Source organism: Coptis chinensis, chromosome 1, assembly GCF_015680905.1.
Source record: "Coptis chinensis isolate HL-2020 chromosome 1, ASM1568090v1, whole genome shotgun sequence".
In the NCBI taxonomy this organism is placed as follows: Eukaryota; Viridiplantae; Streptophyta; class Magnoliopsida; order Ranunculales; family Ranunculaceae; genus Coptis; species Coptis chinensis.
Genome location: NC_141456.1, coordinates 1,457,030 through 1,563,870, shown reverse-complemented (window position 1 = coordinate 1,563,870; position 106,841 = coordinate 1,457,030). Strand labels below are relative to the sequence as shown.

At 37.3% G+C, this 106,841-nt stretch overlaps 9 protein-coding genes, 3 non-coding genes and 2 pseudogenes across 16 annotated transcripts; 3 read left to right on the top strand and 11 right to left on the bottom strand.

Moving 5' to 3' along the window:
* Positions 1–6,108: 6,108 nt before the first annotated feature.
* LOC147521142 (U5 spliceosomal RNA) lies at positions 6,109–6,224 on the bottom strand. Its single transcript, XR_015206314.1, has one exon. It is a non-coding gene; the product is annotated as a U5 spliceosomal RNA (small nuclear RNA).
* Positions 6,225–10,266: 4,042 nt separating this feature from the next.
* Positions 10,267–10,384, bottom strand: LOC147521141 (U5 spliceosomal RNA). Its single transcript, XR_015206418.1, has one exon. It is a non-coding gene; the product is annotated as a U5 spliceosomal RNA (small nuclear RNA).
* A 3,881-nt stretch (positions 10,385–14,265) lies between these two features.
* Positions 14,266–14,381, bottom strand: LOC147521140 (U5 spliceosomal RNA). The gene has a single exon (XR_015206279.1). It is a non-coding gene; the product is annotated as a U5 spliceosomal RNA (small nuclear RNA).
* Positions 14,382–22,987: 8,606 nt separating this feature from the next.
* Positions 22,988–23,812, bottom strand: LOC147521139 (21 kDa protein pseudogene; annotated as a pseudogene). Its single transcript, XR_015193809.1, has one exon. The product of XR_015193809.1 is annotated as a 21 kDa protein pseudogene (transcript).
* Positions 23,813–32,659: 8,847 nt separating this feature from the next.
* On the top strand, positions 32,660–38,856 carry LOC147521138 (uncharacterized). The gene is given in 13 exon segments (XM_086593547.1): positions 32,660–32,859; positions 33,357–33,408; positions 33,574–33,670; positions 33,829–33,932; positions 34,025–34,719; positions 34,811–35,058; positions 35,061–35,193; positions 35,302–35,610; positions 35,702–36,085; positions 36,203–36,361; positions 36,454–36,837; positions 36,946–37,147; positions 38,520–38,856. Coding segments are annotated over 12 exon segments (2,724 nt in total). The 5' UTR covers positions 32,660–32,845; the 3' UTR covers positions 37,091–37,147; positions 38,520–38,856.
* A 1,198-nt stretch (positions 38,857–40,054) lies between these two features.
* Positions 40,055–43,678, bottom strand: LOC147521137 (putative inactive receptor kinase At1g48480; annotated as a pseudogene). Its single transcript, XR_015213069.1, has 2 exons — positions 42,276–43,678; positions 40,055–40,994 (listed from the first exon to the last, which is right to left on the bottom strand). The product of XR_015213069.1 is annotated as a putative inactive receptor kinase At1g48480 (transcript).
* Positions 43,679–50,375: 6,697 nt separating this feature from the next.
* LOC147521136 (uncharacterized) lies at positions 50,376–51,005 on the bottom strand. Its single transcript, XM_086593482.1, has one exon. It carries the CDS (start codon positions 50,914–50,916, stop codon positions 50,524–50,526), a length of 393 nt encoding a protein of 130 aa, XP_086449608.1. The 5' UTR covers positions 50,917–51,005; the 3' UTR covers positions 50,376–50,523.
* Positions 51,006–51,149: 144 nt separating this feature from the next.
* On the top strand, positions 51,150–54,157 carry LOC147521135 (protein ROOT INITIATION DEFECTIVE 3-like). 2 transcript variants are annotated; one of them, XM_086593391.1, is made up of 8 exons: positions 51,150–51,511; positions 51,622–51,735; positions 51,838–51,971; positions 52,100–52,235; positions 52,319–52,524; positions 53,002–53,129; positions 53,244–53,479; positions 53,757–54,157. In XM_086593391.1, the coding sequence occupies exons 1-8, from the start codon at positions 51,290–51,292 to the stop codon at positions 53,997–53,999; spliced, it is 1,419 nt and encodes a 472-aa protein (XP_086449517.1). In that variant the 5' UTR covers positions 51,150–51,289; the 3' UTR covers positions 54,000–54,157. The 2 variants fall into 2 exon arrangements, with proteins under 2 accessions (XP_086449517.1, XP_086449552.1); XM_086593426.1 differs by lacking the exon at positions 53,757–54,157 and having other exon boundaries at positions 53,276–53,449.
* Positions 54,158–55,058: 901 nt separating this feature from the next.
* LOC147521134 (heat stress transcription factor A-1b-like) lies at positions 55,059–57,812 on the top strand. Its single transcript, XM_086593342.1, has 3 exons — positions 55,059–55,419; positions 56,429–57,372; positions 57,572–57,812. Exons 1-2 carry the CDS (start codon positions 55,210–55,212, stop codon positions 57,239–57,241), a joined length of 1,023 nt encoding a protein of 340 aa, XP_086449468.1. The 5' UTR covers positions 55,059–55,209; the 3' UTR covers positions 57,242–57,372; positions 57,572–57,812.
* Positions 57,813–58,348: 536 nt separating this feature from the next.
* LOC147521133 (uncharacterized) lies at positions 58,349–58,981 on the bottom strand. Its single transcript, XM_086558259.1, has one exon. It carries the CDS (start codon positions 58,979–58,981, stop codon positions 58,349–58,351), a length of 633 nt encoding a protein of 210 aa, XP_086414385.1.
* A 5,640-nt stretch (positions 58,982–64,621) lies between these two features.
* LOC147521132 (MAC/Perforin domain-containing protein) lies at positions 64,622–67,769 on the bottom strand. Of its 2 annotated transcripts, XM_086593252.1 has the most exons (8): positions 67,422–67,768; positions 67,002–67,243; positions 66,629–66,830; positions 66,465–66,539; positions 65,968–66,154; positions 65,515–65,684; positions 65,359–65,423; positions 64,622–65,275 (listed from the first exon to the last, which is right to left on the bottom strand). In XM_086593252.1, exons 1-8 carry the CDS (start codon positions 67,677–67,679, stop codon positions 64,654–64,656), a joined length of 1,821 nt encoding a protein of 606 aa, XP_086449378.1. In that variant the 5' UTR covers positions 67,680–67,768; the 3' UTR covers positions 64,622–64,653. The 2 variants fall into 2 exon arrangements, with proteins under 2 accessions (XP_086449378.1, XP_086449407.1); XM_086593281.1 differs by lacking the exon at positions 65,968–66,154 and having other exon boundaries at positions 65,515–65,640; positions 67,422–67,769.
* Positions 67,770–68,753: 984 nt separating this feature from the next.
* Positions 68,754–72,063, bottom strand: LOC147521131 (alpha,alpha-trehalose-phosphate synthase [UDP-forming] 6-like). The gene is made up of 3 exons (XM_086593212.1): positions 69,723–72,063; positions 69,357–69,630; positions 68,754–69,259 (listed from the first exon to the last, which is right to left on the bottom strand). Exons 1-3 carry the CDS (start codon positions 71,771–71,773, stop codon positions 68,969–68,971), a joined length of 2,616 nt encoding a protein of 871 aa, XP_086449338.1. The 5' UTR covers positions 71,774–72,063; the 3' UTR covers positions 68,754–68,968.
* Positions 72,064–74,885: 2,822 nt separating this feature from the next.
* On the bottom strand, positions 74,886–76,843 carry CYP703A2 (cytochrome P450, family 703, subfamily A, polypeptide 2). Its single transcript, XM_086558644.1, has 2 exons — positions 75,718–76,843; positions 74,886–75,617 (listed from the first exon to the last, which is right to left on the bottom strand). Exons 1-2 carry the CDS (start codon positions 76,669–76,671, stop codon positions 74,982–74,984), a joined length of 1,590 nt encoding a protein of 529 aa, XP_086414770.1. The 5' UTR covers positions 76,672–76,843; the 3' UTR covers positions 74,886–74,981.
* A 2,203-nt stretch (positions 76,844–79,046) lies between these two features.
* EMB1467 (NADH-ubiquinone dehydrogenase) lies at positions 79,047–85,063 on the bottom strand. Its single transcript, XM_086593169.1, is given in 10 exon segments — positions 79,047–79,893; positions 79,895–79,955; positions 79,958–80,042; positions 80,045–80,079; positions 80,082–80,106; positions 80,440–80,814; positions 81,195–81,489; positions 84,206–84,422; positions 84,425–84,451; positions 84,525–85,063. Coding segments are annotated over 10 exon segments (2,238 nt in total). The 5' UTR covers positions 84,955–85,063; the 3' UTR covers positions 79,047–79,205.
* Positions 85,064–106,841: the final 21,778 nt, after the last annotated feature.

Genomic DNA, 106,841 nt, shown 5'->3' with positions numbered 1-106,841 from the left:
GATCTGCTGAGAGAAAACGGTGGCGCGTGTTGAGCATGAGTGAGGAAGCGAACCAACGTGAACAGAAATACCAACTGTGCTACTGCGGTCAAAACGTGTAGTATGATGAACTGATGTGAGACAGTAGTTGGCACGTGGCTGGCACGCGTGGGAGAACTGAAACGGTTGTGTAGAGAAAAAAATCACCGCCTCGTTTTTCGAGATTTTGAAAAGATAGCTCTGTAGGGGGCGTGTCGTCTAGAGTATAGGGGCAATCATGAAATGCATCGGGAACTGAAGGGTCGGCTGTATAAAACCAAATTTGGAGATCTTAAAAGTCATTTTTTGTTTCTCCTCCAGCAAAAACGCAAGGCTAGGGTTTCTCAGGTTAGTGCTTTTGCCATTGTTGCTCTTCATTTTTCTTCTGTTCTAGCGCTTTGTGTCCAGTAGCTAGATCAGCTTTAGCTGTTCTTGTTTAGGTTTGGTACTTGCTAAGAAAAAAGGAGATGTATGACTCTGATGATACTCGATCTGAGGATATTCGAGAAGTATCGTTGAGTTGTGGTAAGTATGAGGAAGAGAGAGAGAAGTCAGTGAGATGTGAGAGTGAGGATGAGGGGGAGGATGAAGATGAGGATGATGCACGATCTGATTCTGTGGTTGTTGTAGCTAGCACTTCAGGTCGCGACGAGGGGTCGTCTTCTAGTAGGATGCCCCCTAGGGTTATAGATAAACGTGCGGTGAAGGCTTTTGCCGATCTGAGAGAAGCTTATGGGATACATGTACGCGACCTGGAGATACACGAACTGGGAGAGAAAGCAAACGTGTTCAGTGAGAGGTACATGCCGGTGAACCACGGGGTATTAGTTTGCGAGGAGCAGCTGAGAGCTGGTATGAGGATACCGTTCTCGAAGCTGGCTTGTGAATTTTTGAACTTTTGTGGGAAAGTGCCCTGCCAATTAGTGGGTAATACCTGGTGACTGCTTAGGGTGTTCGACCTGTTGAATGCGAGTGGTGAATATTGCATAGGGGTCGCTGATATTGCTGAGCACTTTTCTGTGAAGCAATCTCAGGCTCATAACTTTAGTTTGCAAACACGAACGAGAAAGTCTAGAGTGCTGGACGGTGTGAGTAACGAGGCTTGGGAGAGAAGGTCGTTGTTGTTAGTTGGGAATTATTGTGCCAGCGGATTTGGCGTAAGCACTAGGGTTTGCAACTTTTCGAGTGGGTATTAGTGTATTGTCTGATTGTTTTGATGTTCTGACTTTTGAGTTTGTATATAACCTGCTTTTTTGCTTTTTTTTTTGCAGAGGTCGTTATAAAAAAACGAACCAAACGTGGGGTGATAGAGTCATTTACGAAGCTCACTCGAGTTCAAAAGTAGGGAAAACTGCCCGAAGTAGTGAGCTATTTTGTGGAAAGAGGAGGTCGCGCGATCAGGGAGAAGAGAAAAAGTCAGAAGAAAAGGGCTCGGGGCGTAGTTATCCGTGAAGCTTCTAGTGAATCGGTGATGGAGAGGAGCAATGATGAGTTGGTGACTAGGGAGGAAAGAAACTGAAACCGTCCTGGTCACAAGCGACCCGCAGGTGGGGTTGGAACATCTGGGGCTGGCGGGTCGGGTAGGCGACCTGAAGGGGGGAGGGGTCTGGTAGCGTTCCCTTTGACCTGGAGGAGATCGAGTTCATGCCTCGCAAGCGAAGCAGTTCGCTAAAGAGGAAAGCTAATGCGGCTAAGTCGAAGGCTGCTAAGGTTGAAAAGGCGGCGGAGCTTATCGTGGGGGCGGCTCCAGTGCTGGTGGTGAACGAGTTGGAAAACCTCTCGTAGTTCCAGGTCGAGGACCGCGCCCTCCTAAGCCTCTTGAATCTGGAGACTTTTAGGGTCGGTCAGAGCTAGCTACCAGCGCCTCGAGACCACAGCTCGATGGTAAGGTTGAAGGTCCCGAGCAAGGCAAGTGGGAAGTTTGTCGGGGCTAATGACGACTTGGACCGCCAAGTGGTGTATATGGACAACTGGGGGGTGCAGCAAACAGTGAAGTGAACTGATGTCAGCTACAAATCGAGTAAGATTGCGGCCTATATGATTGATCATATTGCGCTGGATGGCAACCGCAAGGAGCTGGATTCCAAGGACTTTGCTGAAAACCTAAGGTGAATGGATCTGGCCCATTGTTTGGTAAGTGACGCTTTATGGGGCGTACTCATTAGTGTCGTACTTGAATTTCAGGAGTTTACTGTTATGGTATTTTTGCATGTACAGCTTGTGAGCGGATACCAAAAGTTGAAGGAGATCGCTCAGATCGCTAAATCAGAGAAGGAGCCCGTAACTAAACTGAAGGATGAGTTGAGGAATGTCCAGGACGTGCATGTCATTGACCTTAAGGAGCTCGAGGAACTAAAGAAACAACACCAAAACGTTTGCTTGGAGAAGATCCTGATGAGCACCGAGCTGGAAGGAGCGAAGTTGGAGCTTAGTGCGGCGAGCGAGGGCAGAGCTGGACAGGGTAACTGGTTATGCCCATTATTGTAAGGACATCGCTTAGAATGCTACTGAGGCCTATCAAGCTCTAGATGCTGATTACCTCGAGTTAAAGGCAGAGTACAAAGCTTTTAAAGAAGAGCATGAACGCGGGGCTTCCAGTACACCAGTGTTACACGTACTGGGAGATGCATGTGATGCTCATATCTTTTATGCAACTGCTCTAGAGGTCATTAAGTCCCATATTGATGAGGTCGCTCTTGGTGTGCCGTTGGAGGTGAATGCTGCTTTGGTACCTCAACTGTTGTTGGTGACGAGAACATCACGGGAGGCGAACTGGATCCCTTGTCCACTGAGAACTTGCCCGCTGTTTTTTGAATTGGAAAGTTGTGGGAGTTTTTTGCTTGTTCTGATATTGTAGGTTGTGATACATTAGAGTTGGTTTCCTGGGGAAACTTGGGCAACTCACTTTAAATATTGGTTTATCTTTGTTGTACTTGGAATGCTGGCTAACCGAGTTGGGTTTTCTGGGATGTCCCAGCAGCTCGATTAGTAGACGAACTGGGGCCTGAGTTTGTTCAGCCAGTTCGTTCTTTTGCTTTTATGAAATGCATGCTTCTTCTGCTTGCTTATTTTTGTGATGTTCTGAATGCGACTTTCATGATGTTATTCCACCTGCTTAGCGTTGCATGCTTCCCCTGGTAAAAATTAGTGAGGCTAAGTAGCCTGTGAGCCTGACTGAGTGTCCTGCTCTTTACTCAGTCCTAGTGTTGTGCTGAGAGATGACTTGAGAGGGAAAGGTCGGGTGAATGTCTTGCGCGTATAAAGCGCTTTCCCAGTTAGAGCGCTTTGCTGAGAGAGACAGAGACTCTTAGCACACGCGTGGCACATGTAGGGATACAAACAGTTGGACAGCAAAAAAAAATGGTAACTACCCGTGTGATTGGAATTTGAAAAGGCGGTGAGCCATGTGGCTCGCCGGTTAGAGTTTCAATGCATTGATGGAGTTTCTTGGGAAGGGACACCATTGAACATAAAATGAACTTTTGTAAAAAGTTCAAGAGTATTTGCTCTGCATTCTCTTCAAGCTACTCTCCAAGGTTCTTGTCCAAGCTCCTTGAGCGTTTCAGGTCGGTTTCTGTACTTGCTTTCCTTTCTTTTTAATAATAAGGGTTGGTCTTCTTGTTGACTTGCTAATGTTGGGTTGTCTTTAGAGTGCATAATGGCCAGGCGACGTGAAAATGTTGATGACAATGGAGGGGCGAGGGGGGTCTCCCCCCTTGTGATGGAGGAGGTTGAATTTGTGCATCATCGTCGGTGTGATCATGGTAAGCGGAAAACAGTGGCTTATAGCTCGAGGAGTACCAAACGGTCCAAAGCTAAGGGTCACTTTACTGCTGGTTCGCGTGAGCGAACGGGTGTGGTGTTCAAATCTCCTAGTCGTAGGGGTAAGAGCGACCTGAACACAGAGGACCGTGGTGTACTGAACAAGGCAAAAGGTATTGCTGGTGAGAACGTTGCGTCTGGGTCCTTGGGGGAGTGTGCTGGAGACATGGGAAGCGAGTTCTTCTATAAGGGGAAGATGGGGAAGAAGCGTATGGTTATATGTTCTGACTGTAGCTTTCACTTGACACCCATAGTGACTTGTCTTCTGGAGGGGATTATTCTGGATGGTGACAAAGAAGAGTTTGGAGATGAAGACTTGGGGACGACTCTGGAGACCATGGACATGGCGTGTTTCTTGGTAAGCTCTTAACTTTGTTTGGTTTCTTGTTGTTTTAATGGCGATCGTAACGTTGATTGTTCTACTTGTAGTTCCTTGTTGGGTATGATAAGTTAAAGAATACCGTCTAACGTGTTGATAATGTCGAGAGTAGTGTGGGCAATGTCAAGGAAGAACTGGTGAGCATGCGAGCTACGTGGGAGGCTGATAGGAAGGAACTGATGGTATTGAGAAACAAACATCAGGACGTTGTAGATGAGAAGTCATTGTTGGTCAGCTCGGTGATTGATTTGCAGGAGAAGCTTGGTGTAGTGACTGAGTACGCTAAGCATTGTCAGTCAGTTGCACGAAAGGCGCATGGGGTGTATGACCGAGTGTGTGGAGATTATACAATGTTGGAGGAGATGTACTTTGAGTTGAAAGAAAAGCGTGATCGTGGGGATCTTGGTACAAATGTGCTTGTCTTGCCAGGAGATGCGAGTAACGTTCCGTCGACCAGTGCGGCTCTTGCGGAGCGAGCTGACGCATCTGTTGACGATAAGCACATTACTCTTAATGTTTGAGCCTTGTTTCTGTATGTCTTCTGCTTTGGTATAAGTTGTGCGGTTGCGTTTGCATTATCGTTTTCAGCTTTAAATTGATTATATAACAATAGAACTTGTATCCTGGGCTTGCCCGGGCAGTTTGTCTTTCTTTATAGTTGCGATGATACAGAACAAACTGGTTTCCACGTAGGTGGCAGTTCGATAGTTTCAAAACTTGTAATCAGACCGATCTGGATTTCTGGGTAGACCCAGCAGGTCGGTTGATTTATTAACTGGTTTCCTGAGTTTGTTCAGGCAGTTCGTTTATTTGGTTATGGAGTGCATGTATGTTGCTTATGTCCAAATGCCTGTATATATTGTTTTGTCACTTCATTATTGCAGCCTAGGGTTGTGGTCTTACAACAAATACGAAATGCAGAGGCTAAGAAGCCTTTGAGCACGATTAAGTTTATTAGCTTAAGAAAGCGTGTTGCTCGCAGAGAGCGTTCTCGCTGAGTTGAGCCTAGAGTTGTAGGTCATCAACTAGTAAGAACTGTAGAAGCTAAGAAGCTTATGAGCTCGAGTGAGAGTGTTAGCTTAAGAAAACGTGTTGCTCGCGGAGAGCGTTCTCGCTGAGTTAAGCCTAGTGTTATAGGTCATCAACTAGTAAGAATTATTGAGGTTAAGAAGCCTATGAGCTCGAGTGAGCATGTTAGCTTAAGAAAACGTATTGCTCGCGGAGAGCGTTCTCGCTGGATTGAGCTTAGAGTTATAGGTCATCAACTAGTAAGAACTATTGAGGCTAAGAAGCTTATGAGCTCGAGTGAGCGTGTTAGCTTAAGAAAGCGTGTTGCTCGCGGAGAGCATTCTCACTTAGTTGAGTCTAGAGTTATAGGCCATCAACTAGTAAGAACTGTAGAGGCTAAGAAGCCTATGAGCTCAAGTGAGCGTGTTAGCTTAAGAAAGCGTGTTGTGTTGCTCGCAGAGAGCATTCTCACTGAGTTGAGCCTAGAGTTATAGGCCATCAAGTAAGAATTGTAGAGGCTAAGAAGCCTATGAGCTCGAGCGGGCTGTGGATGATATTGTGGCCAAATGTTTGGCATTTGAGGCATTTCATTACATATTTCTTGGTGTCGACCTGCATTCGTGGCCAAAAATACCCTTGGGAGATCCCGCAACAAAAATCAACTGACCTTGTTCTAAGCTTATCCACCTTCAAATGAGGTCAATACGGAGTGGGCATAACTGGGTTTTGATGGGCAGTTAACATGTAGTTGACTCAATAAAAAATAGTTTTAGCAAGTCACAATTAGTGTTCATGATTTTGTTTAGAGTTAGTTCGTTAGAACAGTTTTCACCCATCATGATCACTTCGCTCAACGCATCAAAACTTAGACTTGAATTTTAGGAACTTCCAAAGGAAATCCCTCCAAAAATGAGAGTATGCTGCTTAATGCAACGAGCACACGGTATTCTTTAGTAAAAGGCGAAAGAATAGTTCGCTTTGTGCTCATTGCGCAGCTGCTTGAGTTTAAAAGCTTGTTTGTTCCCTTCTTATATTAGAGCTCCTCGCACAGATCTTTTATTTGACCGATATGGGACTTACAGCATTTACCTTTTGGATGAAAAATGAGAGCTCACTGAGTACGTACTGATTACCCACTAAGAGAATCAAATAGAATTGAGATCTAAAACCGAACCCAAACCTAGCACAAATCCCTATATGATTGTAGCAATTGTATGTAGCTTCTCCTGTTGGGAGCCATAGCACACAGGCTTTTTAGATGCTCAGAAAAGCACCCGTATGAAATATGCAAGGCTAGAGTGGAAAGTGGACAAGATTTGCAGGATGAGTTCAATATCGTCTATTTTAGTGTGGACTGGCTGATTCTAAGTCAAGGCAATTGATAGGTCAGGCACTACAAAATCCACTGGGAAGGCCTATTCGGTGATTGATATGGGTGGATTCACTAATGTGGAGTGCTGCAAATGTCAAGTTAATTGAAGAGCAACCTATCCCTACTTTGACGGAGGGAATTGCTGTCTAGATCTTCTAATTTTTTAGGATATGAAAACTCCTACTTAGATCCAGAGTTGGTCACGGCAAAACCACACTGATATCCTTCTAAAGTTCGAAGTGTATACCAATTCTCCTTTTCAAATTCCATTCAAACTCATAATATCTAACTTCTTTAAAGAAAACGAGGGCTTCAACAGTGAATTTCATCACGTCATTAATTTTTTTTCCCAATTTTACCCCTTTCTAAACACGAATATTACAACTCATGCCATTTTTTGTTTTATTTTTTTATTTTGTCTTTTTACAGGGTAAAGTGGTAGTTTCATGTCCATAAATTAATGAAAAATATAATAAAATCAGAGATTGTTAACGTGGCGGAGACACGTACAAAGAGGCTAGTTCATGATAAATATCACTTTTGTAGTGGAAAGGTGTGATGAGATAGGATGTCACTTGCTTTAGTCTTCTTTGTATGCTTCTCCTATGTGAATTCTCTCGTGAAAGGTCATGAAGGTCACGAAGGTGCAAGGAATATGCAAGGATGTAATCAGCTCTTTTGATCTTTATGAAAAGGGGTAAGGACCTCTCTAAAAACCTTGCTTATCTACCCAAAAAAAAAAAAAAACAAACAAACAAATAAACAAACAAGAAAAAGGTGCAGTGTAACAAAACTATGTGCCTCCTGTTTCAGGAAATCGTTAACTACTCTTGGTATATATATGCCACACTGCCACTCCTAAATGTATATACTTGATGATATTTTCTCAATAGCTACATGAAGTCAGGAACACACTTTTGAATAATAAATTATTTACCACAATTAGAACACCATCAACGCGCTGCTATTTTTGATTGCTAATGTGACAAGTAGTAATTTATTTGGCAATTTCGTTCACCAACACGTTGTTAAATTGTCGTTTCTATCTCAACAATTGTTAAATTCTCGACCAAAATACTCACAATTTTAACAGTGACTTGCACGAGACAAGTTTTCCGTCCAAATGTTGGATGGGACAAGTTTTGTCGTCTAGAAGTTTTGGTATTTTTTTTTAATAAAAAATTAAAACGGCTAGATTTCCCGTCCAAATAAAAAAAATAATCATAAAAAATTGAAAAAATTACATTGGCACGAGACAAGTTTTGCCGTCCATAAATTTTGATATTTTTTTTAAATAAAAAAATAAATTAAAACAGTTGGATTTCCCGTCCGAATAAAGAAAAATTAATAAAAAAATTGAAAAATTACATTGGCACGGAACACGTTTTACCATCCAAAATGCAGAGGCTAAGAAGCCTTTGAGCGCGATTGAGTTTATTAGCTTAAGAAAGCGTGTTGCTCGTGGAGAGCGTTTTCACTGAGTTGAGCCTAGAGTTGTAGGTCATCAACTAGTAAGAACTATAGAGGCTAAGAAACCTATGAGCTCGAGTGAGTGTGTTAGCTTAAGAAAGTGTGTTGCTCGCGGAGAGCGTTCTCGCTGAGTTAAACCTAGTGTTATAGGTCATCAACTAGTAAGAATTATTGAGGCTAAGAAGCCTATGAGCTCGAGTGAGCGTGTTAGCTTAAGAAAGCGTATTACTCGCGGAGAGCGTTCTTGCTTAATTGAGCTTAGAGTTATAGGTCATCAACTAGTAAGAACTATTGAGGCTAAGAAGCCTATGAGCTCGAGTGAGCGTTTTAGCTTAAGAAAGTGTGTTGCTCGCGGAGAGCATTCTCACTTAGTTGAGTCTAGAGTTATAGGCCATCAACTAGTAAGAAATGTAGAAGCTAAGAAGCCTATGAGCTCAAGTGAGCGTGTTAGCTTAAGAAAGCGTGTTGCTCGCGGAGAGCATTCTCACTGAGTTGAGCCTAAAGTTATAGGCCATCAAGTAAGAACTGTAGAGGCTAAGAAACCTATGAGCTCGAGTGAGCGTGTTAGTTTATGAAAGTATTTTGTGCTTGAGAACGTTTGAACTCATGAGAGTGTTTAGAGATGGTAATGAACTGCTTTGACACCGATAAGGCATGTATACATGGTAACAGCAATAAAAGTAAGAACATAACGTAAATGAAAAACTTTATTAATAAAATTTCTTCAAAGAGTAAGTGTTCCAAGGACGTAGTAATGCTTGATCATCCTATGTTTTGAATCCAATATGCTCCATTGTCAACAACTCACTCCACTATGTAAGGGCTTTCCCATGTTGGTGCCAGTTTGGAGTCATCCTTAGTCTTTTTCAGAACTAAGTCCCTAGGCTGAAAAGATTGAGAATTGACTCGCTTACTGTATGACTTTTTAAGAGTCTGATGATAAAATGTCACTCTGATGGTTGATAGATCGTGGCGTTCTTCAAGTAAGTCGACCCCTCGAGCAAGAATGGAGTCATTCTGTCCAGATTCGACGATCTTGGACCGAGTCGTTGTGATTGTCAGTTTGGTGGGAAGAACGGCCTCTGTGCCATAGCATAGTGAAAATTGTGACTCGCCTGTGCTTGAGTGAGTTGTAGTTCGGTGAGCCCATAGGATGTTCTCCAACTGATTCGGCATTGGCTCTTGTTCTTTTCAATCTTCTTCTTCAAATTTTCCAAATTTGCTTTATTGCTAGCCTCTGCTTGGCTATTGTTTTGGGCATACTGGGGAGTGGAGAATGCATGAACGATTTTCCACTTTGCCAAAAACTTTTTGATTGTTTTTTCCTTGAACTGGGAGCCATTGTTCATCACTAATGTATGAGGTAGACCAAATTTGGTGATGATGTGTATCCAGATGAAGTTTTGACGTATAATTCTTTGACATGAGCTAAATCCGGTGCTTTTCTATGGGATGAATGGTCCCATAATATCCAAGCCCCACATGTGAAATGGCCAAGGGTTGGCGACGCTGATTAATTCGCGAGCGGGCTGGATGATATTGTGGCCAAATGTTTGGCATTTTAGGCATTTCAGTACGTACTTCTTGGCATCGACCTGCATTCGTGGCCAGAAGTACTCTTGGGAGATCGCTTTGTGAGCCAAAGAGTGACCTCCAGCATGGTTCCCGCATTCGCCCTCATGGATTTCTACAAAAATTAGCTGACCTTGTTTTAGGCTTATACACTTCAAGTGAGGTCCGCCAACAAACTTTCTGAATAGTTTGTTGTTTACCAAACAGTAGCGACGCGTGCCTGATATTGAACTTGTCTGGCTTTAATACGGAGTGGGCATAGGTCGCTGATTTCCAAGAAGCAGGTCGGTCAATTACTTCAATGAGTAATTGTCTAGGGGCGCAGTTCGGTGTTTGAGTAACAAGATAAGTTAAACTGTTTGTGTGGAGATTCTCATCATGCAAAAAGTGGTGTATGGTGGCTTTTTTGAAAGAAGAAAGTAACTGATAAATAACATGAAGGTATTTAGAAATTAGAAAAATTACTTTCATAGGTAGTGTTACTCTTTAACAATCTGGTGACCAGTTGCGTGAGAAGTTTTGTCAACATTTGAACAAGCAACCCCATAGGAATCACTTCGCTCAACGTTTTAGCCACACCCATAGGAAGATTCAACCAGGCATCAAAACTTACACTTGAATTTTAGGGGCTTCCAAAGGAAATCCCTCCAAAAATGAGAGTATGCTGCTTAATGCAACGAGCACACGGTATTCTTTAGTAAAAGGCGAAAGAATAGTTAAACTTTGTGCTCATTGTATTTGCTTGAGTTTAAAAGCTTGCTTGTTCCCTTCTTATATTAGAGCTCCTCGCACTGATCCTTTATTTGACCGATATGGGACTAACAACATTTACCTTTTGGATGAAAATGAGAGCTCACTGAATACGTACTGATTACCCACTAAGAGAATCAAATAGAATTGAGATCTAAAACCGAACCCAAACCTAACACAAATCCCTATATGATTGTAGCAATTGTATGTAGCTTCTCCTGTTGAGAGTCATAGCCCACTGTAAAGGGGCGTTTTGGTTTTCTTTTAGAGATAATGAAGAGAGAAGAATGGGTTGAGGTTTTCTGGAGAGACCGAGTTCGCTTATGAGCGAGCTGCCTACGTATCTTCTCTTGGTTTTTTCAGGGGAAAGAAGAATCAGGTCTCACGTAGTTCAAGTAGGTGGTATTTATAGGCCTATGAAAGTGTCGATTCTAGAGACATGTGTACCTCTTGCACACGTGTAGGGTGGAGATTGTGAATGAGTGTTAGGGCTGTTTTAGTATAAGTCGTGTGCTGATTGGGAGTTGGCGCGGTAGTCCCTATTTTCCGGTGGTGGGAAGTACAAGTAAGATTTTGGTAATGATTACACCTGGTGGTGACTTTATCTGAGGCTTTCTGTCTCTGGCCGTTTGTTCGTACTGAGACATCCTTGATCGAGCTTAAACGTACCACCTACATGAAGGGAGCTGCTCACAGATCGGTCTTAGAGGTCGATTCTTGGGTTCGCTTATCTTTGCACACCTCGTGTGCAATATTCCTTGATGAGGATATTGCTCTTCTTCACAAAATAGCTACTCCACGATCGATCTTAGAGGTCGATGTCCCGAAGTTAAGCTTATGCTTCACAACTGTGTGATATTCCTTAATGAGGATATTACTCCCCTACCAAATCCCTCTCGATGGATTGTTTATGTCCCCGGAAACAATCACGTTCAACAGAAAAATGGAAGAACGTGTGGAGCATGAGCGAAATCGCTGGTGGACGATTCGACCGATGCCAGAAATTTTGAATCATGTGGCATGATGATTTGGCGGAAATGGAAGTTGGTCCGTGATTGCACGTGAGTAATCAATAGCGATTGGTAAAGAAAACGTGTCGCATAATTTATTTGGAACTCTTGAAAAGACAGGTCCTTGGAACACGCTAGCGGCTAGGGCATAAAATTTGTAATCATAACTTCTTGGTAACGAACGGGCAGTTTGTACAATATCAAATTTGGGACAATCAAAAAGGTATTTCCTGTTTCCTTCTTCCGCAAAAACGCAAGCTAGGGTTTCTCAGGTGAGTGCTTCTATTGTTGTTACCTTTTCATTTTTTTCAATTTGCTTTTCTCTCAGTCAAGTGCGATTTGTTAAGTAGGTAGGTCAGTGTTAGGTTGTAGGGTTTAAGCTTGAGTAATTGATAAAAAGGAAACGTTATACAATGTTGCACGAAAGGCGCAGGGGGTGTATGACCGAGTGTGTGGAGATTATACAATGTTGGAGGAGATGTACTTTGAGTTGAAAGAAGAGCGTGATCCTGGGGCTCTTGGTACAAATGTGCTTGTCTTGCCAGGAGATGCGAATATAATATCTCCTAACAAGTAACGCTCCATCGACAAGTCGCGGCTCTTGCGAATTAAATGCTAACGATCTCGATGACGATAAGCACATTACTCTTAATGTTTGAGCCTTGTTTCTGTATGTCTTCTGCTTTGGTATAAGTTGTGCGGTTGCGTTTGCATTATCGTTTTCAGCTTTAAATTGATTATATAACAATAGAACTTGTATCCTGGGCTTGCCCGGGCAGTTCGTCTTTCTTTATAGTTGCGATGATACAGAACAAACTGGTTTCCATGTAGGTGGCAATTCGATAGTTTCAAAACTTGTAATCATACCGATCTGGATTTCTGGGTAGACCCAACAGGTCGGTTGATTTATTAACTGGATTCCTGAGTTTGTTCAGGTAGTTCGTTTATTTGGTTACGGAGTGCATGTATGTTGCTTATGTCCAAATGCATGTATATATTGTTTTGTCACTTCATTGTTGCAGCCTAGGGTTGTACGTCTTACAACAAATACAAAATGCAGAGGCTAAGAAGCTTTTGAGCGCGATTGAGTTTATTAGCTTAAGAAAACATGTTGCTCTCGGAGAGCATTCTCACTGAGTTGAGCCTAAAGTTGTAGGTCATCAACTAGTAAGAACTGTAGAGGCTAAGAAGCTTATGAGCTCGAGTGAGCGTGTTAGCTTAAGAAAGCATGTTGCTCGCGGAGAACGTTCTCGCTGAGTTAAGCCTAGTGTTATAGGTCATCAACTAGTAAGAATTATTGAGGCTAAGAAGCCTATGAGCTCAAGTGAGCGTGTTAGCTTAAGAAAGTGTATTGCTCGGGAGAGCATTCTCACTGAATTGAGCTTAGAGTTATAGGTCATCAACTAGTAAGAACTATTGAAGCTAAGAAGCCTATGAGCTCGAGTGAGCGTGTTAGCTTAAGAAAACGTGTTACTCGCGGAGAGCATTCTCACTTAGTTGAGTCTAGAGTTATAGTCCATCAACTAGTAAGAACTGTAGAGGCTAAGAAACATATGAGCTCAAGTGAGCGTGTTAGCTTAAGAAAGCGTGTTGCTCGCGGAGAGCATTCTCACTGAGTTGAGCCTAGAGTTATAAGCCATCAAGTAAGAATTGTAGAGGCTAAGAAGCCTATGAGCTCGAGTGAGCGTGTTATTTTATGAAAGTATTTTGTGCTTGAGAACGTTTGAACTCATGAGAGTGTTTAGAGATGGTAATGAACTGCTTTGACACCGATAAGGCATGTATACATGGTAACAATAATAAAAGTAAGAACACAACGTAAATGAAAAACTTTATTGATAAATTTTTTTCAAAGAGTAAGTGTTCCAAGGACGTAGTAATGCTTGATCGTCCTGTGTTTTGATCTAATATGCTCCATTGTCAACAACTCACTCCACTATGTAAGGGCCTTCCCATGTTGGTGCCAGTTTGGAGTCATCCTTAGTCTTTTTCAGGACTAAGTCCCCAGGCTGAAAAGATTGAGAATTGACTCGCTTATTGTATGACTTTTTGAGAGTCTGATGATAAAATGTCACTCTGATGGTTTATAGGTCGTGGCGTTCTTCAAGTAAGTCGACCCCTCGAGCAAGAATGGAGTCATTCTGTCCAGATTCGACGATCTCAGACCGAGTCATTGTGACTGTCAGTTTGGTAGGAATAACGGCCTTCATGCCATAGCATAGTGAAAATGGTGACTCGCCTGTGCTTGAGCGAGTTGTAGTTCGGTGTGCCCATAGGATGTTCTCCAACTGATTCGGCCATTAACTCTTGTTCTTTTCAATCTTGTTCTTCAAAATTTCCAAAATTGTTTTATTGCTAGCCTCTGTTTGGCCATTGCTTTGCCTATAGAATCATAAACGATTTTCCAAGATTGTTTTTCCTAACTAGGAGCCATTGAATCACTAGTGTTTTTCTATGGGGCTTGAGTGATGTTTGGCAATTGAGGCATTTCAGTACGTACTTCTTGGTGTCGACCTGCATTCGTGGCCAGAAATAGTTCTGGGCTTATGCACTTCAAGTGAGGTCCGCCAACAAACAATAGTGGCTTTAATACAGAGTGGGCATAGCTGGGTTTTGATGGGCAGCTAACATGTGGTACTATGTGAGTGAGAAGTTCGTCTTGTCTTGTAGTTGACTCAATAAAAAAAAGATTTTAGCAAGACACAATTAGTGCTCATGATTTTGTTTAGAGTTAGTTCGTTACAGTTTTCACCCATCATAAGTTTTTAGCAACAGATGCTCATGATTTTGTTTAGAGTTAGTAGAACAGTCTTCACCCATCAGATCACTTCGCTCAACGCATCAAAACTTAGACTTGAATTTTAGGAACTTCCAAAGGAAATCCCTCCAAAAATGAGAGTATGCTGCTTAATGCAACGAGCACACGGTATTCTTTAGTAAAAGGCGAAAGAATAGTTCGCTTTGTGCTCATTGCGCAGCTGCTTGAGTTTAAAAGCTTGTTTGTTCCCTTCTTATATTAGAGCTCCTCGCACAGATATTTTATTTGACCGATATGGGACTTACAGCATTTACCTTTTGGATGAAAAATGAGAGCTCACTGAGTACGTACTGATTACCCACTAAGAGAATCAAATAGAATTGAGATCTAAAACCGAACCCAAACCCAGCACAAATCCCTATATGATTGTAGCAATTGTATGTAGCTTCTCCTGTTGGGAGCCATAGCCCACAGGCTTTTTAGATGCTCAGAAAAGCACCCGTATGAACTATGCAAGGCTAGAGTGGAAAGTGGACAAGATTTGCAGGATGAATTCAATATCGTCTATTTTAGTGTGGACTGGCTGATTCTAAGTCAAGGCAATTGATAGGTCAGGGACTACAAAATTCACTGGGAAGGCCTACTCGGTGATTGATATGGGTGGATTCACTAATGTGGAGTGCTGCAAATGTCAAGTTAATTGAAGAGCAACCTACTTTGACGGAGGGAATTGCTGTCTAGATCTTCTAATTTTTTAGGATATGAAAACTCCTACTTAGATCCAGAGTTGGTCACGGCAAAACCACACTGATATCCTTCTAAAGTTCGAAGTGTATACCAATTCTCCTTTTCAAATTCCATTCAAACTCATAATATTCATGATAAATCTCACTTTTGTAGTGGAAAGGTGTGATGAGATAGGATGTCACTTGCTTTAGTCTTCTTTGTATGCTTCTCCTATGTGAATTCTCTCGTGAAAGGTCATGAAGGTGCAAGGAATATGCAAGGATGTAATCAGCTCTTTTGATCTTTATGAAAAGGGGTAAGGACCTCTCTAAAAACCTTGCTTATCTACCAAAAAAAAAAAAACAAACAAACAAACAAGAAAAAGGTGCAGTGTAACAAAACTATGTGCCTCCTGTTTCAGGAAATCGTTAACTACTCTTGGTATATATGCCACACTGTCACTCCTAAATGTATATACTTGATGATATTTTCTCAATAGCTACATGAAGTCAGGAACACACTTTTGAATAATAAATTATTTACCACAATTAGAACACCATCAACGCGCTGCTATTTTTGATTGCTAATGTGACAAGTAGTAATTTATTTGGCAATTTCGTTCACCAACGCGTTGCTAAATTGTCGTTTCTATCTCAACAATTGTTAAATTCTCGACAAAAATACTCACAATTTTAACAGTGACTTGCACGAGACAAGTTTTCCCATCCAGATGTTGGACGGGACAAGTTTTGTCGTCTAGAAGTTTTGGTATTTTTTTTTTAATAAAAAATTAAAACGGCTAGATTTCCCGTCCAAATAAAAAAAATAATCATAAAAAATTGAAAAAATTGCATTGGCACGAGACAAGTTTTGCCGTCCATAAATTTTGATATTTTTTTTAATAAAAAATTAAATTAAAACAGTTGGATTTCCCGTCCGAATAAAGAAAAATTAATAAAAAATTTGAAAAAATTACATTGGCACGGAACACGTTTTACCATCCGAAATAGAAACCAAAAAATTTGACAAAATGCGTTGGTACATAACGTGATTTTAGCAATTTTGACCGATATAAAATACTGGTGTGTCACAATTTTTTTAGCATGAAGGCTTATAGAGTATTCACGATTTACGGTTTTTCTGATGATGCTCTTATAGCGTCTCTCTCGATATAGGCAAGCGGCGAAAGAATCACTTCTGTCTCTATCTATATTTGAGTTATATTGGTAATCCAGATGTGTTGTTTTCAAATGAAATAGTGAGCTAGATATTCTTGACCCAAAAAAAAAAAAAGTAAACTAGATATTCAATACAAAAAATATACAGTTTGGAGAAGGATTGAAGAATTTCTACTTTGGTTATTTGTTATGGCGTATCTGTTACTTTGGTTCATTATTTGTGATTACTTGCTAACATATTTAACAAGAAAATCATGCTTAATGTCCATCAGTTACTTCAGGTCCTTAGAGTGTTGACTATCCAGTTAATAGAGTGGGCTCTCATCTTTAGTTGTGTCGCGGCATTTTGAATTAAAGACCAGGTTGGAGAATAAGTTATGTATGCTAGGCTTATTAGAAACAAAGGTAAAGAAAGATAAGTTTGATGCAGTTAGAAATGTTTGCTGCCCATATTGGTCTTATCTTAGTAACTATGCTTCTAATCTTTCTGGAAGAATATGGTTTTGCTGGGATGAGAACTTTGTTAAAGTCACTTTATTAAAAGAAACTTCACAATTGATCCATTGTGAAGTTACTATCTTGCCTACAGGGCAAACTTTTGTATTATCACTGGTATATGCAAAGAACTCGAGGAAGGAAAGGCTGGACTTATGGAGAGACTTTATGCATCTTCAGAATAATGTGAATCCATGGACTATTTGTGGTGACTTTAATAGTGTTTTGTACTCAACAGAAAGGTACGGATGTGAGCCGTTACACCCAAGAGAGGTTGCAAACTTCATGAACTGTGTTCAGGTGACAGGATTAATGGATCTTAAGTTTGTGGGCAATCTTTATACATGGACAAACAAAGCTGATGAACCAGGAAGGAAGTGTACAAAGATAGATCGGTGTCTTGTTAACTTACAATGGGCTACCTCCTTCCTTCCCTTCCAAGCGGGGAATTCCTTCCTCGGCCGTGGTTCGACCACACACCTCTTATTTTATCATGGTTCCTTGATACTAAGAAATTGTTTCCATTTGGGTTCTACAATGCATGGGTCTTGCATCCATAGTTTAGAGACCTAGTTGAGTATACATGGGATCAACACTGGGTTGGGAATCCTATATTCACACTAGTGTAGAAACCAAAGAATCTCAAAGGTGTTCTAAAAGACTGGTCTAAGAAAAACTTTTCTAAGATCTCTCGAAAGGCATCGAGGCAAATGAGAATGAATTGCTTCAATACTCGAAGTATTCTGAGATGCAACTTGGGGATGTTAACATTATTATAAGAGAAAGGAAAGACAGAAAAGACTACAATGATCTTTTGAAGATGGAGTTTGAAGAAATAAAGCAAATAGCATATTATAATTGGGCTCTCTGGGGATAGGTGTACTGCCTACTTTCACAGTATGGTGAAAGAGAGGAAGGGAAGGAATAAGATATGGGCCCTAACAGATGATCATGGGGTTAACCATACTAATCATAACAAATTAGTGGACTTAGTAGTTACACACTATAAGTCACTACTAGGAGTACCAGCTGAGATCTCTTTCAGTGATGGTTCTATGGAAATCTCCAAGTTCAAACTACGATTGATGATCTCACTGCTGATTTGTTAGATGCTGAGATTGAAGACATGGAGATCAAATAGGCTTTGTTTAGTATGGATAAGTACAAAGCACCAGGCCCTGATGGATACAATGCCTTCTTCTATAAGTGTTGTTGGCCTATAGTTGGAGAGGATTTTATGGGAGCTATGAAGTTTACTCTCGCTGCAACCGTCATGCCAAGAGGTTTTAACTCTTCTTTTGTTTGTCTGGTTCCTAAGGTTCCAAACCCGGAAAGAGTGACAGACTTCAGGCCTATCGCATGTTGCAACACAACCTATAAAGGTCTGTTTGTTAAATTTTAACTAATGGAAAGAAAAGGAAATAAGTGGTCCACTATGAAAAGAAAATGAATGGAATGAAAATAGTTTTAATATTGTGTCTGTTTGGCAAACTGTGGAAAGGAAAGTAAATTGTGTATGTTTTTTTTTTCCTTTCCTTTCCCTAAAATTTTTAGGTCTAGACCATGGACTCAAAACTATTTCCATTTCCCTAGTTTCATTTCCGCATGGAAAGTAGCCTTTCATTTCCATGGACAAACAAACAATAAAAAAACTATGGAAAAGGTAGACCACGTACACCTCTTTTCCTTTCATTTCCCTAGCATTTCCTCCAAAACAAACAGGCCCTAAGTATGTCTCAAAAGTGGTGGTTAACAGATTGCAGATAGTCATTCCCTCAATTATTTCGATGAATCAATCTACTTTTGTCCATGGAAGAAATATACAAGATAATTTCCTACTCTCACATGAACTCAAAACTATAACATAAAGTATGTCTCTCTTAGATGTGCTCTGAAAGTGGATATCAGCAAGGCTTATGACTCGGTTAGTTGGGAAACTTTAGATGCCATGTTTACAAGACTAAAGTTCCCTCCTAAAATGATAGCTTGGATTCAAATGTGTTACAGGAACCTTACTTCTCTATTCTTATTGATGGAGTGCCAAAGACTATTTCAAAGGTATGCGGGGGCTAAAACAAGGTGATCCGCTCTCACCATGTTTGTTTGTTATAATTATGGAGGTTTTGAGTTGTTTACTAAAGCTAAGCCTTGAAGCAAAACTCAAAAAACCCCACCCAAAATGTAAGAAGACGGAGGTTATTAGTCTGTGTTTTGCAGATAACCTTTTATTATTCTTTAAGGGGAAAAATGATTCTGTGGTGGAAGTACAAGATATCCTAGAAGAGTTTACTATAGCTACTGGGTTGAGATTCAACTACCAGAAGACCACTATGCTTACTTGGTGGTCTGAGAGATGATGAAAGCCAATTGTTGGCTGATATGATAGGTGTGCAGAGAGCTAAACCACCTATAACGTACCTTGGACTCCCTTTAGTCTCGTCTAGACTAGGGATTAAGGAATGTTAACCTCTAATTGAAAGGATTACAGGAATGATTCAAAATTGGAAATCGAGGCTTTTATCACATGTTGGAAGATTACAACTTATTCATTATGTACTCTTAAGCTTTCATGTGTACTAGGCAAAGAATTTTATGCTACCACTTACTATCCTAGAACAAGTATCTAAGATATGAAATAGATTCTTTTGGAGTGGAGTGGAGTTGAAAGGAAAGATATGATGCATCATGCAAGTGGGGAAATCACCTCTCTGACAAGAAAAGAAAGGGGTTTAGGGATTTTGGACTTGAAGACCGGAATATTGCAGCTTACTATGGGTTAGTCTTTAAAGTAGCATCGAAGAATGCAGTTTATGGGTAGAATGGACATGGAATCAAAATGTCAAGAGCAAGTTCTTTTGGACTATGAAGATACCTAAAGAGTGCTCTTGGGTTTGGAGAGGGATACTGGAGATGAGAACTATTGCAAGACAGTTCATATCATATAGCATTTATAATGGCAGCAATACACTTTTGTGGCATGACATTTGGTGTGCCCAAGCTCCCTTGCTTGAAGATCATGTTGCTCGTGCCAATATTTCTCTTCCTTTGGATGCTAAGGTGAGTGAATTAATATCACAAAGAGAATGGAATAACGTAGTGCAGTGTTTACCTTCTTATTCCCTCAAGGACAAAATATTTGCCACCGAGATTAATAAACACTTGCCAGATGATGGAATTATTTGGATTCCTGATCCAAAAGGTGTTTATAGCTCCAAGTCGGCCTACAATGCACTCAGAATTCCAAAAAACAATGTGAGATGGTATAATATTATTGTATGGAGAAAATATGTTATTTCTAAACATTCCTTCACTACTTGGCAATTGCTCTCGGGTAGTCTGCCAACACAAGATAGATTGATCATGAAGAGAGTTCTGAATAGTTCTAGTTGTTATTTCTGTAACACCTCCAGGAAAAATTCAAGGCATCTGTTCTTTGAATGTGACTTCAGCAAATCAATTTAAAACAGTGTAAAACAACATGTGGGGATCAGCATTTAAGCACCTGATTCTAATGATGAGTGGATCCAACTGATGAGAGTATGCAACAGAAATACGATAGAGGCAGAGGTCTACAAGGTCTTTATATGTGGTGTTGTGAGTTATATATTAAGAGAAAAGAACTATCGCAGGTTCATAAATGTTTCTCAACGATGGCAAGTGGTGAGAAGTAGGCTAGTCAATGGTGTGACAACCTATCTACAGAGCCAACTATCTAATGTGAAAGAGGTTGGACAAATATGAGTACTATTGGAGAGGATTGGAATTCAAGTAAACTATGTTGCTCGTGCTCCAAGAGAATGTGTTTGGACGAAACCTGAAAAAGGTATGGTAAAACTAAATACTGATGGGGCTCTGTCTGACACAAGAGGTGGAGGTGGAGGAACCACAAGGGACCATAAAGGAGATGTACTACTAGCATTTACAACTACTGGAGGCATGAAATTAGTTATGTTTCAGGAGCTAAAAGCTATTTACATGGGGTTACAAGAGTGTCTTTTCATATACCAGATGAGAGTCTTAGTAGCTTATGATTCTTTAATGGCCATAAAAGTGCTTCAGAGGCAAGAAAAGCCACCATGGTATTGTGCAGAGATTGCGGCAGCAATTTTGGAGATGGTAGGAAGGTTTAGCCAAGTAGGGTCACTCATGTGTTTAGATAAGCCAATAGGACAGTCGATCATCTAGCTTCCTTGGCTACTAAAGATGTAATTGAGTATTTTGTCCCTCCCTTAAGTCATAAACTTATGAAACTTATTGAGGACAAAAATGGAGAAATTTTCTTAAGATATTAATACAGGTAGAGGTCAGCCATAACCTCAAAACTTATTAAAAAAAAAAAAAAAAAAAAAAAACACACCATAGATGAGGCCTAACTAACTATGGATTGGGCTCAATGGTGGGTGAGATGGAGACAGTATTAGGCTTGGGTGAGAGATTTGTGTAGGCTCTAGGTTTGGTTGCGGTCAGGCCTGAAAAGTGGTATCTAAGCCAATAGTTTGGCTAATAAACTAGTTTTGGTATATGGTGTATAGATATTTTGGGTTTTTGGACATAACCGATCAGTCCCACATCGAGTGGCAAAGAAGTTACACTCCAGTTCTTAAAGTGGACTATAACTCGTAATGGCACGGATGTTTTTGAGTTAAAACCACACTTTATAGATGAGGCCCAATGTGGATTTGAGCTCAGTGGTGGTTAAGGTAGAAATAGTATCAGGCTTGAGCAAGAGATCCGTGGGGGCACTGTGGTCAGGCCTGACAATATTTACTTCATTGCTATACCAATGTTTTGAAAACCGAACCGGTAATCGAACCGATTTTTTGTTAAAATGGTTCAACCAGGTTCAACTATGGTTTGACTCGATCGGACCAATTGATGTTTATTTAGCAAATTTTTTAATAATTACATTAATAAAATGAATAAATACATGTTTTAATTCAATATTAATTGGTATTATATATCAAAATAAATTTCTTATACAAGAAATATATAGTAGTATGTTAGTTTGGAGTTTGGATTATCTTGTTTAGGTGTTAGGTTCAACTCCCCACATTATCAATTTTTCAAAAAAAGAAAAAAAAAATTATATAAGGGTGATCCGGTTTAGAGCTGAACGCCGGTTTAACCGGGGTTTAAGCTTAGACCAGAGTCTAACCATAAACTCAAATTTTAACTGAATCGAACCGAAAATTTACCGGTTTTGGTCGGACCCCGGTTTAACATACATTTTCTCAGTAGCAAAAATTTTTCTCAGTAGCAAAAATTTATACACATTTGAAAAATAAACACATTTGAAAAATAAATCAAGACTCTGGATTATTGAAGATTATGTAGCTTTCAATTGAAGGAATAAGAGATTCGCAACATAGACAATCGAGGAAACTGGTGCAGCAGCCGTACCTTGGTTATTTGTTTCTGTATACCGGTCGCTCTCTATATAGGGCATAGGTTTGGCCATATGTCTGCATCATTTTCTTTAATTTTCACGAGAACCTTGAGTCCTTGACACCATAATATGAAGTTAGCCAACAACAGTGAGCGTTAACATGTGGGATATATTGAAAATAATATAAATTTTCTAAAGGATCTTGTGCAGTTGTGCGGTTGTATGCTATCAGCTATCTGCTTAATTATTTATTTCATAATTCTACACGAGATATGCCAACGTACGTTAGTTGTTCATGTTTGCCAACCATAACTTATTTGTTTCAGCCACGTACCATAATTGTTTCAAGATGATCACTTATTTTTAGTTATTTCTGGTTTCAGCGAGAAGACATGTTTGGCATGTGAACACAGGTGGTTGGGCCAGTCTAGATAACGTTTCCGGACACACGAGATCCCACCGGTTCACGAGATCCTTTCCGTTTGGGCCTACCCTATTTGCTGTGACCCTTAACTGCCGTTTGTCTTGGGTACTTGAATTTGTTGTGTTCAAGATCGAAATGAGAGGGGAGAAATGCATACCAGGCTAGTAGCAGCATGCTCACTAGTAATGAACATTTTTTGTTAATGGGCTGAAAGGCGACAATTTCCCTAAAGCGCGCAGCTAAATAAATTTCCCACAAAAATGATCACTTTCCATAAAGAATCTCATCATTATGGTCAAAAATACAAAAGCACATATGGGAATCATGGGAACACTGGCCCATTAAGTTGGCACAATATTTTAGCTACTAAGTTGACACCGTCTACCCTACACTTTGGTTGTGGTCTTACCTATGAAGTTAATTTGAACGAATAATCATTCTAAGAATTAGAGAATCTCCCAAGTATATATATTACCACCTAAGTAGTGCAATGTGTTGGAATTATGTGTTTTCATGTTTAAGAAAATAGAAGCAAAATGCCATTGGAACATGGAGAATCAGTTGGACATCACAAAAAAAAAATTATATACAATTTGCACTTTTCACAAACTCAAAACAATGACTAAAATCCACGGCACTTGCATTTCTTTCATTCTACGTTTCTACTCCATACATATGAGATATGACTGTTACACAGTTACACTATTGGCTGTTGTAGCAGAAAAGTTGGGAAGTCCGACTAAACCAACGGCAAGATAACCATCAATCAAGAGTTGCCCATCATATGGCCACCTTCTTGTGTAACAAAATTATTAACCAAGGCAAGTCCATTACTAGTAAACTTTTTCACATTCGAAGCCCTGTTACAAACGTCCGATTTCATGGGCCCATCGAAAACCACATCAAATCCATCAGTACATGTTTCTTCATTTGTTAAAGCAGCACTCATCCAAGTCTGAACGTTACTCATCTGAAACTTAAACTTTTCACCTGTGCCAAAATGCTTCATTTCGTTAATTGAGCGTTGCATCTGGTCAACAGCATCATCAAATGTACTGTAGCAATCATGCAACGCGGCCGCTGCTCTAGCCTCAGCACCGCCGCCGTTGGTTTGACGAGAGAGTGTTGTTATGTGAGACATCATATTGCGCGCCTTAGAGAGACTTACTGATATGGCTATACGAGCGAGTTGAGCCGAGTTATGTTGTACGGCTTTGGCATATCGCGATAGCGAGGTGTAACATATGTCTGGATATAACGTTGCGTTGCAACTTTTACGTATAAAATCAGTGGCGTTGTTATTAGGATTTGAAGGTTTGACGGCTAAGATTGTAGGAAGGAGGAATAGTAATGTGGCTAGTGAGAGTAGGAAGAGAAATGAAGAGTTTTGGAGCAACTTTGCTGCCATTTTGAAGTTTTGGTTGGTTAGTACATGGAGAGAAAAGAGCTTGGGGTGGTTTATAAGCTCATCTCTTAGACCAAATTACATAGTTGCCATGAAAGTTATTTCATAATTACTAGAATGCCTATATGTTGATAATGACTAATGAGGAATGGGGTTTTATCGAATATCTCGACTGGAGTGGATCACGGGAACCCAACACCACGAAGAATTATTAAACCGCCATGTCCGCTCAAATCCAAAGCAATGATAATTCATAGAATCCTAAAATTTGCATTGGCTACTGTATCAGCTTTTATTCTTCATTTTACTGATACATACAAAGTTAAACGTAAAATTTAGTATATGGTTATTTTCTTATATTATATGAAACAATATGCAGGAAATTATATTTTAAGAATAATTAAGATCCATCATCCGAATGCAGTGTTCTACTCGTTCATGTAATATGTCGAATTAGGAACTATTGGTTAGGCCTCACTCCCAATATTCTACATTCGGTTGAGGACTTGAGGTTGTGACGGACTAAAGTGTATGTATAAAAACAAACAAATTGAATCACGGTAGTCATGCCTATAGTTCCATCATGATTCATGACTCCTAGACCACTTGTAATTTTAAATCCATGTTCAAAGCATCTGCTGCCCTTTGGCGTGCAGTGACTATAAGTGAGAACAGGGAAAAGGGAAAAGGGAAAACACAGCCACTTTCCTAGAGTGGTTTCATATTACAGTTTGGGCACGGGTGCAACCCAACAAGTTATTAAATTAAAGCATATTACTTGTAGGGAAGTTTGATAAATTGATGGTTAAAAGATAGATATATGTGGTCGGGTGTGTATGGACCCGATTACCCGAAATCTGAACCGGAATTGAAACTGTTCTTAGATCTTAAAATATTATACCATTAAAGGTGGATCTTTAAGAACCGAACCGATAAATAACTGAAACCGTTAGAACCGAATAGTAAAAGACCGATGGGTATCTAAATTGAAACTGATTAGTATGATTTTGATATATAAAGTTTAGTATTATATTACACTAAATAAAGTCAAACCAAACATTGTTATAATATATATATATATATATATATATATATATATATATATATATATATATATATATATATATATATATATATATATAAATAAAATAATAGTGAATGTGTGTTATTAAATACATGTTTTATAGTATTACATTAGACATATGTATTATAAATGTTAATAATAATTTCAACGTCTACATATATACTATAAATTCACTAATACGTTGTACTCGCAAATATGCACGCTTGATGAGCGTGGTATGCATATAGTTACAAATTTTAAAATTAGCATAATTCTAAAATGTTGAAAAATATAAATTTCGTTCATAATTCCAATATCAATATCAAAATTTGTAAGGTATTAAAAACAATTGAAACGCGTCTTGATATATCGTCATATTTTAGATCTTATCATTGTCCATCCACTTAAGTTTAAGAGTTTATACTTAGGGTTTTTTAACATAATAATGACGATTGTTGAGGTGGAGCAACAATGATGGGCGTTAAGGTGAAATTGATCGATGGTAATGATGAAGACGGAGTTTATGATGAATGATAATCTCTATTTTTCCTCTACCTCTTTCAATTTCATCATCTTTTTATAAACTATTTTTCAATTTTATAATGTATCATCTATTTGTTCTCACTTTCATCATATATACTCCAAGATTAGTGAATTTGGAGCTAGGATTAGATAATTAGATTTGGGTTAATGTTGATAAATAATATATTTTCATGTATTTACGATAAGATATATTCCGATCATTCTAATTTTGATGTCGTTTCATTTTTTTTTCCCCCATAAATATTAATAGTTATTCGCTTAGATTAAAATAGAAAAATGAGGCAATATCGCAAAAAAAAAAAACACATATGGGCAATTTGTAATTTTCAGTATATGACACTTTCGTAATTTAGAATGGGGTAGAAATGCATAATGACTTTTTTGTAACCTAGATAAAATATAGAGACTAATATTTAATTTAGACAAAGTGGAGTGACTGTTATGTGGTTATTGTAAAGTATAGAGATTGTCCCATAATTACCATAAAGAGTAAAGATTGTTATGTAGTTTATATAAATTATGAGGACTAAAAAAATAAATGATGAAAATGCCCATGGGCTCGTCGTAGAATCACTATTCACTAGACCCCATATTTTTTTATATAATAATAAATATATCCCTCTAAAAACAAACGTGTACACGTGTATATATTGGATAATAATGAATACAAGCAATGGTAATTAACAACGGTGGTATATGTTCTTATTCTATGCACGCATGTACATATGGTATAATGTATATGTGTTTGATTTAAAATACATGCATGTGTACAATTTATAAGATGTATTTAAAATTTTAAGATAACTTTCAAAGACTATCGAATTTAGTATAATTACTTTTTACGAGATGACAAAAATATCGATGGCAAGTGTTATTGTTGGCATTAAAAACTAATTTTTATATTGATTACATAATAAATAAATTTAATTTTAGCAATAATAGTATACAATATGAGAAAAAATCAAAATTTGAGTTAGAACCGACTTGATTAATGGGTATAGATACAATTTTTTTTTTTTTTTTTTAAATCTGAACGGGATAGAAACTGTTAAAAAATAGAACCGAAACCAAAACCGAACAACGAACACCCCTGGTGGCCGTACCTTTCTGGCTTTCGGTACCATATAAAACATGTTGTATTTTATAATTGCCAGAGCACTCATTTAAAAAAAATTAATAGTTGACATTTTGACCATATTATAGCATCAGGAACTTTGGGCTAGTAAGTTGTCCAACTACCCACATAGAATTTCTATTTCTCCAATTCTCCCCACCAAATATGAAACAGAAAAAGGAAATAATGACTTTAATGAGTAATGATTGGAGTTTGGCACGACCACCTTTTCACCACAAATTGCTCAAGACCTTTATGCGGGCCCATTAATTATTAATTATTTGTCCATGGGCCCGAATACAAGGGAGTAATTTTGGGCTTTTATAGTTGCTGAAGTAACCTTAGCATGTGAAGGTGGTTTTATTGACTGCATTTGATTATGTTTTACAACGAACAAATATGATGCATGATATATTGATACTAGCATGTGTACTGTGCCATAGTACAAAATATCCCGATATATCTTGATATTTGGGAATATCTATCCATATTTTAGAAAAAAATATATAAAAATATCAATGATATGTTCGTAGATATATATTTTTTCAACGATATTGTGATATTTAGGATATTTTATTTGGGGATATTTTGTGTATATAATAATTTTATTTAATATTTACCATTATATTTTAAATAAATATAAATAATGTATCATGATATATCAAGAAATGAAGGTGGATATCCGATAATATCGATAAATATCCATATCCCGATATTTTTGTGATGTTTTGGGTGGTTTTTTAAAAAAAACTAAAGAGAATTTTGTGAATTTGATTGTTTTTAAAATGGGGAAGATATACAATTCCTATACATAAATTTTAGCTTTTAAATTAAATAACTATCCTAAAATTATTGAAGAAGGAGGTGGTTCAATTTTAATAATAGAGAACCAATATGTAATTTAAATAAACGTAGGAGGTGGTTATAAAATCTTGAAATTGAGAGATTAAAAATACACTGTTCGGTTGAGAAATGTATCATGATATGCATGACCAGTCATCAGTTTTTCGATCAGTGTGTCATATTTTGGAAGGGTGTTTTCTTAGTTCCCCGATGGATTGCAAAACACAAATTCACTTTTTGTCCAAAAGAAAGGGGAGTCGGGAGATTTTTTTTTTCCCTCCCAATTATTTGAATGTACTCAAGGGTTGTCTTAGTAAGAGTGGAATTCGAGCTAAACGAGCCGAGTTTTGTTATGTTCAAGCTCGGCTCGTTTATTACACTAGTTTTAAATTGGGTATGAACTCAACTCATATAGTTAAACGAGCGAGCTCAAGCCGAGCCTGAATAGCTCGGTTATTTTACACTGCAAATATATTATTTGAGCTAAACGGGCCGAGTTTAATCAAGTTCATTTGTAACACAAACTTTAATTTGAGCTCGAGCTTGGCTCATATAGTTAAATGAACCAAACTTGAGCCGCTCGACTCAAATGCCACCCTTAGACCTGAGTTTTAAGTGGCCTAAGCGTGTTCTAAAAATGTAGCCCTCAATACATTTTTTTTTTTTTGTAGATGTTTTTCTCATAATAGCAAAAAGTTCGAAAAATAAAAAGAGAAGCAAAAAGTTTGAAAAAAATAAGAGAAGAGTGCATAGAACTAATTACCTATAAGAGTGCATGATTACCAAAAGTAAAACCTATTAGTGCATAAAACTAAGAATATAAAACACAAAAAGATAGGGGGTATGCATGTCCTCAATCTCTAGTTATGGGTACTTATTAAGAGACTCTAATGGAAAATTCATTGCTACAGGAACTGGTAGAGGCTGGGCATCAAATGCTGAATCGGGAGAATGTAAGGGTTTACTCATGGCAATCATTTGGTGCAAGCAGCACCAATCATCAAAGCTAGTTATAGAGATGGATGTACAAGCCGTGATCACCTTTTTGGAGAAGAAACAAAGAAGCTTAGCGTTTGAATCTGAACATATTCTCGGTGACGCGACTAAAGAACTAAAGGATCTACCTTTTATCAACTATTGTATATATATATTAAACGTAGTGCAAATTGTTCTGCACATCTTCCTGCAGCTTATGCAACAAACCTTTTATATACTGTATGGACTATTATCCCTCCATCTTGGCTAATTAGATGCCTGGAAAAGGATAATACATATGTAATCTCATCAGCTTCAACATGATAGATATATATATATAAATAAGACTTTGATTACCAAAAAAAATAAAAAATCTCTAGTTCAAGGATTTTGAGAAACTAAAAAACTAATATTGATGATCAATAGGGTTATTGGACTTTAGATGAATTATTTACGGGTTTTGAGAACTTAATGTTGTAAAAAAAAATTGATTTGTTATGGGCGTGAGTCAGGTGCATGTATCTACCCTTACGGGTTTATTGATTATGGTCATGTGATATAAGTTGAATTGGTTATTGGACTTCAGATGGACTGGATTTTGTTTATGGATTGATTTTTTTGGGATTTTAACAAAAAATTTGATTTGTTGGAATGAATAGATTGTTTTTAAGATTGGGTGATCATTGGATTTATGAAACTTGAAGAGATTTGAGTTCAATTTGGATTTTTTTATGAGAACTTAGTGAAAATTTTGAAAAAATAACGAGAGAACTTAGTGAAAAAAAAAATGACTTTATATAAAAAAATGATTTTGTTACTAAACTCTCAATCAACTAACCAAAAATAAAACCCCTTCCCCAACTAATGGAAAGTTGTATTTTGAGAAAAACACTTTTGTAAGTTTGTTTTCCTTGTTTGTTAAAACAAAAAAAGATGAAATTTTTAATAACATTCTCAAATCTCAAATTCCAATAATTCATATGTTTTTTTATTTATGTTTTCTAACCTTAATTTCTCTTTATTTTTTAGTTTTTTTGGTAATAAATTTTATTAGTTATAATTCAATTTTGTAATGTTAATGAATTCCAATCCATCGACATAATTGAGTCCATTACAATTTTAATTTGTTGCATAAAATTGTAATACTTTTGAATCTACTTAAAGCATTGATTGAATTTGCCTAGTTAAATGAAAACGAAAACGAAAACAATTAAAATAAATGCTAAAGTGACCACAAAAAATGTAATTATACACTACATGTACTTTTAAAAAATGGTGGGATCATAAACCATGTTGGTAAAAGCTTAGTTTGAAAATCCAAATTTTGCTTATTAGATTTTTGGTAAGTCCAGAACACCATTTTTGTTATTAATATTAATTACCCTTTAGCCAAAAAAAAAAAATTGTCTAAACATTGTATAATATTTTTTTTTTTTTTAGATGTGTCTATGTGTTTATTTTTTCCCAATGCCTTTTGGAACTTGTTAAGTTTTAACCCTGGAGATGGTCTAAAAATTCATAGTTTTTTCATTTGTGGGATTTTAAAGTGGTTTCCAACATATATATATTTGTAAGAAGCATATATTTGTAGGCACTTTCTTCTTAAGTTCCTAATTTTCTAAACCTAAATATCCGTGTAATTTTTTTTTTTCCTAAATCGATCTATTAATGAATCTAGTCTTTTGTAATTCCAAAATTTACATATCTTTTGTGATGGGATTTAATTGTTTTTTTGGATTTTTACTTTTTTAAAAATATGCAAGGAAAAAAAAATTCGGAACTTAGTTGGGTGTCATCTTATTTTAGTTTTATATAGTAAACTAGTTGTGGCTCCACCCTTTGTTAATTTTCTTGAAAGCTTCAACAATTTACAACCTTTCGGCATCAAGATTTGGAGAGTTGTAGAGAAAACCGTTAGTATTTGTTTGTTACCATCATTCTCTGCCATTTTTTTGTTTGTTTATTTTTGTTTTATTTCCATTTTGCTATATACTTGGTAATAGCTATGTTGATTTCCAGGGTTAAACTCCCATATGCTAATACGGTTCATAATGAGTTCATTGATAAATTTTAAGTTTCTTAGAGTAATGTTTCTCGTGTGGGTATTGTTTTGCTTGTGTGCCTAGTTATACACATTTTTTTTGCCACGTAAGACATGACCGACACGTGTTCTAACTCGGGCAGCCACATCATCACCCAATTATACACTGCATAGCTACTAGAAAAAATTGTAAAGTAATGAAAATGACAAAAAAAATGTGATAGTACCTTGCTTATTTTGCCTTATTAAGTGTTATTCCAACGAAGAACTAACAATTTCCTAATCACTTATTCCAACAAGTGTAACATTACACACATTAATTTATTGGCGTATTAGATGTGTCTGCATGTATAGTTAACTGAAAATGACATACAACTTGTTAAGTTGGTAACCGATGGAGATGGTCTTAAATACAGTCGTGTGACCAAGTTCATCTTCGGTATTGTTGAGTGAGTGTTGAGTAACATAAAACGGGCCTGTAGGACAAAATTGCGTTTTAATTTCGCTTCTAGTTTGGTTCCGCAAATAATTAAGACTCAAGGACAAACCGGTTGCAAATACGGTATTGCCCTTTTTTGCTTTTGAATCCAAATCTTTTGAACGGTATTGCCTTTCTCTATAATTTTGAACCCTTTATGTTTTAAACCCAACTTTTTTGAACCAGTTGCAAAACTCTTTTGTTTCTTCTTCAGAAATGAAAGCTCATAAGCCACCATTGTTAGTATTAATTGTAGATTCTTATTACAACCTCGTCTCACCATCTACCTTTGTTAATTTAAGAAATTTGAAAGCCCTAATTTCTAACAATTTGAGAATGAGAAGTTCGGATCAACATAGTGATGAAGATTTGAGAAGAAATGAAAATGCATACAATGAAAAATATGAATTACCATTAAAGGTAAAACCCTAGCTTTTGTGATTTATCTTATTTACATTTTTATTGTATGTAAATATGTATGAAATTGGCATGATGTTATTCAATTTTTTACTTTTATTTACAACTAATTTGAGCAACGAATTTACATGCATAAAGTTGTTTGCATGTTCTAACACACATGCATAAATTTATTTGCATGTGTGTTGTATTTGTGTGAAATTAGCGAATGAAATATCATGATTTTTTTAGGGTTATTACATTAAAAAATTGATTAATTTTCGAGAAGTTTTCAATCATTTGTATCATATTATTGTTTATTGGTGTAGACGTATTGTCGGATAAAGTTGAAACCCAAAGTTTCTAGATAACGAAATGAAGAAGACATAGATCCGAGCATACGATGTTCTATAATAGTGGAGAAACAACTCACTGTACATAGTTGAAGTGTGTTCCGAATGATGATTATTATCATGTATATAATGTTTTGAATAATGATGACACATCAAGAGAAGTTATGAATTATGAAACTAATGAAGAGCATGAAGAAGAAGACGATGATGGTGAAGAAAGTTATGACAATCAACAACAAAATGACGACAATAATGCCTGAGCACTAGAACTAATATGTTTGTTGGACACATGCAGTGCATATCATACATGCATAATGGTGTTTGCATATTTGTTGGACACATGCATAATGGTATGTGTATGTGCATGTGTAATAGTAATGTTTGCATGTTTGTTACACACATGCATAATAGTGTGTGCATGTGTGTTATGCACATATATATGTACACATACATAATGATATTTGCATGTGTGTATTATACACATGTATAATAGTGTGTGCATGTTGATATTCACATGCAGTGCATATCATACATGCATAATGGTGTTTGTATGTATATTAGAGAAAGTCATAATTGGTATTAGTAAAAAATAATTTGTTGACGGTCAGCCCGAAAATGTCCTTATAGCGAAATTATTAATGATAGATGCTTATATCAATCCGTTTTTGTCCTAAAACCATAATTATTAGTCAATCCTGCCTAAAACCGAAATTATTGGTCAATTTATGTGTGTTGGGCCTAAATCTTTGGTTGAGTAACAGAGTAAGTGTCTCAAGAAAACTTGGTCCGAGGAGATCTAATTGTGCGTTTTAAAAATAGGCCCAGCCCAATACAGCCTAAATAATAATGCTTACAAAACTTATATATAAAAATTAAAGCAATTGTCACGACTCACGACCAAACCAAACCCTAGAGAGAGACATTTATAAAGCCCAGAAGTCAGTCGTCATAAGTCATTCACTTGGTGGTCACTTTCGAATTTACAAAAGATTTTTCGATATTTCCCAATAATAAAAAAAAAACCTAATCAAACCAATCTCGCTCGCACAAACAGAAGTTTCTAGCGACTTTAAACAACTTAGGGTAACAACAACAACAACCACTATAGAGAGAGACGGTCTATTTTTTTTTTTTTTTTTTTTTTCTCAACCCACTCTCTCTCTCTTGAAAAAATCAGTAGTAGATAAAAATTATATCTATTAAAGCGCGGGAGATGAAACTCTTCGTATTTCACCAATTTTAGGGTTTTAGATCGACCAAAAAACCATGCTCAATAAACGGTGAGTCTCTCTCTCTCTCTTTTTTTAGGGGCTTTTTTGGTAATTTTACGTTAGATCGTTTCGTTCAATTTGTACTTACTTTTTTAGGGTTTTGAATTTATTCAAACTAGTTTCGCCGCTTTTTAATCCACTAGGGTTTAGTAGGCTCCTTATGAATGATATACAATGTGAATTTGTTGCATATATTATTGCATTATGGTTTACGTCAATTAGTTTGTGTTTGTATTTCACTTGTAGACTGTAGTTGTAACCTATTAGATCTGGAAATTGACAAGTTAATATTCAGTTGTTGTGAATTTTACCTAGATAGCAGTCCTGTTTTTACTCGTTCGCTAAGAAATACATTTGATTCTGTTACACTTAGTATGTTATAATTGCTGAAAGACCAAAAACTTTGGAAAAGGAAATAGATAGTTGGCAATAGCTGAAGCCATTTGGAGTTGATGTCCTGTTATTGTACGTATGACTTTTACTGATGTTAAGTTTTTCTCTGCTAGGGTTAACTCATCAAGGATGAAAGCGAATCTCTGGAAACAAGAAGATATCCCTGTATGCTATCGTATTTTTATATTCCTTTGTTGCCAATAATATGTTTTGTTTTTTGATGCATTGGATATTAAACGACATATCTATATTTGTGCTATACATTATGTCATTCTGATGCAGATGGTTGTGTTGTGTCTTGTTTTGATTTTTTTTCCCCTGTTTCTGCAGGATTTTAAATGTTCAAAAAGGCAGGACATGGAGTTGCAAAAGCCTCCTCTGGGTAGAAGTGTTTTGCCTATCCCGGATCGTAGTTATGCCTGCAATGGTATTGAAAATGTGTCAGAATTGTTTTTTTTCCCTTTCCCGTATCTAAATCTCAGTATGTCAAATTATATATCAGGGAGCAATATCTCCCTGCTACAACATAGTTCTCATTTTTGTTACCTGACTAGATGCCGTTTTCCTTTCTTTCTAATGTATCAGGGCCAGAACCAGTGCAATTCAAAACTGGGTTTCTTTACGAAATTGATCATAAACAAATGCCCTTAAAATTCCGAACTCAACTTGAAGCCATTCGAGCAGTCATGGTTAGAATAAGAATAACAAAACAACATTAGTTCTTCTTCACTATCTCTACCAATATTTTAGAAATCATTTTGGAGGTTTCTGTTGCTTACAGGTAACTGAGCTGGACGACCAGAACGTGTATATCAGGTTTCCTAGCACACTCTCTCTGCGTGCGTATTTCAGTAATATGAATCCCGAGGGTGTAAATCTCCAAGGAAGAATCTTCCCTGACCTGGATGAAGAGTTTGTTATGAGTTTGAAGCTGGCAAGAATAGTTCTTATTAGACTGATTTCACCAGACGAGTTTGCAAATCGAAGACATCTCAGGAGTTTCTGGTTGTTACCTTCGAAGGGTTCTGATGTCTCTTCTTCCGTGGTCAATGAAGATTTGAAGGATGAAACTTCACTTAAAGGTCTGTGCTGGTCATCGCTAAACTGCTCTGGGTTGGTGCACTGGGGGGTTCGAAGAAAGGTGACGTACTTGGGGGGAAATAGTGAGAAGACCCCAGGAGTTTTATCTTTGCCAAGCCGAATCAAAGAAGAGGATGTCAATACAGAATTGAAGACTGAAGTGGAAGCAAAGCGTAAGCAAGTTGAATTTTTGTCTAGAGTAATCAAAGAAGAGGAGGATGATAAAATGGATTTGAAGACTGAAGATGAAACAAAGCCTAAAAGTAGAAAGAGAAAGCATGAAGGTGGAAAACTGAACAAACCATCCAAAGCAGCTAAACGTGTGGTAAAAAAAACCAGCAGAAGAGTCTGTGAACAAGAACCGAAATTCTCTTACGGCAGGTGGACGAAGGAAAGGTGAGTTTGTTAGCTTATCTAATTTTGAGTATTAGATTAGTTTTGGTGAAACTTAATGTTTGATAAATTCTATTATCTTTTTATGTTGAAGGTACAAGAGTGGAGAGCTGTTGATGATGCAAATCCTAAAGAAAAAGGGAGCTGTTTTTGGGAAGCCAGTCCCACGGCAGACACTGAGGGTGGAGGCTAGGAAAGACATTGGGGATACTGGGTTTCTTGACCACTTACTGAAACATATGATTGGTAAGGTAGCACCTAATGGAGAAGACAGGTTCCGTAGGCGGCACAATACAGATGGAACAATGGTGTACTGGCTTGAGAGTGCAGACTTGGTTAATGTTCGAAAGAGGCTGGGGTGAAAGATCCTTACTGGAACCCGCCACCTGGATGGACGCCTGGTGATAATCCTTCACAAGAGCCTGACTGTGCTTCAGAGTTAAAACTGCTAAAAGAGGAGATGGCCAACATTAGAAAGTAAATGACAGTACTAAATCACTTTACACTTGTCAATATTATTTTGTTTCTGTAATTTACGTTCTCCGTAGTCGTAGTCTCAACTGTTCCCTTTTTCCCTTCAAAAAGAGATCTGCAGGAGCTTCTTCTAATGAAGAGAGAGGACGAGGTTGATAATTCTATTGTGATTTCTACAAAGTCTTCCAGTGAAAGCTGCAACTCAGAGTCGGATACCAAAGTTGTTTCACTTCAGGAAGATTATGAGAACCTGGTGAAGAGAAAAGCAGAACTTGAGCAACAACTAGCTCAAATTCGAAAGAGGAAGGATGAAGGTGGTATAGAAAATAGAAAGTCTAGAGAAGCTAATGATGAGGTGGATAGCAGCAAAACCAACAAGCAAAAATCGAAGCTCTCTTACAGCTGGTGGTCCCAGGATAGGTGAGTTCATCCAGCTGTTAAATCTTAGAGGATCTAATTGTTTTTTGTGGACTTAATTTAGTTGTATGCTTTCATTTTTTTCGTTATGAAGGTACGACAGTGCAGAGATGAAGTTGTTAGAAATCATGAAGGCCAAAGGAGCTGTGTATGGGAAGCCAATTCTACGGCACACACTGAGGATGGAGGCTAGGAAACACATTGTGGATGCGGGGTTCCTTGACCACGTAATGAAGCATATGGCTGATAAGGTGGCTCCTAACGGGAAGGACAGGTTCCGTAGGCGCTACAGTCCGGACGGAGCAATGGAGTACTGGCTTGAGAGTGCAGATTTGGTTAATGTCCGTAGAGAAGCTGGTGTCAAAGATCCTTACTGGAATCCACCACCAGGGTGGGAGCCTGGTGATAGTCCATCACATGATCCTGATTACGCTTGGGAGTTACAAGTGCTGAAAGAAGAGATGTCGAAATTTAAAAAGTAAAGAACATTAACAAAAATCCTATTACCAATTATGAACATTTTCACCTTTTAGCTGTTTTCTTAAGAAGTTATCCAAAATATGAGTCTTAACTGCTTGCTTTTTACCCTCAAAAGAGATGTTCAGGAGCTTTATTTATGGAAGAGAGAGGATGAGGTTGATAAAGCCATTGAGATTCCTACAAAGTCTTCAAGTGATACGTGTAACTTTGATACTAGCAGCAAAGTCGGTAAACAAAAACTGAAACTATCATATGGAAGGTGGTCCCAACAAAGGTGAGGCATCAAAATTTTCAAAGTGAAAAGGCTAAATTAGTTTTGGTGAAGCTTATAGTTTTCTGATTAAAATTATTTTTTTCTTGATGAAGGTATAAGAATGCAGAGGTGAAGATGTTGGATATCTTGAAGGCAAATGGAGCTGTTCTTGGGAAGCCAATTACACGGCAGGCACTGAGGATGGAGGCTCGGAATTACATTGGGGATACTGGGCTTCTTGACCACATACTGAAACATATGTCTGATAAGGTGGCACCTAATGGGGAAGACAGATTCCGCAGGCGTCACAATCCGGACGGAACAATGGTGTACTGGCTTGAGAGTGCAGATTTACTTAGTGTGCGTAAAGAGGGTGGTGTCGAAGAAACTTACTTCACCCCTTTGCTTGGTTGGAAGGCCGGTGATTATCCTTCACAAGATACTAACTGCGCTTGGGAGTTAAAACTTTTGAAAGAAGAGATGTCCAACATTAAAAGGTAAGAGCATTACTGCTTATGAGTTATGAACACCATTTATATTTCATTTTTCTATTTCAAGTCCTTCAAAATCTTAATTCCTTCTGTTCCTTTTTTCCTTTCCAAAAGAGATGTGCAGGCGCTACTTCAATTGAAGAGGGAGGATGAGGGTGATAAGTCTTTTGTAATTTCTACAAAGTCTTCTAGTGAAAGCTGCAATTCAGGGTCAGATGCTAAAGTAGTTTCTCTTCAGGAAGATTTGAGAGCTTGGTGAGGAGAACACAACTTGAGCAACAGTTTGCTCAAATTTCATTCTTTGAATGGAATGCAGGTATTGAACGTGAACATGTTTTCTTGTTCTTATTCTTTCCATTAATTTGATATAGTCTATTCTGTTTGATATGACCTACATTATAGTAGGTCACTTGGTCTAATTGTAAAAAGTATAAAAAAACTTGAAATGAAGCAGAAAGGAGGGATTGATAGACAAAACTTTTGTTTTCATGAAAACTTTGAATGACCTACATTATAGTAGGTCACTTGGTCTAATCGTAAAAAGTATAAAAAAACTTGAAATGAAGCAGAAAGGAGGGATTGATAGACAACTTTTGTTTTCATGAAAACTTTGACAAATGATATAATGTATATTGTACAAGGTGGCAATGAAAGGTGTAGATAGACATTACTTTCAGAGAGGTCTAGGAGCTGCAATGAGAAACGTGTCTTTAAAGTTGCAAAATGAGAAAACTGATTTTGAACAGGATTGTGAAGCAAGTGCAACCTGCACCACTTTAGACATTCAAAAACATTACTTGTCCACCTATTGTGTAGGGTGATGCAGTTAATGAGAGGTGATAAGTTGTGGATTGTTAAGTACTTACTACTTAAGTTAACGTAAGCTTTCTAAGATATATTATGGGATTACTTTTATGCAGTATTGTATTCTAGAAATATATAACCTGTAAGTTTGTATTCCACAAAGGTTCTAGTGAAAGGATTTACAGTTAATACACTCTTCATCGGGTAATGAGCTACCATATTCATTTGCAGATGCCTTTCAACTTATCACTCTGAGTTTGGTTATTGTTATTTTTTTACTAGCAGCATCGACACAAGTGTTGCATGTATTGCTCATTGTTAGAAAACATTTAACCCACTATCAAATAGAAAGACCAGACTTGAAAATTTGTGTAGAGGGCTACTGTATCAAATATCTTGTCTTCGCCTTTTCTTCAGTTGTACTGTACCACTTGATGAGTCAGAGGATGGTACAAATTTGAGGTAGAAATACAGCGGTAAAATCTGCAAGAAAAACATGTTAGGATCAAGAAACCTTACCATATTATTGTGTTGTTTTTGTTATATATCTTTTTCCTCATGCTTTACATCATTTTTATGTTTTTCATTAAATGGTTTTTTGAGGGGTGGTGTTATTTATGTCCTACAATTGATATTATTAAATATTGTACAGGTTATATTTTGCGAATCAAACTTGTTGACAATGTAGAAACCAATAATGCTTTTACCCTAGACATACAAAAAAAAGTGTAAAACATTTTCTACTACCATCTACAGTAATATATACTCAAGAATTCTTACCCATGTTTAGAGTTAACTATTAGACATAGAGCCAAGAGAATCTGTGTCATTGGTATACATCTTTCCTTTAATTTATGTCGATGCAAATGTTTTGTGTCATGCAGGTGTAGATTTTCGGCACGAACTAACGATACATGTAGAGAGCAAGGCATAAACTAATGGAGGATGAATTTCGGTCAACAGCCACGTGTAACCAAGCTATCAAACATTAGGGGAGACACCAAATTTAGCCGCAATTAGTTTCCCTATCAACGAAAGGATCTTCTCTTTGTTGAAGGATGTATATTTATATATTTTGTTGTCTTAACAGTAGGAGAAAGTGAAATCTATTTATTTTTGTTTTTAGGTTTGATTGTCTCGAGTATGCTAAAGAGTATCAGTGGATGTATTGTTGACTGTTTGTTCCTTTGATAAAATTTCATAGGCTGAGAAGTTACTTTCCATCTGAGTGTATATTGAGCTACACTTCTGCTAAAATTCCACTGGTCACTGCAGTTTGAATGTAAATCAAATGGGAAAACTATAGTATTGTTTATCTAATAAAATTGTGATGTGCTTCCAATTGAGGAAGTTCCCAATAATGTGTAAGGTAAATCCATTTACCACTCTATAGTCAACACAAACCAGCATCTTAGCTTACTACGGACTGCATTGAATTTGGCCAAAGAATTGTAATAGGTGAGCAGTTGCTATGATAGTGAGATTGTATATCTTGAGCTTCTGGGGTTTTTTGGATTATAGAGCTTCTGGGGTTTTTTGGATTATAGGAGAATTAGCGTTGGGTATGGATTTTGGAGATTTTTTTCTTGGCTGAGGTAAAAGATTTGGGATGTGCCGATTTCCATGTGCACATTTTCCTTCCCAAAATTTGTAATCTGCTGGTGGAGAAAACATTCTGTGGATACCGTCATATATCACCGATTCTGTCTACTGAACTGTTTCTCTTATTAGTCATCGTCACCATAGTGCTTCTCTGGAGAACATACCAATCCCTCCGGCTTCGTTTAACCTAAAAATTCCATGCATCAGAAGTTAGAACCGACCCCAAGAAGTAGGAATCCAGTTTGTTTTTGATTTTTGGACGCCGTTGTTAGAATTTAGATCCAACGGTGTCTGAAATATTCATTCCTATATACAGATGGATCCTCGTGGTAAATCCCTGTCCAAGTTTGTTTTTATTTTAGAAAAAACGTCCAATTTGTCAGAAATAAAAGTCAATATTGTATTGGTCTTAAGTCTTAACTCTTCCAGTCTTAACTATTAAGTCAACTTAGCGGAAAAAACAAACAAACTATTAAGTCATGCAACCTCCGTTCTACACTTCCAACGACCAACTACCCAACATAAAATACCGGTTATTAACATTTTGTGCCAACTAAAAACAGTTGGATTGAGAAATCAAAGCAATGTTTCTTACACGTTAGTCAGTTTACTATCCGAACTTTTTTTTATTGATCCTTTATTTTTTTTAGGTAAAGACCTCCTTCATATAGACATCAGTAATCTTGGACCAAAATTTTCCTTGACATCATCTATTCATCATTTTTCAAACTTACAGAAACTTAACAGGAGCGCACTATTATGATGTTCCTTGACATTGCACCAAATATTAAGAGCGAACAATTGTAGAGGAGGAGAGTGAGTTCAATGTTCTTTCCTCTGGTTTACCATAAAAGATGAAGCAAAACCTATAAATGAAAAAATAAAAGTCCAATCCCCCAATGTAATTACAACAATTGCCGACCACCAAACCATAAAACAATACAATTTAATTAAGAAAAACAATAGAAGGTAAAGTGAAAAGAGAAAAAAAAAAATTGCACAAGCTTAATGTAGAAACAAAGAGAACAAACACAGTTAGAAACCCAATTGCGCATGCAGAAAGTTGACAGAATTGATGATAATTTTCCTTGCATGCCATGATTGTGGTGTGGGTCTGTCCAAACTGAATTGGCTTCTTATGAAAGCTCATTATCATCAAATAGATCACGCTGTGGGTCTTGGTCTGGTTCAAGGCTAGAGCGACAGAGCCCTTCTATCCGATGTACCACTTCTGACATTGAAGGACGCTTGTCGGGGTACTGAGCAACACAGTCTACTGCAAGCTGTAAGAGCTGAACCATATCTTCCTCAACATTCTGATACCTCAGGAGCTCAAGATCAAACACCTCAGAAGTCCACTCCTCTCGAACCACAGACTGAACCCACCTTGGGAGATCAACTCCCTCTTCATTCAAGAGGGCATGGGAGGGTGCCTTTCCAGTCAGAAGTTCCAGAAGCAATACACCAAAACTGTATACATCAGCTTTCTGAGAGACTTTTCGTGGATCTGTTACCTCTGGAGCACGGTATCCAGTAACTCGGTTCGGAGTAGAGCTGGGACCAACCAGGTGGGCAAGGCCAAAGTCGGAGACACGGGCATCGTATAGGTTGGTGAGGAGAATGTTGGATGATTTAATGTTGCCATGGGAGACACTGGGTCCCTTCAAATGTAGGTATTCAATGCCCACGAGCAGCTCCAAGGGCAATGCCAGATCGGGTCTCCCAATTCAGTGGAGTCCTACCAGCTCCTCTGTTGCCTGTAGTAAAGTATTGGTCGAAGTACGACGAGAAGAAACAGTTAGTATGAAGCAAAAAATAAAAAACACAGACAACTTAAAATATAACTGAGAGGGTGTTTGATGACTTCGTTTGCACTTTAAATAACATCAAGAACATTGCTTACTTTTAGACTACATTTGAATATCAATACCAAATCGAAGGAGCAAACTCAACTATGGCCTAGGCCTTCCTGCCTCAGTTGTGAAATATTCTTTGAATTATAGAACCTTTGGTACACTTGGGTGGTTGATCTTCCCCAAATTCCTAGTGTCTATACTAGCTGGGGTAGGATGAAGAAGACACTTCCAGGGATGTCTCCTAATAAAAACAGTTGATATCAAGTGTAAAATGATCATAAACACATCAAGTCCCACAATGTACCTCCCTAGGCCTAATGAAAGAAAAGAGGGTAAATATGCCCCCCCAAATTTTTCTTTCTTCTACATCACAAAGGAGGAAATTCAAACACTAAGACCAAATATGTTTCAGCTGCAAAGATGACATGCACATTAGGTTTGACCATCGAAAAGCAGGAAACTATAATGCAAAGCTGAACGAGAGAGAAAAAGTTGAGGGGATCCCCATTCAATCATCGATTGGTCAGTGACACAATGTTGACAAACTTAACAAGAACCTGTTAGAGCATCAAAAGAACCTACAACTACTTATGTTGCATAGACTATTCTAAGAGTGTGGAACACATCCTCAATTCCAATACGACTAAAACTCTTGTGTCACCTTTTGGTTTTTTCTTATCATGATTGCATAATATTGATTACAGAATTTTCTCTTTAATTAAGATTTTTTATAGAAAGCATAGTGGCAATACATATTTATCCTTTCACTGAAGATCATTTCAAGTCTAATAGTACTTCATAGCATAATCCAAACATACAAAATTTACTGGAATGATAGAGAAATAAAATGCTATTTTTCGGGTTATTTTGAATCTACAGACATAATTAATTAATTAATTACATACTTTCAAACCCAGCGTCCATATAAAACAGATTACTGCTAAGGAAATTTTAACAATCAACAAAATTGATCACATTTTCAGATGGATAAATTCAAATTTATACAACAGCACATAACTTCACAGATAGAATAGATTAGGCAATCAAATAATAGTAAACGACATGTAATTCTGCAGATACATATAATGATATAGCACAAACACTACAAAGAACACAACTCAAAAGGACTGTAATTATAACTATGAAATAATGACAAACAAAACAAGAAAGATTGCTGCTCACCGTGTAAAAGTGCCGACAAGCTTCCCATATGCATGTAATCACAGACAAGAAGCTTTTCATCCCTGCTGTAATAATAAGCTCTAAGTGGGACAAGATTAGTGTGATCCATTGATCCAACTAATTCAATCTTCTCTCTAAACGACTGCTCTGGAATTATCACATCCTTCAACCTCTTCACACAAACAATATTCCCAATATCCAATACAGCCTTATACGCCGTCCCAAATGTCCCATTCCCTAATACCTCCGCCGACGCTCTCAACAAATCCTCTAAATCAAAATACTTAGTTGCATTGCGAAAAAACACCAACTTCTTATTCCCACTATTAATCAGCCCCGCTTTCGACTTCCCTTCTCCCGACACATTCTCTCCCTCTCCAATAGACTTATTCTTTCCTACAGCTTCAACTTCAGTAACACCCTTCACTGGGGCAATGTCAACCGATTTCGACTTACTTTTACTAGTTGTTTTTCTACAGCATATAAACAAAACTAATAGAATTAAAAGTAGCCCAATTACCGATCCGATAACTATACCAGCAATAGCTCCTCCAGACAATTTCTTCTTCTTTTTCTTTGTAGGACAAGAATCAATTGGGCATCCATTAAGTGAGTTACCAATAAACGATTCCGGTTTCATACCACGAAATCTCTGCGGAATCGACCCATTTAATCGATTAAACGACACGTTAAACTGTTGAAGACCAGGTACAATTTCCAGGTCAGGGATGGAACCAGTGAGTTGATTTCTCTCCAAGTACAAAGTTTTCAATCTCGTCAAGTTATTAAATTTCAGCGATATTCCACCGGAAAAATTATTATCAGCGAGATTTAACCGAACTAAATTTTCAAGACCGAAGAGAAACGCCGGAATTTCGCCGGAAAATTTATTACCCTGTAAATAAAGATTCCGAAGGTCAACGCATTGGGAAAGGTCAGTGGGGAGTTGACCAGTCAAAGCATTGAGACGAAGTGAGAGTGTGCGAAGTCCGGTGAGATTTCCGATGATGCCCGCCGGAAAAGGGCCCGTGAGGCTTTCTCCGGGGAGGCGGAGAGCTGTGACACGAAGGTTGTTTACACATTCGATGCCTTGCCACGTGCAGGGTGATGATTGGTTTGATGAGGTCCAGTTAAATGATCTTAGGCGGAAATAAGAGTGGAGTGCTAGAAGTGCTGTTGTGTCTGAGGCGAGATCTTGTTTTGAGAGTGGAAGGAAAGTGAGAATGAAAACAAGTGCTACAAAAAAATTTCTCATTTTTTTTTTTCACTTGGAAAAAAACAAGTATAGCAAGTTTTTAAGATTGGTTTTGCATTTTGTTGACAAGAGAAACTAGTCGTTGTGTGTTTGTTGCTGTTTCTCTTTCAATTAAATTCAATCACACTGTTTTTCTCAACTTGGCAACAATATGAGACTTCAGCAATTTTCATGTGAGTCAATTAATAATGTTCCAAATTTCAAACCCCCTTCTAATATTCTCAAGGTAAAATTTTACGATGCTGACACGTGTTTTGACAAGTAGAATATTAAACTTTGGTAATTATGTGGAATCAATCAAGAATCATGGGCTGTTTGAAATTTCAAATAGAAGAATCAGTTACTCGTTTTCTATACTTTATTGCAACTTCTATTCATATCAGCTCAACTTTCAAATTTCTATGAACAAAAAACGAAGTGGTTTAATTTTTAGGATCAGTCAAATGGTAATAAACAATTTTTGTTATAAAAAACTAGACTAACGAATGGGTCCAATTATGTAACGAAATGCAGTGTTTTATTATTCTCTTTTCTTAAAAATATATTTTTTCAAAATTAAAAATGGTGTAGAATTTTCTCTCTTCTCTTTTCTGTATTTGCCGCCATTAAACCTATTCATTTTTCAATAAGAAATTAGAATACCCCATACACTTCCTTTTCATTCTTACATTAATAATTGACATAAGTAAACAATATGTTCAACAACTTCAAAATAAATAAATAAAAAAATTAGAATTTGTGTATAAATTTTAAATTAACATTTTATTTAGAGTGTTTATTGGTTTGATAAGATAAAAAAGAGAAAAGGAGAATGGTGAAGTGAAGAAGATGATTGACTAAGAGCATTTCCAATGCAAGTCAGTATTTTTCACCTCCACGTAGGCTCAATTTTTCCTCTTTGCTACCATTTTTGGTTAAAAGCAAGGTGAGGGTGTAGAGAGAACCCCTTTGTAAATGCAGAGAAAAAACCCTTTTGTTCTAAGAAACCATAAACCAAAAGAAGTGTTTAGATATATTTCAATCAAACAGATTTATCACGCTTAAATTAAAACAATATAAAAACAACCATATTTATACCACACCCCCTACAAAATGAGTTAAGGGCTAATCATTTGTGGATTTGATCTCGCTAATCATTGGATTCATCTAATTTGGAAATCTTTAAAATTAAAACTTTGATTTTTTTTTTTTAATATATTTTGCAAACATCTTTTGATGTGTTATGAAATGAGTTAAAATTTTATAGAGGTGATCTTCATGGTTAGTTGAACACATCCGAGTTTGATACAAAAACTAAAAAAGTCACTTTCGTTGTTTTTTTTTTTTTTTTTTTTTTTCTAAGTTAGCAAATTATATTACCATGAAATAAAATTACAAAATGTTGGCTTAATTAGGAAATGGTTCCTAATTAACCTTAATCAAATCTGAAGTACACAAAATCTGGTGTTTCCCACTTGGAAATCCATGCTGGTTTACCTAGATAAAGAACATGTTCTTATGGGTTGAGGGTCAAATTATGTGTTGCAACTTGATAAGCTAAGAAGTTAACTTCGCGCCACGTATGTGAGATCAACACATAACTCAACTTCTGTTTACAAGTCTCCCAACGAGGTCTCACTTCCCACGGAAGCTCTGAAGTACCAAAAGCGACGACTGCCGCCTTTGAAGTCGGACTCTATCCATAGCTTGTGTCAACCCTTGTCAATGGCCACTTCTATACTTTCTATAATTCCTATAACCTCTGCCACATAACTCATCGCCGTCCCTATGTTCTTGCAAACCACCAACAACACTTTACTATTACTATTCTGATAAACTGATTTGTATCCAGCTGGACCTGGGTTGCCATGTGAGGCCCCATCGGTGTTTACCTTTATGATGCCGTCATCTGGGGGATTCCATTTACAATCTTTGATTCTTGATACTTTTGGGAACTTTGGCGCCAACTTCCATCTTTGAAGCACTTTCGTATTTGAGTGCCAACTGTGTCTTTTGATAGAGCATAAGAGTAATGAATCCGCTTCCTAATATCTGTTTCGCATTTGGACATATTTTTTTCCTTTTCCTCGAAAACAATTCCATTTATGTGCACCCACATTGTAACCATGCCAACCACCACTGTCGCATTCCATAAGTGCTTGATGATCGGACTTTTATTCTTGCTCATCAGCAGAGTCTCTTTAAAGTTAGAGAACACCTACTAAAGTTAAACATCTCAGCTAACCAGTCCCAAAATTGTCTTGAAAAATTGCATTCCCAAATAACATGCTGCAAGTCTTCTTCTCTATCACATCGCAAGTAGCATTTAGAGATGTCTTTTATCCCTTTGCCTTTTAAGTATGTGTCTGTTGCAGCACATTTATGTAGAAGCTTCCAAACAATGGCCGAAAGTTTTGATTAACATAAGAATTTCAGAGAAATTTATCCCACCATACCTTTTGATTTTAAATCTAATTTTCTCCTGTGCTGAACTCGAGAATATTTCCTTCTGATATGGTTTCAAATTCTATAGTCCTTAGATAATGGATTATAGAATCATGGGATTTATTTTCTTTTCATATTTGGCAATTTACGTATTTGTTAAAAAAATATAATAATGCCAAAGAGTTGTGATTTTTGTGTGAGATGCGTTAAAAGGAATCATAATTCTATTTCTCAATCAGAATCCCAGAGATACATATTCACTGTTGTGAGTTGTGACAGCTTTTACTGGTCCCACTGGAAACATTAATAATCAAATGTCATATGCAGATTATATATTTTAATCTTTGTTTTGCCTAAGATTTGGACATTTAAAATAGTCTTACCTCTCTCACCTGTAATTATTTTCACAAGCAAGAGTTGAGGCTGGTGGATTGTGACCACAGGCCAACCATTTCCCTATTACATTACATCAAATCACAATTTATTGGCGATTGGTACATGATGGAAGGAAACAGTATTGTATTGGGGGCTCAATTAGGTTAGAAAAATCCACAACGTAAACTTGTCAACAAACAGTTTGGATTATTGTTCAAGAAAAATCAGCATGTAATCAATTGTTGTACCTTGATCGATCTCAATTCTAAATACGTATCTGTACCGTACGGTACGGGCAAATATTAAATCTAAATAAAATAGAGTTGAGAGTTTATCCTCAATGTCTTGTCATGAAAAGCTTTTATTTGCTTTTGAATCAAGGGGGAGTCAGTTAATTATGTGTCTGTTTACATGGGGTAGAAGCAAAGGAACCTCCTAAGGATCTCGTGATCTCGTTGTTGGTTAGCAAATTCCAAAATTAGACCCCTACAAGCAAAGGAATCTCTCATACTAACAAAAAAAATACAAATTTCAATATCGTAATTGAATCGTAATTTCAAGCAAAGTTCAAATGATGATGAGCTTCAAGTCTTCAAGGTTTCAACTTTCAAACACGTACACCCTATAGACCGGTTCATTTACTTTGAAGGGATTACCAAGCCGCGTGATAGCTGATTGTCTACTTGGCAATTGGCATGCATCTCAGTGCGACTTGGACAAGTTGATGGGTTGAAACTTGAAAGTGTTTCACATGACCTTGGAAATGTTTCTACACCAATTAAGCCCAACTCTTGCGATAAATGCTCAAGGGACTAGTTGTCAATTCGTTATTAGCCAGCGTTTAGCAGTTATGCCAGCCTCATTGTTGACGAGGAGCCATAAATCCAATTTAACAGTAGAAATATCAGTCTTAAAAAATCTAACCACTAACCAGAATACCACATCGATACAAAAGGAAGGAAAGTAGGAATAAGATTAGTTGAACTATTTCTGAGTCAGAAAAGAATAGAAGATACTACAAAGACAACCACGCACCGTCCATTAAAAAATCCAAAAGGAAGAGACAGAAAAAGAAGCTGTTGTTTGAGAAAGGTTCATTTGGAATGACGGTGGAACCATGGTGTTGTATGCTAGTGAGCTTTTGCTTTTCATTGGTCGGCTGTACACATGCAAAATTGTGGGGTTTGTCGGTCATTGTCTATCAACTCCGAAGGATTGTGGTTGTGCCCGTGTGCCGCTGTGTGGGTGCAAAAGGGCTTGGACTCAAAATTTTGTTAATTTCCTTTTCATTAGTCAAGCCCGTTAGCCTTGTCCAGTAAAATGCAAACAAAAATCATGGATAATCCATTGACCGCCTGCAACAAAACACCAAAGTATTTGTATTCAAAGTCGAGGTCGATTATGGGCCTCAACTTAGTAGTCCTCCTTAGCAGTCAAAAACCGTGTTCTAGTTTTTCCTATGAATTTATTGGATCGCTCTCGGTAGTTGTTCAGCACCTAGAAAGTATATCTGATATATGGTTAGCTCCTAAGGCTAAGTCCATTGCAACATTATGCCCTCGAAAATCAGTAAACTTGAGCTCCAATTCCGCAAAACACTAACCCTTATTATATATATATATAAGACACGAGTATGCGAACCGTGTTATGCATCGGTGTTTTTCAAATTTTTAAATCTGTCGCTCTAACATCTTTCTTTTTGATAGTATGATTTTTTAAATTATAGTTATAATCTAAAAAATAATATAAAAACATTAGGAGAGGTTGAATATAATTTGAGTGACGTGAATGCGGTTTTCTAAATTATTTTAAATAATATGAAGCTAATTCTAATTTCAATAAAATGAGAGAGTTTTGATAAATTATTTAAAAAGGAGGGAGCAGATTAGAATAATTAAGAGAGGTGGTTCTAATAAAATCATAAAATAGAGAGATTACAAATACACAGTTCGGTTGAGAAATTTTCCTCCTACAATCCGGCTATCATATAGTGTAGAGATATGGGATATATTTTGCGGGTATGCCGCAACCATTGGTCGTGGCAGCCACCAACATCAGTATCCACTGGGGCAAGCGTCGGTAGCCACCACTACCAACGTCAGTAGCCTTTACCACCATATTCCTTTTCTCTTGACACACATATTGTGGACAAAAGAAGTTGCATAAATGAAGCCATTAAGAGTGGATACTGGTAAAGATTGCTAACGCCCGCGAGTGGCTACTGCCTACTGGCTCTTCTGCCCCTTAGAGACTAGCTACCTTATCCATGCATCCAACTCCCTATGCTACACAGATGCATCAGAATATATGGAAACCGTTGGACCTAGCCTAAGGATCTTAGATTTCATTTAGTTCATTTGCATGCAGTTCCTACTAGGGTACCTACTCAGTTGTAGACTCTCGGAATGTGCCCGATATGATCACACAACAAAGAGCAAAACACTCGATCATATTAAGCAGTTCTTGAAGTTCCTTCTGATATAATTAATGTCCTGTCCTCCTGCAAATTCGCTCTCTTAACCAACATGTAAGTTTGTATATCGCCATAATAATTGGTTACATTGAGGCCAGAACACTCGCCACTTTTCCATGATAGTGGATGTCCTTCATTTTCAAAAAAGAATTAATCACAAAACCAACAAAAGAAAAAACAAGAATCAACCAACCTACAGACAGTTAGACACCTATCGTTTTGGAGTCCCATAGTACGAACTTGGGAGCACAAACACGACCCAATTGAACGAATTCCTCTCTATAAAAGTAATCACAAACGACTAGCAGAACAATCTCAAACAATATTCTCTATAAGCAAGGGTTTAAATTCTGAGAACTACATGTTTTTCACTTAATTCACAGTTCATACACCATTGAAACAATGCTAGACAATTGTTCATCATATGTATGACTTGTATTAGTAATATTTGACTACAAGGAAATGGAGTCTATTCTCAATCTGGCAATTAAACATTGTCAGAGCTTTTGATAGAACTTGCAATTGTAATAAGGGCTTCATTCAAAAATCGCAACTCAGATGCAAAGAACCAGATATAGCTCTGAAACTTATCGCTACTTGATCCTAACGGCGGCCACAAACTGAAACACTCAAAATTCTCTCATAAAACCTTGGTTGCCCTGTAAGGATTAGTATTGTGTGAACTTTGCACTGTCAAGGCATGCGATTAAGCAATTCTCTATCTTATACACCTAGCAAGACAGAGCAAGCCTCTCAAAGCAGCCAGTGCAGCTGCTAACCTATCAAGCTATGTCCAGTTCACTTCGTAAATCCTGCAAAGTCCCCCAGACGGGATATCATTTTGAAAAACAAGGGAGTAATTTAACCGAATTATTAAAAGGAATCAAGAACAAAATGGGAAAGGGAGGTAAGTAGTAGAAAACAACTTATTTATTTGTTTATGTGATCCCAAAGTGAATCCACTTCTGGGTGGGTATGAAGCAAGCAGAGTAACAGACAGTAATAATGTTTGCGAACAAGTTGCTACCAACTTTTGCTGGTGCTTCAAAGTTCAAACCAAACAAATCAAGGATCAGAAATACAGATTCTGGCATCACTTGAAGTCTCAGACAACACCAAAATTCGGCATACACAACTCCAAAACCAGAATGGACACTATATCTACTCCTACAAAACTAAAAAGTTAATGAATATTGGAGAAGCCTATTGAATGTCCTTGGGAGGACCTCACCTCAACTGACCACCAAAGATAACAAATCATAGTAAGAATCGTTTGCAATGAGGAACTGTAGGAAAACATTCCATTCTTTGTATTCGAATTTCAAAAATAAAAAAAAGCTGGAATAGATATAAACACAAGAAAAGAGGAACTGGTACATCCACTCCATTGATAATATAGGCTAAGATGGTAGAAGTATAGAACACAATCCTAAATCTTCATAATCAAACTGCAAAATGCAAACTAATATAGATAATATATCTAATCCATTCATTCACAAACCATCTAATATTAACACTATTCAACTTACATTACACATAACAGTAGCATTAATTAACTAAAAATACTTGAAAATTTCTTAATAACAAACATCTTACCATATACCATAAAAACGAAAAACAACAATCCTCGATTCTTCAAAATACCAAAAAAAAAAAAAAATTACATAATCCAAAATACCGACATTCACGAAATAAACCCAAAATTCCGTTCCAATCCCATCTCAGTCCTGATTCTTCAATTTCTCGACACGTTGATTTAGCTGTTCGATCTTAACAACAAGATGAGTCACCGAATACAAAAGCCAATAAAAGATCAAAGCTGAAGCAATCAACAACGCATTCCTCTGGCTTTTCATAATAGATTTCTGATGACGTAGATGTTCAGTTGGTGTACATGAATCACCTTCACAAGATGGACGGGTCTCATATTTCCAGTAAATATCCATTAAAAGGAACAAACAAAACGGTACAATCGATAAAAACGGTTTCAGTAAGTTTCTTGTCACTGCAATCAGCCCTTTTCTCAGTTTTTCAAGACCTGGTAAGGTTAGCAACAAGACCATGATTGCTTCTGCACCTGCTGCGTATCCTAACACTACCCATTCCAACGCCATTACAAATTTATTGATTAGGGTTAAAAATTGAAGATGTAGATGGTGGTTGCGATTGCGGTGGATCTTTATAATGGGAAGTAGGACACGTGGTGGGATTTGGAGTTATAAGGGACACGTGGCGGTGTTAGATGGGTGACTTTTTATTAGGTTGTACGGATTTATTCTTTACTTTGGAGAGAAGTAAATAATGGGCTGGACTTGGATGGACCCTGTAAATTTTTAGGCCCAAACTTGGTGACTCAAATATTGAATGCCACTTGGTGTTTATTAGTTGTATAATCATGATTCATGCAACACAAGTAAAGCATGCATGGTTGCTTAAAACAGATAAAGCATTAAAGAGAAGTAGTAGATTAATGTGTGGGAGGTAGAGATGGTAGTGAAGGAGGCTTTGGTGGTGTGTAGTGACAAGAGCTTGAATGCAGGGATTACTGTGTGGGATATGGAAACTGGGGATCATTTGCTTCACATACCTACTTGTGCTTCTCAAACTCATGGCCTTTTTTGCTTGAGGAACCACTTTCTTGTTGCTTCTCAAGTCCAAAAACAAGGTTCTGTTTGTGGTGGCGCCATCTTCATCTGGCCTATCAACAAGGTAAATGTCCTTTGGCACAAAGTAGACAAATATTTTTTATGTATGTTAGGAAAATTGGTTATTGTGTTAACAAATTTCTCATATGAAATTGGTCATTTCTTCACTTGCAGCCTCAAGCACCACTCCGAAATTATACAATAGAAGTCATTGGTCCAATCTGTTGTACAAAGGATAGTCTATATCTTGCAGGTGGGACATCAACTGGAAATGCTCATGTTTGGGAGGTAATTAGCTAAGCACATTTGTCTTCCCTCATTTTGCTGACTTGAGTTTAAGCTGCTAATGTGACTCAAAGATGCATCTATGAAAAATTTGTTATGGTGTAGGTTTCAAGTGGAAGGATGGTTAAGAGCTGGCGTGCACATATGAAATCAATCAAGTGCATGACCTTTTCTAGTGACAATTCTCTTCTGATTTCAGGTTCAAGTGATGGTGAAATCCGTGTATGGTCTACCATAAGGTAAGAACTCACATAGTGATGTAGTATGATATTGTCTAATTTATTCCACTCTGATTCCCTGACTTTCGTGAGAATATTTGCTCTGTTAAAATACTGATAATACACTGTTAAACTCATTCTGATGCAAGTTTGCTAGACGTTGCGGATTGCCAAAGTGTGCCTTCTTTCTTCCATTCTTGGTTGGAGCACCACTCCTCTGTAACAGGTCTTCTATCCACGTCAAATTGTGTACTAGTAACAAGCTCCCTTGATGGCACATGCAAGGTTGATCGATTGAGTTATATATGTTAATAGTTTTCCAATCATGGCTTTTCGTGTGTTAAGTAACGCTTTTAGGTTTTCTGCAGATTTGGGAGATGATCTCTGGAACTCTGAGGAGAACTCAAGTTTTTTCACAAGCTATAACCGCAATAACTTTAGATTCTGAAGAACAGTTCTTATATTTTGGTAGTGTGGATGGAAGGATTTTTGTCAACACACTCCATGGTGGGCTACAAGAGGAAAATGTTGTTCATTCAGAAGAACAATGTCTGGTGGTGCTAAATGGACACAAGTAATGTATGCTGGCCGGTTTTGGGATTTCATTATATTGTTAAGATAGATTACATTTAAAAACCAACATAAATTGGGAACCATTTGCGGGGAAACCAGTAATTTCCCTCATCTCCTGTTCAGGAATTCATAGGTCTTTTGCTAGGAATCACAATATATGAATTAGAAGTTGTAACGAGGTTTCAATGACACAGGCTTGATCGATTGGCAAAATATAGTCCGCTTTCTTGACAGAATTTTCTATTTGAAGTGCCTCCATCTTAAAATTTGTTGTAGTTCAGTTAAAAGGTTCTACATCTCAGACTTATGGCCTCTTATAGTACGTAGTCTAAGACTCTAAGTAGCAGCTACTTAATTTAACGATTGAGACATTGCTAAAAACTTTATGTTACTAGTTTAACACGAAATTGTTTTTAGGTTTTATCAGCAAACTATGCAGGTGAACATTGCAATTAAAAAAACTCATTTGGCTTTATAGGTGTTCTGTAACAGCTTTATCTGTCAGCATAAGTGGACTGTTTCTCATTTCTGCTTCGGAAGACTGCACTGCATGCCTTTGGGATGTGAAGAGTTGGGTGGTTATTCGAACTTTCAACCATAGCAAAGGTAATCTGGATCCTAGATTGCTTATCTTCTTGTTTATAATGAAGCAGTTTCTTTTCTTTATATGTTTTAATCAGATAACATAATAGCAATGCGGTTTTAACTTACACATGGCAGGGCGCATAACAAATATACTGGTAATCCCGCAGTCGCTGCTCCTTCCAATAATGGAGAAGCATAAAAAGGGTTCTTATCATCCCCGTGTTTCTACGCTAGACAAGTATCCCCAGCCAGAAAGTTCCTCCGGGGAATTTATTGCACATCTACCAACATATTGTTCAATTGAAGATGATCACATCAAGAGTGGGTTTCAAAGCCATAATACAATGAATCAGCAAATTATGGATTTAGAGGTCCTCTGTCTCTTCCTATCTTTAGTTCCTACTTTGTTGCTTACCTATATTCTACCTATATGCACAAGGCAGCATATAAACTTTTTGGTTCTTTAAACAAATTTCTCAGTGCGAAAGTACATAAATACACATTATTTTTGAATGTTTAGTAACATGATAAAGTTATCACGAAATAAATTGGTATATATTGTTTCTTTTGAGGTACATTAATTTACCATCCAGAAGCTGGTAAAATAGTAAACAACATGTAATTTTGTTTTCTGCAACTGTTGGACAGCAAGAACGCACACCTGAGGCATTACAAATGAAGGTGGATACAAGTGTGGAAAAGCGAGTTTGGGCTACAGGCATGGCTAAGGACATGACGGACATGAACAAGCACTTGCGATCACGGCTGCTAGATTTAATGCAATCCAGATTGTCTTGCGAGTTGGGCTATTCAACCACTGAAAAAAGAAGGAAGTTCGGAGCTTCTTCTAGTGGACTGTCAGGGGAGGAACACAGAGAGTTTCTAACATAATGGTTTGGTTTTGTGTGTAGCTGAGATTCTCGTGTATGCAATCCTGTATTTGCAAAGTAAAAATGATTAGACGTATTTGCAATGTGAATGTGTAGTGTGGTTTTCAGTAATAGTTTTGAAAAATAAATAAGCATATTGGATTCTTTCTTCCACACACACAGAAGCCTAAGGAGAGTGATATAAATAAGCATATATATCTTTTACCTATAACGAAAACTCCCCAAGCTATAGTGTTATTTCCATCAACTGGATTTTTTGCTTTCCAATTTTGCTCATAATTTCTATTTACAATGCTATAATCTGATTTTATTTATAATTTATTATATTTGATAAGAGTAAATGTGTAAATGTAATATTCAACTCTAACTAGATTGGTCAACAAATTGTGTCTGGGTTGGAATTCGATGGGCCTTTTTACTACTGGACTTCAGTTGCAATTTGGTTAGGCTTATTTTGAATAGGCTTCGGTTGCAATTTTTTTAAAATCAATCTTGCCACATGGACTGGACTTTTGTTGCGCTTGCTTTCGTGGCTTGGTTAATTGGACAACTCTCAATTTCACGCTCTTTTAAAATTCGAAAATTATTTTATTTTTTTTTATCCCGACAAATTTAACACATTTAGTCTAAATTAGTGGGTTAGTGGGACTTCTTTACATCTAGAACAACAAATCGGGTCGAGAATTAAAAAAATTATAATCGATTCAAATTTGAATTTTGGAATTGTGGTTTTTTTATTAACCCGACTGATTTTGGTTTCGGATAGGTATCATAAAATAAATGCGAAAAAAACAGACACATCAGTTGCAATTTGGTTAGGCTTATTTTGACTGGGATTTGGTTGCAATTTTTTTTTAAATCAACATTGCCACATAGACTGGACTTTTGGTGGGCTTGCTTGATGGTTTAGTTAATTGGACAGCTCTAGTATTATTTAAAATGGACTGAATGGGTTCACAGTAAAGCAAATGGACTCAACCTAAGGAGACTGAACCGGTGCAAACTATTATTTAAAAAACGGGTTGCTTTAAACCCTCCACGTATCTCTTTAGTTTAACACGGAAACCGGTTGGAGGAATAAACCAGGAAAAAATATACCTTGCTTCATTCCCTTTTTTTATTCCCATCACTCTCTCTGTCTCTGATTCTCTGATTGAGTTTATATATAATAAAGAGTGATTAAATTTTGTAAATATTTTCCCGTCGTCGTCATGGTAAAGACACAGAAAGAGAAAAAAGCACCGTTTCTATCAAAGTGTTACGACATGGTAAATGATCCGGGTTCTAATCATATCATATCGTGGGGTTCTACTGATACAAGTTTTATTATTTGGGATATGATTTCTTTTGAAAAAGAATTGCTTCCTAAGTATTACAAGCATAGCAATTTTTCTAGTTTCATGAGGCAGCTTAACATATATGTGAGTCTCTTCTTTCTTTCTTTCTTTCTTTTATGTTGCTTAATCTAATCTGCAATGACCATGTTTTGTTATCTCGATTCGTTGTTAAAAGGCCATAATGTGTTTCTTGGTGTAAAGTGTCGCTTGAAATTCATTGGATAATGGCAGGCATGGAGGTCGAATTTGATATAGATTTTGTGAGTGAGTTGGAATTGTGTCAAGATTTATAAGGTAATCTTAACAACGAGGAAAAAATATAGTTTTGTTTTCTTTTCTACTGTACTGTACCTGAGAGCACCAATACCACACGAAAACTTTGGCGGCATTTAATCTCTGAGCACATTAGTGAATGTGTATTGGTCCAGACTTTTGGTTATCACGGAACTTGAATTTAGGTTGTTGTTATCGTGAAAAAAATGAACTTGTGTGGTTGATCATGGTTTTATGAGTTGCTGTTTGGCAAGGTGACTAACCACTCTTTTTGGTGTTGCTTTGATTATTTTTCCGACCTCCATATTAACTTCTCCAGTGATGATGCAACAGATGAGGACATTTAATCTTTAGATAGGTGCTGACGTTTTCAGAAAATTTGCAACATAAATCTCACATATTTGGTACTAAAACAAAGATTACTTGAGCATTACAACAGAATAAATGTTTCTTATATGTCATTCGCTTTCATTTTATCTATGATAGCTGCCTTAGGTGCTCATGTGAAACACATTGAGATCACTAAGAGTATAATTGTTAGTATGGTTGGATGGAAGTTCCATCTTCGCAAAGTACGGCCCAGCATTTCATTGTGTTTTGTTTCTACTCCTTTGCATGATAAGCGTTTTCATGGATATTGGCTGTTGTTCATGTTTTTAAATTCTTTCATTCTTTCTCTCGATTTGTTATGTACTGTATCTTCTTATTTGCCAACGGTGATGATAAGCTTTAGTAATGAAGATTAATCTTTATCTTTCTTATTTTTTTTTCGTTGTTATGACTCATTTGTAATTGTAAACTCTGCATCAATTCATGCCAGGGGTTTAAAAAATGTGATCCAGATCGCTGGGAGTTCACTAACAATGGATTTATCAAGGGTCAGAAGCAGTTCTTGAAAATTATCCCTAGAAGGAAATCTTCTCAACTTAATAGTCAACAGAATCAGTCAGACCAAACTGATACTTCTCCTAGTTCATGTGTTGAAGTTGAGAGTTTCGGGCCTTGGGAGGAAGTTGAGATTCTTAAGAAGGATAAAAATGTAGTCATGCAAGAGTTGGCTATTCTCAGGCACAATCAACAAGGTGCAGATGGTAAGCTACATCTCTTGGGACAACGGCTTCAAGGGATGGAAATAAGCCAGCAACAGATGTTATCATTTTTGGCTATGGTTGTTCAGAGCCCTGGTTTTTTAGGTCAGTTGTTGCAGCAGAATGAAAGCAATTGGCGGATATCTGGTACTAACAAAAAAAGACCATTTATCGCACTAGAGCAAGGTACAGAGGGTGATGAACCAGTAGCTTCTGATGGTCAGATAGTGAGGTACCAGCCACTGATACATAATTGGGATGGATCTCAACAATATGATCATTCTCCAGATGGGCTTGATGATTTATTTGAGACTAATGATATGGTGTCTGAGGAGCACATGCCAGTGCTGATGGAAGAAGATGGAAACTTTGAAAAGGAAGGCCAGTTTGTTTTCCCGGATTTACTTGAAGATGGTATGTTGGAGAAACTTCTGCTTGCTAGTCCGTCTGTGGAAACGACTGAACAATCTCAAAATCTTGACCGTCTAACTGAAGAGCTTAGACTCTTAGTTTCTGAAACAAACAACCCAGATGGTGAGATTTAATGCATTTTTGTCAATCTTAAAATGTTTGGTTCATCTTCCCTTCCACAGCTTTTGTATAGAGCGAAGGTGGAAGTATGGAAGAGTAAGTAATCTTTTTTTTGAACTTTGAAAATAGCCAATTGATGATTGAAGTATGGAAGATAAAGAACCACTTCCTGATGATAAACTTTGGTACTGAAGTACTCTCAGCAGAGTCCTTTTCCTTTTGCAATCTATTCTTTTGAACCTTTTTGCCCGGGTCCAAATATATATAGATGATTTATACTTTGTTAAAATAAATGAAAAAAAATGAATTAATAAATGGTGGAAAACTTCAAACAAAAGAAGCAGCTGAGATAATCTGATACTGAAATTAGAGGTGGTTGCAGACTTGCAGCAAAGAAGGTCAGTGTACTAAATTATCAGTTGATGGATGCTAAAGTGTTGGAACATTTCTCAAGTCAAAGGAACTTTGTTTAAGATTTGAAGTTAACTCATTTGGTGTGCAAATACTTGAGTTTGATTACTCGATTGAGATACAGGTCTTTCCCGTCTGAACTGAACATAAGCATATATTTTTTTCGATGCAAAACTACTTGGATTATATATAATCACCTAAAGGTGAACTGGAACACAATCCGCGTCAACCATACACTTCCGAAGATCAGACCTACCCAGCTGATGGTTAGCCTATTTTGCTAGTGAGTTTGCATCCCCATTTAAAATCCTACTAACCCAATAAAAGTTACATGAGTTAAACTCCAAAACAATAGTGAAAATAGAAGTTTTCAGCATATCCAGGGTCCAAGGACAGTCAGCCCCTTGAAGTACCTTTATCACCTCAAGATTGTCACCTTCCAAAACATAGTTGTTTTGTCTAAGCTGTTTGGCCAACAAGGCTACCACTTCAGCTGCAACCATCTCTGCTTTCCATATCTCCTTAGTCTTGAATCTCCTGACTGCAGCTCCAGCTATTTTCCCTTCACTGTTGCTTGCTATAGCTCAAACTCCAGCTCCAACCCACCCTGTGCTCCTGTTGAATGATGCATCAAATCTAATCACAATACAATCATTTGGTAGTTTAGGAAACATATTATCCATAGAGTCATGAAAAGAGTTAATAGAATCTCAAGGGTTTAAAGAAGCTTCTCTGAATGCATCAAAGCACTTGTTTGCCAACCCTTTGCTCTGTCTGATGATAATGTCCCTATTTGCCTTCCTGTTGTCAAATTTGACCTCATTTCTAGCTTTCCATATGTGCTGGAGCAGGTACATGATGTGAGTCCCAGCCAAGGATAATTCACTGTTCTTACTATGGCACCAAGACATGAATAGGTCTAGTCTCTCCCTCAAGCTTTGGTACTGCTGGTAGTGATTGATTCGTAGTCCCACTTGCGAGCTAAACCATACTGCTTTAGTCCAGTCACAGGTGAAGAATAAATGTTCAGCTGTTTCAAGTTCTTTATTGCAAAAAGGATATGTGAAGTCCCCTTTCATTTTCTTTTCAGCCAGCCTGTCTCCTAGGAGTAGCACATACATATAAACTTTCCAAATAAACATCTGTATATAGGAAGGCAAAGGGGTTGCCCAAAGTTGCTTAATAGCTATGTAGTTCACACTGGAGATTTGCCCCATGTCAGTGTTCTTATTTTTTTTTAGAAATTTATATGTTGATTTAACAGTAAGCTTCCCAAACCTTTCCATAGCCCATATCATTTTATCAGCTGAGGCAGACTCAGGTCTAACAACTATCTCCTGCATTAGCTGACATATGAAAGGGTGGAAGTATTGGTTGAGTTTGGCTGAATCCCAGCCACTTCTATCTGGCAAAAAAAAGGTCTGACACATGGAGATTGGACAGAGAGTCATCCATCACCCCCAATTCTTCCAGAGTCACAGGCTTATTAAGACATTTTAGCCATGGATCTTTCAGAATGGAAATGGTGGTTCCCTTTCCAATTCTCCAGATCAGACCCCCACTAATGGAGTTGAAAGTTTGGTGTATGCCCTTCCAGAAATAGGAAGCTTGATCAGGTGGTTTTTCCACATCTCCTATCCATTTTTTGTCATAAATGCTGAACATAGTTCTAGTCCACAGAGAATGGATATCTGTGGTTGCTTTCCAAGGTAACTTAGATAACATAGCCACGTTCATATCTCTTGTTTTCCTGAGACCCAGATCTCCTTCATGTTTTCTCTTGCAAATCTGTTCCTACCCTATGGTGTGAACATTTTTGTTTGTTCTGTACCATTCCACCAGAAATCCCTACATGCCTTGTCTATCTTATTACATGTTGCCACAGGCAACAAGTAGGTAGACATAACATATAAGGGGGGTGGTTTGGATTATAGCTTGGATGAGAATGATTCTCCCCTGCTGAGACAACACCTTGGCTTTCCACCCTTTGACTTTCCTGTGTATTCTATCTATCAGAAAATCAAAGTCCTCATCCTTTTTCCTAGAAAGCATGATTGGGAACATCTAAATACTTTTCTTTTGGATCAAAGTTCCTCATCTTCCAGAAACGTTTAAGTTTTATCTTCTGTCTATAGTTGACATTTCTACTAAAGAACACACTAGATTTATCAAAATTAATCTTCTGCCTAGAAGCATTGCAGTAATCATCTAGAATCTTCTTAAGATGCCCACTTTCAGCAAGATTAGCTTTAATGAATAAAATTAAGTCATATGCATAAAGCAAGTGTGTAAGGGCAGGAGAATTTCTCCTTATCTTAACACCTTACAGCTTATCCTTGAGCTCAGCTCTGGCAATCATCCTAGCTAGAGAGGGCCTCAGAGACCAAAATGAAGAGATATGGGGATAGCGGATCCCCTTGTCTCAACCCTCTCTCAGGAATAAACTTCTCCAATAGAGAGCCATTAAGCATGACTTGGAAGGAAACTGTGGATAAACATTGGTGAATCATGCTTCTTCACTTATTGGTGAACCCAAGTTGTTTAAAAATGTTATCCACAAAGGCCCATTTCACCCTATCATAGGCCTTAGCCATATCCAGTTTAAGAGCACACCAACCCTTCTTCTTTGTTTTCATGTTTTTCATGTTGTGAAACACCTCACAAGCAAGACCTACATTGTCCCCAATGCTTCTTCCTTTGATGAATGCCCCTTGAAAATGAGACACAATCCTGTTCAAAAGACCTTTCAGCCTATTTGCAAGAACTTTTGATACAAATTTATACCCAAAATTGCATAAGCTGATAGGTCGAAATTTGGAAGCATGGTCAGGATTCACCATTTTGGGTATCAAGGCAATGTAGGTCTCATTGAACTGAGGGTTGAGGTAACCATTGGTAAAGAAGTCCTGTACAAAGGAAACCACAGAGGGTCCAACAATGTCCCATAATTTCTTATAAAACACACCTTGAAACCCATCAGGACCAGGGGCATTTCAGGCTGCCCATCTTATTTACCACCTTCCAAATATCCTCCTTGTTAAGGATACTGGTGAGGATCTCATTCTCCCTCTCACTCACAATACTTTGAAACATATTCATTATCTGATTATCCCTTTCAGGTTGATCAGAATTGAATATCTCAGTAAAGTAGTGGTTAAGAGAATTGCCCATAGTAGTTCTTCCTTCTTGCCAATTACCATCTTCATCTTTTATCTTATCTATTTTATTTTTCCTCCTTCTATAAATAGTGGAGAGATAATAGAACTTGGTGTTTTTACCCCCATCTTTGATCTAATATGTGGAGGATTTTTGTTTCCAAAACTCCTCCTCCTTATCATACCAACCCAGCAGAGTATCTTTCAACTCTTTTGCTTTATTATAATTCTTAATGGAGAAAGGTTTAGCCAAGACCTTATCCAACTCCTTGTGAGTAGCCTTAATGTTAGTGAAGATGTTACCAAACACAAATTTATTCCATACAGAAATATCATTCCTGGTTTTATTGAGCTTATGAATAAGATTACTATCAGGGTGATCATGTGTTATGACATTCCAAGCCTTCTCAATCACAGGTCTACACGTATCATTAGTAAGCCACATATTAAAAAACTTGAAAGGTCTAGGATTATACTCCTCCTTATTGTCCAAATTGATAATAAGAGAAATATGATTAGAGGAGGCGTTAGCAACATTTTGGACAAGGGCATGGGGGAACAGAGCTAACCACTCAGGAGAGGCCAGAGCTCTGTCTAACCTTTCTAGCACATGAGCACCTGGTCTCCGATTATTGCTCAAAGTGAACTTTGGGCCTTTAAAACCCAAGTCCACCAAGCCAAGATAATTTATCAAGCTGTTAAACTCATGCATACTCTTGGTAAAGATACTTCTCCCCCCAATCTTCTCATTCAACTGAGTTATAGCATTAAAATCACCAAACAAAACTCAAGGTCCAGGAATCAGAGGGGCTAATCCCCTCAATTCATCTCAAACTTTATTCCTATTATGGGGAGTTGGTTCACCATACACAAAAGAAAAGAACCAAACTTCATAACTGAAATAATTTTTAATTTTACCTGTGACTTGATTGCGGGAAGCCCCAAGAATCTCCATGTCCACTCCTTCTTTCCAAAGCACTGCCAGACCTCCACTTAGACCATGAGATGGAACCGCAAAATGCCCACTGAGCTTGAGCTTCTTACTGAGACTACCAATACTCTCCTTACTAGCTTTTGTTTCTGCCAAACAAACTATATCTACATTATATCTACTCATCAGATCCTTTAGTTGTTGAACTGCCATGGTGGTACCTATCCCCCGGCAATTTCAGGCGTGAATCGTCATGGGTACCAAGGCAGCTGTGATGGGATAGCCGCCACGAACCCTGGAGGAGAAGACAGACCTCCACTGTAAGGAACCCCCATGTTATACTCTTCCTCAAGCCTCTGCTGCAACTCTGGATTGCTTTGCCCAGCATACTTTTGTTCCCTCTGTCCTTTTTGTTGACCTTGAAGAGTGTTGCGGTCCACAGTAGAATCATCCATGGCCAATGGTGTTGGTTGGTATATCGGCTTTTTCTCATTTGCCTCATACCCCAACATATCCTTTTGATTATGATTTCCCAATTCATTTTCCAATTCCTCTTCATTATCCGAGTAGTATACCTCCATTGGTGCTTGATATTCCCCATTCATTTCTTCCGAGACTCCAAATTCATTAGTTGTTGTATCATTTGTACCTTCCGATTCTGTTGGGGTTGGATTAGTAGTTGTATCTATTTCAATGTGCTCCTCTGAAAAAGTGGATGTTGCTGAGTCACTCGAGAGCTGCACTATGTGGCCATTCGGTGGAATCAGAAGGTGCCCTTTCCTTTGACTTCTCATATCAGTTGCCACTTGCTTAGCTTTCTTTGAATGTTGTTCAACTACCCGTTTGCTTCTTCTGACCCATCCATCTCCCCCATTCATCACCATATCCCCTTCCTTCTCGTAGCTCATATCAAGTTTCCTTTTTTCCTTCCTTTGAGACTTCTCTCCTTGCTCCCTTTTTCCCTTTTCCAGTCTTGCTTTTAACTCAGATCTAGAACCCTTCTCTCGCCCACCTCGGGAAGCCATGATTTTAAACCCTCTACCACGTGTAGCCTTATTGTGGAAGAGGGGTTTCTGATCTGCTTGGTTCTCCTGCTTTTCTGTTTGTTGGACTGGTTCAGAACTTGTGAGGCTCGAGACACCATTCTTGGAACCTGATATTGCTTTTGTGGTTGATGGATAAGCACTCAGGTTTGTAGGCCGGTCACAAGAACTAGCCTCATCTGACCTGCTTGGAAAACACTTGTCAACCATCCCTTCTACCGAGTCAGATTTGTTAGGAATGCTCGAATCCATTGTTGAACTAGCTAGGCCTCCATCTCTTTGTCCCAGGTCTTGCCAAACACTTTTAAGCCCAAGCTCTCACTGGTGTCCACCATAACAAGATCTAGACCCATCTGGTTAACCGTTGGGCTTTGGTGCTTTTCCCGTCCAACTAGGCCTTCTTGCCCAATCCCCTGTGCCTCTGCTTCTGATCTCTGGGCCTGAGGCCCAGTGTCTTGTTCAACATTTGGGCTAGGCTCTGCTGTCACAGTGACCGTTTGAAAACTTACCGTTGGAGTAGCCATTGCATCTGTTGTTGTGTGCCCTGCTTCAGACCCCACCTCTGTGTCCTTATTTTTGTCTTTGCCATCCCCTGTATCATCTGACGTTGACCCGACCCATCTGTCCTGTTTGGTTCTTGCCAAAGTTTTCCGGTTACCATAAACCCAGTTCGTTCTTTCCGACGCCGGAGTTTCTTCAAACTTGAGCTTTGATGGGGTGTTAGCTATAGTGAGGGATTGTTTGCCAGAAAAAACAACCCCATTGTAGAACTTATTTGCTTTCATCTGGCTAGTAAAATTTTGTTTGACATCCTTAAGAGTTCCTCCACATTTTATCAACTCATATCGGTGCTGGTTGTGTATTCTACATGCAAGTTGGTCGTGCCCAATGACACCGCAGAAGTAGCAGACCACCTCCAACTTTTCATACTTGAGTCTAACCACTAGCTCTTCTCCTGTCTCAAATTTGATCTGTTGGTCCTTCTGCAACCTTTCCTTAACATCCATCTCTACTCGGACTCAAGCCACCGGTTGGTTGAATTCAAGTGGACAAGTTATATCTGCTTCCATGACCTTCCCCAGTTCAGCTCCAATCTTCCAGACGTTTGCTTTATTAATCATTTCCCTTGGGAGATCCCATATCTGAACCCAGAACTTAACTAATTCAAAATGGTAATCTTCCAACCTCCTACCTCTAAGTCATTTCTTTACAGAGAAAATGTGGTCTTCCAGGAGTTCCAGCATCCAAGGTCTATTATTAAGCACATGTTGACATTCCTGTGTTTTTTCAAATATGATCTTGACATGTTCTCTGTCTAGACGCTCAAGCGTTATTCTGCCTTTTGTTTGCTAGGTTCTATGTACATCTTTTCCAACTTCCTCCAGCTGTAGAGGATATCCACCATAGAGCTTCCCGACCAGAGTGAGCTCCTCATTGATAGTTTCCTCTATGTTAATACAGTTTATCTCTATAACCTGGTTCTTCTTTCCAAAGAACAGGTTTTTCATGTTCTGTTGAAGAGCCTCAATCTGGTTGGTATTACTATTGGCTTCAACCTGAGCTATTTCTATATCTGTGGAGTTGCTCATCGCTCCTATCACAGCTGTATACCGAACAACTAAGACCCAACAGAACCAGGTACCCTACTGCCAACAGGCCTGGTCTTTGAGCAAATCAGAGATTAACAAAAGAAGATATTGGGAGGGTGTTGAGATGGAAGGATCAATCATTGTATTAGAATCCGGGGGTTGTTTCCGGGATGGAAGAAGGGGGAGGGGGAGGTTATGCCCAACTAGGTAGTCTACCAAAGAAGAAGGAGAGAGTTAGATGGAGAGCGCTGTTATCACCCGCATATATGAAGTAATCAGCATTTATGATATTGTTTTTCATCCAGTAAAACATAAAAGAGAAAACTTTACATGTAAACAAATCTTTCCCAACTCCAAATCTAGTTTAGCTCCAGTGAGTATCCAGTACCCAGGGCTGTCTTGTGGCCCCTTACATAATTGTGACATGTCCACAAATCTTAAATGCTTTCGTGTTTGCCATGGCAAAGGGGGTGCCGTTGGGTACACACCTGAGTCTATCACCATTGATTTTGGTTTCTCTTTCTCAGAATTATTTCCTAGAATTGACGTACTAATTGTCGTGAATAAACTCGAGCTGTGTAACGATTCCATCGGACCTTGCTCCCAAACTGATTGTCCTATATAAGCACCATAGACTTTAGAATACATCAGTCGAAGGTGAAGTACATTCTTAGACTCATGCTTCTCCACATGAAGTTGAGCTCCGGTAACCATAAATGCGATGTCTTTTCCAGCGACTTGTTCATTAGGTTCATATTCAATAGGTGCTGTGCATACATGTGAACATTTCTTCCATTGGACAGCCTCAAAATATTGATCGTTGATTATATCGTTTGTTCCTTTCCATGTGGATACTGCATCTATCTTGTTTCGAAGAACCACTGGTGTGCTTAATAAGTGTTGCAAGTGTATGGCCAACCTGAGCAATTGACAATCGACTTCAGTAATCAACCTTGGAGTTTTTTCTCGGTGAAGCATAAGTTTTATAACTTATAACGTTACCTATTGCACTTTATTCCCTCGAGATACAACCTCATTCCTGTGACTGGCCTTCTTCCAGCAATTACCTGATAGTCCCAAGTATGCAACAATATGTTATGTCCCATAGAAAGGCAGAAACTATTGTTTGAATTTTGAAACAAATATATGAGCCTCTACCTGAATTGTGTTTACAAATAATTTCGGGCCCATTAGGTTGAAATGGATAGATGGAGTCGTGACAACCCTGTTGGTTCCAGGACCCAAAGGAAGATCATTATGAAGAGGTGCCCATAACTTGTGAGACTGAAAGTCCAGAAAGTATTGCAAATCAGCTATAGGAGGTTTATCTGAAGAAGTGAGGAAAATATGCACAATCAAGAATCAACCTAATTAAGTGGAGGAAATCACATAATGAGAGTACACAATGTAATCACGTAGCGCGTCTAAAATTCTCAGTACCTATCTTTGTGTAATGAAAAACCTTAAGACTTGATAGGAATTGGACATCAGTACTGAAGGGGTTCGGATGCTCGAAATGGCAGCGATATTGGAATTTTCATTGTACTTTTTCTAATATTTTACAGCAACTATTTAGATTGAAGGGAATACAGAGGAGTAGAAGAAACCTACAACGTAAGTAGAGGTTGATGGCATGAGCCAAGAAGCCTTTGCCACGAACACCACCTTTAAGAAGAGAAGTGATGGGCACGAAGGTAAAGTTTATGGCATCTGGTGCCGAGGGGACTGTTTGAAGCCACTCACAGTGACTATTAATTGATGCATCCCCTCCCCGCTTGGAACATAGTACTGTGATTCCCTGCAATTTCATTAGACGTACCATACATTATCAAGAACACTGTCCTCAATGAGATTTAAGAGATGTAGCTAATGAGCAGAAGTTGGCGGTCTTCGTTCCCTAATGATATACATCAGGGAATGCTATGTGCTTCTTAATTCAATTCTCCATATAGTACATACCTTACCTAGAAATACCAAATGCTGCATAGTATAATGTGTGTGCGTGTGTTTTCCTAGCTAAATAAGCCAATTGGTATTGTTATGAAATTTATCACTACATGACCATTAGACCAACATACATAAGGATCAGTATGATCATTGACACTTACATCTTTTGTTGTGACAGTGGAGAAAGTATTGATAAACTTTGGTTGTGGATCAAAGACATTGAAAGCCTTCGGTGCCTATAAATCAAGGTGTAAAGTATTCACAGTCAGTGCTTTGAACAACTAAAACGAAAATGGTTAGGGACTGTTGGAGCATGATAATTGACCTTGCTTTTGCAGTCTTTTTTCTTGGAATGAGAATGATGGAGAACGCAAGTCCCAGTAAATAATTGATCACCAAGGTCATTCAGATGCTTCTTGAGGTCAGACGGTTGCAAATTGGATGATTGATCTTGTCTGACGAGGACCACATCTTGACCTCCGATGCTTAGTGCTACTATGATGTGGGTTCCATATTTCTGGATGAATCTGGGGGAAAAAAAGAAAAGAAAAAACATATATCAAACAGTCAAGCATACGCATCAATGCAGAGGTACTAGCAAGGCTAAAAAAGTTCCCATTCCCATCGTAAAATATTGACAGATATGCAAGGAGTACATCAGTAAATCGATTGATAAGATTTGTGGTAATTCCGATTACCTTGCCAGAGAACTGGGATCCCAAGTGGTTGGAACTGCATTTTGAACTTCATCTAGTAGGCAGAGAGGAGAACGGTCAATATGGAGGTTAACGCAAACAATGTAATAGCCATCAATAGCTAGGCATTTCGTGTTTTTTCCATCTTCTGCCCATGAGTCGCTGTTGAATCCGAACATAGAATTCAACAGTCCTGAGGGAACCCTTCCAGGTATGGAGTTTTTCCTGTTAAAAAACTCTGACATCTGCACCAATATATATATATATTAGCAATATATACATAGTGGTATACGCTACGAGTGGTTTCAAATAACCAAAATATCTCTAGTCATAGCTGGTTTTTGGCTACTCCAGTGCTAAATGAATGTTACGATTACAAGGTTCAGAATCTCACACAGTGCATAACTGCATAACACTTTTTACCTGATTGAACTCAAGAACATCAGATTGATACCGGGTACAGTCTCCTTTATCGCATTTTATATCAGCAGGTACGTTCTCAAGGACTCCAACTCCTGGCACTGCAAGGTCACGCCTCTCAGTTTCGTTCAACATGACAAGCCTTCCATCACCTTTGCAGTACTTCAATCGAAAATCTGAGGTAATATCAAACCCTTTCCCTAAACAGTTTATAGCTTTCTCCATTATTCTATAACTCACATCACTTCCTTTTACCTCCATAGTTCTATGAACGGCTTAGCTTCACACACACCATCGAGAACGAATATAGAGATAATGTTAAGTAAGACGAAACATTATTATTGAAATATAATATGTTGAGAGAATGTCAAAAACGAGTATTTTCAGTCCATATCATAAGCTAAAGTCGTCGAGTGTTGGAATGGTCGCTCATACGTTTCTTGATTATTGTATGGTTATACACTTTGGTGCGATCTTTTGTTTGTTTTCTCCTCTTTATCTAATCTCTTTCACACCAGTTTCGAGTAGCTTGTTTTCAAAAAGGACTAATGCGCCCTTGATAGACATAATCCACATAATTGAGTATATGATTGAATTGTCTCCGAATATAGATATGGCCCTATAGATATACATAAATGACACTGTGTTGTTGTTGAAATATGTACGAATAATTGAGATGTTAGCTCAAATTCACATTTGAACTGACATTTAACATTAGAGAGATGTTATCTTTAATCCGAGGCTGTAGATGAGTTGAAAGCAAATCAAAACCACCATAATGCTTAGTATGGCAGATTGATTGATATCTAACTTACATTTTTTATTTGATTGCTTTATGAAATTTTTATTGCTTTTCTATAATCAATTTTCCACGCACCAAATGATATGCTCTAGAACTATGAAGACAAGTTAACGTTTTTCAGCATTGCCAACCAGCAAAAATCACAAACGTGATTTCCAGACATTACATAGTTTTGTCATATAGATCCATAATTTTGGCAATCGATAATTACCAGAAAGGAATTATACTCTTCTGGAAATGGAGCCTATAGATTTGGAGCCAACATGGTCATTTCCTTATGGGGATCCTTTTTCTTATATGGATTATAGAATTCTTGGCACTTTGGTATGCCCAATAAACAATAGTCCAGTGTGAAAGGTACAAATCATATAGGTCAGAATGACTTGGTTGATAGGCTAGCTTATTAGACCAGCAATGACCGCTTCTAGGCTGAGTCCGTAATGACCAGATGATTCGTCATTCATTTAGTGGGCCTTAATTTGGGCAAATTTTCTTAGAGAGTTGTCATCTTTTCCCACACAATAGTCCACTCAAAGCTGCAAATTCCATCACGGTGAAGATTTATTGTGTAAAGATCTATATACAAGTGTACCAGATGGACTCAAACCCCTACGAATACCTAAACATCTTGTGGTAACAGTAAAGTAGTTTACAACAACACTTGAGCCATAACACCTACAAGTTCATAAAACGGAAAGGAAGAAAGCCAACGAAAACACCCTGATCTATCTTGTGAATTATAAACGTTCTATGAGAAGGTCGGGACCTGTTCTGACACAGAGGCCAAGCCTTCCATTAATCTAACAACTTCCCCCGCGTCATCCAGATAATATTTAGCCTTACTGGGTTTGCGACCAACAGTACATGCAAACACTTCCGCTGTTGGAGAAAGAGCTGGACCCCCGACTGAGCTGGTGATCACCTCAAACATGTCTTCATCAGACCTGTCATCTCCTATGCATAAAACAAAATCCAGTAACATTTCCCTTTCCTGCATAGTTTTAAGTAAACGATTGGCTACAAGCCCCTTGTTCACACCCTGCACATATTCAAACTCCAATTTAAGTTGCAGTCTAAATATCAGAATCATGGCAGGAACATATAAAGTTAATTTAAAAACATATCAGTGTACAGACCTGTGGTTTAACCTCTACAACATTCTTCGCACCCTTCACAGAAACTGGATCATTCGCAAGGACACTCTCGAGATGATCAAGAAGTTCCTTAGCCTGACAATAGCCAAAATCAGGATCTGCATCTTCATAAGACCAAACAAGAGATGTCTCCTTATCTTCAATTGTAGACCCATCAGTTGTTTCAGTGTACAACTTCATCACGGGCTCTGCAACCTGTTTCCAACTACAATCTGCAACAGGCACACATGTCTCGTATTCTGCATCTCTTTTCAATCTGCGACGAGAGTATTACAAAGGTTAGTAACATGCACCAATATCAGCCCCTAAGCTTAACAAATTAATAACACAATAGCTAAACTTGCTCACCTTAGAAAATATCCATGCTCAGCAGCTATTGCCAGCTTATCACATGAAGAAAACCACTCACTGAGAGTCTTTCTACTTTTAGCACTTACAATGAATACTACATTGTTTTCATCTCTACACAGCTCGTTCAATATCTCAATGGTTTTAGAGCTCGGACTCTTATCCAATGAAGCCTGAGGCATCAAAGTGCCATCATAATCGAGAAGAATTGCTCGATGCTTAGTTCTCTTGTAAGCTGATACTAAATTCTCCGTTGAAAGCTTCGTGAAGTTTGGATCGAGTGCAACCACCCTGAATCCCAACCCAAAGCCAATACCCCAGGTTCGACGCCTCGCATGATCTCGACACGTCCTCTCCAAATCTTGTAAGAAGCTGTGAGCCCAATACCCAACGTCGTGTGTACTGACATACCTATAATGCTTCTCATGTCTGAGCTGTTTCTCTGCCTCTGCCATCCCCAAAGCGCAATCCATTGCTTCAGCCACGGAGTCAATGTTCCATGGATTCACTCGAATTGCTCCACTCAATGACGGAGAGCACCCGATGAACTCCGAAACAACTAACATGCTCTTCTTAGGGGTAGATGCACTTAAATGCAGTACCTTATCTAGTTTCTCATTCCCTTGTCGACTAATGATGTATTCATAGGGTATAAGATTCATACCATCCCTAACAGCTGTCACCAGACAACATTCAGCAACAACATAATAAGCAATTCTTTCATAAAACTGAAGTGGTTGATCAATTAAGACGACAGGTTGGTACCCAGGTCGCCCGAATGTATTATTAATCCGCTTCATCGTGGAGTACGTCTCATTTTTAACTTCCTTCACATCTTTCCCTCTCCCCCTGGCAGGATTAGCAATCTGCACCAAAACAACCTTCCCCCTCCAGTCAGGATGTTGTAAAAGCAACTGCTCCATTGCCAATAACTTCAAGCTAATCCCTTTAAATATGTCCATATCATCAACCCCAAGTAACATTATCTTCCCTTGATCAGAGAACTGCTTCATTAGCTCCCCAACCTTGGCCTCCGTCTCCGGAAGGCTCAAAACAGACTGAAGCTGACCCATATGAATACCAACAGGAAGGATCTTAATACTAACAGTACGACCGTAATACTCTAAACCAATATAGCCCCTTTTCGATTCATAAGTAAGACCGAGCATTCTACTACAACAAGAAAGGAAATGCCGCGCATAATCAAACGTATGAAACCCAACCAAGTCCGAATTCAACAAACCCCTTATAAGCTCTTCTCTAACAGGAAAAGTCCTATATATCTCCGAAGACGGAAACGGGCTATGAAGGAAAAACCCCAACCTCACTCTATTAAACCTCTTTCTCAAAAACGTAGGCAATACCATCAAATGATAATCATGCACCCATACGAAATCGTCTTCTGGGTTAATCACTTCAAGTATTTTATCAGCAAAAATCTTATTAACAGAAACATAAGCCTGCCATAATGATCTATCGAAACGGCCTCCGAAATCCGGTGAAAGTGGCAACATATAATGAAACAAAGGCCAAAGTTGTTGTTTACAAAAGCCATGATAGAATTTAGTAAAAAGATCAGGTGGTAAAAAAGTGGGCACACATTTAAATGAGTCAAGAAGAATTTGAGACACTTCATCTTGTTCACTTGGGTGTATCTCTTCTCTTAAACAACCAACATATATAACCTCAACTTCATCACGATCTTCAGATGATGATGATGAGGTTGAGGATAGCAAACCATCTTTAAGTTGAAGTGAAAGTGAGTCTTCATCCCATGTAAAGACCCAACCTTTGTTATCAACTTTACGACTGGCTCTAATGGGTAATTGATTAGCTACAATTATAGTTCTATCTCGAGGCATATTATTAGTTGAAGTATCAGAAAACACGCTTGCTTCAGAAATGTTATCATATTCTTCTACCTCGAGATTTGAGATTATACCTGCTACTGTCATGATACGTGGTATCCGACGGCGGTTGTTGAAAGATGGTGAGAGTTGTGATTCATCCCTAGCTACTTCAAACAGATTTGTGTATGATCTTGAAACCATTTTTTTTTTTTTTTTAGAACATTTAATTTAATTTTTTTTTTTAAAGAAGAGTGAGTGATAAAAAAAGAATCTAATGAGTTGGGATTAAAGTGTTTGTAAAAGATGGGGGAAGTTTACTACTGGAAAGGGAAGAGATTTGGAACACACTCTGAAAGCTAACTTTAGTACTTTGAGGAGAGAGAGTGAGCACCTAATTTGTTTTGGCAACATTGGAGAGCAGCAGCTTCTTTAAATTTGTTTTTATTTTTAAATCTTTTAAATACACTGTTGAGTCCCTGCCATATGCCCATATCCACAACAATCTATCTGTTTCTTGTTTATCCATTCAGCTTTTTTCACTCAACTCCTTACAAAGTTGTTAATGTTGTAAGACAATCAATTTCATTTAAAATTTTCTAGTCAAGCCTTAATAAGAGGACTTCTATTACTTTTTTTCGTTTATTGACGTGGAATAATCACATAAAATGTTTACTATTAGAATTTTGTTTTGATAAAATAAAATGGACAAAACCACTTTGAATTCACTTTTTTTCTGCACATATGCTAGTATATTGCAATGGAGGAAAAATTGGAATTCGATTCAAAGAGTGTAGTTTTCAATTTTTGACCACGTAGTGGTCTGCATCTGCATCTAGATTTTGAAAAACGGTCAATTCTTTTGAAAGTTCCATGAGAACAATTTTTCTCTATCCGCCTAAGATCTCTATAAAAGTATTCCAAAATATGAAGAGAATTACAAAAAAATAAAAAAGTATATTTACAATTTGAACCTATGAGTGAAAATAAAACAAAAGGGAGGCTAGTGCAAAATTGCAAATAAAACAACAAAAGGGGGTGAAAATTATGTCAAAAATAGAAGTGAATTTTATGTCAAAATATCCAGAACTAGAGCGTCAAAGTACCAAATATCTTTGGAAGAAGGACATGAGAAATAAGTAAATCCGCCCAAGCCCCAAGGAAAGACCTTAAAATGGGACCCATAAATTCCTGTCCGAAAGTCTTTTAGGCTCTTAGCTGTTGCCCCGCTGCTGTTTAACAAATGTCATGTCAGAATTGGTTCTTCTTCGGTTAAATCGCCACGTGGCTGCAAGGCCAGTGAAGTATGGCCCACAAATATCAGCAACAATCCTGTTGGTCCAAACTAAAACCACGTGAAAATTACAGAACACTTATCTACACACTGGTTTATGAGATCACCAATCTTATGTATCATGTCGGATTTCCAATTGCCGACATTTTTCTGTCTCGGGGGATATTTTGAATTCCGACCAGTTAAAAGGCCAGAACAGCTGTTTTGCACATTGGACTTACCCATGTGGGTCCCAGAAGCATGTGTCTATCACAAGCCTAGATTTAATTTTAATAACTGTTATGGATAAGGCTTACTGGCAATAGAAACAAGGCATTTTTTGGTATAGAGAAGTGGGTTGCTGACACGTGTCCTTGTTCATTTTGAGGTTTCTTCTCAAATATATATCACAGTATACAGGGACCAAAACTAGGTCAAGTCGTAAAGAAGGGCCGTCAACTTCAATCCCAGAGTTTCTTACTCTTACCTGAGATTTTGCAGAAAAGCCCATTTTACTCATTGGTAGGGTTCAAAATCCAGCTAACATATTTTACTTTTGGATGAATCCAGCTAATATCACTGGATCATCATAGTATAAAATGTGACGAATAATTTTGCTGCCAACTGTTAACTTCTCTCATTTGCAATTTTGGCCGTGACCTAATTCATTCCGATATTTTCCAATACAGATACATCAATCATATAAGATTGCATATAGAAAATATATATTAAAAACCTACCCGTTAAATGAACCCCACTTAAACAAATTCTAAAAAAAAAAATCACTATAAAAAATAATAAAATAGAAGTTGGTTTTTAGTGGAAATGTTCTCCTTATAATATAGATTATCGTTAAAAAAAACCCAGCATTTTTATAGATGTCGAGACATACTAAGATTTGCTTATAATATTATAAAATCATTTTAAAATAAATTTTGACAGTTAAATATTTTTGTTTGAGTTGATATTTTGTAGAAATTATCTACCAAAAATAAGTCTTCAATTTATTTTATAAATCAATTTTTGATTGTGGAGTTTATTTGAAATTCATATAGCGAGATCATATTAAAAATTATTAGTTTTGATCACTTTGAAAACAGAATCGAATTAAAGGGATGAACTTTACATCCATCAGTATAGTCCACTGTCCACGAGAGATTTGGATATTCGGGGCTGATGATTGTGGATACTTTGAGTATCCACTTTGAGTATCTGCAAGAAACAAGTTGCTATTAGATTAGATAATGTAAAAAGAAGACCATCACAAATATAAATTTGCACTCCTTTTCTTATCTCAGCTTATGGACACAGGCACGAATTATATTTTAATGGTTTTGGATAACTCTTAGTCTGTCATTAGCCGCTACTTCATTTCAACAAGAATATTTGTACACATAAAACTTTTCCAATGAACGGTCCATTGCAAATTTGCAATACAAAAGCTACCACATAGGAGGTATATATTAAACCGCCATAAGCCAAAGCAATACTCCAATAAAACTGAGTAAAAATAATGAAATTTGATATTTACAATAGATGCATGTGTTCATAATTTCATACTTCTTGTAGATAAGGTTTTAAATTTTTTAGTATTGTTTTTATCTTCTTTAGAACAAAGTTCCCGTTATTATATATATATATATGAGGATGAGGATATGACTGTTATCATGCTGATAGTAATTAATGGTAGCAAATTAGCAATCTCATTTTATTTTCACTATACTCCTAATATTGAAAATGATGGGCACTTATTTGTATTTTTTGCTACTGATTAAAACGTCACGAAATGTTTAATGAGCGTGATGCTTGATTAAGACGTCAATCAAAACACTCAAATATGTATATTAGTGGTAATTGGTAAGGTAAACCACCTCTCTTTTTGCCGAAATACGTATCAAATTGATTGATTTGATGTCAAAGAGAACAATTTTTGCGATAATATGAACCATGAGCCACATTCAAAGGGACACCGTATTCTTCGAGTACTTTTTAATACTTTAGGGTTGAAAGATGGAAGTTTGTTTGGTTTATCACCTACCAGGAAAAGAAAAAACTTTAAGCAGTTTTAATATTTGGTATCTTTGGTGAACCGGAGTCATTTTACAGCTTGGTCCAATTTATATTTACGTAGTTAAATTGCTAGCTCAGAAATACATGACTTGGTAAGCGTGGTTTGGCAATTGCCATCAATGGTTTAACCTTGGGCATTGTCATCCCATACACCTCAGTTGTGTCAATCTCTTCACCTGGTGGTGGAACCCAATCAAAGCAATGGAACAATGTGGCCAGTGCCATGAGGACGAACACTAGACCAAGTGGTGCACCTGGGCACTTCCTTTTACCAGCACTGAACGGCAAAATTTTAAAATCCAGCCCATGACTTATTTCCACTCTGCTACCATCAGTCACTTCATGTCTCTCTGGACGGAATACATCAATGTCATCGTTCCAAATTTTTTTGTTTCGTCCAAGAGCGTGAGTATTGATGAATACACGTGTCTTTGCCGGAATGTAATAGCCGTTGATCTGTGTGGGCTTGATGGATTCATGTGGAATCATAAATGGACCTGCTGGATGCATTCGGAATGTTTCACGAACGACGCATCGTAAGTAGTTGAGGTTAGGTAGGTCCGACTCGGTGACCATGCGGTTTCGGCCGACTACTGTATCAAGCTCCTGTTGGATCTTGAAGAGGACTTGTGGATGCTTGATCACCTCAGCCATGGCCCATTCATTTGTCACTGAAGATGTATCCGTTGCTGCTGCTATCATGTCCTACAGAGAGATACCAACAAATTCAACTAACAACTAGACCACTAGAAGAATTAAACTTGGGTAAATGTTTTTGTGTACGTAGTGAAATCGAGTTTCATACCTGAATCAGAGCCTTGATATCTGTATCATCCATGTGCTCCATTCCATCCTCACCAGGCAAAGCCAACAACACATCAACAAAATCTCTTGTTCCTTCCTTAAAATTCTGGTCATGTTTATCACATTTTTCCTCCAAATGTGACTGCACTTTCCTATGTTCTTCAATTATTCTCATGTGGAATTCATCAATTCTCTTTTCCACATCTCTCATTTTCTTCTCCCATCCAAAGGGATCAAGCCATCTCCAAATAGGCAGATAATCACCCAAATAAATGATCCCCAGAAGCCAAAACAATTCATGGGTGACGTTCATAAACTCCATTGCTTCATCCGGTCCAGCTGACTCGACCCCAAAATATTGCTTCCCAAGCAGCATTCTAGTCACATTGTTCATAGAAAATGCACCAAGCAATTTTCTCAAATTCACAACCTCACCTGCTTGGACATTAGACCATACGTCTCGAACTAAATGTCGAGCCTCTTGGGCACGTTGTTCCGCATAGGACTCTAGTCGCTTAGTTGTTAGTAGGTGCTCCATGCAGATCCTCCTCATCCGCTTCCAATGTGGGCCTAGTGGTGCCAATGCTACATCGCCACAACCGTAAGCTAGATGCACCGCTGCTAAGGTCTTCGGCCTGGAAGCAAATATCTCATCTTGTCGTAGTAAGATTTCCCTAATGATTTCAGGGTCGTTGGTAGTGATTGCATCCACACTCCCAAGCCTCAAATACACAAGTGGCCCATACTTCTCACAAAAGTTCGCAAAGTCTTTGTGTGGTAAGGGACCCAATTGCAGAAGGTTTCCGAACACAGGCCATCTTGGTGGGCCTGGTGGCAATCTTTCAATTTTTCTATGCGTGACTCTCAAGTACAATAGTATGGTGGTTAAGAGAAGAAGAAGGATTGCACAAGATGCAAGAGTCACAGATGCTGAATCCACAGTGCCAAAGTCCATTCCAATTTCACTGTTGCCAAATCCTTGATTTTCAGCTACCAAAACTAAAACATATGTGACATTTGCAAACAGTCATGGAAGCACAATGAAGTTTGTTCCCTCTTGTGCCATTCAGTGCAAAACTGATTTATTTTCCTTCTTAGGTAGGAAGTGTTATTTAATAGCCAAACCCATCACAATCTTGGCATGTTCAGGTTCTTTGCTGCACCTACCTCTAAAAATAAACTTAAACATTACAATGACCACTTTCTTGACATGTAATAACAACCGGTCTTTTTTATGCCTTATTGCTCAACTGAACGAGAGAAAGATTATCCCACTCTTGCAACAAAATCATGAGCTGACATGGTCCAAGCTAAAATGAACTACAGGTTCATTTTATCCAGGAAAAGATGGTGAAGTGAGTCGAATGCCTTGACTTGTTTCGCCAAATGGATTTTGTTAGTTGATTTGTGCAATTTTGGCCAATTTTCTTGGATTAGCTACAGATTTTAGTCATTCAAATTTAGGGTCAGATTTTGAATTTATGGTATCAATTAAGGCATTTAAGCCCAGTGGTGCGCATTGTGCCGAGTATAAAAGTACCAACCACTTGATTCGTAGGTTCAAATGGTGGAAATGGATGGTTAATATTAGGATGGAGATCAGTTTGTAAATTGTCTGGGACACGTTTGGTACAACACACTTAAAGTGACTGCTGGACCACTTCCCACTGCAGGGAAATGAAGATTCCGTGTCCAAACCTATTCCACAAATATTTTCTCTCTACCATTCACATATACTAAAGATCTCTAGAAAATCTGAAAATGTAGGAACACATTCGGAGTGTAGGACATAGATAATTCGTATCATTAATTTTAGTTGTTAGTGGAGTTATTTGGAATGAATCGGGAGGGTAGAATAGAACGACAAAATCTCCAATCTAGTAGAATGACTAAAACCCCCTTCAATAGCGCAAGCGATTCTCTTATTAAAAATTCTCTCGCTTGGATTCAAGGGGTGAAAAGGGAATACAGAAAACGCTGATGAATTTAAGTTGTGCGTATTGTTTATAGGGAAAAGGTAATAAAAATACGTATGAGATTTTCAAAGGCTTGAATTAGTTGATGAAGAAAAGGTTTTATTATTAACAACTCAGTTACCGTCTACATGCAGTGAACTAGTCTCAAATAATCACCAGTTGCTTTACAATGAGAAATGGCAAAAGAATCATTTGAACCAAAGACTAATGCGTCTGTTTCCATTTAGCCCACTTGATCGCATAAAGTTAGTCATGCTCCCTGCTAACACTTTCTTTCAACTGGTGCTTCTAAGTGGTGTCTTTTCTTTGTTTCATGGACAGGAGTCAGGAGATATTAATGGCCCAATAATGAAACTGAGAATCGTTTTGGTCGGTTAATTTCGTTATGAAAATGATTCCCATACAATTCAGATAAAGTTGAATGATCTAATTGCCAATTTCGTGCATTGCCATATTGCATTTATCTCGATTGAGTTCAGCATTAAGGCCACCATCACGAAATTGGACGTGACTATCGCGAAAACAGGAAATATTGTATTTTATTTTCCAACGTTACTTGCAATGCCGTGATGCATTCGATAATCGATATTTGACTAATATTTTCCGATTTATGACCAGCAAGAAGGTTTACGAGCATTGTTTTGACATCAATGCAAGATAAAATTCCTATGCGAATATGTCATGAAATTTAACAGCAGTTAGTCAAAAATCAGATTTCAGTTCAAGTAAATTATAATGAATTTCAAGTTTTTTTTGCTGGGTAAGTTAAATGTATTAAAAAGATAAAAAAAAAGAAAAGAAAATACCAAAGAATTGATGAGTATTTGGACAACCCAATACTCAAATACAAGCTTTCTCTCAATAGTGGACATCCAAATAAATTAGTCCAACGACAGTGGTATTATTACAAGAATGAAGAAAGGCAGCAAATACTACTAAAGTTGTTTCTCGGCTTACAGAGGGGACATTTTAGTGGCAAAACAACAGCTGGAGCAATAGCCAAATCTGGGGGAGGTGAAACTCTGAAGGTTGCAGTTAGGAATTTCAGGGCAACTACCTCAGAGGAATTAGTGGCTGCTGAAGTTGCAGCCTTGCTAGCTAAGGATCTAGGCTGCGAGAGGGTGGACTTTGGAGATAATCAGAATGTTATAAAGGCTCTGAATAGTCTTGCTGAGGAGTGTTGTTGGCAGTCTAGAAGTGTGATGAATCATATTCTAAGTATTCTTAACTCTGTAGGTGCTTTTAATTCTATTTGGTACACGGTTTTTTTTGGGTAAAATTTGGTACACGGTTTGCTATATCTTGGGTCCAAGCAAAACCATAAAACAAACAAGAACCGGCCACAACAAACATCTTTACATGGAAATTTTGACATTAAAAAGGCCATTTATGAGAACTTCTTCATGGCACTGCAAAAATGTGTTTCAATTTACACCAAACCTTACTGCTTAAAAATAAAAGGGCATAAATTGGCAAACTACAAAACAGTACAGGACACGTCAATCCGATGTTCTCACTTCTTTGAGAGTAACGAAGCACTGCACTGAGCCATAATTTTGGAGGCCCTGGTGATAGAATCAGTCATGTAAAAATTTTCGACAGCACTTTTGAATGCAGCTGTACTCATCTCAGAAGGGAATTCAGGTTTCAATGAAGGAGAGACAGTGGCAGGCTCCCTCTCATCTATGTGCAAGAGGTTTGGTGCGACAGTTTTGATGCGTGTCCGAAGAGCCCCAACTGAATCGTAAGGCAGCCGTGTACCAGTCACCTCTGAAAGGGCCCTGATAATTTTCCAATCATCCCTAGCATCACCAACCGTTGGCACTGCAGGCAATGTCTGCTGAACACACCCTTCAGTATTCTCATAGGTACCTTCCTTCTCACTGAATGCTGAAGCAGGTAAGATGACATTTGCACGGTATACGCCCTTATCACCATGGTGTCCCTGATATACCACAAATGCATCACCAGGGAGCTTATCCAAACTCACATCATCAGCACCCATTAGATACAAAAACTTTGCAGATTCAATACTGTTCTCAGTCTCTGGCACGAGACCAAGGTCTAGAGCAGCAGCTTGGGCAGCATTAAGAAGCAAGAAATTGAGACCATTCCAGTCAGGTCTTACCACGTTTCCAAGCTTAGCTATGGCTTCAACAGCAGACAAAATTAAGGCCCTTGTCCGTCGTTCAAAGACTCCTCGCCAACAATGATGGCTGGATTTTTGCAGATAATATAGTAGAACAAAATGGGTGGCTTCCTGTGCAATTTCAAGCAGTGTTTGGGGAGTAGTGCCAAGTTGCTGGTGGTCGTAATTCAAATCAGTGGGTGGACCAATGTATCCCACCTTAAGGCCTGGGTTGCTTTGACTGTTTTATGGATTCTCGATTAACCATAGGAGCCTCAACCCTAGGCTGCCATTAAAAACCCAACCAGACCATTAGAATAATATATTCTTAGGAAAAGAGTCCTGCTAGAAATATGACAGATAATGCATTGAATCTAGCCTGACAAAGAAACAAAGCATGGCTCAGATATACACACAAGCACGTGAATGCATGTACCCAAAGAACCAGAATCAAGTATAAGTGAAAATAGATTCCTATAATGTGAATATTTGGGGAAGAAATGGGTGGTTGATTATAGATACATTTAAACAGATAGCATCTCGTTGGTACATTTTTACATCAATAAACCTTTTCAAATTTAAACTACATAAGCGAAGTAGAGAAGAGGTGAGACAATACCTGGGTACCAACCAAAAGAAAAACATCGGCCTTCTCCAGACCACTAATAGTACTGTTCAATAGATAGCCTGAACGCAAATCAGCACAAGGCTGTGGGCCATTTCCTTCACACCAAACATTATTTGAGCCCAGTTTGTTCAAGAGATCTTTCAGCGCCATCATGGATTCAGCATCAGAGAGCTTTCCAGCGACTCCAACAATTTCCTCGGGTTTTACTTGATTGACAACTTCAGCAACAACAGCAAGAGCATCACGCCAGCTCACAGACTTAAAGTGTCCATCAGGGCCACGAATCATGGGGTCATTCAATCTCTGCCTTTTCAAACCATCATAGCAGAAACGTGTTTTGTCTGATATCCATTCCTCATTAATGTCCTGAAAATAGAAGAACGAAGCAGATTGCCCTCATACTACCACTTCAAACAGATAACATAAATGTGTGTAGACTAACTCGTAACTATTCCACAAATAGAAAGGAGAAACTCATATACTATATTAACGTATATTTTCCTATTTTTCATATAAAGAAGCAGGCTTTTGATATCAAGTAAATCATAACACAAAGAAGGAAATAAAAAATAAAAATTGATATCTAAGGTTCTGAAGCTTGAATTTGTTCTCAGGTATATCCTCAGGGCGGTGAAAAAGATAAATGATAGAAATTATCAAAGAGAGTCTTTTATGCTAAGAACAAAATGTTAGGCAGTGACCAGAAAAAAACATAAGAGGTTAAAGTTCACGCAAAAGAAATATACCTCATTCAATCTTGGGACTATACGCATGACCTCTGGACCTCTACTATCAATTCTAATGTTGGAACCAACTGCATCTGTAACATCAATACTTTCTGTCCCCTTCAACTCCCAGTTTCGAGCTTTAAAAGCAAAAGGTTTTGAAGTGAGAGCTCCAACAGGGCAGATATCTATGACATTCCCAGAAAGCTCACTTGTCATAAGTTTCTCAACGTAAGTCCCAATCTCCTCTCCACTGCCACGTCCTAACATGCCAAGATCCTGAACTCCCGCAATCTCAGTAGCAAACCTAACGCACCTGTTGGACCAAACATCGAGGTCACATTAAAATTTAATTCCAGTATTCGCAATCAAGAAATTGGGCTAGAGAGTCTCATTTAAAAAAAAAACAACTCTAAAGCCCTATCCATAATTTTTTTGGGTTTTAATACCCCTACATTGTTTTTATTCGCCATAAGTGTTTTTTATAGAAAATCTTTAGAATCTAAGCTTTTGACTCGAGACTAGGTGCCACCTGTTATTTTTTAATATAAATTATTCTCTTTTTCACCCTTCCAAAATAACTACTTGTAGATAAGATAACTACCAGAATAAAGATTGAATAAGATAACTACTTTTAGATAAGATAACTACTAGAACAAAAAGAGTATATTTTGGGTTTGAATAGAATTTAGCAAAAAGTACGGTGTATTGCTCCAAAAGTTAAATTTGACACTACTACCTGTTTTCATCCGAATGTGGACGTTATAAACTTATACATTTTAAAATGCAGATGCACCATGTTATAAACTTATATATTTTAAAATGCAGATGCACCACGTTATAAACTTATATATTTTAAAATGCAGATGCACCACGTTATAAACCTATATATTTTAAAATGCATACACACGATTTTAAAATCTGATACAAAATGCATTTGATTATTTATTTTGTGGGTTTGATTAACTACTATTAAATGAAACGGGTTGGTTTAGAGTTTATTGTTTATAAATTTAGAATATAGGGATTAGGGTTTAGTGTCTTAAGGTTTAGGGTTTAGGCTTAGGGTCTAGTTTATAGGGGTTAGGGTTTAGTGTCTTAAGGTTTAGGGTTTAGGCTTAGGGTCTAGTTTATAAAGATTTTGGGTTTAATGTCTAGTGGTTTGGAATTTAGACTTAACGACTAATGTCAAATGCCTCCACAAAATATTGGAGACATAATATTTTTAGTTTTTTCATTACCGAAAAGCTAGTCTGCACAGGGTGTACTCAGCCAGATAGCATCTCATATCGGCCACTCATATAGGCACAAGTACTAGTGTATTGCAAACAAAAGTATTGTCCAAGGGCTCTCATTCCTCACACTCATACACTCTGATGCACCCTAGATGCCCTCTTTTCATTATATGCATTTTTAAATGTGAAGGCAGGTAGTTATGAGTGAATTTTTTGTGTGAAATTTAATTTTTTATTTTGTATCCCACTATATTACTCGGTAGATAGTCGGTTATGTTTGTTTCCAAGTGAGGATATTTTCGTCTATTCTTGGTAAAGTTGGATAATAGTGGTTAGTTCCATATTCTGGTCAAATTGGGGTATTAAATTCTAAACAAATTTAAGAAGAGTCTTAGGACTACTAAATATTTATAACTAAGTCCTCTAGACTAATTTTCTGTATTCGCAATATAATTCAATAAACTGTGTGCATTTTACAGGTCATATGTAAAATAATGTTTTAAAAATAATCTCCCTGGAGAAAATTGAAAATTGAGCACTCTGGAGCAAAATCCACTTTGATTATCTCTCTGTCAACTTAAATTAGAGATTCACAGTTTTAGTTGCCTGGTTATTCTTTAAGACCTTCTCACCTATTTAATAAAACTTATGAGGTTTTTGAACTCTCAGATTGTGAAGATACTTGGGAAACAGTGGTGATAGGTCCCTTGAGGGAAACCAAATTATGTCTTTGTCAAGATACTGGGGTGCATAAAACTGTGGCTCATTGCTTGAGTTTGATTTATTAAACTTCAAAGCCCAAAAAAACAGGTAACAAGAAGAGGAAGAAGAGAATTGAGGTTTTGGAGAGGGAAAAGAAGAGAAGAGAAGAGAAGAGGGAAAGGAGGAAAGAGGAAAAAGAGGAGAGATTTGGTGGAGAAATAGCTAATATATAGAATTGGGAAATAAGAGGAAGAGTTTAAACAACCCTAGTGCAAGAACACTCGCTTCGCTTGTTTGATAAAAACAAACCATTGGAACAACCTGTGTGGGTTTACTTGATGGAGAAGATGGCTCCCTCGGAATGGAGATAAGAGAACAAACCTCAATAATTAGTTGATTGGAATGGTAAAGAACTTGTAGAGAGAAAACTGTATCGAAGATACTTCAAAAACAATCACATCTATTGATTATTTGATTTCTACAGCATATTAGATGCTTAAAGGAAGATGGTATTTTGCTCTAGGATGATAGTTAGCGTGAAGAAGATATGTAAAGGAAAGAGAGGAAGCTTTTATTTCAATCAGTATTCAAAACCTTTTAGTGACTACGTTTGACGGTATACTCTTAAATATTATGTCCTAGGAGGAAAAATGAACAGGTATATACATATTTCAAGAAAGGTGAAGTCTCGCATAAGTTACACTACCAATCCACAATTAGATGCCTGAAAGAATAAACACGCTAGCCAAAGAGGACATGATTTTAAAGGTTACACTGCAACAAATATGGGACATGAAGACCATCACCCTAAGAATAAACAAGGACCGAGTTCCTCTACAATATATGCAACCAACCAAACAATGTTGACTCCATTTTTCTTTAACAACAAATGGCAATCAAAGGTACTACAGATTTTCCCCTGATAACGAATTCTACGAATTTATATTACAATGAGCAGTTGAGCAGTGTCCAAATCTGTCGTACAACTAAGATTTTCTAAACATACAAAGTTTAACTCTCTGTGCTAAACTAAACAGTAAAAAATTGAACAATGCATTCTAAAAAAAAAGAAACAAATTATTGTAAACTGCAAACCTTGTGCATTGGATACAACGAGTCATGACCGTCTTCACCAACGGTCCAAGATTCTTATCAACAACAGATCTCTTCACTTCAGTAAACCGTCCCCGATCCGATCCAAAAGCCATAGACTGATCCTGCAAATCACACTCTCCACCCTGATCACAAATTGGACAGTCAAGTGGATGATTCATCAACAAAAACTCCATCACTCCTTCTCGCCTTCTTCGCCAATGGGCGTATCCGTCTTAATTTTCATTCCTACCAATCAAACCAATCCAAATAAATCATCCCATCACCTAAAATATAAAAAAAATCAACTAAAATTTATTACCTGGAAGAGCAGGCATAGCACAAGAAGCAACAGGCTTAGGCGATTTCTCGACTTCCACTAAACACATACGACAATTACCGGCAATAGACAGTCTCGAATGATAACAAAAGCGAGGAATATCAACACCGGCTAATTCACAAGCCTGTAAAACGGTCATTCCTTTTGGAATTTTAACGGGGAATCCGTCAACGAATACTTCGATTGCGTCATCAGGGTTAGTAAACTCGACCCTAGCTCCACCTACTGGGTTTCTAGGAGGGTGAATTAATTGGGGCCCGGGTGCTGCTTCGGGTTTTTGGAGCTCAGGTGTTGAGACTATCCATCTGTGTGTTGATGGTATTGCCCTAGAAATTGAAATTGGTAAGCAGCGGTTGAAAATTGTTGTTGTTGAGGATCTCGAGGATCGAAGTGCTAATAGAGCGAACCCCATTATTAATAATTTTTCTTTCTCTTTCTCTTTGTTGTTGTCAAGGAATCGAGATGAGTTCGATTTTGTTTCTGGGTTTTTTTTAGGAGTGTGGTTCACACGTGTTAACAATTACTGTATCACTAATGTCAAACGATCAAAATATGTCTCCTATTTCACTATTTCCACAATTTCTGCATCAATGCATCCGATGTATAATAGTCATGTATGTAATGAGTAAGGGCATCTCCGATGGGGGTGTAAAATTACACCTCCATATAGGCGTCACCTAAGTGCCATTAGGATTTTACTACTCTAATTGTAAACTAGCTAATCTGCCCGTCCTATGGCCGGGCTTAGTATCTTCATTTTTTTTTCTCCATTTAGTATAAATGAAAAATAAACCCAAAAACCATAAGTAAAAGCCTTTTTTCCTTAGTAGATATGAAAATTAAATATTGTAACAACTATCAAGTGTAATCATTCAATTTAAACGGAAATGGGAAAGAGATATGTGAACTTTGTTGAAAAATGTGATTAACATAATTTTGGGAAAGAGATATGTGAACTTTGTTGAAAAAACAGTAGAATCATGCGTGAGTTTTGTTTTTTTTTTTCTCGAAATATTTGAAAAGACCAAAAAGTATTTTAAGAAATTACAAAGTACACCAATACTAAAGTTATTTTGGTAATTACCGAATTAAAATAAGGCGAGTAATTATTTTCTAAATAGGGACTTTTTAAAAAAATATGCTGACGTGGCTCACTGTGAGCATATTGGGAGAAATGGATACATAAGAATTCTGTCGTTGATCCATTAATTCCATATCCATATCTATTAACTAATTCATATCCATATCCATATCCAATAACTAATACATATGTTGGTTATTTTAATCGTTTTTGGTATGTTTACAAACAAAAAAAAGGAAAACGTTTTTTTTTGGTACCTTAAAATTGTTGGAAAACAATCTGCAAAAACAGGATTAACAATGAAATTGGAAGCTGAGGCGCGGACTAGGTCGCTCTCTTTAAGGTATTGCGGGTCTGTTCCTCCTGGTGCGCATGCATTACCGCGGAACCTCCAGGGATACAAATGCCTCTGTAAAGTCTTGATGATCACCCTTTGTCAAAGAAAAACCAAAACTGGAAGAGAGAACAAGAACTAATAGTCTACTGCCATTATCAGGGAGAAAAGTTTTTCTTAAAGAGAGGAAAGATATGAAAAACTGGTGTATTTGGTCTGCTGTAAAGCCTTGTTTTTATAGGATTGAGAGAGTGTAACGTTTGGTCAACTCTCAACGTTATTGTCAAAAAATAACGTTCCAAACTAAAGGTCTCAACGTTATTCCTTTATCTAGAAATAGTGGGGGTGCATCTTCCTCTAAGACCCCTACCAAAGATGTTTCTGCTTCTGATGTATCTAGATTGCATGATAGGGACACGTATTAATCGTGAATCGAACCAAGAAGGAGTAAAAGAGCTAGGGTCGCTAAAGATCTAGGATCTGATTTTGTGACGTTTTCTTTGGATGGAGATCCCTCCTCCATAGAAGAAGCTCTTGCCTGCTCTTCGACTCGAGTTTTGGAGAGAAGCTATTCAAAGTGAGATAGATTCTCTCATGCAAAACAAGACTTGGGAGTTAGTGGATTTGCCTCCTAGTTGTAAAACTATAGGAAGCAAATGGGTTTTAAAAAGAAAGTTTAAAACCGATGGTTCAATAGAAAAGTTCAAAGCCAGACTAGTTGTCAAAGGTTTTCGACAAAAGGAGAACTTTGACTTCTTTGATACATATTCACCAGTTACTAGGATAACTTCAATCGAGTATTATTATCTATTGCTGCTTTCATAATCTAGTTGTTCATCATATGGATGTTAAGACAGCCTTTCTAAACGGGGATTTAGAAGAGGAGATTTACATGGAACAACCAAAGCAGGTTATGTGGAACAAGGTAATAGTAAAAGGTATGCAAGTTAGCGAAGTCACTTTATGGTTTAAAAAAAGCAATCAAACAATGGCATGAAAAATTTGATAATTTTATGATTGCTAATGGTTTCTACATAAACGAAAGTGACAAATGCATATACTATAAGTACCATGATGGAATATGTGTTATAATATGCTTATATGTTGATGATCTACTTATTTTTGGGTCTAATTTGCAAGCGGTAAAAGAGACCAAAGACTTATTGTCTTCTAACTTTGATATGAAAGACTTAGGAGAAGCGTAGTAATTTTAGGGATTAAAATTACAAGATCATTAGATGGCATATGGTTAGATCGGTCACACTACGTTGAGAAAGTGTTAAAGAAGTATAACTATTTCGATTGTAAGCTGTTTGCTCACCTTTTTTGATTCAAGTGTTAAATTGTTTATTAATAATGGTGAACCCAATGAATCGGAAGGAATATGCTAGTATCATTGGTAGTTTAAGATATGCTACAGATTGTACAAGACCTGACATTGCCTATGCGCAAGGTGGTGTTTTGTCGCGGTACACTAGTAACCCTAGTGTTGAACATTGGCAAGCAATAGGCAGGTTAATGAGATACCTAAAGAGAACAATCAATTTGGGTATTCACTATCGAGAGATTTCCTGCTATTCTTGAAGGGTACACCGATGTCTTTGATTGGAATACTCTTTTCGAAGACTCTAAGGCTACTAGTGGATATGTGTTACGCATTGGTAGAGGTGTTTGTATCTTGGAAGTCCAAGAAACAGACCATTATAGCACAATCTACTATGGAGTCCGAGTTGATTGCTTTGGCTAGTGCAAGTGAGGAGGCCGGTTGGTTCACGGGACCTACTCACTCACATACCGTTTGGCATAGACCGGTACCCGGCTACCTTGATACATTGTGATAGCACTGCGGCTATCGGGAGAGTCCACAACAAGTTTTATAATGGTAAATCACGACGACGTCATCGTCGTAAGCATAGTCTTGTCACGGGATTACATATCCAAGGGTGCGGTGACTATTGATTTTGTGAGATCCGGTGATAATCTTGCGGATCCATTTACAAAAGCTCGGCGGAGAAAAATGTGGACTACCGCGAAGTATGGGATCAAGCCTATTGTAAGATAAATGTATATGACGGTAACCCAACCTAGGGATTTGGAGATCCCAAGAACTAGGTTCAAAGGGAAGAACAAGTCATAGAATGTTTGAGTATAAGACATACAATGATACTTATCTCCCCGAATTTTAGATAAGTAAATTGTATGTGATCCCGGCGATTAGAGGTTGTAGTTTTAAGGAAAACTCTTAATGAAGTTCTATGGTCCTTATGGACGGAGTGTCTAAGCTACATAAGCACTCTTGATAGAACTCACCTAGTGAATGTGAAAGTATAGGCCGCTTTCTATGAGAATGAAGGCTGATTCTTTAGATCATTCACGAATCCAGGATGGAAGCACAGGGCCTTTAATGTGCGAGTTTGGAAAGAGAACAATGAGTATGTTATGCGTGATGATAACTCATTGTATATACAAGACCTAAGTTCAAGACTTCGTCACTTATGGATCTTATACTTTGAGTAGTCTTCACTACGTAAAGGTTTAAGTCTTGAACACCTTTATCTATGCTTGATATATTGGAACTAATAGTGACTGCCATATTTCTTTATTTTGATTTCTGTTATTAAAATAAGTGGGGGATTGTTGGTTATTTTAATCGTTTTTGGTATGTTTACAAACAAAGAAAGGAAAACGTTTTTTTTTTGCTGTAAGTCTGTAACCAACCTTTAGTTTGGAACGTTATTTTTTGACAATAACGTTGAGAGTTGGCCAAACGTTACACTCTCTCAATCCTATAAAAACAAGGCTTTACAGCTAGCAGACCAAATACACCAGTTTTTCATATCTTTCCTCTCTTTAAGAAAAACTTTTCTCCCCCGATAATGGCAGAGACTATTAGTTCTTGTTCTCTCTTCCAGTTTGGTTTTTTTGTGCAGTGATCATCAAGACTTTTCACGGGGCTGTTGTATCCCGGAGGTTCCGTGTTCCGCGCACGCACCGGAGGAACAGACCCGCAATACCTTAAAGAGAGCGACCTAGTCCGCACCTCAGCTTCCAATTTCATTGTTAATCCTGTTTTTGCAGATTGTTTTCCAACAACATATCATGATCCATTAACTAATCCATATCCATATCTATTAACTAATCCATATCTATTAACTAATCCATTGTTTTTTAGATTTTTTTTTTCATCCTATGCGTACATTTGAAATAATGAAATAATGCGTAGCTTTGTTTTTTGTTTTAACATAACACATGAAAAGAAAATTTTGATTTATATTAAATTAGAGAGGACACCAAATTCAGGGTTAGTTTGGTAAGAAGGCGAGTAATTATTTTCTAAATAGGGACTTTTTAAAAAAATATGCTGACGTGGCTCACTGTGAGCATATTGGGAGAAACGGATATTAATGTAGGTAGGATTATTGTAGAGTCCATAAATATCCATTCTCTATTGTTCCCAATGTAAAAAAGTTCAATTTTAAATTCGGACGTGGGACGTCACTTGAAGTGACGTCCGAGTTTAAAAATTTTAAATTGTGACTTTAGAAATAGATAGGGACGACACTCCAAGTGACGTCCATATTTGTTTTTACTCAAACGTCTGTTCGAGTGTCGCTCGGGCTTTTTATTAGCTGATAGCGAGAGAGGGAATTCCCCACCCTCTCTATCAACTAATACTCTATTACCTACGGTATAACACCCCCCATTGAAAAGAGTTTTTTGACATTTGGAGTGTAAAATTTTCACTCTATACGGTTTACACCCCCATTGGAGATGTCCTAAAGTATGTCAAAATTAGGGTCGGAACCATTCCAAATGAGATTAGGTAGGTATATGCCATTTTAGAGGTCCAAACTTTCTCGCATGCTCTCAATTTCATTTCCATCTTTTAACACATTTCGATACACTCAAACAAACGTATAAATCGGAGCATTGAGTTAGAAGTTATATCTTGTTGAAATTTCAACATGATTCAATGTTTCATTTTGATTGTATTGGAAAAATAGGTTTGACATATATACAAGAGTGGAGAAATACAGTGGCACTATCTTCCTATATTAGAAAAAATCTGGGGTCTAATGAACAGTGTTTTTATGTACGTCATAGGGGTATTTAATTTTCGTCTTTTCGCTTTTTGTTTGGGGGACATTTTTGTCTTTTGGCTGTCTAAGGGTATTTTCCCCAAAACTCTCGAATATTCTCTCTCTGCTCTCGGCCTCTCACTTCGTCTCCCCCATTCTCTCTTCTCAAGCTCTTCGTCTAAGGATAAATATCTCAATTATTTCCTCTTTAATGTGCGCAAGTTCTTCTTCTTTGGTCTGCCTCTCTCGGTGTATGCAATTTCGGTGAGAACTGGACTTGAATAAATTTTGAAGTGTTGGAGGATGGGCTAAGAAGGAACTGGTTATATGGGATTTGTTTGTTGAGTGGAATCCAAATACAACTATATACTTCCATGTCTGCCCATAGATGACATGTAATAATTAATCAGCTGTGCAATTTTTTACATGTTATTGGTCAAGGAACATTACTTATTGGTTCTATTGTCATACAGGTAAGCTTTATCTGTATACTTAGACCATTACATACATCATAGAAAGGAAAATGATAGTTGAGTTTTTTTTTTACATTGGAATGTTTAAGAATTGTCATGAATTACCAATGTTAGAACCTAATCACTCAAGTAGGAACATTTTGTTTTACATATAATGCCTATTTATACATAATGCTTAGCAAGTTGTTCCATGAGACTAATCTCTTTATACTATATATTCACTTATCTAGGAAGTAGATATGACAATTCTGGGACTTTCAAGAGGAGGCTGATAAGAAACTTACACTATTGCGAGATTGAGCTAAGGTAATTTTCTAGAATCTTAACATTCTGTGATTTTTCTAGGAACGTGTATTTAATTGCTATCCCCTACCTCAGTCGATTTCCCGACTTTTCCTTCTTGCGTTTTTTAGAAGAAAACAGTGTTAAACCATCAAGAATTTTAACAGTGTTTTTTTTTTTTTCCAATTGTTGTCTATTTAATCTCAGCGTCTGTATTGTTGTCTCAGTTTTAGCTCCATAAATGAATAAACTACAATTGTTGTCTCAGTTTTATGACTCCAACTGCAACTGAATCCCTCAAGTGACATTCCCTAAATTGTACCTGTTACATTGCTTGGTCATTTGAAATGGAATCCATACCTGTCTCTGATGCTACCTTATTACCTGTGAGTGGTCTCCTGCCCCATATTCAGGGAACATACAAATCGAAGGGAGTTTATAACATAAATAAGAGGCTCTAAAGTACACTATTAGAATTTAGTTTGAAATCAGTATTGTCAGAACCTCCACTATTAACTTTTTGTGTCAATAAGGTACAACATATTTCCAACAGTATTGTCAGAACCTCCACTATATAATGAAACAGGTGTTATATGTATAATTTACAACATATTTCCATTTCAGTTGGACATATGTGGTTCTACATATGAAATCAGTTCATCAAAATTTTTTGATGAAAGCATTTCACCAAATTTTTTTTTTTCCTGAAGGCAGTTGGATATATAATGTGCGGGGAAACTTGGTATCTAAAAGTTCAATATTACCGTTTAATGAAGGCAAACTGCATTCAACTGTAGTTATGTTACGCTAGGATCCTCTCAAAACTACTATTTCGTAATGTAATTGTGTGTTTGTTCCGAAAAAGATATGTGGTGCTATTTCAGGTTGATATTTCAGGTTGCTATTCACTACCCAAAGTTTGTCAAGTGGTAAAGAAGACTGGGGTAGTAGCCTACAGCTAATGTATCTGTCTGTGATGTTTCTATACTTGCGTTTATTTTTTGTGTTTTTGTACACGTGAAATCAACTTTGTAATTTTTTTTGTATTAATAAAAATATAGTTTACCGAACTCTTACAAAACAGCGTGATCATACTCCGTGCTCTACAAATCTGTATTGGTAATACGTGGATTGCATGTGCATGATGCTAGTATACAAGATAAATAAGTTAGCCTATAATAATTACAAGAATGGAAAAAGTCAGCAAATACTACTAAGTATCTTGGGATAAAAAAGCAGGCTTTTTTCTTTTTCTTTTTCACCAAGAAAACACAATTATCAATATTTTTGAAACGGTTTAAAATATCTTGGGATCAAAACACAAGAATAAAACAACGACCAGTATCAACAAACATAGTTACATTTTGAACATTAAAAATTCCATTTATGAGATCTTCTTCACGGCAGTGCAAAAATGTTATTCAATTTACTCCAAACCTTAGTGCTGAAAACTACAAAGCAGTAGAGGACACATCAATCCGATGTTCTCACCACTTCGAGAGTAATGAAGCACTGCTCTGAGCCATAATTTTAGAGGCCCTGGCGATGGAAGCAGTCATGTAAAAATTGTCGACAGCACTTTTGTATTCAGTTGTACTCATCTCAGAACTTCAGAAGGGAATTCAGGTTTCAATAAAGGAGAGACAGTGGCCGGCTCCCTCGATCTCATCTATGTGCAAGAGGTTTGCGACAGTCTTGATGCGTGCCCGAAGAGCCCCAACTGAATCGCAAGGCAGCCGTGTTCCAGTCATCTCTGAAAGGGCCCTGATAATTTTCCAATCATCCCTAGCATCACCAACTGTTGGAACTGCAGGCAATGTCTGCTGAACACAGCCTTAAGTATTCTCATAGGTACCTTCCTTCTCACTGAATGCAGAAGCAGGTAAGATGACATTTGCACGGTATAAGCCCTTACCACCATGGTGTCCCACTGTCCCTGATATACCACAAATGCATCACCAGGGAGCTTGTCCAAACTCGCATCATCAGCACCCATTAGATACAAACACTTCGCAGATTCAATGCTGTTCTCACTCTCTTGCACGAGACTAAGGTCATCATGAGCAGCAGTTTCGGCAGCATCAAGAAGCAAGAAACTGAGACCATTCCAGTCAGGTCTTACAACGTTTCCAAGCTTAGCTATGGCTTCAACAGCAGACAAAATTGAGTCCTTGTCCGCACGATCAAAGACTCCTGCACTGCCAATGATCGCTGGATTTTTTGCAGATAATATAGTAGAGCGAAATGGGTGTCTTTCCTATGCAATTTCAAGCAGTGTTTGGGGAGTAGTGCCATGTTGCTGGTGGTCGTAATTCAAATCAGTGGGTGAACGTGAACCCATGTATCCCCCCTCGCCTGGGTTGCTTTGACCGTTTTGCGGATTCTCGCATTAACCATAGGAGCCTGAACCTTAATTAGGTGTGATGTCTAAGAACAATCTCTAGGTAATTGACCTCAGATCACCCGAACTACTGATTGTAATTGAAGATGAATGATAGAAAAGTAGTTTGAATGAGATTGAATTGAAGTGAAACAAAACTTTTTTATTTATGCGTAATTGAGGTTTACAATTTCTCTGATTCTCTATTTCTCTCCTGTTTCTAATAATTGATCATGTTATCACATTTCTCTGATTCTCTATTTCTAACAATTTATGATCGAATTAATCCTTTTTTCACTTTAACGAAGTTTAAATAATTAATCATGTTATCACATTTTGTTGAATATTCTCTGTGGGAGACATATATTGTCATCAATATATTTGCGACACATGTCATTACCATTGATCATATCGTGAGGCTAACTTATTGGACCATTACAATTGGTCATCTCAAAAGTCATGAGTTACTAAATGGTTACAAAATGAACATGAGCAATAAATAACTATTAATACAATATTAAATATTATTAATAAATAGAGCACCAAAAGTGGATCTCATTCAATTCATGGAGCACCAAAAGGGAGAGGGAATTCTATATATTTCCTCTCCACTCTCTAAGAAAAGGGGGGAGAGGGCACGCTTCTTCTCCATTTTCCATATTCTCCGCTCACCATCGATCACTCTATCATAGAGACCAAACAATGAACTACATTCGACTTGATTCCAATTAAATTAATGAAACTGGATCGTAGAAAGATTCGATCCGTCGAACTCAGTCACAATATCATTCTACCCAAATCATCAACACACGTAAGATTCACCTAAAAAAAACTTTTACATTGACGTTGTCTGTGGGGAGAAGTTCTTGAGAAAAACTACTTTCTTCATTTGTTCTTCTCAAGCCTTGGAAGCATGGATAAAAAGCCACACTAGAATTTTTTTCAAAGTTAGCTCTTACTGAATATGATAATATTTCAAGGCTCGGAAGCAAAGAGCCTCATGAACAAGCTAAGTTTCTCCAACTCTCTGTTGTTTTTGGGATTTGTTTTTTTATTTTATTTTTTTCCAAAAACGTCATCGTTGAAGAAAAGACTAGCCCAGGTCGCTAAAACATAAATCTACCGATTGGAGATTGATGTAATAAGATGCGTTCTTTTAAATAATCCTAATATGATATCATGATTTTAAAATCAACCATGAGCATATTCATGATCATAGACTATTCTCCCACTCACACGATTATTTAAGAATAAATTAAAGGTTAACGTTAACGTTAACAATACTTTCATGGCAAATATATGTTATGTTGGACTGAAATCTTATTTTCGTAGCTACTTGCTGCTCCTCGGGTTTATGAGAAATGCCCTTCCGTGCATTCATTTGAAAATCCAATTCATAACTATTTCAAAGATGTTCCAGATGATCAGTGACCGCATCATCTTGTATTGGATGGTCATCTGCTATATGTTTGGAACTTCAGCAGAACTGCCAGCTTCAGACTATCCGCCAATACTTCCATTATTACAAAGAAAATGTTTCTGCTTTTTCTGTCAGAGTCTGTTTCGACCAAATATGATCAAAACACTAAGTAGTGATGAAAAATATGAATAACATAGAAAAGTAGTGAGAAAAGTGATGGTGATTGAGTGAATGATGAGACTGTACCTTTTGGTTGCCTACGTACCCAAATTATCGATAGGATCAAGTCTCAAGAACGTAGTTCTGTATGAAAAATAATTTGATATTTATATAGGTAGAGTAGAGACTCTTTGTAGCTCAAATATTCTTGTAGCTTAAGTAATTGTAATTGAGCATAACTCTCAACTGATAATTATCTCTTTGATAAGAAACGAATCTGGACATAAATTAATGTACGTTAGTGGCAAGCCATGTGGCTAAGGTTCAGCTTTAGACACTTGAGTTAATGGGCCTGTACATTGATCCATGGTATTGGCCTTAGCCTTGTCGATTAAACGAATAAATTAATGGAAACCCCTACTAATGGCCGTTTGCCACGTAGGTGGGGGTCGGAACAAGTACAGTTCCACATTTTCTCATAATTTGCTTCATGGCCCCATTGTCAATCCACCCAATAGGCTTGAGTTACCATATGGTATTTTTTTCAAGGTCAATTCCTTGATTCAGAACGGTTGCTTAGCAGGGGCAACCCTTGATTCTACCTTTTTTAGGTGGGTTCATCCTTGATATTTCCCAATAAATCATATATAGAGTGCGCTAGAAAAGTTGTATAACTTGAAAGACCGCGGCTATGACCCTGTTAATTGGCTCAACGAGCAATATATAACAATCAGTGCATCTAGGCGACCTGCTATTACCTTGGATGATGGCCTGGCTTACATCCGAAGAGTTCAAGTGACTGTTATTATAGTTTCAATTACTAAAACTTGAGATCCCAAAAAATCAAAAGGAGATAGAAGAACGTACCTTTGAATTTTAAACGAAAAGAACGAAAACAATTGTTCTGTTGGAAAATTGCTGACTTATATTACAAGATTAAAGAATATTAGAAAACGAAAATGAAATAAAGTATTACCTTTGATTCTAAAAATGAAAACAGGGTTTAAATTTATGTTTCGTTGGTTGCAGTGTTTGATTTGAACTTGCGAACTTAACGGGTTTTAATTGGGAATATCAGGAACAAAGAAGATGAACAAACAGCTAATTTTTTTTTTTTTAAATTGGGAAACCGCAAAACCGTGTCTTGTTTTTTGTTTTCTGAAGACGTTGAGTTTTATAGTCCTGGGGATGCTTTAAATTACCGTTTTACCCTTTTCGCAAAAAAAAAAGTGGTTGTCTAACTTTCCGGTACCCTTTGGATTTAAAACTTTGGTATAAAACTGGAAATATGAGAACGAATTGGAAAATCTGGTATCCGCATTATATATATAGGGGAGGGATCAATATACTATGGTTTATACCATGCCCCACAACTTCACCCACAAGACGAACTAGAACCTAATTTTTAGTAGATATGTCTAACAAACCATGAAGATCACCTCTACAAAATTTCAACTCATTTGATAGTGTTTAACAATATCAAAAGATGATTGCAAAATAGAAAAATCTAAGCCGTTAAAAAAAAATCAAAGTTGTCAAAAAAATTTAAATATGTTAGAGGTTTCTAAATGAGCCAAATTTTTGTGGAGTATCTACAAAATATCCACAAAATATTATAAGTTTCTATAAACCCTACTATAATATTATAAGTTTATATAACCCTACTATCATGTGGAGAAAACTATAAAAGATTAACATTGAAAGTAAAAAATTACCTTGTTTTGTTTTGTTTTTTTGTTTTTTTAAGTGAAAATTATTAATAATGATAACAAGTTTTACAAATAATTAAGACAAACGTGCAACAAGCTGCGCCGCAAGTCTTTTTCTTTTTTTTTTTTTTTTTTTTTTGGTTGAGGTCTGATGCTTGTTTAAGAATTGAGAGTGAAATAATGTTAAATATATATAACCCTACTATCATGTGGGGAAAACTATAAAAGATTAACATTGAAAGTAAAAAATTACCTTGTTTTGTTTTTTTGTTTTTTTTAAGTGGAAATTTGATTAATGATGATAACGAGTTTCACAAATAATTAAGACAAACGTACAACAAGCTGCGCCACAAGTCCTTTTTGAATTTATTTTTTGTTTTTATTTTTTTGAGATTTGATGTTTGTTTAAGAATTGAGAGTGAAAGAAATAAGGGAGATGTAATGCCCGTATTTTTAAAATACGTTTTTATCTATTTAATTAATTAATTTAATTATTTTCAAAATTCGTCGGATTGGACTCGGGATACGTGGGCCTGGTTTTGGGCCCGAGTCTGCGTTGGGCTTGGGTTTCGGACCCAAGTATATAAACACTTTTTTCTAGAAAATAGGGTTCATAAAAAGAATAAAATAATGAAAATGGAGGCAGAGAGAAGCTGGTTTTTTTGGGGCGTTAGAAAGCGAATTTAATCGGGCTAGAGGATTCGTCGAGTCGCTCGCATGTGAGTAGCTATTTTTGCTATTTCACCGATTTATAGTTTTCGGTATACAAACAAGATTTTTTCCGCCTAAGGTTTACGTTGATTTTACAGAGTTATTCTCTATAATGTCCGAAAGTGTTAAACGGGCTAATGTTAGCATCGTGTTGTTTTTTATTATTGATTGAACCGCAAAGGTTTGAAGAGCAAAGCTTCGAGGAGCCGGCAATGGCGGCTCCTCGTCCTTTTCGTGTCTGTTAAACTTTGATGGGTTGTTGGGGTTGAGATCACGGTGGTTGGGCTTTGTTGAGCCTTGAGCAAATAATGGCCGAACGCCCATTACCTAGCGTTCTTCGAAAATTGTTGGTTGTGAATTTATTGGTGCGGGTTTGAGCTGTTTTGGTATGGTGGGTTGGTCTATGGATGGGTGTGGATGTTGGAGTTGTGGGAGGGGGGCTGTGAGGTGGTTGACGCCATCAATGGCGGACGCCGAGGCGATCCCTCCAATAAATCGTTTTTTTGTTTATGTTTTGATTGTTTTGTTGATTGTTTTGGTTAGTGTTGGTTGGGGTTTGATGTATGGGTGTGAGGGTCGCTGAAAGTGAGAGCGCGGGGGAGCTTGAACCAAGCTTTAATGGAGATCGAAAATTTTAGATCTAGATTGAGGAGTATAGGAATTGAATGATTTGGGTTTTGTGTTTGTTAAAGTTATAGGGTTTGTGATTTGGAGTCAAACCGCTAGGTTATTTTTGGGTGACGATTTGGAATTTGGGGTGGTCGATTTGGGGTGGTGGTGGTGTTGGTAGCTAGAAGATGATGAACGAAATCCGAATTTGGGCTTAGGCGGACCAGTTTTGTTCGATTCAATGGGCGGTTTATTTTGGTTTTGTTTGGGCGATTTTGTTTGGGCGGTTCTATTATTTCATTTTGGGGCGAAATCTAATTTAAGTTGTTATGGGCGAAATTTAAATGTTTGGTTGGGCGGATTGTGTTTAGTTTGGGGCGGATTAATCCTTTGTTTCGGACCGCCATATTATTTTTTGACCACCGGTTTAATTAAGTTTTGTTTAGGCGCTTCTCCATCGTTTTGGGCCGATTCGATTATCGTTTTTGGGCCCGTTTAATATTAAATGGACCGTCCATTGGACTTAAAATAGATCTATATAGGTTTTCCAAAATGTTTAGACTTTCTGTTCTAAGGTTTGGGCTCTAGCGGTTAGGTCCGGAACCATGACCTTGACGTCACGGTAGCGTCACGAGCCATGCTACGCATTTTTGTCCTTAGCCAACTGAACCATGGCTATGACTCTGACCTGTCGAACACGAAAAAACGGCAGTTTGACTTTGACCAGGACAGTTTGACTTTGACCATGATAGTTTGACTTTGACTAGGACAGTTTGACTTTGACCATCGACCGTTGACTTTGACGGTTGACTTTGACCTTTGACCATGGACGATTGACTTTGACCTTTGACTTTGGCGATGACAGTGTGACTTTGACCATGGCATGTTGAGTTTGACCTTGACCATGAGGTGTTGACCTTTGACCGTCGAATCGCCGACTTTGAATGTTGACCGCCGATTGGTGGATGTTGACTTTTCCAGCTTTTTCATATGTTTGTTTATATGGATATATATAGTAATAAAATAATCGTCGGATATTGTATAACTTGGTTTGGTAAATTATCTAATTTAGATTTGACGCGTGAGTAGTGTGAAAAGCATATTGGGCTTTGATTGTGGACCGCTGGATTGTTTAATTGTACTACGCTTTTATGTGTATATTATATGGACACATATAGTAATAAAATGTTATGTGGAAGCTTGTATAATTTGGTGCGGTCATTATCTAAGAAAGATTTGACCTTGATGTTGTGTATTTTTGACACGCGTGACGATATTGAGGTATTAGGAGATATTATATTCCTAATACGCTTATAATAAAATGTATGTGATACGTTGAAGCATTGTGACATGAGATAATATCTTTGGGATATTTATATTAATGCAATATCTTGGAGAAATGTATATACACTCCATTATTTTATATATGTGAGATGCTAATATAGTATTGGTGAATATTTGCCTACCTGAGTGTGGTGTAGTCTGAATAATATATTGGCACGTGAAAACGAATGAAAGTGACTATGAGATATGATTTAGATGTTTCTAGATATTATGGCTTAGTCCGCAATAAGGTAATTGACACCTTGCGTGATATAGTAGAAATGTTTATGAGTCATTAATGTATGACACCGAATAAATTACATAACGAAAATCCTAGAACCGACTACCACAACTCATGTGATTGGCCCTTCCTGGGCGTTTCGATTAATCCGAATGGCCTTCGGGCGGCCCTTCCTCGGCGTTTCGTTAAAAATTGAATGGCCCGGGCGGCGACCCTCCCCGGCGAGTCAAATAGTTAAAGGATTATTCCGCTCGCAAAAATAGAACGATGATCGCATAATATTTTATGCCGAATAGTGGCGGTCTTACATAGATTTGGCTTCCGTGGTGAGGATTTACGGTGTCGCGGCATCCCGGCGAGGTGGTTACGCACGGAGTGGCTCATTATGTAAAGGGAGGCATGTGGATGTACATGTTCGGGCGTTGGGTTCGCGATTGTGGTAGCCGGGGAAACTAGGTAAGACATAGATCTGACGTGATTTTAGGGACACACAAAGAAAGCCCCGAAATAATCTAATTATGGTAATATGTTAGTTAATGATGTATCTTTAGATAGATGATTGTATATGCTTGGATGGGTTTATAGTTTAGTTAGAACCTAAAAAGCTCGATGGAGGAACTACATGCCTTATTTATTATGAGTATAGGTTGTTGTGTGGTTAGTGGGGAAGTTAAAACCTCGATTGGAGGAACTACCGCCTTTAGTTATTGAACTTAAGGATGTTGTATTAGTCGTTGAAAGTTAAAAGGCGCCTCCGATGGAGGAACTAACTGCTGATGGATGGATTGTGTATGTATATGTATAATTATATGTTGTATTTTAGGGCTACTCACACCAAAGATTTTTATAATGTCAATCGATTTGCATGTTTGCTTATCGGGTGTGTTCATTCAATGAACATAGTTGATAAGTTTTGACAGTTTAGTGATGAAGAAGATTGGTTCTTTGCTTGTGGTTTTGCGTTAGCATTCATCTCGAGTTGTGTTTTGTTTTCCTTGAGGTGATATAGATTTTCAGTTGAGATAATATTATTTGCATTTTCATTTGTAAATTGTTTTATAATGAAGAGGACTTTGTTTAAGTTAAAATTTTTATTGGTTTTAATTATCCGCATATTTTAAACTTGTTTATGGGTTTTGGAAGTGGAGAGTCGTCACACCTCTGAGATCGAAGAGTCGGGGACAAATAATGTTTTTCCGAATTCTGTCGAAATTCGAGGTGTGACAGGAGAGCTTACTGGTTTGTTATGAGTGATTATAATTATACAAATTGACCGGTAGGGCTTTGGGTCTTTCGATATTTGTTTTAGTTTCATTAACCCATCAAATATTCAAAACCACATTTGTTCATCTTTAATAGTTTTAGACTCAAAATAAATAATAAATAATAATTTTGTAAGGACAAAAAGATAAGTAAAAAAAAAACGTTGGTTTTTTGGAATGTTTTTTATTAGTATTTTTTTCATACTATTTTTTTTTGTTGATTATATTCTCACTATAGTTGTGAAAATTTTGGGGGTTCGGTAGTAAAAGTTTGCTAAAATAATTAAGAGTGCGAGTCATTATAGTTTAAAGATTTTTCTAGGTAATTAGTTATGTAGTTGTGATCAGTATTTTATTATGTCTTTCCAAATCCAAACTCTTTTGTAAAAACTTTCACTTTGGTGGAATCCTCGCAATTTCGAGTATTTCACATGTATTGTTACTTAGTTCCTTGGTTACCCCAACCAAAATAGCTACTAGCTTAAAATCATTGGTGTAGACAAATCCAGCCGTATCACTTACCCCAACCAAAATAGCTACTAGCTTGAAATAATTGGTGTAGACAAATGCAGCTGTACCACCTTTCTCCACATTTTGTATTAGGCATCTGTCAATACTATACAATCGTAATCACTCAATTTTTTTTTTTTTTCTGATTCTTCGAGTTCCTTTCTGACCGACTCTTTTTCATCTTCCAAAGTAGCCTTTCTCCTTATTATAAACCATCATTTTTTTTTTAAATGAAAATGAAAAATTGTTTTTTTTCCTTATATATATATATAAGTCTCTACAACAATTTAACAAATTGTTAACTTCCTATAATATTATAAGTCTATATAACTCTACTATCATGTGGAGAAAACTATAAAAGATTAACATTGAAAGTAAAAAATTACCTTATTTTATTTTGTTTTTATTTTTTTTAAAGTGAAAATTATTAATGATGATAACGAGTTTTACAAATAATTAGGACAAACGGGCAACAAGCTGCTCCGCAAATCCTTTCTAAATTTGTTTTTTGTTTTTTTTTTGTTGAGGTCTGATGCTTATTTAAGAATTGAGAGTGAAAGAATGTTATAAGTCTATATAACCCTACTATCATGTGGAGAAAATTATAAAAGATTAACATTGAAAGTAAAAAATTACCTTGTTTTGTTTTTTTTTTGTTTTTTTTTAAGTGAAAATTTTATTAATGATGATAACGAGTTTTACACATAATTAGGACAAACGTGAAACAAGCTGCGCCGCAAGTCCTTTTTTATTTTGTTTTTTGTTTTTTGTTTTTTTTTAGATTTGATGTTTGTTTAAGAATTGAGAGTGAAAGAAATAAGGGAGAACTTACTGATTTGTTGCGAGTGATTAGAATTATACAAACTGACCGGTAGGGCTTTGGGTCTTTGGATATTTGTTTTAGTCTAATTAACCATCAAATATTCAAAGACATTGTTTCAACCAAATATGATCAAAACACTAAGTGCTGACGAAAGATATGAAGAACGTAAAAAAGTAGTGAAAAAGCGATGGTGATCGAGTGAATGATGAGACTGTACCTTTCAGTTGCCTACGTACCCAAATTATCGATGGGATCAAGTTTCAAGAACGTAGTTCTATATAAAAAATAGTTTGGTATTTATATATGTAGAGTAAAGATTTCTTGTAGCTCAAGTAATTACAATTGAACTTGACTCTTAATTGATGATTATCTCTTTGATATGAAACGAATCTAGACATAAGTTAATGTACGCAAGCCATGTGGCGATGGTTCAGCCCTGGACACATGAGTTAATGGGCTTATACATTGATCTATAATATTGCAAATTGAGCTTTAGCCCTATCGATTAAACGAATAAAGTGGAGACCCCTACTAATAGACGTTTGCTATATAGGTGGTGGTCGAACCCTCCTCCCCTCCCCCCCCTCTCTTTGGCATGCGAACAAAGTTCATATGGCAAAGAAAAAAAGAAAAATCAAGGAAAAAATGGAATAAAAAAAGAGTGAGCAAAATGTATAACAAAGTGTCATGTGAATGTAAACGACAAGAAAATGAACTGTCGGGAACAAATCGTGAATTATTGTGAACGAAATAATGTCAAACTAACTTATATGGGATGCAATGTAGTTAAATGAAAGATGGTGAAAGTGAAAATTGAAATGGGTGGCACAGAAAAAATTGCAAAAGAAATTGATGGCAAAAACTGTACCGAAATAATTACGTAATAATAATAAAATTGATTTTGACAACTCATGCCTGTGGAAGATTTATATTAAGATTATATAGTGAAAATTAAATATAGGGGCAATTTAGTAATAATAGAAATAAAAGGAAGTTAAATACGAATTGGATTCGAAGTTGAAGACTTTAGCGAATAAAACTAGATGTCAACTTCGGATTAGATAAGAATTCGGATTAGATAAGAATTTGGATTAAATAAGAATTCGGATTAGATAAGAGTTCAACCAATGTAAAACTAGATGGAAGAAATATTGCATAAGTGCTGGCTAAGCTCCATATACAAAAAAAAAAAAAAAAAAAAAAAAAAAAGTAAAGAAAAATATATAAGTGTCGAGTGATATGGCGTGGTAAGGCAAAGATGTCACGAGGAATTAGAAATCAAGTTTCGAATCGGTGGAGACGTTTATGCACTGACAACGAAAAGGAAAATGTTATCATTATTAGATTTTTCATTGTTTGAATCTGGCAAGGTAAAGTCCTCGAATCCAGTATAACTTACAAACCAACTTGAACTTCTTGGATTGCGACGCACACGTGCTCCACTTTAAAGCGCTCTTCAAATCTTGACCTTCAACTGCTATATCACTTTTTTTCGCCTAGCTACCCCAAGGATATCCCCGTAAAGATGAGTGTGCCGATACCTTTGGATCCGTCATATCCTCGGGTAGACGAACTCAATTTTTTTTGCTCCACAGTACGTCCACTGAACAATCACTGGCGCCCTATTCCATAGCTTGGGCTCATAGTAGTATGGAGATTTAGTTTTTAACCAAGAAAGAGCATCTGTGCAACTTAGAAATACGTGACTGATGCCGGTCTCAATATACAGTTTCTTTATGTTGACAACGACTTGCAGTTTTAGGTGTCACTAAAGAAGGAAGCAGCGAAGATATTAATACAACACAAGTAAAGTGTTACGGACACTTTGACCAAAAAAATCCTAAGAGAGAAAACTATATTGAACACTGTGGGCATTGCTTGAAGTCTAAATTGTTGAACTTCGAAAGTTATCTTCAACGTCAAAAAAAAATCAAAAAGGTTAAATTGCCATGATAAAACATGAGCTATACTTTAAACTTTTAACCTTTTTTATTTTAACATTTTGATTTTTTGATATTAGGATTAGAATTGAACACTTCGGCGTTTAGTATAGTGAACAGTGGTATATTTATAACTCATGCAAGTAGAAGCTTGAAGTCTAAAGTGCAGTGTCTCAGTCAATGAAAAGATTGTTATTAAAAAGGTATACTGAACCGTGGGGGTGGGGGTGGGGGTGGTTTGAATTGTTTGGGTTTGCTTGCTTTAGTTATTTTGATGTTGACTCGGTGACTTTGGTAGGAAGAACTGATGTGACGATAAGTTTTTGTATGTTTGTATTTTGTGCTGCAGGTAGAAATGACTGTATTATGGGCGAAAGAAATTCACGAAAAGGCCGTGAAGAAAAGTTTCACTCCGTATGATCTCAATGTCTTAGAAAAAATAAAGAAGGTGAAGATAATTTTCAATTCGCTCAGAAATTAAATGTAATGTGAATTTTCGCCGCACGGAGAAACAACGGTTTTACGAGCAAAATGTATTCACAAATAGTTGATGGAAAAAAGTTTAGTACAAAAAGGTGTCAATTAATGTCGTAAAAGAATTAAATAAGCTGACATAAATTTCGTCGAGAAAGATCGGCTCAATGCCTTAGAAAAAATAATGAAGCTATCGGAAAGTTTCAATTTGTTCGGAAAGATTCGCTCAGAAAAATCGGCTCAATACCGTAGAAAAAATAATGAAACTGTCGGAAAATATTTAACCGAAAGCGCTAAGCGAAGCGAATGCAGATTTCAAAGAAGAAAATAGAGATTTAATCGAGCGACCGTAAGAAAATTGACAACTGACAGAGATTTTGATAGAAATGAGAGATGAACTAGAACGTGAAAAGATAAATTACAAAGATTTCTACAAGTTGTACAAGTGAAAACTGATAAGGAACTATTGGATTTTCCCAAACTAATGATTATGTGATTGTGTAAATGTAATATCATAGAGCTAAAATTCCTTTTAATGAAAATAAAAATAAAGTATGGGTTTGCTATTGAATATTGTTGTAGTGTCAGAGAACATACCTGTTGAAAACTGACAGTATTGGTGATTGATATAGTTGAAGTAGAATAGAACGAGACGCCCCCATATAGAGAAAAACGCTCCCAATGCTAACTTAACTTAGTAAAATTAGAGTAAGCGAGCGTAAAAACGTTCAAACTTAGACTGACGAAGCTAAACGTAGTAACTTCGTCAGATTTTTTCATAGCGATAGTCTAGTAATGTACTAAGCAAGCGTAGAAGCGTTCAAATTTCTTTCCTGTTCATCTATTGTTAGAAGGTAAAGTGAGAAAAGACTAACACTTCTTTCCTGTTTATGGAAAGACTTGAACCCTGACACTTCTTTCCTGTTTATGGAAAGACTTGAACCCAATATCTCTTACAGCATGAGCCCTGATATCATGACAAATTGTCAATTCTCTATAAACTTGAACTCGTCGAGAGGACAAGTTCTATGATTTTAAGAAAAGGCTTGGGGATACAATATGGGCCGCGGTATTGGCACCCCCATAAATGGGACTAGCACCTTTTTGACCAATTCAACGGTACTAGCTTCAACGGTACTAGCACCTCTCCATTAAATACACAAAAAATACTAACGGCAAGCACCTGCCGCGAGATCGCACAATCCACGGCATCGGGTTGCCGCGAGATCCCATATCCCACGGAAGGTGGCTGCCGTGGGTCTTTTTTTATTTTTTTTTAATAGCCACCATAAAAAAAAAGTTAAAATGGAGTCTTTGCTTGTGTTAATTATCAAAACTCTTCTTCATTAATTTGATTACAAAATTTTCTTATAACATATGAAAATATTTGTCGTGAGATAACAAAATTATGGCTCGATTGTATATTTTTTTTGTCATGATTTTGGTGTTGTTTTTGGAGTGTATAAAGAAACTTTAAAGAAGAAAATGAGGTATCCATATGTCATGTGTTCAATACGCAAAATTTGAAGTGAAAAAAAACAAAAAACATAAAAAAAATTTGCCGCGGCAACTGCCTGCCGTGGGATATGTGATCTCGCAGCAACCCGATGCTGTGGATTGTGCGATCTCGCGCCGTGGGATATGAGATCTCGCGATAATTGCCTGCTGTAGAACTATGGGCATGTGGGGTGTAAAAAGACATATAAAGAATAACCATTATTATTTTACTTTTTATCAAATGGGTGTTTAGTCCTATTTATCGGGGTGCCAATACCGCGCCCTACAATATAGGTTGGCCCATCAAGAAGTGGGTTGAATAATGTCATTATATTAATAGGGCTCGCCCAAATACAGCTAATGTTGAAGTCTTTAAAGTTTAGATTTTTTTGTAAATATAAGACTAGATGAGGCAAGGGTTGATGAGGTTGCAGCGTTTCCAGCATGACTCTGGGAGGGGAGTATACGGGTAGTTCCTTTGTACCAGTGATGTATGAACCGTATTCACTATTTTTTTTTGTTATTCACGATATACCAATCAGAATGTGCCACGTTCCTTTTCGAGGCATTCTAACTCTGTGAGTCTTTGTGGCTACTGTATGGAACATGGGCAGCATCTTTTGGTATACGAATATGCTGTTAAAATCCTATGAAAGGGATTGAAAGAGCCTGTGAGGATTCGGTTACATATCGTATTGGAGTGGTCTGTTTTCTTCAAGAAAAATTTTCTTTGAGGTCAATGATGAATTAATAATTGTTATGCTCAAAACTGATGTTTGATGGATGTGTATTGCTGTTATAAATTGGAAATGTATTCGATACACTTTTGTCATCATAAGGTAGAAATGACAGTTTATTGAATCATTTTTAGCGCAAATGCCTGGACGTGTATTTGCTGTTATAGTGCAAAATCCGAGATTGCTGTATTCATTAAAATGTGTCTTGAGAGGAAAGAAACACATTGGCTTGTCAATCTAGGAACCAACTTGGGA

What these genes read in the sequence shown, in the direction of transcription:
- LOC147521133 (XM_086558259.1), bottom strand. Translation starts at nt 58,981, where the DNA reads ATGCAGGAGATAGTTGTTAGACCTGAGTCTGCCTCAGCTGATAAAATG.
- LOC147521132 (XM_086593252.1), bottom strand. Translation starts at nt 67,679, where the DNA reads ATGGAGGTAAAAGGAAGTGATGTGAGTTATAGAATAATGGAGAAAGCT. An exon ending in AAAAAGACTGCAAAAGCAAG is followed by an intron (nt 66,540 to 66,628) that starts GTCAATTATCAT and finishes CTTGATTTATAG; the next exon opens with GCACCGAAGGCTTTCAATGT. An exon ending in CCACTGTCACAACAAAAGAT is followed by an intron (nt 66,155 to 66,464) that starts GTAAGTGTCAAT and finishes ATGAAATTGCAG; the next exon opens with GGAATCACAGTACTATGTTC.
- LOC147521134 (XM_086593342.1), top strand. Translation starts at nt 55,210, where the DNA reads ATGGTAAAGACACAGAAAGAGAAAAAAGCACCGTTTCTATCAAAGTGT. An exon ending in TGAGGCAGCTTAACATATAT is followed by an intron (nt 55,420 to 56,428) that starts GTGAGTCTCTTC and finishes AATTCATGCCAG; the next exon opens with GGGTTTAAAAAATGTGATCC.
- LOC147521131 (XM_086593212.1), bottom strand. Translation starts at nt 71,773, where the DNA reads ATGGTTTCAAGATCATACACAAATCTGTTTGAAGTAGCTAGGGATGAA. An exon ending in GAGCATGGATATTTTCTAAG is followed by an intron (nt 69,631 to 69,722) that starts GTGAGCAAGTTT and finishes CTCTCGTCGCAG; the next exon opens with ATTGAAAAGAGATGCAGAAT. An exon ending in TTGTAGAGGTTAAACCACAG is followed by an intron (nt 69,260 to 69,356) that starts GTCTGTACACTG and finishes GAATATGTGCAG; the next exon opens with GGTGTGAACAAGGGGCTTGT.
- LOC147521136 (XM_086593482.1), bottom strand. Translation starts at nt 50,916, where the DNA reads ATGGCGTTGGAATGGGTAGTGTTAGGATACGCAGCAGGTGCAGAAGCA.
- LOC147521135 (XM_086593391.1), top strand. Translation starts at nt 51,290, where the DNA reads ATGGTAGTGAAGGAGGCTTTGGTGGTGTGTAGTGACAAGAGCTTGAAT. An exon ending in CGTGTATGGTCTACCATAAG is followed by an intron (nt 51,972 to 52,099) that starts GTAAGAACTCAC and finishes TTCTGATGCAAG; the next exon opens with TTTGCTAGACGTTGCGGATT. An exon ending in GTGGTGCTAAATGGACACAA is followed by an intron (nt 52,525 to 53,001) that starts GTAATGTATGCT and finishes TTGGCTTTATAG; the next exon opens with GTGTTCTGTAACAGCTTTAT.
- CYP703A2 (XM_086558644.1), bottom strand. Translation starts at nt 76,671, where the DNA reads ATGGACTTTGGCACTGTGGATTCAGCATCTGTGACTCTTGCATCTTGT. An exon ending in ATATCAAGGCTCTGATTCAG is followed by an intron (nt 75,618 to 75,717) that starts GTATGAAACTCG and finishes ATCTCTCTGTAG; the next exon opens with GACATGATAGCAGCAGCAAC.